The 142,533-nt window shown below is 48.3% G+C and overlaps 1 protein-coding gene and 1 long non-coding RNA gene across 6 annotated transcripts; one reads left to right on the forward strand and one right to left on the reverse strand.

Moving 5' to 3' along the window:
• The first annotated feature begins 6,280 nt into the window (after positions 1 to 6,280).
• On the forward strand, positions 6,281 to 64,036 carry USP12 (ubiquitin specific peptidase 12). 5 transcript variants are annotated; one of them, XM_042254867.2, is made up of 10 exons: positions 6,281 to 6,491; positions 7,875 to 7,999; positions 36,705 to 36,785; positions 44,391 to 44,604; positions 49,681 to 49,907; positions 53,529 to 53,605; positions 53,725 to 53,808; positions 56,937 to 57,134; positions 59,618 to 59,696; positions 60,828 to 64,036. In XM_042254867.2, exons 2-10 carry the CDS (start codon positions 7,922 to 7,924, stop codon positions 60,927 to 60,929), a joined length of 1,140 nt encoding a protein of 379 aa, XP_042110801.1. In that variant the 5' UTR covers positions 6,281 to 6,491; positions 7,875 to 7,921; the 3' UTR covers positions 60,930 to 64,036. The 5 variants fall into 5 exon arrangements, with proteins under 5 accessions (XP_042110801.1, XP_060250069.1, XP_027829446.1 ...); XM_060394086.1 differs by having other exon boundaries at positions 59,618 to 64,036; XM_027973645.3 differs by lacking the exon at positions 7,875 to 7,999.
• Positions 64,037 to 85,442: 21,406 nt separating this feature from the next.
• LOC121820445 (uncharacterized) lies at positions 85,443 to 94,058 on the reverse strand. The gene is made up of 4 exons (XR_006060980.1): positions 93,850 to 94,058; positions 93,440 to 93,609; positions 86,988 to 92,752; positions 85,443 to 86,253 (listed from the first exon to the last, which is right to left on the reverse strand). It is a non-coding gene; the product is annotated as an uncharacterized LOC121820445 (long non-coding RNA).
• Positions 94,059 to 142,533: the final 48,475 nt, after the last annotated feature.

The raw sequence follows: 142,533 nt of genomic DNA on the forward strand, positions 1-142,533 counted from the left end.
GTTTTTCTCCCCAGTTACAGACCAGTTAGTTTTATGTCTCCTTGAGATTCTCTATCATGTTTAGGCTCAAAAATGGCAGGATGAGGAATCCAAATGGAGAATAGGAAGGACAAGAAACAGGTTTCTCTCTTCTTAAACATTTATTTATTTTTATTAAACATTTCATTTTGTATTGGGGTACCACCATAGCCAGTTAACGATGTTGTGATGGTCTCAGGTGAGCAGCAAAGGGACTCAGCCATACATATACAAGTGTCCATGTATTTATTTACTTGGCTGCTCCAGGTCTTAGTTGCAGCATGTGGGATCTAGTTCCCTGACCAGGGATCAAACCCAGGCCCCCTGCATCAGGAGCATGGAGTCTTAGCCGCTGGGTCACCAGGGAAGTCCCAGGAAACAGTGGAGTAGGCTGCTTCTACCACTTAGTACGGATGGAGATAGCTGTAGAGGTTCCAGAGACCATAGCCCTTGCTGGTCATTGTAGGTTGGATTGAATCCCCTTAACATTCCACCCTCATCTCCACAGATACCATGGACCACTCAGTGCCCTAGCCTTAGATGAGCTTCAGGCTCGGATGGGTGTCCTCCGTGGTCCCTCACCACTGTTCATCCTGTTCTTCCAGGTTGTGAAGCTGGCCTCACCTCGTCCCTCCTGCAGGCAGACTTTCTTCACTCTCTCAGCTCGTTTTCCATAAAATTCATCTGTTCGTCCCCAAAGGACCATGTATTTTTTGAGGGCACAGATTTCTCCTAAGCATCAGTAGATGACCAATTGATATTGGTTTTAAGGAATGAACTAGTTTTTTTCAGTTTTAAATAGAGTATAAAGGGGTTGTGCCTTTGGCCCTCTATTTGAAAATCTAGATTTAAACAATGACAAAGTTTTAGATATATTAGCTACAATGCCATGCTGCCCAGCAAAGCGGAGTTGTATATCCATAGAGCATATGCTTCAACTTCATTCGTCTGAATTAGAAATCAGCCTTGAAAAGACAGTCACTGATTTGTTGATCGACCAGCAAAAGAATATCATTGTTTTGATTAAATGATGGGGGGTGGGGGGGCTTCCCAGGTGGCGCTAGTGGTAAAGAACCTGCCTGCCGATACCACAGACGTTAGCGACGTGGGTTCGATACCTGGGTCAGGAAGATCCCCTGGAGGACAGCATGGCAACCCACTCAAGTTTTCTTGCCTGGGAAAGCCCATGGACAGAGGAGCTGGCAGGCTGTACAGAGCTGGACACGACTGAGGCAACTTAGCATGCTGGACAGTTTGTCGTTGTTCACTCGCTCAGGCATATCCGACTCTGTGCAACTCCACGGACTGCAGCACTCCAGGCTTCTCATCCTTCACTGTCTCCAGGAGCTTGCCCAAACTCAAGTCCATTGAGTCGGTGATGCCATCCAACATCTCATCCTCTGTCGTCCCCTTCTTCTCTTGCCTTCAATCTTTCCCAGCATCAGACTCTTTTCCAATAAGTTGACTCTGTATCAGATGGCTAAAGTATTGGAGCTTCAGCTTCAGCATCAGTCCTGCCAACGAATTTTGTTGTTCAGTCCCTCAGTCGTGTCTGGCTGTTTGTGACCCCATGGACTGCAGCACACCAGGCTGTCCTTCACCAGCTTCAGCAGCTTGCTCAAACTCATGTCCATTGAGTTGGTGATGCCATCCAACCATCATTCATTCATTTCAATGAATATTCAGGGTTGATATCCTTTAGGATTGACTAGTTTGATCTCCTTGCTGTCCAAGGGACTCTCAAATTTGAAAGCATCAGTTTCACAGTTCGAAAGCATCAGTTCTTTGGTGCTCAACCTTCTTTATGATCCAGCGCTCACAACCAACTGGACAGGTAGATGATGTTAATTAGTGTCACCAAGAAGGTTAATTCATTCAACTGTCGAGGATCCAGAGAGAGAAGGGGAGAGACCCTGGGTTTTCAGTGTTTGGGTCTGGCCCCTGGCCCTGCACTGTGTGGGCAGTGCTGAGATAAACATGGTAAAATGAGCACAAAATGATCCTGGTCCAAGGGCCTTGGGAGCTTACATTAGAAAACGCATCTAAAATACAGATCAGATGACTGGCACACAGCAGGGCCTTGTCCTCTCGAAGGGAGTGAGCTGGCAGCAGGCGAGCTGTACTCGCTCATCCTGATTATTAAAACATCGGAAAGCTTGCCAGTCTACGCTGAGTGCCAGACACTTTTGTAACCGTGTCTCCAGGTTTTATCCTCGTCACACTCCTCTCTCTCTCTCTTTTAAATATGTTGTTGAGTCACTAAGTTGTGCTCCTCTGTCCTCCACTATCTCCTGGAGTTTGCTCCAATTCAAGTCCATTGAGTCAGTGATGCTATCTGAACATCACACCCGTCACACCCCTCTGGGGTAGGCATAAACATTACTCTTATCTTTCAGTTGAGGAAAGTAAGGCAAAGCAGTATATTTTGTAGCTAAAATCTGGATTTGGGTCCCAAAGGAGTGAGTACCTTTTAACCTCATTCTGTTAGAATCAAAATGAAGCACTTTGACGTTTGCTGGGTTAGCAGAGTATATACAAGCGTAACCTCTGGAGCCGGGTTAAAATCCTATTGCTTACTAGTTGTGCCAGCTTGGAAAGTTATTTCTGGGCCTCTGTTTCCTCATCTGGAATGAGGTGATGGTGGCACCGACTCCATGCCTGGTGCACAGAGAAGCCCTTAATAAGCACATCCTGTCATTGTGGGTGTCTTCCGCACTTCTCCCCACCTCCTCACCGTGTCCTTCCCTCCCCATCACAGGCAACATCTTACTCACTGATGTCAGCTGGTTGCAAACCCTAATGCCTGCAAGGGAGAGAGAGGCAGCAGAAATATACAAAGTGATACATGGTGAACTGGAGGCAGGAAGAGAACAGAAAATACAAAGTGGCTTGCAAGGAACTATACAAGGGAATATATAAAAGATTGTACAAAATTATTCAGATGAAGCCATTTAAATAAATATCGTGCTGACCAAATGGAATCAGCTTGGCCCTAGGTTGTTTACTCAGTTGGTCCCTGAAGTTATCTGGGTGTAAACTGGAGCTGATACACTCAGGGAGGCCAGAACAAAGTCAGTTGCCCACAAACTCATCTTTTCCCTGCATACAATGAAGCTCCTTGTGAAGCTGATATGGCTGCAGGTGAAAACTGTGTTCTAAGCCCAGATAATCCCTTTCAAGCTCTGGGAGCAAAAGTGTGACATTTCAGCTTACTCATCTTCAACTGCATTATAAACGGTAGAAAACAAAAACCAAAAAATGCACACCAGCACAGCACCTAGTGCATGGAAGACTCTCTCTTTACATTTGTATCTTTCTATTCAACCTTAGGCTGGAGACCCGAGACATTGAGATATTTGCCTTTCGCATCTGTGATATCACCCAATTTATTTACATTTTTGATCTCACTGCGAGGCATGAGAGATCCTAGTTCCCCGACCAGGGATCAAACCTGCATTCCCTGCAATGGAAGCACAAGAGTCTTAACTGGTGGACTGCCAGGGAAGTCCCTCACCTGAATTTTGATGACTCTAAATTACAAAGGTCTGTACAGTCAAAGCTCTGAATTTTCCAGTAGTCATGTATGGATGTGAGAATAGGACAATAAAGGAGACTGAGTGCCAAAGAACTGATGCTTTTGAACTGTGGTGTTGGAGAAGACTCTTGAGAGTCCTTTGGACAGCAAGGAGATCCAACCCATCAATCCTAAAGGAAATCAATCCTGAATATTGGAAGGGCTGATGCTGAAGTTGAAGCTCCAATACTTTGGGCACCTGATGCGAAGAGCCGACTCATTAGAGAATACCCTCATGCTGGGAAAGATCAAAGGCAGGAGGAGAAGGGGACAACAGAGGATGAGATGGTTGGATGGCATCACTGACTTAATGGACATGAGTTTGAACAAGCTCCAGGAGATGGTGAAGGACAAGGAAGCCTGGTATTGAGCCATGGGGTCACAAAGAGTCAGACATGACTGAGCAAACTGAACATCAACCAACACAACTCCAGGTAATTCTACCAGAAATCCATGTAGAAAAGTCCTTGTTCTTATGTGTGTGATTGCAAGCTCATCAGTTGTGACTCTTTACGACCCTATGGTCTGTAGCCTGCCAGGCTCCTCTGTCCATGGGTTACACTTGCACGTAAATCTAGTGGCCTCTTTTCTTGGAAAGATCTCGGTGGGCAGCATAGATAGAGGGGGTGCTCAAGTTCTGGTGCAGACCTGCTTGATGAGACAAGATGAAGATAGATTTCAATCCAAATAGGGGAGACAGCCCGAGGGGCATGGCGACCCTGGTAGGAGGCCCAGGCACACACTGGAGGCCTAGGCAAGATGGAACATAGCAAGAAGGAATTCAAGTGGGTGATACTTCCCAGTCTGAGCAGAGAAACAGGGAGACGAGCACCCAGCACCCTGAACGTGTGTTTTGGAGCTTTTTAGTACTGGCTCAGGCATCAGGGCAAAGAGGGTGGGCCTGGCTTCCCAGGAGGCAGGTGCCTGGAGCATCAGGCCAGCTACTATGGGACTTGGTTACATTCTGTTTGCAATTTATTTTCCCCCCAAGCAAGCTTATAATGGAAATCTCTATGGAAACAGCATGCATGTACCAGAAATCTATTTTTCACCTAAATTTTGTTTGAATGTTTTGTTTTTTTTTAATGTTTTGAACTGAGGAGATAAGGAATATCTGATTTTAGAGTTGCGTCTGAATTTCTGCCCCACTGAAATGGGGGAACCCAAAAAAGCATTCCATGACTACAGTTCTTTAATCGTGAAAAATCACGCTTTCTAATACAATAAGGGCTTCCCAGGTGGCTCAGTGGTGGAGAATCCGCCTGCCAATGCAGGAGCCACAGGAGATGCGGGTTTGATCCCTGTGTGGGGAAGATTCCCCTGCAATGGCAACCCACCCCAGCGTTCTTGCCTAGAGAATCCCATGGACAGAGGAGCCTGGCCAGCCACAGTCCTTGAGGTCGCTAACAGTCAGACACGACTGAGTGACTGAGCACACAAGCAGGCTAATACAATAATTTATATTCTATTAACTTGAACTTCTTTCTCAGATAGGAAGACACGAAGCTGCCCTGCCTGACAGGAAGCACAGGGTGAAATTATGCATTTTACAAAAGCAGAAAATGGTAACTGTTCTCCTGGCTAACACCAGCTTCACCATTTCTCACAGGACCTTTTTCTCACTTGCAGGACTACTTGTCCCTGGGAACATCATCGTCACTGCTGGGTTGAGATCTTTCCTATTTTGCAACTCGACTTTCAGAACAAATATATTTAGAAACTATATTTATAACCAAATTCTAAATTTATGGCCAACAAGCAGGCAGGAAAGCAGCTTCGCCCCCTTCCTTGTAATTTACCTTTCTTGATTCAAAGAGCTAAATATATATAGTTTCTTCTTTGCCCCTTTCACGTTTATTGAATTAATTTGTCTTTCGCTAAATCATGGTGTTTTGACCCAGGTTATTCACCCAAAGTGTGTAAAAAGAGACAAACCACCTTGCATTTTTGCCGTTTGGGATGCTGGATGACCTGGGCTATTTTAACCGTCCAGAAGCAGGTTTCCCCCCATTGCACCCAGGATTGTCGAGACCCCCCCCCTCAGTTTTCTGGCTGGGCAGTGGCGGCTAGCTGTTCCCTCGGCCGTGGTAGAAGCTGGAGGTCAGCTCCTTTCAGGATGGACGCTAGTCATCCCCGCGCCCCTCTTCGTCCCTCACCCGAAGCGCAGGCTCTAGGACCGCGAGGGCCGCGGACGGAAGGCGGTGCCGCTCGAGCCCCGCCCCGGCCGAGCGCGGGGTGGAGCCGGCGCGGGAGTTCCCAGAGCGGCGCGTTCAGGGAGGCGGGAGGGAGGTGTCCGGGGAGAGGGCGGGCCCGGCGCGGGAGTGGGCGGGGCTCGCGGCGGCGGGCGAGGCTCGCTGCTGTGGGCGGGGCCGGCACGAGAGAGGGCGGGGTGCGCGGCGGTGGGGGGGTCGCCGGCGGTGGGCGGGGCCGGCGAAGGAGTGGGCAGGGCGCGCGGAGGTGGGAGGGGCGGGGCGGTGCCTGTGATGGTGGGCGGGGCGGGCGCGCCGCCAGGCCGCGCATCTGCTGGGCAGGCCGGGCATTAGGGCCTCGGCGGAGCCCGCTCCCCAGCGCGCTGGGCGGGGTGCGCGGCGGGCAGGCGCGGGCCGCGAGGCAGCGGCTGCGCCCTGCGCCGGGGAGGAGCCGGGGGCGGGCGGGCGGCAGGCAGGCGGGGGCTGGGGCCCGCGGCGGGGAGTGCCGGAGCGCCGGCGGCGAAAGCGGCAGCGGCGGCTGAGCAGCCTCGGTGCGTGGGTCCGCGGAGGCTCGGGGTCGGCCCGCGGTGTGAGCGGGCGGCCCGGCTGCCTCCCTCCCCGCCCGCCGCCGCCGCGATTGGGTGGAAGATGGCGCTGGGCGGATGGAAATCCTAATGACGGTCTCCAAACTCGCCTCCATCTGTACCATGGTAGGTACGGCGGGCGGGCGGCCCGCGTCCCCGCCCTTGCCGCCCGCGGGGCCTAGCGCGGGGCCGGCCGGGGGCGGTTGGACGGCGCGGCCCGAACGCGGGCGGAGCGGCCCCGGGGCGCGCGTGGGCAGGGAGGGGCGCGGGCCGGCGGTGCTCCCGATCGCCGCGGCTCTGGGGGGCCGGAGGCGGGAGCACGCGCGTGGTGTCCCCGCCTTTGCGTCCGGAGCGCGCGGGGCCGCGGCGGGGTAGGCAAGTCCCGCTGCCGGCCCGCGCGCACGGAAGTCGGCGCAGGTCTGCTCTCCGCGCCCTGGCGAGGCCGCGTCCCCTCGCCGGGCCCGGGGGACGGGTGTGTGTGTGTGTGTGTGTGTGCGCGCGAAGAGGGAAACTTTCAAGTGCTGTCGAAACTGACCCCCCCTCCTCCCCTCACCGTGTCTCCTCCTCGGAGGTGACCGAGCTCCCTGGTTTGGAGCTGGGGAGTCTTGTCCGGGAATGCCCGCCGATCCTGAGAACAGCTTAAGCGTTCCTGTCGTTTGTTTACTTGAACGCACCAGACGCATCGGTGTGTGACTTGGAAGTATTTCTGTGCGGGAACTGACGGCAGCATCGCTGTCTTGTGTCGTGTCGGGGATTTTTAAGTAGAAGGGGAAAAGAGCTTCAGGGGAAAAGAGCTCCTGCCTCGTGGACAAGTCCCGAGTTAAGCAGAGCAAGTGTGCGTTTAAATCTTGGTGTTCTGTGCTTGGCCAGGGTACCCGTTGTCACTTCACACGGTGGGGGCGAATTCGTTTCCTTAGCTCCTCATGACTTTTACATCTGGCGATCTCTCTGGCGATCTTAGTTATGAGCCGTCTCAGGAAAAAAAAAAAAAAAGTTATTCTTCTACCACGTGGGCCTAGCGATCTCGTTTATTAAAGACTCCTGCAGTCTTTCCTTCTGTTTTACGCCTTCCCAGCCCTTTTTGTGCCTGTGGGAGATTCCCCCCGCCCCCCACCAGCTGTCTTCCTCGTATGGGTGGTACATTTCCTGTACCTTTCTTTAAGGAGCTGCGAATCCGATCGGAAAGATGGCTTTTAGCCGCAGATTTCTGAACTGCACTCTGAGAACCAGTATTTTTAAAAATGGCTGAAATCAGGTGGGATTAAAATCTACAGTATTAAAGACATCACGCTGAAGAATGAATCATGAAGAGTCCATTTCAAGTGGATGTTTTTTCGCACAGTTCACATTTTAGGAAAGCATTGATGTTAAAGGGACCGTATTAAAGGATGATTTCCAAGGGTCAGGTAGATAAATTACGTTTAGATGTGTCAGTTATCATCTTACTCTATTTCAGAAAGAATGTGATAATTAAGTCTTTGAAAATGATAATCTTGATAATCTCACCAGATTGCTGAGCCTGCACAGACCGCCGAGCCTGCACAGATTGCCGGGTCATGGTTCCCTGTCAAAGTCTAGAGTTTCTGGAGAGATGTGTCTGTCTTACTGACTGCTCATCCACTCCAGTATTTCAGGTATACATTTAGCACCTACTTCGTGCAGGAGGGTGTGCTGAGTGCTGGGGATACAGCAGCAGTCAAGTGGGACTCTTGCTTTCAGGGTTGTTTACCTTCTACTTAAGGGAAACATGCATCATTCACATCAACGAATTTATAGATTCGCTAGTCAAATTAAGAAAATGAGGCAGAGCAATTTGCCATGTCAAACACTGAGTGGGATCTTGATCTCAAGAACCTTATGCTCTAGAGTTCTTCCTAGGGCTTCTGCTCTGGTGCATTAATTGCATGTAGTGTGATGTGTGTATTGTTGGCAAATACAGAAACATCAGTGCTCAGCCAAATGAGATTGCTCCTGAAGCAGTGTTAAAATTGGGTGTGTCAGTGTTCATATTTGAATAAAAACTCTGACGCTGTCCGAGATAGGGTTGAACATCTCAAAGTAGCCTGCAATCTTTTGCTTAAGGAGGACTTCAGCCTATCTTCTGAGATATCACCAAGTAGACAACCAAGAAAAGAAAAGTATTTACCTGTGTGCCTTTGTAGATTTCTGGCGCATTCACAGCTCTCTCTCAAGCGGGTAGCCTTACTTGAATAATCTTACACCTGTCCATCCCCAGCCTTCATCCCCACTCATGTCTTTTCACAGCATTTTTTTTAATCTCAGTGGTACTTCTCACATTGCTGCTGCTGCTGCTGCTGCTGCTGCTAAGTTGCTTCAGTCGTGTCCGACTCTGTGCGACCCCATAGATGGCAGCCCACCAGGCTCCTCTGTCCCTGGAATTCTCCAGGCAAGAACACTGGCTATGTTGTACCGCCTTATTATAATAGATTGTAAAGGCCTTAAGCAGAGGGACTGTTGTTTATTTGTTCAGTTTGGTAGAGCACTACCTTCTGCGGACAGTCAAGAGTTTCTCTGGGTCCCTTCCATCCCATGCTAATGTCTGGGGGGAGTGCGTTTGGCTAAACGTGGCTGAGATTGAGGTTGTGTGTTGGGTGGTGGGAGGAGGGGGCTGGATCTCTTAGAGAATCAGCAACTGTGAAAACATTTATAGTGAGTTGACATTTTATTCTATAAATAATAAAGTTGACAGAATTTTATTTCACCTGTGACAAAAGGCACTTGGGCAAATCAGCAGTCCCGTGATTGGATTAACTACCTGTTAAAAGCGAATCTCTTCCGAAGTGTCTTCTCCTAGATCACTGTTCTGCTGGCACGGGAATGTTAGTCAAGTTTGTTGCTCTTAAATCAATGTTGCAGCTTAATCGAGTGAGGGATTGCATTTAGGCTGCAGGGAAGCCATCTGCAGGGTGCCTCTAGAAACCCCTCTTATTTATGATGTCCAGGAAGTAATTTCAGTATCGCATGATGCTTGTTTTGCCGCCAAAGTAGCTTCCAACTTGAGGGCCTGGCACGGAGGATTTACCTAATATTTAACATTGTACTTCATCATGGTGAAATGATGGGAAAGTGACAAATGCACGCAGAGGGGCGGCCTGCGTTGTGAAATCGAAGCGAAGTTGTAGAACAACTTGTAGCGGCCGGGACCAGGTGACCGCATGGGTCAGGGCCATCAGGAAGCTCAGTAGTGGGGGCGCTGGGGGTGTGAGAGGCATCTAGGCTTGTTTGGGTTGTAGGAGTCCTGGCCGGGGAGGGGGCATGGGCTGGGGCTTGAGTAAAGGAGAAGTTGTGGCAAAGGAATGTGGTAGGCGGTGGGATGGCCTGGCTTCTTGCCCGTCCCCAGTCCCTGGGGTCAGCTAGGTCCCCTGGAACATGGGACTGCTGAGCCAAGACCATAGTCTGCAGCTTGGTGTGTGACAAGTTTGCTTTGAAAAAGGCGTGGGAATCTTGAAACCGACTGTACTTACTGCAGGAAAGTCGCAGGTGAGGCTGGCTGCTTGTCTTTTCTTATTGAGTCTCACTGGGGTCACTCACCCATGGTACCTTGTTCATGGGGGTGAGGCTGTGGGGTAGGCTCTTCTTGTAGTCTGAATATTCTATTAAATAATAACATTCTGTGTTCCTTCTTAGGAAATAGGGTAGATGTGCTGTGCTTAGTTGCTCAGTCATGTCTGACTCTGCAACCCCGTGGACTGTAGCCCATGGGAATTCTCCAGGTAAGAAGACTGGTGTGGGTTGCCGTTCCCTTCTCCAGGGGATCTTCCTGACCCAGGGATCGAACCCAGGTCTCCTGCGTTGCAGACTGATAATTTACCATCTGAGCCACCGGGGAAGGGTGGATGTAGTTCTTTTATTAGCGAAATATTTAATTAATTTTTATCTATATTTTAGTAGTAAAACTAGTGTTTCTGTGACAGGAATATTTAAAGTGAGTTGCTGTTGGTTTTCTAATTTTGCTGTGTTTAATGTTAACTTAGGAGGGATGAAAACTTCAAAAATAAGGAGTCTTCTGTCATATAATTGGTTGGATAGGAAATGTTTGAACATGTGTTTGAGGACCTTAGTGGAGAAATCATTGAGAATAAGTTTTATTTAAGCTGGCTGATCTCAATTTGGCCAGAATACTTACTGGGCATAAAAAATTATTTTCATTATAGAAAATTTGGAAAATATTCTATTAAAAAGAATTTGGAAACTCTGAAGGCAGCAGAAAATAATTTACTTAACCCCCCCGCCCCCCAGCTTGTTTTGTCCTTTTTTTTTAAAAAAATAATCATCTATTTTTGGCTGCTCTGGGTCTTTGTTGCTGCCCGAGGGCTTTCTCTAGTTGTAGTGCACAGAGTTCTCATTGTGGTGGCTTCTCTTGTTGTGGAGCCACAACCCAGAAGTTGTGGTGCATCTGCTTTAGTTGCCTGAGGTATGTGAGATCTTCCACCATCAGGGATCGAACCCTCGAACCTGTGTCTCCTGCGTTAGCAGGCAGATTCTTTACAACTGAGCCACCAGCCTCCCTTTAAAGTCAGTTTAACAGAAGCTTTCCTGAAAGTTTTACTGTCTCCAGAGAGATTATGTAAGCATTTGTTTATTTAGCATTAATTTGTTTCCAGCAATCTTCATTTTTTAGATTTAAAAGATCTGATTTTGTTTTGATTTCTCTCTCAGTAGCTCCGTTCTAGAAGCTTAATATAGTATTTTATAATGTGTCCTACCGCATGGTATAATTAAAAAGAGCAGTTGGACCAGAAGGAAAACTCTAGTCCAGATTTTGACATTTAGATCTGCGCATATGGGAAAGTCTCTTAAAACTTTCCGAGTTCATTTTTCTCATCTGTAAAATAAAGGGGTTGGACTAGACACTAATAAATATTCCTTCTGTGGTTTTTTTCCTTCTAGATGTAAAACTCAGTATTCTCTAATCCTTTTAGAGTTTTTAAATGACTGTTGATTTCATCATTTGGGGAATGTTAATCATGTTTAATTAATTAATTCTACTTTTTGACCCCCTTCGCCCAGTTCTCTTCACACTTCACCCTTGTCGCCGCTGGCAGCCACCAGTCCTGTTTTCTGTATCTACGAGCCTCTTTTTTTTTTAAAGATGCCACATATAAGTGAGTTTATATGGTATTTGTCTGTCTGACTTATTTCACTTGGCATAATAACCATAATATCCATTCATGTTGTTGGAAATGGCAAGATTTTTTTTAGTGGTTGAGTAACATTCCATTGTATACATACACCTCATGTTCTTTATCCATTCATCCATTGATGAACAACCTCATGTTCTTTATCCATTCGTCCATTGATGAACATTTAGATTGTTTTTTCCATATCTTGGCTGTTGTAAATAGTGCTGCACTGAACATAGGGGTCCATTTATCTTTTTGGATTAGTGTTCTCATCTTATGTGATAAATGTCCAGAAGAGCAATTGCTGGATCATATGGTAGTTCTATTTTTAATTTTTTGAGGAGCCTCCATATTGTTTTCCATAGTTGCTGTATCAACTTACATTCCTGCCAACAGTGAGCAGTGATTCTGTTTTCTGCACGTCCACACCAACACTTGTTATTTTTTGTCTTTTTGACACATTCTAACAGGTGTGAGGTGATACTTCCTTGTGGTTTTGATTTGTATTTCTCTAGTGATTAATGATGTAGAGTATCTTTTCATGTAACTTTTGGCAAATGTGTATGTGTTTTTTTCAAAAGATGTCTGTTGAAATCTTCTGCCTGCTTTGTAATCGGATTGGCTTTTTGCTATTGATTTGTATTAGTTCTTTCATATATTTTGGATATTAGTCCCTTAGCAGATATATGATTTACAGTAGTTTCTCCTGTTCAGTAGGTTGCATCTGATCATGTTTTAGATAACATGAAGAGCATGGAATTAGATATAGTTAAATATGGATTATACCTAGTTTGCTAATTTTTAAAAAATGTTGTGGAATTTATGGATAATTATGGTCCAAAGTAAATGTTTCTTCTTTCAAAAGCATTTAGTGGAGGTTAGCGATATCACCATTTTATACATTAAGGGCCTCAATCCACATAGCTGTTTACTTATTTTTGACATTTTTTTCTTTTCCGATACCATTTTTTAAAGTAAGATTTTTGAATTGCTGCCCTTTTTGAGGGCTTTCCTGGTGGCTCAGATGGTAAGGAATCCACCTGCAATGCAAGAGACCTAGGTTCAATCCTTGGGTCAGGAAGATCCCCTGAAGAAGGAAATGGCAACCTGCTCCAGTGTTCTTGCCTGGAGAATCCCATGGACAGAGGAGCCTTTGCATCCATCAGGTTGCAAACAGTCGGACATGACTGAGTGATGAGCAGGCACAAGCCCTTTTTGATATTCCACATTTATTTTCATGAGTGTGAATGTGATCTTGGACAAATTAGTTCTCTGTACCACAATTTTCTTGTCTGTAAAATCAGGGTGAAATAATGTCCACTTTATAGGGTTCTAGAATGGTACTGGCCCATGACTAATCATCTGATGTGTTTGTAGTTATTATTATTACCTTTGTAAAGTGGTTTGCTTCTAGTTAATGACAGGTTGGCAAATACTAGTAACCAAAAGGGAAATCTTTTAAATAAAATGCAGTTATTTTAGTTCATTTTCATCATAAGAAACATGAGTTTATTAATAGTATGTGCTTCTGAGAAAGCACACAGTTATTTTGAAGTTAAGTGGGTTAGATCATAATATTCAAACTAAGAACGTGGATTGTCTTTTTTCGCCTGTTTTGAGTAGTTTGTAGGAACTACTGCTTTTGGCTGGGAATAAAAATGTTCTAAATTTGCGACATTCTCAAGCATGTTTGAGAAGTTTAGATAAGTTGGGAATAGTACTTTGAGAAGAAAAGTCTTATTTTTTATGCTGAAAAAAAGCACAGCAACTTGTCATCATTGGTAGAATGAAGTTTGTGTTTTAAAGTCAGCTTCAGGCCTTATTTCCTTTTGGATTTTCCTGTTCTTTCCTGGGGCCACATTGTTGCATTTGATTCCTTCATACTGCCTCGGTCCCCTACCAGGGTGACACCTCTTGTTGGCCTGTGGTGCAGTTACTGAACCCACTTTTTGAAGAGGATTGTTGAAATATCTGTAAAATGCTTTGTGTTGGAAGAAAAAGATAAATGCCAGGTATAACGGTGAGTTACATGAGATGCTGAATCAAGAATCCAGAGACCCAGTACTGTTGAAAATACCCATATAGAAGTCGTCATCATTTAAAACCTTATGCACAGAATTTATATTAGAAGGAGACGAGAGAGATGGTTTGTATACATAATTCATCTTGGAAGAAAAACCCTGAAGTCTACTTTCCCAGAAATAATCAAGAATTTTGTGATGGTGTGAAGTACACGATATTTAATATAGAATGTGATTGTGTGAGTGGCTGTGGGTCTTCATAATCCTGTGTGTTCACTGGCTTATCCTTTGCTGCTGAGGCTTCCAAAGAAAGATCAACTTTTCCTCAGGAGTTGTGTGATGTCTATAGAATGATGTCGAAGCTTGCTTTGGACCTCCATCTGTAGTAATCCACACATCGAAAGCTGCAGGCCAGTAAAAATTCTTTTCCAGCTCAGAACAAGATGTGGATATTTTTCCAGTGCCAGCTGACAGATATTCTTACTGAAATGCTGCATAGGTTCAGGGACCAACCCTGTACTTCCTACTTGTGAATAGTGGTCTCATCATGGTATATTTTAAAGGAGTTAGAATATTGTTGCCTTTGATTTTATTTTAGTGCTTTTTCTTTCAGTGACCTAAGCCAGGCTTCTTCCTGATGCTCAGTGTGTAAATGCTTTTCATGGAAGGCATGATGGGTTTATTCTTTTTAAGCCAATAGCGATATGTTCTTTTTTGTTCCCCCCTGTAAAGAGTGCCTTTTCTTCATAAGCGCTTTGAGGAAGTGTTCACAGGGACCTGCATGCTGTCAGGGTGCATGCGGTACTGAGAATATGGAGAAGAGCATGATGAGCTCTGGTCTCACAGGAGCTTCCCGTTCAGTGTGTCCCGAATAGGTCATAGTTGTGCCTAGGGAGAAATCCTCTTGGCTGCTGGGCAACCAGGAGCTGTCTGGATTGACCAGAGACCCTTAACCAGTTGCATCCAGAAAAGAACCCGCCTGCCAGTGCAGGAGACATAGGAGACGCGGGTTCGGTCCCTGGGTTGGGAAGATCCCTTAGAGGGGGAAATGGCAGCCCACTCCAGTATTCTTGCCTGGAGAATCCCATGGACAGAGGAGCCTGGCGGGGCTACAGTCCAGGAGGCCACAAAGAGTCGGACACAACTGAAACAACTTGGCAGACAAGTACGCGTGAGAATAGTCTTACCTGTATGTTCCTGTGGGCTCCACACTTAGTACCCACTGTGTGTACCAAGATGAGAAAAAGGTCGAGAAGGAGGCCGGACGTATCCAGCACGTCAGGAGTGAGTAATAATCAGTGTGTGAAAGAGGAAATGGTCGTTTCTCCCTGGGAGAGAGACACGGGCTTGGGGAGGAAACCTCTCGGAAGAGATCGGAACGTTGTGCGGTTGCTGTTGTTCAGTCTCCCAGTTGTGTCCGACTCTTTGCGATCCCATGGACTGCAGCACTCCAGGCTTCCCTGTCCTCCAGTATCTCCCGGAATTTGCTTAGATTCGTGTCCAGTGAGTCAGTGATGCTCTGTAACCATCTCATCCTCTGCTGCCCCCTTCTCTTGCCCTCAGTCTTTCCCAGCATCAGGGTCTTTTCCAGTGAGTCGACTCTTTGCATCAGGTGGCCAAAGTATTGGAGCTTCAGTTTCAGCATCAGTCCTTCCAGTGAATATTCAGGGTTGAATTTAGTGCAAGGAAGTCAGTCATTGTGTTGCCAGGAAGAGAGGGGATTCCAGAGGTGAGCAGAGGTGCAGCCTCCTGGGATCTGCATTTATCCTGAGAAGGTATAAGTTCAGAGGAGAGTTGGGATAAAGGGGTAGTGGAGTTGGTAAAGGCACACTGGCAAATTTTACTACATTGATTGTTAAAAAGTTGTTTTTAAAAAAATATAGTGACAATAACATGATGAAGTAGAAGGGACTATTTAATGGTAGTTAAAAACTTGTTAAAAGTCTTGTCCCCTACCCACAAAACCTCCCAAGAAACAGTTTTAGAAAATTTAAAGTTGTATATGCATGGTAAAAATTAAGGCTAAATATATACCTACACAAGAAATGATTTTCCTTGCTTCCAAACTAGCTGAAACTTTATCACTCAAATTCTGAGGGCAGGAAAACAGGAAAGACAAGATTGGGGAAAAAAAAAAAAAAAGAGGATAAACAGAAAACCAAAGTAAAATGGAAGAAATAAGCTGTTTTATTATAATAAATCTAAATGGATTAAATTCATCTGTATTATAGTGAAGGAACTATCAGATTACATAAAGAACAACATATTGCTGAAAAACCTTTGTAAAACAAAAGGGCAATGTGTATAACAGTAACACAATACTATCACCACGTCTAAGAACTTAATGTACAGATAGGTTTTCTAGATATTTTAAGATCATTTAGTCCTTTTTTGTTAGTCTCATACTCCTTCTCACATCTGTCATCTTTAAGATCCTTTCAGAGCAAGGAAAGCTCAGGGAATATTAGCCCCACTTTCACAGAGTACAAAAACAAGCTTCAAGTCGTCCCCAGCGTGACTGGGGGTGAGATCCATGTTTCTTGAGTCCCTAGTCCGTGATGGTATCTACAGGGCAATACGTTGCCTCTTTCATGGTTGAGATAAAATTGTTTTTCTTTCCTTCTTAAACAAGAATTTGGGAATTTTTTTTGTCCCTAATTTCTAAGCTTCTGTGTGTGTGTGTGTGTGTGTAGCTTTGAGTCCCACTCCACTTACTATGTGTATTTGGATGGACCACTTACTGTGAGATGGAATCATTCTCCCCATTAGATCAAATGAGAGAATGAATGCCTGTGAAGGGAGATGATCAACGTGGAACTGCTTTCTTTGCACTGGAAACATAAATGGAGATCCCCGTGGTGGTTGGTGATGGGCATTTGTCCTCAGGGGCAGAGGGCGGGGCGTGTCTGGCCACCTGAGCTGTGGCATGGCAGCGGGCTCCCAGGTTCCCTTTGACAAAGTAGAAGTCAGCGCAGAGTTTGAAAATGAGTATTTTAGTGATCCTGGTCTTGTGGTGCTCAGGTAACTGATGAAGCACAATTTTAGGTTCTCTTTCATTAAAAAAGTCTTTTAGGAATTTATGGTTCACAGACCTTTTTTTTCTTTTCTTTTTTTTCTAATGAGGTGTCTGTGGGCTTGCCTCTCCCACAGCACGCAGTTCTTTGCCGAGTTATTCGTGCTGTGAGGGAGCTGTTTACTTGTGATGTCACCTAGCTTCTTGTTGCTTCCTTCTAGTGGCATTTTTTTTTTTTTTAAGTCTAAAATTATAGTGACTCAATTGTGTTGATCTCTATAGTGTTCATCTACCTGGGTTTTTCAGGAATGCCTGAAAAGAGAGCTTTAGTAATTCTTTCAAATTAGGCTTGTAGAAAGAGAGCCCATCCGGGCACAAAGAAAGGAAGCAATGGAATAAGTCCTAGGGGCAAGGAAAGAAGAAAATAAGAGCCCCCTATTCTCTGGAGTGGAAAATATGTTTATAATGTGAGATCCTGTAGACAAAAACATTTCCTCTGCTCTGAACCTCAGTCCAGAAAGCTGGCCACTGTCATTTTGAAAAATTTTTTTTTTCTTTCTTCCCTAGAATGTTGTTCCACAGTTTTTTTTTTTTTTTTTTTTTGGTTTGTTTGCTTTCCCTGACGTTGGGACGATTCCCTGGTGTTTAATCTGCTTCACGCAGGTGCTCTTCTGCAGGACGATCAAGGTGGTACCTTGGGGTGGCAGTTGGTACTTTGCAGTTTGCACGAGGAAGATGTGTCTTGAAATAGCAGAGGAAGGGTGTTCTGGTTTCTACCGAACAAGACAGCATGTTTAGACGGTTTCAGACTTCGGCCGTGAATAACGCAGCTTTGGTTCATCCAGGAGCAGGTGAGGAATGGAAATCAAGTGTTCTCTGTGTCCCCCTGAGGGAATCGGGGTTACTAAAGGTGAACAGAAGTCAGAACAGTTTTGAAATGTCAAAGGCTCAAAACTAGATACAGTTGATCAAAAACGAAACCCCAGGTACTGTATTAATGACTCTGCTAGGCAAATTTATTATTTTTGTTTTCGTTAATTTGCATTTTATTCTTTAAAAAAACAGTTCATCCTTTTTTTTTTTTTCAAGACTAGTTTCTCTAGTTTACTAGTGAGTTTCATTTGTTTTTGCTGCATATTTTAACTCGAAGGAGGCTTACATCTCTCTCCCAGGGGACGCAGCCAGCCCACAGGACGGTTCCCCTCCCTGGTTAAGTAGGTGCCCCAGGGGAGCTGGTCAGCCCAGCAGGAGAAACCTAGAGGCACCCATGAGTGCTCTAGTGGGTTTTCCCTGTAAAAATCCAGCTCTCGCCCCATGAGCATGCTTGCAAATCTGCCTCGTCTTCTTGTTTGAAGACATTGATACATTGCCCTTTTTGACCGAAAAGTGGACTCTCTTACCTTTTCTCATCTCTGCTTGTGGTTTGTTTTTATTTTTGTCCTTTTGAGGTGGCGTTACTGCCTCTCGCGTGTCCTCCCGCCTCTCCCTCGTGGTTGCAGTGTTTCACCCCAGATGTCATCTTCTCTCCCTTTCGCTCCTGGAACTGCGCTGTGGTTCTTATACCACTCCTGTATATAGTGTTAGTGATGAGCTGGCTCATCTCCGTGGTCACTTTCGAGGCAGGGTGGTGCCTCTCTCTTGTCTTCCCACCTCTCCCCTCGTGTGTTAGACATGGGGTGGTAGATACGCCTCTGAGGTTGCATAAATTGTTTTGAACTATCAACATGAGGATTTTAAAAGGGAGCACCTTTTGCATGCGTTACCCCACCTCCTCAGCCTTGCTCCTGCTGAGAAGTCAACTGTCAGTCCTGGTGTCCCTTCTAAGTGACTCGTCCTTTTTCTCACGCTGCTTTGAATTTTTTCTCCTTGTCTTTGACTTTCAGTGTTTTCACTATCACATGCCTGGTTGTGGGTCTGTGTGTTTATGACCTATAGATTCTTAAGTTTGGGTTTATGTTAAATGCCTATACAGTTCAGTTGAAAGTTTGTTTTTTTTTTAGGGGGGTACATTTCAGTTATATCAACTTCATAGGCCAGAGTGGTTAAATTCATTCAAAATCATTGTGTCTCAACCAAGAATATATTAACTGCAGTTAAATATTACAAACATTCTCACAGAAGACATTCTTAAGAAAATTGGAAGCAAACTAAAATGAAATGATAGTATGAATTTCTTTCATGAGTTGTATATTGGCATGCCTTTAGACTAGCCTCGCTGAGTATTTATGCTACAGATGATATTGCTCAGTGTGAGCTCTTTGGAAAGGCAGTGCTCTTGAGGGTGTCCTGCATGCTTATGGGATAGCGTATTAGCTTCGTAGGGCTTCTGTAACAGGAGCTGCAAACTGCATGGATTAGAACAAGGGAAATTTATTGTCTTACAGTCTGGAGGCCAGAGTCCAAGTCCAGGGTCTTGACAGTGTACTGCCCCCTTGGAAGGTGCTGGGCTCCCCCAACTGCCACCAGCATCTGAGAGCCTCACTTGGAAGTCTGAGCCTCGGGTGTCCCTGGGCTTGTCAATGGCCACCTTCCCCTGGGTCCCTTCACATCATTTTTCCTCTATGTGTGTCCACGTCTCAATTCCCCTTTTTAAAAGGACACCAGTCATACTGAATTGGAGTTCACCTTAGTGATCTCATTCTAGCTTGATTACTTCTGTAAAGACTCAGTTTTTAAATAAGGTCACAATCCACGCTGCTGTGAGTTAAGTTTTACATATATCTTTTTTTTTTTTTTTTTTGGTGGGGAGGGCGGGAGTGGACACAGTTCAGTTCATAACGGGTGGCTTAAAAACATTGCCATCTCAATCCTTTCAGAAATCAGATAGGGACTTAAAGAGCTGTAGTTTTTTGGTGGTGAGGGAGGAGCAACCAGTTTAAGTGTCTTTTAAACTAACTAGTGTAAATACCTCTAACGTCACTTGTGAGCCAAGATTGGACCTGTGCAGTGGTGGACACTTAATATTGCATTAAACCAGTGATGGCTGACAGTTTCTGGAAGTGGATGTAGTTGGCTAGCCGTGTGGGTTTTTTTCCTTTGTGACTGATCACTTGCTACCTGCCTTCGTGGGAGCTTCCCACTCCCAAGTCTTTCACAGATGTGTGATGTTTTCTTTTAGTTACATGGATACTTGCTAAGAAATTGTACTGTCTTAGTGATTATAACAGGAAAAAAATGTGATGGACAGCAATGTGTAAAGAAGCCAAAAGTCACCAGTAACCCATTAATCATTTACTCGTGTTTGATAACATGTTTTTGTATCTCTCTTGGTCTTTTCCATACATGGCAGACATGATTTTTTTTTTTCAGACATGATTTTTAAAGCACAGTTTGTATTATTAAATATGCTCTTACCATCTTGTGGGTAATTGAGTTAATTATTAATGCCAGTGCTCTCATAGCAGACGTTTTATTTGCTCTTGTATCTTTCTATTCTCTGACCTCTTGGGAACCAAGATGTTTTTGTTGTTTCTCATTCTCTCTTCTGACAGCCAGAGTCTGGTATTACAGGTTTATAGTTTTGGAGTTTAAAAAGAACCTTTTGACAACTGGCCCTTTACAGTTAGTATGTGGTGCAGGGGAACTAAATCTGAGGTCCTGATATTTCACAGTGATGAGCAGATTCTGAATGAGCTCCTTAAGCATTGTGTTTTAGGTTGAAGCTCAGTGGGAGCTAGTGTAAGTTATTATTAATTTGTCCTTCCTTCTGAAAAGCTGCCAAACTGGAACGGCAAGCATTGGAATAGAGTGGTTATGCAGGAAGTCTCCAGCCAACAGACTGATTTCCAGAGGTCTTTTTGAAAGTCAAGTCGATTGGTGCTCATTGGCTGTCCGCCGGAAACAGTGTATATAATTTAGTTCCTTAGCCAAACGGATAAGGCCTGTTTTAGCCCGAGTGCTACTGTGGTTCAGCCACATTATGACACATGGTTCATGCAGAGGGGCTGCTGTTGCCACCTGGGAAGGTGGGACTCAGTCTCATGTTTTTGCTGCCTGTTGGTTTTCAAGAAGACTCCCTGGGGAAGGTCTTGCACTCTGACAGTGATCTGAGGCGGACCTGACATTGGGGAGGGGTGTGATGAGAGGGGAGCTCTGTGACTCTGACCCGCGTTGTGCTTTCCCCTCCGCTGCTTATTAGTTGCAGCCGTGGGCCTATTGCCTTCAACCCTTGAGTTTATTTTCTGTATAAAGTGGGCCCCACATAATGTGCGTAATAGCTGGGTAGTGCTAACTGCATGCTTGTCATTATTCTAAGCCCTTTGCATACATGAATCCATTTAGTTTTCACGGTAGCTCCGTGGGGTTGGAACTGTTGTTGTCCTTTAGGGATGGAGAAAGTGAAAGTCGTTCAGTCATGTCTGACTCTTTGTGACCCCATGTACAGTCCATGGAATTCTCCAGGCCAGAATACTGGAATGGGTAGCTGTGCCCTTCTCCAGGGGATATTCCCAACCCAGGGATCGAATCCAGGTCTCCTGAATTGCAGGCGGATTCTTTACCAGCTGAGCCAACAGGGAAGCAAACTGAGGCACAAAAAGCTGAAGGAGTTTTCCTACCGTCATGCAGATCTAGGGTTCAGATCCCTCGAGTCTGGGTCGAGCCTTGGTTTATAACTGTCTCACTTAACCGCTTGTCCAGAAGCACTGCTCTGAGGTTACTGGGGGGCTTGCTGGTGGCTCAGTGGTAAAATACCCACTGGCTATGTAGGAGACGTGAATTAGATCCCTGGCTTGGGAAGATCCTCTGGAGAAGGAAATGACAACCCACCCCAGTGTTCTTCCCCAGCAAATCCCAAGAACAGAGGAGCCTGGCGGGCTAGAGTCCATGTGGTGGCGAAGAGTTAGACACAGCTAAGCGACTGCGCATGCACGCATGAGCTTACTAGGAGGAGTAAATGAGATAGTGTGTCGGGGGTCTGGTTCAGTAAATGTGAGCTCCCTTCTTCAGCTCTTTACTGGTCTTTGAGGAACCCTGTGTATTCATGGCTGACTGTATACTCAATCAAATTGTGAATTCCCTGTATCAGCGAGGTAAATTTTAGTAACATAGTAGTACTTCGCTTGACCTGTCTGCACATTACCTTCTTATTGGAGGTGGAAATCCCCAGTCAAAATTCAGGCACTTTTGGGGTGAGTGGAAAGGGAGGGACAGACCCTAGGAAGGGTCTCCCCAGGACATGGTAGAGTCGCTTGGTGTCAGGCATCATTGGCGGCTGGAAAGTCTGAGGCGTCAGAGCACTTTACGCTGTGGGGGTAGGGCCATCTCTCTGTGGTGGTTCTGAGTTGCACTTAGCTCTTTAGTTTAGGTTCTAGTGGGAGAAATTAACCTTTCGATTAAAAGTTATGTGTTCAACAAAGGAATTGAATTCTAAGTGGGCAGATTCCGACGGATCATCTCAAAATCAGGGCCTCCTTTGACCTGACAAATCCATTTCTCACCTGTGACAAGCCATGGTAGTTTTCTAATGCTGTCTGTCATGTACAACATAGTACCTGTGTGTGACTTCACCTGCATTTATATATATCCTAAGATCCGCTGGAGGAGGGCATGGCAGTTCATGCCACTATTCTTAACCTGGAGAATTCCATGCACAGAGGAGCCTGGTGGGCTACAGTCCAGCAGGGGTCACAAAGAGTTGGATGCAAATGAAGAGACTTAGCACGCACGTACCACATAAAATAATTTAAAGTGGGCCTAGGGCTTCCCTGGTGGCTCAGATGGTAAAGTGTCTGCCTGCAATGTGGGAGATCTGGGTTCGACCCCTGGCCAGGAAGATCCCCTGGAGAAGGAAACAGCAACCCACTCCAGTACCCTTGCCTAGACAATCCAATGAACAGAGGGGTCCTGTAGGCTACAGTCCATGGGGTTCCAGAGAGTCAGGCACGACTGAGTGACTTCACTTGGGTGTGTGGAATTGCTGTAGGAAAAGCGTCTTTCTAAAGAAGTTTCTGACATTAAAGTTTTATTTAAGAACAGCTGTTTTAGAAAGTTTTATACACGTGTGTAACACAAGCTGGAGGAACCTTACTACTGGGGTAGGAATATTGGATGTAGCAGCATTACAGAAATTAATCTTCCTCCATTAGATGTAAACTAAGGAAAGCTCTGTTGAATGTGTCTGCAGCTTAAATGTTATATTTTGATCTGTACGCTGAACTTCTTTACCAAAGAAAATCGTTAATCTGGGCAAAGTCCAGCAGAATGTTAATGGTAATAGATAGAGATGTGTAGTGTGTTCAAGTTGGAGCAAACTGAAAAGAATGAAAGGTGCAGTCGTGCTTGGGACGATAATGATTTAAGGTGTAGAATGTGAAAACGAGGCTGCAGACCATTCTCGTCTCACCTGGGGCCCTCTGGGACTGAAATGTGTGCTGACACCTGGCCCACACTGTCTCAGGCAGAGCAGGGCATCCCGCAGGGTCAACGTCGATCTCTCTGTTGTATTCTGGAGTTCCAGAATCAGTGTTTCTTTAAACTCAAGAGACGGAATGATGGCAAAACTGAAGGGGCGAACACTGCACAAACTGTGCCAAATGTAGAGCTTCAGAATTGAAGATCGTCACGAAGTTCCCAGCGTAAACCAGCATGTGCTTGTCATCGAGCAGATCCACTGCCAGGTGAGGCTCTGATGAGAACTGACCTCTGGCCAGGGCACCAACTGCAGCCTTGCAGAGGGCACAGGTTGGAGGGGCCTGGCTTTTGACCGGCTGTCTATAGGAGACAACCCTCAGCACCGAGAGGTCACCTCCAGTTCCTGGCTGTGGGACCTCTCCATGGGACCCCTCCGCCATGTAGCCCTCCCGTCCACGTGGCCCCCCTCTGTCCTGGGATGGTCCTTTCAGCACCGGGTAGCCTGTTCCTTCAGGGCCAGTCAGTGAGTCAGACAGCACGCCAGAGAGCGGTGCAGAGTCTTCTACAACCAAAGAATCGTCGTCCCATGACCTTCATCAGATTCTGTTGGTTAGAAGCAAGTTGCCGGCCCTTCCTGCAGTCGAGGGGAGCCCTTTTACTCTGTCTACCGCAGTGATGCCTTCCCAGCAACTTGTCAGTGTGAAGTCAGCCTGGCTGAGGCTTGTTTCTCCCCTTGCTTCCTTGCTTGGTAAATGTCCCACTTGTGATTATTTTCTGTGAAGGGGCCACCTCTTTCTAAATGAATCCGTGATCTGAATCACTTCTTTGCCAGTTCATCATGTTTCCCATTCTGTTTTAACCAAGCACAGCCTTCTTTCCTAAAGAAAAGCGGACGTTTCTTGGGTCAGCGCGTCATGTTGCGTGCTGCCGTGCACCATCCGCAGTCTGCAGCCCAGAGTGTCTCTTGACCAGCCTGTGTCTTCTTCCTTCCCACCTGCTGTAAACCCCCTGGATTATTTTGAGGTGAATCCCAGGTACCATGTTATCACTGAAATTAACTTTTCCTTTTGGGCCTTGGTTCTCCTCTCCTACGCTGTGGGTACCCTGCAAATAGGGATTGCCTCATCCACATCTTGCTTTGTCCTGGTGGTGCCAAGTGGGTAGGCAGCTACACACACGTGTGCAAGGTCATTTCAGAATCCCCATTGCTTTCCACATGGATTTGTGGTGGCGAAGCAGTCCTTTGATAACAAGACTCCGCAGTAACTCAGGCCTGTGGTGGGAAGATTCCTAGACGGAATCCTGCCTGAGTTCTAGCCGGAAGGAACCCCGTTCACACAAAGCTTGTGTGTTCCGGGTGGGGGAGACGTGTCCTGGCTCCCTCTCCAGCGTGCTCCTGGCTGCACTTGTTGATGTATGGTTGTATCCTCTGTAGAGGCCAGCGGATATCTTAGGATTTGTGTATTTCATAGACCTCAGTGGCTAAGCGTTTATGTAAATGTTTGGAGGTGCAGCTGAGACCATAAAGCATTACCTGTATTCAGTTGATAAATTTTGTTACACTTAGGGATCTGAGATAGGAGAAAAACAAACTGTGAATGTTTTCATTCATTTTATGATGCCTCTTCGTTCATCTTCAGGCTGCTTATAGGTGCCTCTAGCAGCAGCGTTTTGTTCCTGATGTCTCTGTGTCATCTGGGCCAGCTTGTCTGCATTGCCTCTCCTTTCTCGTTTAAGTGCATCACTTGTAAGTCTCTCTTTACGACGCTGGTGGCTACTGTGGCTTGGGATGGCATTCCTCTTCACAGAATATGGATCACTGTTTTTTGTCTGCTTGTTTGCGGATGTCCCCACATAATATATCACTAATTGCTGACCTAGTCTCTCCTTTATAAAAGTGATTTTTAAAAGACTATTTATTTTATTTATTTGGCTGCACTGGGTCTTAGCTGTGGCATGTGGCATCTAGTTCTCAGAACAGGGATCAAACCCAGGCTCCCTGCGTTGGGAGCTTGAAGTCTTAGCCACTGGACCCCCAGGGCAGCTCCCTGTAAAAGTGATTTTAAAGCTTTGTTAGAACATCCATCACATTCTGTTATGAGGTCACGTCTCTAGCATTACAAAATTATGTTCAAGTTGTGTTCAAGTTCCTTACTTCTTCTCTAGAGGAATTAGAATTACTGTTTGTTGGGGTTGTTTCAGACTTCCTCAGCTTACTCTTCGCTGTTCAGAACGAAGTAACTGTGCGAATATTTTTGGTAGTAGGAAAGACTTTAGGGGACCTGAATGGAGAGCAGGCCCCTGTTCTCTGGGATTTGGGGGAGGGGGCACCATGTATCTGAGCAGGTGATGTATGTGCTCACCTTGGACTCAGGTTTCCCTCCTCAGCCTGAATAGAGGAGACCCATTCCCCACCTCTGTGTCAGTTTCAGAATATAGTGGAAGATGATTCTAGACGGCAGACCAAACGTGATCAGGACATTTTTGAAGCTGAGTCCCCTTTGGTCTGCATACTGCTTCTCCCATGTCCTATCCTGTGGGAATCAGCATCGCTATAAAGAGCAGTGCTTTAGTCCTTTTCTTTGTGGTGTGGTGGCACAGTCATAGTGTGACTAATAAAATAAGTTTTTAAATTTGTTCTAATTTATAAAAACTATTCTGAAGTAGATAATGGATCTATGAGTTTCTTTTACATTTCTGGAGGTAACAAGAAAGCTTTGTTGGAAGTGACTGCAGGGAACAGCGGTCCGAGTGGAACAGCCTTTGCTGTGGGGTGCGAGTTTCCGCTGAGATTGGTTTAGCGCCAAGGACTCCTTTCATGACTGTAAATGTTTATTAGCAGAGCTTGCTATAGGATTTAGATATATTAGTGTTGTGTGGCACGCAGACTACTGGAAGTAATACTATACTTCTTAATATAAAAACTCTTACTTTATACGAGATCCGCTATAAAGGACCCTGAGGCCAGTGTGAGCACGCGCACGTCTGCCTCTTCAGTGGCACCATCTGTGGGAGTCACAGAAAGGTGTGTCTGCGTGCGTGTGCTGAGTGGCTGGCTGTTGGTGCTTCGTCCGTTGAACTGCAATAGAGCTAGAGGGTGAGCGGCGTTACCGAAGCACCAGGTCCTTTGAGGGATTCCTAGAGGACTGGAAAGTAGTGATGGGAAAGAAAAGAAGCAAAAAACAGACCAGCCAGCCGTGGTCTTCCCCAGAGAGCCCCGGTGGAAGCTTGCGCTTGGAATCTGCCGTTCACGGTTGGCTGTGGCTGAGACGCCGTCACCATGGTAATCGCATCTAGCCTCTGGCTTGGGAGAGCTGGGTCAGGGAGCCTTCTCACTTCCTATTGACTCAGAGTAGTGAGCATGTGGGGTCAGGCCAGAGACCTGGTCTTTGCAGAGAGTGGCTGACCTTCTGTCTGGGGGTGGGTGGACTGGCCGTTAGGGCTGGGGAGAGAGCAGGGACCAGCATGTGATGGGCTGGGTCCCTGCAGACCTAGGGCCACACCAGGGTGCAGCCACCCCCGCGCCCCCTGGCACTATGCCTCCCTCTCCCTCCCAGCTCTTTCAGGACCCGTGGGGAGGAATCCCAACCAGAGATGCAGATGCTGGCCATCTTTCTTTCACAAGTTGAATCTGCTAAGCGGGGGTTTCCAGACACTTAAGGGAAACTGGGGAGTGAGAAAGAGAACAGGAAACTGGAAAGGTTCTCCTTTAAGTGACAATAGTTAAATGTCCAAGGGGCATGTGTCTGTTCCTTAGGTTTTTTTCTTGTTGACTTTCCTGAACTGTCTTTGTCGCAGCGATGATTCGTTTTTGTTTTTTGATAGTTACTTGTAAAGTTTTGCTGCCTTTGTAACTCACTTTTTCTTACGTCGAAGTTACTCAACGTCTTTTTGTCTGCTTTCGAGTTGAGCTCCTGGGCAGCATTGGCTGCCCTCCAAGCCGCTGTCTGTGGAGCTCCTGTGTTGTGAGTGAAGTGTGGTGGCTGAATTGTCACAGAAGCAAATGTGAGTGGTCCAGGCTCTCCCCAGGTAAACAGGTAGTAGGGATGGGGAGGAAGGAGAGACATAAAAGGAGAGTTTCACAGCAGTAATTTACCTACTTTATGAGATTGGTGAATCTGGCTGGAGAGTTAAATATAGAATTACTAGATTCCCTAAAGCGATCTTATACCCAGTAATTCGTAATAAAAACTGGGAGGTGGCGTGGGGAAGGAGAACCAGAGGTGTGTGTGTGTGCCAGTTTCTCATTTGCAGAGCAGGTTTAAAGCTGGTGACGAGACATCTGTAATTTACGGCTGTGATAATAACCACTGTAGAGCTGAAACCAAGCTGTTAGCAGCCGGTGTCTCTGGGGAAAGGAACGAAGGGAGGGGGCGACCAATAACACCTTAGTTTTACTCTCTACCCTCTGCACTTAGCGTTGTTTTCAGTGTATGAACTTGCAGTATTTATTAAATAAGGTGTTACATGAGGCGCACAAAAGGGATTTGGCGCTTGTTCTAGTATTTATTACCACTGTCCAGGGGGTGCTAACTTAAGACTTTCGGATAAAGAGCTATGTGTTTTCTTTAACCTGCCCAGTAGCTTCCAAAACAAAGTACAAGTGAGGTAGTTCGCTGTCTTCTGTTGGAATTTTCCGTTGTGTTGTTCCGTTTGGTTGAAACCATCACTTGAGTGACTGATGCTTCTGATAGCCTTACAAAGGGCAGCTTCACTCTCGTTGTTTGCTTTCCAGCCCCATGAGCTTGGCAGAGTAGGTATTTTCCTGTATTAGGAGGTGCAGAGACCACACCGGCCTTGGTGACTTGTCTGGAGGTGGTGCTGAGCTTGGGCTCAAACTCTGTCCCTGATTCCCGGCCCCTACACAGGATCTCTGTAGCATTCTCAAACTCAGGCTCCCACTCCCATTTCTCCCTGCATTTGGAACATTGTGTTCTAGTTGTATTTAACATACGTAAGCCTGTGTTTATTTTGAAAGGTGAGTTTGGTTGAGGTTTTTTAGCAGTGCCACGCATGACACTGGGTGTCACTCAGCCTCTGGACCACACTTGCTCTCTGCCCTGCTGTCCCCATCCTTCCTCAGACAGCAGTGCCTCCCGGAATTTTCCCTATGTCTTTATTTTGCACTCTTGTAGCTAGCTCAGTCAGAGCAGTGGAAGGTAGGTATTGTTTGCTTCAAGGTTTAATTCATCTTTTTGGGCTTGTGACACTAAACAAGCAAGGCTTGGCCTTATCTGATCCTCATGCTGAGGTTTTTTACCCAAGAAATTATGGATTTCGGTAGTGACTTGCTCTCCAGGAAAACGATGGTGGGGGAGGACGCGTGATTAACTCTTGTCTTGGGATCCCAGTGTGACAGCCTTGACCCTTAATCACGAGGTCCTTTCCTTAAAATTGTGGTCAGATATATATAACAACAACAAAAAAATTGCCATTTGAGTTAATCTTATGTACAGACTTCAGTAACATTAATTACATTCGCCGTGGTGTGCAGTTGTCAGCACTGTCTTGTTCTAGAATGCTTTCATCACCCCAGCCGCAGCTCCACGGCCATCCAGTAGAGCTCCCCATTCCTCCCTGTCTGCAGACTTTGCTTAATCTAAAGTTGATCCACTTTCTGTCTTCTGTGAATTTGCCCAGTGGAGGTGTTCCGTGTCCGTGGAACCCTACACTATTTGTCCTCTTGGGTGTGGCTGATTTCACTTAGCATAATGTTTTCAAAGGTTATGCGTGTCGTGGCATGAATCGGTACTTCATTTCTTTTTTATGGCCCAATGATACTCCATTGTATTAGTCGACGTTTTGTGTATCTGTTCCTCTCTTGATGGGCATTTGGGGTTCTTTCTACCTTTTGCCTTTAATGACTAATGCTGTTGTGAATGTTGACATTCCTGTTTTCAGACCTTTTGGATATATACCTAGGATTGAAATTGTTGAGCCATATGGGAATGCCGTATTAAATTTTTGGAGGAACCACTAAGTTTCTTCACGTCTTCACCACCGCTTGTTGTTTTCCATTTTCCCCCCTTGATTCTGGCCAATTTGATGGGTGTGAAGTGGCGCCTTGTGATTTCGATTTGCATGTCCCTAGTGAGTAGTGAGACAGACCAGCTTTAAATGTACTTGTTTTCCATTTGTGTGTCATCTTTGGAGAAATGTCAGTTCGAGTCACTTGCCTATTTTTTGGTTGGTTGTTTTTTTTGTTCTTGAGTTGTAAGAGCGCTTTATTCTGGGTGTTTATCCCACTTGGTCATGGTCGGTAATCCTTTTAATATGTCACTGAATTTGGCTCACTAGTGCTTTGTTGAGGTTTCTGCATCTGTATTCATAAGGGATAGCGCCTGTAGGTTATAGTGTCTTAGTCTAGCTTCAGAGTCAGGGTGATGCTGGTTTCATAAAATGAGAAAGTGTTCTGCCCTCATTTTTTCCAAAGGGTTTTAAAGCCTGTGGTTGTACGTCTTCCGACATAGTTAATGCTGAGGGTTTTTCAGCTGAACAGTGGTGGTGGAGGGCCTGACCCCAGGAACTTCCCGCTGTGTCTCCTCTGTGACGTCTTTCCATTCTGCGGGGTGTTTTGGACAGGACTCCACGCGGTGCCAGCTGCAGTCAGTTCTTTTCTGTGTCTAACAGATATTTCAGTTTGATGATAATTTTAGTTTTTATTATAGTTAGCCCCTGGAATCTGGAGTATGAACCCTGTTGTTTCAGTAACAGAATAATTCAGTCAGTCAATAATTTACACAGTTTTGATTTCACTTTAGCTTAATAGTACGTTGTAGCTGGATGGTGATTTTCCTTGCAGGAGTATGAGGGACTTTTCACATAGTTCACTTTACTGTAACACAGGATTTGGGGGAAACAGAGGGGTTCATGTTTTTGTAAGTGGGGAAAGGTTACTCCCCATTTTCTGATTGAGCAGTTTGGCAGTTAGACCTAATATATGTGTACTTGAATATTGGAACAGAAGTCTCACAAACCACCGTTTACTCTCTCAGTAGGGAGAGTCACTGTGACCTCTTCAGCATCACTGAAAAGGGAGCAGCGGTCGTGATACTCTGCTTATTTACTGAGAGCTGCGACCTTTTTGGTTCTCAGATGCTTATTGAGGTTCATCTTTTCTAAAGGACTACAGCTTTGGGATGACTTTTAGGATGCCTGAGACTGAGAGTATGGAAATGGTTTGTTTTCTCATGAAAATGTTTGTTGTCTCTGGTTTAGTGTCAGGGTACAGTATCTGGGTTAGTGTTGGGGCACGGCGTACCTCTGGGTTAGCGCTGGGGCGCGGCGCCTCTGGGTTAGCATCGGGGTACAGTCTCTGGTTAGTTGTCGGGGCATGGCATCTCTGGTTTAGGTACGGCGTCTCTGGGTTAGTGTCGGGGCACAGCATCTCTGTGTTAGTGCTGGGGCACGGCATCTCTGGTTTAGGTACGGCGTCTCTGTGTTAGTGTCGGGGCACGGCATCTCTGGTTTAGGTACGGCGTCTCTGTGTTAGTGCCGGGCACGGTGCCTCTGGTTTAGTGCCGGGCATGGCGTCTCTGGTTTAGTGCTGGGCACGGCGCCTCTGGTTTAGTGTCGGGGCACAGCATCTCTGTGTTAGTGCTGGGGCACGGCATCTCTGGTTTAGGTACGGCGTCTCTGTGTTAGTGTCGGGGCACGGCATCTCTGGTTTAGGTACGGCGTCTCTGTGTTAGTGCTGGGGCACGGTGTACCAGGTTTAGTGCCGGGCATGGTGCCTCTGGTTTAGTGCCGGGCATGGCGTCTCTGGTTTAGTGCCGGGCACAGCGCCTCTGGGTTAGTGTCGGGGCATGGCGTCTTCCGAGGGAGCAGTCTTGGGCTCGCAGCCGTGCCTTCCTTCCCCGTCTTCTGGTTTGGGAGACAGGAGCTGGCTTCTCACATGTGGCTCTGGATCCACCCTTTCCCTGCCCGCGCTCACTTCCTCCTGGCTGTGTCCACATCCTATCTTGCCTCTTCCTCTGCCTCCTGCACTGTTGTCGGTTTGTAGGGTCACTTGCTTCTTTGATCTTCAGGAAGCCTTTCCTGCCTGTTTTGGCAGTTCTCCTTTGGCTGCCGACATGATCTGACCCTCTTCAGTATTAAACTGGGAATGATAAATGCTGGATTTCAAGATAGGACTTGAAACACAACAGTGGGGGAAATGTGTTCTCTCATATTTGTATTAAATACAGGCTATCTAGTATAAAGAACCGTAAGCTGTCTAATGGAAAGAAGGAAGTCCCGGCCCTCCGTATCTGTGGGTTCTTCCTCCCAGGATCGAAAACATTTGTGAACAAAGTCCCAAAATGTTCATAAAAGCAAAACTTGAATGTGCCGTGTGTTTGCAGCTGTTTACGTGGCATTTACACCACACTAGGTGTGACACGTCGTCGAGGGCCCATGGCTCATGGGTCATATGCAAGAACCGCATCATTTCACATGAGGGGTTTGAGCATCCTTGGGTTTTGGGATCTGTGGAGGTCCTGGAACCAGTTCCCCACATATACGGACAGATGACTGTGTTCTTGATAAGCCCATTTTCTATATGGAGGTGTTGATCTTTTACACTTTTCATCCCTTTTTATTTCTTGCTGAAATGTATAAAGTTTGCTATTTTCTTTAACAGTGTATACTGAACATAATTAGCTATTCCAAATATATCTTCACAGATAACCATTTTTTAATCATAGTTGAGCGTTAGATGGTAGAAGAGATTCCTTAATTTACTTCCTTGAAAACATTCCTGGGTGTCGCTTTGCTTTGGTGTAATTGTTTCTTTCTCTCAACGGCAGAATGCAGGGTGGTCAGATGTGTTTTCCATGGTTGACTGTGTCAACATTGTCTTTCAGAAGAGCCATCTCCTGACTGGTTTTCTTTTTTCCTATTTGCAGCTGTGTCCTCAAAATGTAGTATCTTTATCAGTAGACAGAAGGTATCCTTGTAGTTTCTGGTTCCTCTTCTTTCACATAGGTTGGTGGTTAATTTTCGGTGAGACTCAATTTTTTTAAGAATTGGACTAGGTCAGGGTGTTGTTAAATTGCTTAGTTGTGTCTGACTCTTCATGGGTCCATGGATGGCAGCACGCCAGGCTTTCCTGTCCATCACCAACTCCCGGAGCTTGCTCAAACTCACGTCAGTTGTGTCAGTGATGCCATCCAACCATCTCATCCTCTGTCGTCCCCTTCTCCTGCCCTCAGTCGTTCCCAGCATCCAGGGTCTTTTCCAGTGAGTTGGTTCTTCATATCAGGTGGCCAAAGTATTGGAGCTTTTTTTTTTAAACTGTCTCCATAATTACCATTGAGTTTTTCACTTTCAATTATAATTTTCAGATTTGAAAGTTTTATTTGATTCTTTAAGAACAAATCAGCTTAGGCTTTAAATTCTCACGTTTGTTCTTATAATCAGGCTTTTGCTGTTTCTTTGTATATACCAACCATTTACTTTATGTCATGTCTGAAATATTTCTGATATTTAGCATCTTGAGTCTAATTCTTCTGTCTGTGTTTTCACTGGTTTTTATACATGGTGCTTTGTTTTTCTGCTTTTGTGTGTATGTGTGATTTTTGACCGTGAACTCAACCTCTTGGGAGTTTTACTTGCGGGAATTCCTTGTGGGTGGATGGAATTTGTCTTCTGGAGTGAGTCTATAATTCCACTGGTTGCTAGTTGTGGACACCATCCACTCAGGACCTCGTTGAATTACGTTTCCTGCCCGATTTTGTTTGTGTGTGTGAATTCGGGTCACAAGCTTTGATGGGGGCCAGCTTGTAGTTATGACTGTTGGAAAGATACTGGTCGTCTCTCCCTCCCCCAGGCCAAGGAGAAGTCCGGCAGGTTCCTTTGCCATCTCCTCTTGTGGTGCAGGGTTATTTCTTGTTTCGCCTTTGCTGAAGACACAGCCCTCTTGGTTCCCTTGCTGTGCTGGGGTCTCTTGCCGGCCCCTGTCCTGAGCGGGCCCTGGGCCTCAGCCCTGGCCTCCGCGCCCCGTTCAGTCCGGCCCTCAGCGTAGGGTGCTCAGGTCGCTGGTGTCGGCAGGTGCCTCCTCGTGAAACCCGTCTTTGGCACTTGCTCTTCTCTCAGGTTCTCCCATCACTTGATTTTTGGTTTCTGCAGATTTCTTATTTTCTCACCAGCTCACTAAATTGCTATATATATATTTTTTTAATTAAAAAGTTCATCCACTTTTTGGTGGTTTTCATCAGGAGGGTCATGAATATCTAATCACTTCTTCGTGATGAATTTGTAGCAATAGGCCCTGAGTCTAAAATAATCTTACGAGGTGACAGAAGAGTCAGAAAGAATGTTTTCTTCCTTCAGTGCGTTGTGTTCTCAGACAAAACAGATGACATTCCTGATCCCCACGAAAGCTTTAGAGCAGAGATTCCTGAGAGCGCCAACATTTCTTCCCTTTGTCCCAGTGAAGAATCGTGATTTCACTCAGCGTTGTTAATTGCAGTAGGAACATATTTTCTCAAGTGTGGGGATGGGAGACTGTTCAGAGCCATCACTGTTGGATGTTGACAGGTTCTAGGCTCAATTTAAATCTTGGGCTGCTGGATTGACTATTATTTGACATGATAGGCTTTGGCAACCTTCAGCAGAATCTTAGACTCTTCAGGGGATGGTGTTTGAGAACTCTTGTAAACGTACTAAAAAAAATTGTATAGCAAATTTTCAACTTGGTGGGTTTTTTTTCTTTCTTTTTTTAACCAATTAATGTCTAACTACAGTGTTGAAAACACTTCTAAATTAAAAAACAAAAAACAACCACTTATCAGCCATTGGATTGCTCTGTCTACACTCTGCCTTTGTAGTTAGCGTTTGGCTAGAGGCAGGAATGCGCTCTGGTCGTTTCTGCAAGAGAGTCTTGAATTCCTGCCATGAGGCTGTCCTCCCGCACATTCACAGAATCAGCGCTGAGGTATCATCGTGCTGCACTAAGGTATAGTTTACTGTGCTGTACCTTAACTTAGCACTCACGTCCATAAGTTCCGTGCTAGCTGTACTTCCCATTGCAGTCTGCTGCCCTTACTCCATCTATAACCATCTATGGTACTTGTCATGTGCTGGTTGACTTGGAGTTCCTAGAGTTTTGTGTTAATCTAGTAGTATCCTCAGAAGTGTGGATAAAAGTGATTAGACATGATAGAATGTTGAGTTAGAAGAGACTTTAGAAATTATCTGACCTTTAGCTGTGAAAACCTAAGTTGGTGTAAGGGCTTTCTTGAACACCCAACAGAAGAGCTCAGAGCTGGGGTTTGGAAAATTGCTGAAGAAATCTACCCTGGATATTCACTGAAAGGACTGATGCTGAAGCTGAAGCTCCAGCACTTTGGCCACCTGATGCAAAGAGCTGACTCATTGTAAAAGACCCTGATGCTGGGAAAGATTGAGGACAGGAGGAGAAGTGGGGGACAGAGGATGAGATGCTTGGAAGGCATCACCGATGCACTCGACATGAATTTGAGCAAGCTCTGGGAGATAGGGAAGGACAGGGAAGCCTGGCCTGCTGGGTTCTCGATTCACCCTGAGGGCGAGAAATGCTTTCCTTGGGTGTGCCTGCTGGCTTTTACTGTTCCAAGCAGATGTCCTTTGACAGTAGCACCTTTTCTAGCTTTAGTGTGTGTATTTGTGGAAGGAGGTTATACTTGTTTGAATGACACCAGTATCAGTTTGAATTCTTACTGATAGTTTTCAGCACATGTGAGGAAATTCTGTGACAAGACACTCGAGCTGGTGGTGTCAACAGTGGGCTGGTAGGCTCCCCACAAAGGGCTCTGGTTCAGGGGATCTTGAAGTTGCTGTCAGAACTGAATTTCGTGTTTTTATTAAACAGTTCAAATTTGGAATGCCAAATTTAAATAGTATCTGTGAGCTAGGAGAAGGCAGTGGCACCCCACTTCAGTACTCTCGCCTGAAAAATCCCATGGACGGAGGAGCCTGGTAGGCTGCAGTCCATGGGGTCGCTAAGAGTCGGACATGACTGAGTGACTTCACTTTGACTTTTCACTTTCATGCATTGGAGAAGGAAATGGCAACCCGCTCCAGTGTTCTTGCCTGGAGAATCCCAGAGATGGGGGAGCCTGGTGGGCTGCCGTCTATGGGGTCGCACAGAGTCGGACACGACTGAAGCGACTTAGCAGCAGCAGCAGCAGCAGGGATTGTATCAAGGTCTTATATAAAGCTGAATAGTATGTCTTAAGTTAAACAAGTAAGCACCATGTATAAATACAGGTGCTGGGTGGCTGGAATGTATTCAGGCAAATGTCTTGTTTTGGTCGAGCTTGACCACCAGCCCACCCGGTCCCTTCTGTGAGGCCTTATTTTCAGGCCTGGCGTGTCAGGAAGCCAAGGAGGCACCGTCCGCCAGAGGGCCGGGCTTCCAGGCTCAGGAGGCAGCAGGGGCGCCCTGGGCACCGGGTGGTGTTGAGCGCGCTGTCCCTGGGGAGGCGCCATGTGCGTGTGGTCCTATCCGCAGCTTCATACACGAGGCAGCGTTCGGCTGTTTTGTGCGTAGTGTCGGTTGTATCCGTTTGGTCCTGTGTTTTCTGGGGAATTTTGAAGTTAACAGCTACTCTGTCTCCAGAATCGCTCTGACTTCCCTTTCAGACTGCGTCTGCAGTGCATTTGCTAGCACGCGCCGGTGCTCGGGGCCTTTCACCCCGCACCCCCCCCCCCACCCCCGCCTCCATCCCTTTTCCTTCCGGGCCTCAGATTCACAGACGTGAGTTGATCCTATTCCTGAGACCAGGGCACACGGTTACTCTCTGAGCAAGGCCCTTCTTTTGTTGGATGTCGCCTCATTTTCCGCTCTTGTCTTTCTCCTCCTTCACTTCCGCGTCCTGGTGTCTTCCGGCCCCACTCAGGTACCTGTCTTGTACATTCTCCCAGCCCCCTTGCCGTGTGCTATTTTGTATATATGTGGTGGTGGTTGTGTTAACCTTTTTTTCTTTGTGTACTTAGTATTATGTATTTGAGAAATAGCTGTGTGTTTGAATGAACTCTCCTTCGTTTATTCTGACTGCTACGTGGTATGTTGTCATTTTATAGACCATCTGTTAATAGATTGCGGTCAGCTGTGCTGTCATCGGTGAGCGTTCAGGAAGCGTTCTGCTTTAAAGTTTTTTTCATGTTATTATTTATCTGCTTTTGGCAGTGTTGTGTTGGTCTTTGTTGCTGTGCGGGCTTTTTCTCAGGGGCTGTCCTCTAGTTTCTCGTGCCAGTGGCTTCTCTTGTTGTGGAGCACAAGCTCTAGATGCACAGGCTTCTGTAGAGGCAGCACACGGGCTCAGCTGCTCCAAGGCACGTGGGATCTTCCTGGACCAGGGATCGAACCCGTGTCTTCTGCGTCGGCAGGTGGATTCCTTACCACTGAGCCACCAGGGAAGCCCTCAGCAAACATTCTTGCCCCCTTTGTTCTGTGTGAGAAATTTTCATGCGTACACTGCTGAAGGAGTGTTAGGTTGCCGACAGTATGCCTGTTTAACTTCACGATGTCTCTGAGATCACGTGCCTGTGAGACCACAGATACAGCAGGGGCTCTCATCCATCACATAAGAATCATGTAGGAAAAGGAGCAGGATTTAATAGAATTCCTTAATCCAACTGTTCCTGCAAACTGGTGTTTTTTTTTTTTTTTTTAAGTCATATTATTAAAAGCCTTTCTTCTTCATTGTCACCCTTTATTTTCTTTCCATAATGTTAGGAAGTTACAGGAAACAAAATCATTTTAAGGCTCTCTCTGTAATGTGTATACAACTGTGATAGTATTGGGAAAATACCCTAAATACTGAGATTTCTCCTTTTCATCCCATAGGGCGCCAATGCCTCGGCATTAGAGAAAGAGATTGGTCCAGAACAGTTTCCGGTCAACGAGCACTATTTTGGATTAGTCAATGTAAGTATCTGTTAATACGTAAGTAGCCTATAGAATTGTGCTTGGAAGTAGTCTTAAGGATGATGAATGCAGTTCATAATTTATTAAAGGAAAATTGTTCATTCGTATCAGCAGATTTAATGCCAAGAAACTTGACTTGGAATTTCAGAATTCTCTCTAATGGAAGAGAGAGAGGCACTGCCTGAAGTCCTAAGAGTCTTGGAACAGTTTCTAATTTATCAGCCTGATTTTTTTTTTCTCTCTATTTTGTGTCAGAATTTTCTCATAACCAAAATCTCATATGGCCTAGACCAAATGATCTGGTTCTTTGAAAATTATTTACGTGTCTAAATATAAGTGGTCTGCGTGTACAGATAGAAATAAATATAGTTTTGTAAACGCCTCTGTGTGTCTGTAGAGTCTAAAGAACTTTCTTTAGAATTTTGAACTCTTTACTGAATCAGAGAACACCACTGATCTTTACACATTTGTCATGGTAGTTTATGCTGTTGTACTGTACTGTTAGGTGGATCTGTGGATTTACTTAAATAAATAAGTAAATAAATATATATATAGGTGATAATACAGATACGAAAGTAAGTTTTATTAAACTTGGTTCTAGCATGCTGTTATGTATACATGGATTTCTTGTGCAATTTGAGGAGGGCAGATAAAGTGGTGTGTGGTGTCACCTTGCCAGGGGACCCTTCTTTGTCTGTGCTGGACACAGAATCAGCAATGCCCACCTTCCTCTGTATTCCCCTCCCTGGAGGAGACCACTCATCAATCCCCTGGCTCTTTTTTCTGGAATGTGTCCTTATAGAGTAAGTAAGGTACTTATACTTCTATTTATATATATATATGTACACATGTATGTATACTGACTTGCTGTTTTGGCAGAAACAGAAGCAGGAACTTTGCTGTCTTTTCCCACCATTCCTGCCCAAGTTCACTTTCCCTGGTTCTCCCAGTATGAAATTAATCTTGGCCTTAATTGTCACTTATTCTTAACCAAAATCTTCAAGAGAAACAAAGAAAGCCAAGAAGACCTTGTGTCAGTTTCCACGGAGCTGTGCCCAGCAGGCCCCTCTGCTCTCCTGGTGCCTGGCAGCATCTCTTCCGTCGCCCTGCACGGCCCCTATGCTTGACTCCTCCCCTTCATCCTGACCCCTTCCCTCCACCCCAACCCCTTCCCAGAGGTTTCCTCCCTTGCTTTGCAGAACACAGCCTGGAGTCGCTTGTTAAGGAGGTGTGCACAGGTATAAACTCTGAGGTCGTGTGTACCGAAGATGGGTTTGGTTACCTGTCTCTAAGTGTCAGTTGGATGTCCATCCTAGGGTATACCCATCCTTCAGAGTCTTTGGGGCTTGCTCTGGTGCTTTCTGGCTTCTCTTGATGCTGAGAGGGCACTTGCCATTCTGGCTCTTTCTCTCTTACGAACGTGCCTTCTTTTCCCCTTTAGAAGGTGTTTGGGAGTCCTGAAGGGTGTTCTCTGTCCCCAGTGTTCTGAAATCTCATCGAGTCTCTTGATGGGAACCCTGTTGTTGTGTTGTTTACTGATCCATTCAGACTAATGATGTGTGTCCCTCAGGTCTAAGCCGTTTCGGATACTATTATTGGGATAGTTTTCTTCTTGTTACTGTAATGTCTCTGTTTTGTCTTTTTTTTTTTTTTTTTTTAATGGTTATTGCATATTGAAACAGACTGATTCCTTATTTTTTCTCTCATTTTTGATCATCTCCTTTAGTCTACATTTTAGACTGTATCTTCAACTTTTTTTATCCACTCTGCATTTTTCATTTTTTAGAGTGTTACCTTGTTGTTTTATTTTTAAATCTTGTTTCATGGAGGCAATATCTTCTGCTCCTTTTCTTAGGATATTATTCAAAGATTTTGTTGTTGCTGAGGTTTTCTTGTACTCACTGGATTGTTTCTGAAACCTTTGAGTTTATTTCCGCCCCCCCTCCCGCCCCACCTCTTTTTTAGTATCTTTACTATTGGAAGTTTTCCTCAAATTTTGCTCATCTAAAAGAGTGAAATTTTCTGTAAGTTTGCTGCTGTCTCTAGTCTGTTGTCATCTTCTTTAGCCTTTTGAGTTTTTGTCTAATCTATTCTTTCACTGTCATTTTATTTGGGGTTTCATGGGGAGGAGAGTTAAATGAATATTTAATTTCCCTTGTTTATTGAGAAGTGTGGCCTCGACTTCTGTATAGTACCTGAAATGCTCGCACTTACATCTGGAGTTGCCTAGTGATCGGAAGCCTCATTTCAGTTCTGGGGGAGCAGAGCCCATTTTCTTCAGTCTCACTGCTCCTTTTCTGTGGCAGCCATCCTTACCTGGTTCAGACCCCAAAGCTCATTTGTGTCCTGAATTGTCGTAAAGCTGTGCCCATTGTTGGTGTCCCAGGAGAACCTCTTTTCTTTAGAACAGTAGTGTTTCCTATATTGAAGGCTGTCTTACCTTGAGCTTGTCCTGCGTAAGCATTCCAGCCTTCTCCTTTTTGTGCCTAAGTAACTTTTTTGCAAATAACCTCCAAACAAGTAAAACAACATACTTGATACAGTATGAGCCCTAAAGCTCTGTGGGGCTTCTCTGGTGGCTGCGTTGGTGAAGAATCCGTCTGCAATGCAGAAAACCTGGGTTTGAGCCCTGAGTTAGGAAGATCCCCTGGAGGAGGGCATGGCAACCCACTCCAGTATTCTTGGCTGGACAATTCCCAAAGACAGAGGAAGTCCATGGGGTCTGACAGCTGCAGTCCATGGGGTCTCAAAGAGTTGGAAACGACTAAGCACAAAGCTCTGTGGGTTTTTTTTTCCCCCGCTGATGTTTTTAACGCAATATGATACCAGTATCCAAAAACCATTGTTGATTGTGTTACCAAAAGTTTTTAAGAAGGTATCATTTTTATTACTTCGTATACACCAGTATAAATTCAGAAGGTGGAGTTTGTGTTTCTCCCTGAAGCTGAATAAACGAGATTCAGTATAAGCCAAGGAAAGCTGGAATTTCCGATCTCTGTGCCTCATTACGATGAAGAATTGAGATCCCTGAGATCCTGAGGTAGCCAGGGCTCCGGCTGGGAAGGGTTGATGAGCACCTCGAACTCTACGCAGAGATCAGTGGTGTTGAGAGTAAGCTCCGCTGACCTGGGACAGTGATACACGCTCCTGTGATCTGTGCTCTTGGGCCACTTTACGGCTGTGTTGTGGGCCTTGAACCGTTTTCCGCCAGCTCTGTTTTCAACTCTTACATTGTCATCACCCTTCTCTCTAGTTTCATTCTCCTTTTTTATTTGGAGTTATCACACTATTTATAGAGTCCCTTAAAAACTAAGGTTGGAGCTCTGAGGAGTTGGGGAGATGGCTTAGTTAATTCAGAGGTGAACATTTGAACATTTTCCTCCTGTCCTATGCCTGTCTGCCAAGTCATTAGTGTTTATAAACAACACAGAATGCAGCTGCTTTAAGGAACTCGGTGGTTAATCTTTCCTAATAATTGGATTCTGTTAAAATGAGGCACGTGTCTGTTTTCTTCTAATCAGTCTATTCTAGCGAAGTGTGCATTTCCAGGTTCATTATAGTCACTCTTACAAAAAGCAAATACTGAAAAGAGTTCCTGTTAGGTCTGCCTGATTGAATCCCTTTTTGCGACTAGTAAAGTACTAGAATCACTCAAAGGTATTTGCTTTTGGGACACTGTCTGTGCATTTGGGCAATTAGAAAAGTGGACTTTTTGTTTTTAATGGAGAGAAGGAAAAAAAAAAACCCATAGTTTAATTAACCTACCAGAAAATTCAGAGTGGTTACTCTTCACTTTGTTAATAACAATCTAGTTTCCATTACTTTCAGTTATAGATATTTTTATCTTGGAGGAACATTTTTGCAAATGATAGCTTTCATGGCAGTTGACTCTTCATGATAACTCTGATGTCTATCCCTGTGATTTGCATAATACATATGGTGGGGGTTTCCTATTGAGTTAACCCTTGTGGATACGTTAGTATTTCCGATGTTGCAGGATGTCAGGAGAAATATGGGTGTGCCTGGGTGGGTACAGGGGAGTATGGAAACCATCTCAAAAGGCAGAGGAGCCTTTGGGTGCTTTCTCTTGCTGTAAAATCCCTCTTTTACATGTTGGCTGTCTGTGCAGTTAGCTGAATTCTTTGAAAACGAATGGTTTTAATCTGATCAGCCAACTTGCCTTTTCCCCTTTATATCTTGTAGCCAGTAAATTGAGTGAAGAGTGATTTAGACTCCTGGTATCTCTTTCCTACTTTTTGTGCAGTCCCTCCATTTTTAGCGGCCTTTCGAGAATCATTTTAATTTTCTAATACATAAGCCCCCAAACACAAGTCGGTTGGGATTAATGAATCTTTTTGTGAGGGTGAACCATCTTATAAAAGGCTTTCTCTAACCTGAACTGATAGTAGTCATTAGTTGGAACTCTGAATGCAGGGAGCAAGGGTCACCACGGAGAAAAGATAAATAAAAATGAAACTTACCATTTGCAGGTTACAGGGTTGAGTAGGCTGATGTCGCTTGGTTCTATTTTCTTTTGTGTTGATCTCATTCTCCTTTAGTTTCTTCCAACCTGGTGTCCTTAGGCTGCTCAAAGCCTGTATTATCAGAGATCGCAGACTGTTCCTATCAAACCTGACCAAAGAACTCAGGCCAGATTGGATCAAGTGCCTGATCCTGTGGCAGCTTCTGCAGAAGGGCTTGTGACTAACCCCCTTACAGGATTTGCATAGAGAAGTCAGTTCCTGTGAGGAGGCCTGGGGCTGGGGAGCAGGTGAGGGGGGAGGAGCAGGTGGGTGGGGGGGCAGGTGAGGAGGGGGCAGGTGGGGGGCAGGAACAATGTCCCTGAGAATCTGGATTAGGTACCCTTGGCTGCAGGGAGCAGGTGGTTGGGGATGGGAGGTCTAGAGTTACATGGAACAGAGCCACCTGAACAGAAATTGTGGTGGGGAGAAGAGGGTCTTCTCTTAGAAGGGGATGTTCATGGGACAGGCACCATCACCAACCAGCGTGGGCGACAGTGGAGTAGGTAGCCATTTAACACATTATGTTGACATTATGTTGACTTAATAGTGGTTAAAACCAGTAGTTTCCAAATGGAATATGTAAGATGATTCATTGTGGGGTGGGGGCGAAAGTATGAGCACTGCTAATGTTTACTTTTATCTGAAAATGAAAGATAGATTAAGCTTTGCTGATTCTTAATAAATGGACGATGCTGGTACCCGTACGCTGTCCACACATGTGATGGCTCTGTATCACTTCAGGTTGCACAGTGCTGCAGGCTGATGGTACCACCCCTCTGGTTTATTTGTGCTGCTGCCATCTATCATGATTTAAGTGTAGACCTGGGGATTATAGGATTTAATCTGTTTCAGCTAAGCTAATTTTCCAAAGGGGACAGATGACTCAAAAAGGTTGTTTCAAAAATAACCATATAGTGATGAGGTATGCCAAACCACGCTAAGTTCTTCATGCAGGTCATTGAGTTACTTCTTCACAAGATTGTAGAGATTGGTGCTGGCAAAAACGTCATTTACAGATGAGGAAACCGATAGAGAGAGTGGCTTGGTAACTTCCCCAGGAAGGCATTGATAGTAAAAACCCATCCTGTGTTTTAAAGTCATTTGAAGTCATTCTTTAAGTAATTCTGCTACCAACTTGATAGACATTTAGGCTTATTTCTGTTTATTTTCAATTTTAGGAATTTATTTTTTCTTCCTGTTTTAATTTAGTTTTTTAAAAATATGGATGCAGGGACTTTCCTGGTGATCCAGCAGCTAAGATTCTGAGCCCCCAATGCAGGGGGCCCAGGTTCGATCCCTGGTTGGGGAACTAGATCTTACATGCTGCAGCTAAAAGTCTGCATACTATAACTAAAGATCCTGTGTTCCTCAGTTGAGACCCAGGGCAGCCAAATAAATCTTTTCTTAAAAATTTATGGGTGCAAAAGAAACTTCCTATAACCATGTACATGCACAGTGGTCTCACGTTCGCTGCTCTCTCCTCTTTGCCTTCTCGCTATAAATAATCGTTTATATTAGCTTTTGATTTAGCCTTCCTAATTTTAAAATATTAGCAGACGTGTGCATGTGTTTACGGACATGGTTGAAGGGTTCCCATCCTTCAGCACTCCTCTGCAGGTAGCCTGTCAGAGTTTTGCGTACTGGACCTTACCCTGGGACAGTGCTCTGAGAACTGTCCTCGGTCCTTGTTTACTCCCTGGATCCTCCCTGAGTGACTTCCAGGTGTTTTATTAGCCTGCTTTTCACATCATCGTCTATTCATGGGAAGGAAAAAGGAAGGCAGAAAATATTTGTCAAGCTCTGTGTTCTTTTCTTTGTAAAGTAAGACTGTTTCCTCCCTTGTCATTAAATAGAAGGAAACTCGTGCCTCCCTGGTGTCTAGTGGTTAAGACTTTGTGCCTCCAATGCAGGGGTGCAGGTTTGATCCCTAGTTGAGGAACTAAGATCCCACGTGCCTTGGGGCAAGGCCGCCCCCTGCCAAAAGAAAAAAGAAGAAGAGGGAAACTGAAGCTGAGTGAGTCGTGGTCGCCTGCTCCAGGCCACATGGTCAGTGAGAGGCAGGGCTGCTGTTCAGGATTGAGTCTGGAGCGAGTCCACGTCCTCCTGATGGACTGAGCACGGTGTGACCTCGCATCAGCATGTCAGTGGATAGGCCGTCACACTGTTGATTCTTTCGTCTAATACTTCAGAGTATCCTGTTTTTTTCTTTTCTGTTTTTAGTTTTTGGATGGCACTGAAGAACTTGATAGTAAACTTCACTATTATGTTTTTATAAAAGAATTTTTGAGAGTTATATTTTTAAATGTACAGTATAGAAGATGGTTCTTATACAGCCAATACTATCAAAACAGTGAGAATTGGAAAAGGAAAAAATTCTCCAGAACCCTAAACCTTAACTAATTTCACTATTTAAACTGTAGTTCTTTAACTCAGTGGTCATAAAGGCCAAATTTGTCCCATGTATCTTTCTTCCATTTTAACCTGAAACTGATGTCAAGAGCATCCATTTAATGTTAAAATCTCTAATTTACAGTCAGGACAATTATGTTTACCCTCAGTTCAGTCACTCAGTCGTGTCCAACTCTTTGTGACCCCATGGACTGCAGCACACCAGGCCTCCCTGTCCATCGCCAACTCCCAGAATTCACTCAAACTCATGTCCATTGAGTCGGTGATGCCATCCAACCATCTCATCCTCTGTCGTCTCCTTCTCCTCCTGCCTTCAATCTTTCCCAGCATCAGGGTCTTTTCAAATGAGTCATTTTCAAATGAGTCTTTGCATCAGGTGGCCAAAGTATTGGAGTTTCAGCTTCAGCATCAGTCCTTCCAATGACTATTCAGGACTGACTTCCTTTGGGATGGACTGGCTGGATCTCCTTGCAGTCCAAGGGACTCTCAAGAGTCTTCTCCAACACCACAGTTCTACCCTCAGGTACCTTTTTTAATTTATGAGGATCATAAATATTCCCTATCTTACTCTTTCTCTCCTCTGAACAACTCTAGGCTTGGAAATTCTTTCTCTGGATATTGTTTTACCCCCAAATTCGACCAAAAATAAATTTTCTTTCTTCTTCCCTCCTAGTTTGGGAACACCTGCTACTGCAACTCAGTTCTCCAGGCACTTTACTTCTGTCGTCCTTTTCGGGAGAAAGTTCTCGCCTACAAGAGTCAGCCCCGGAAGAAGGAGAGCCTTCTCACGTGCTTAGCAGACCTCTTCCACAGCATCGCCACCCAGAAGAAGAAGGTTGGAGTCATACCTCCTAAGAAGTTCATAACGAGATTGCGGAAAGAAAATGGTAAATAACTCTTCTGCTTCTCAACCTGCTGCTGAGGTAACAGCACGGTCGGGCGCAGCAAGCGTCAGCTGGGCGTCCTCACGCCCGATGGTGCGGCTGCCTCTGAGAAGCCAAAGGCGGTGCTCCTGCCTGGAAGGCAGCGCCAGCCGCTCAGTGAGGACACAGTCACTCGGGTTCCTGTGAGGTGTGGCTGCCGTCTCAAGTGTGCTGTACAGAGATTAAATTCTGTACACCCGGAAATGAGAAATCAGCATTTCTCTTTTTTTTGCCTACTTGGCTGTTTGATCAAGGAAAGTTGTTGGGGGACACTTCCCTGGTGGTCCAGCGGCTAAGACTCCAGGCTCCCTCCCAATGTGGGCGGGGGCGGGGGAGTTGGAGGTGGCTGGGTTTGATCCCTGATCAGGGAGACCTGGTGCAGCCAAATATTGAAAAAAGAAAAGTTGTGGAGTCTTCTGCAGGTTTTTTGTTGATTTTTTTTTTTCCCAGTTACTGTTCATTTGCTTTTTTTGGTAGTGCTTTTTATGAATATTAACTAATTTGATCCTTACAATAACCTGATGAGAGACCATTATATTTCCCCCACTTTAGCCATGAAAAAGGAAACAAAAAGAGGCTGAAAGACTTGCCTGGAGTCACACCCCAGGCAAAGGAAAGTGCCAATAAATGAAACTTTCTGGCTTAGGATATATCGTTTTAACTCCACCCCCTACCCCACCCCACACTTTTAAAAATAGTTACTGGCTACACCCCCACTTCCTTTTTCTCTCTTCAAATAGTATTCTTTTGATTTCCCTAGCAAGGTCATCATTAGTCACTACTTCCTCAGTTGCCTTAATGTCACTGGCACTCAGGGATGTTAAGGTGACCCGTCAGGCCCGTGTCCTCCCTGACGTCTGAGCCCAGCATCTGTCCAGGGTGGTGAGCTGCCTCGGGAAGTTCGAATGGACTTGAGGAAAGTGTGGAATTCTTTTTGCTTGTTTGTTTGGAGGTAGGCATTTCAGTCACTGTAGAAAGAAAATTGGGTGTTATTTTTAGTTTCATTTGTTATCTGTCGAATATAATGATGCCCATAGAAATATGATTTGAGAAGTTTCTAAGGTTGGTTATTAATGGCGAGCCCTGCCCTTAACTCAGTTGACACTGCTCATTGTCACATGAATCCAGAGAAGCATGGGTCATACTGAGTTTCCTAAAACATGAAGGTGCTGGAATAATATGATTGTAGGTTACTGTTTTTTAATCTGATAACCATGTTAAAAGTTTGTTCATTTTCTCCATATACAAATAGATTAATTGCTCACAAAAGCACTTTTTAAAATATTTCCCTGAGTCAAGCTAAACCTACTTACTGTCTTAAATTCCAGATGTGTCGAGTATCTGCTGTTTGTGAGAAAGCCAAGTACAGCTCTTAGAATGAGACTGATTCAGGTCTTCTCAGAGAGTTGTGTTTTTTTTGTTTGTTTGTTTTTTTTGTCTGTGTTGGTGGGACACTTAAAAAATTTTGTCCTGGTAGAAAGCTCGTGTACAGTGGACGTTTGGACAGCATGGATTTATATTACATGGGTCCACTTATACGAGGATTTTTTCAGTAGTCAATACGAGAGCCCTGCATCATCTCTGGCGGCTCACAGCCACAGGTGCAGGACCAGGTACGGAGGATCCTCACATACAAGGGACCGACTGGTTTTGCGTGGGTTTTCCCCTGTGCAGAGGGTCACCTCTCCTAAGGTGGCTTGCAGTCAGAACAGCTGGCTTGTAGCAATGTGCATCATTCACGTTGCTGTTGGGGGCCAAGTTTATTCTTCTTGTGTCCCCTTCACTGTTTCAGTGCCTGTGGTCTGTTCATTCATTCATTCATTCACTCAGGAAATGCCAAGTGACCTCTTTGGTTTACCTTGGGGTTGAATGTTTTTTCATGTATTTTACTTAACCTTTAAAATTTTGTTTCTACAAGTTGTTGATTTCAAGTCTTTTGCTGACTTTGTCTTTTGTATAAATTCTTCTTATGTTGAAGATGTTGATGCCTTTCAGGTTTCGCCATCTTAAACTTTTTAAATGATTTCTAGTACGTAGAACTTGGTCTTATGTGGTCATATCTGCAGCTCTTCTAAAATGTAATTTTTAAATTCCTTGTGTCTTAGGGAGGCTTTCCCTCGATTTTCTAATCGGTTTCTATTCTATCATTTTGAAAATGTAAACCATAAACTTCCTGAACTTATATAAGCTCTGGAGGTGAAACTTCCTGACTGGGTGGTGGTCTGAGTGCATGCTGTTGGCTGGGTGCAGACGCCTGTGTGGCCAGGTGGCCTGGCTGCCCGAGTCCCGTGGGTGGGGCCGGACGGCCTGCCTTAAGTCCTGGTCCTGCTGATTCCTGGCAGTGTCTTGACTGCTCTCTTCCGTTTCCTCGCTTGTGAAATACTGCTAATGGCGGTGTCACGGGGCTGTTAGGAAGGTGGCATGAGGCCGTGCCCTGGAAGGGCTTCCTCTCTAGGCTCAGGGTACATGATGCGAGCACAGGCCAAGTGCTTAGTGTTTCCATGACAGCGACTCATTTGAGTAGCTACGGGGACGTTCCACGGAGTTACAGATCTTTGGAAGGGCCCTTAGAGATTCTCTGGATTAAATATATTTTCCATGTTGCCTTTGTTCCCTAAACGTGACTGCACAGCAGAATCACCTGGAGGAGCTTAGAGAAGTGCAGGTTCCAGGCCTCACCTAACTCTGTCAGAGAATGTACACGGGGCTGTGTGGCCCAGTGATTTATCATGTTCAAGGCTTCCTCTGTGATTCGTATACATTTGCCCTGGCACTGCCACAAGGTTGTCCACTTCCTGCTTTAAAACTTGCCCTGTTGTAGTATTTATCAGTTCTGTTCAATCGCTTTGTGACCCCATGGAGTGCAGCACACCAGGCCTCCCTGTCCATCACCAACTCCTGGAGCTTGCTCAAACTCATGTCCATTGAGTCGTTGACGCCATCCAACCATCTCATCCTCTGTCGTCCCCTTCTCCTCCTCCCTTCAGTCTTTCCCAGCATCAGAGTCTTTTCCAGTGAGTCAGTTCTTTGCATTAGGTGGCCAAAGTATTGGAGTTTCAGCTTCAGCATCAGTCCTTCCAATGAATATTCAGGACTGATTTCCTTTAGGATGGACTGGTTTGATCTCCTCACAGTCCAGGGACTCTCAAGAGTCTTCTCCAACACCATAGTTCAAGAACATCGATTCCTCAGCATTCAGCTTTCTTTATAGTCCGACTCTCACATCCATACATAACTACTGGAAAAACCATAGCCTTGACTAGATGGACCTTTGTTGGCAAAGTAATGTCTCTGCTTTTGAATATGCTATCTAGGTTGATCATATCTTTTCTTCCAAGGAGTAAGCATCTTTTAATTTCATGGCTGCAGTCACCATCTGCAGTGATTTTGGAGCCCCTAAAAATAAAGTCTGTCAAATGTTCCCATTGTTTTTCCATCTATTTCCCATGAACTGATGGGACCAGATGCCATGATCTCAGTTTTCTGAATGTTGAGTTTTAAGCCATCTTTTTCACTCTCCTCTTTCACTTTCATCAAGAGCCTCTTTAGATCTTCTTCATTTTCTGCCATAAGGGTGGTGTCATCTGCATATCTGAGGTTATTGATATTTCTCCTGGCAATCTTGATTCCAGCTTGTACTTCTTCCAGTCCAGCATTTCTCATGATGTACTCTGCATATAAGTTAAATAAGTAGGGTGACAGTATACAGTCTTGACATATTCCTTTCCTGATTTGAAACCAGTCTGTTGTTCCATGTCCAGTTCTAACTGTTGCTTCCTCACCTGCATATAGATTCTTTAGGAGGCAGGTCAGGTGGTCTGGTATTCCCATCTCTTTCAGAATTTTCCACAGTTTCTTGTGATCCACACAGTCAAAGGCTTTGGCATAGTCAATAAAGCAGAAATAGATGTTTTTCTGGAACTCTCTTGCTTTTTCCATGATCCAGTGGATATTGGCAATTTGACCTCTGGTTCCTCTGCCTTTTCTAAATCCAGCTTGAACATCTTGGAAGTTCACGGTTCACGTATTGCTGAAGCCTGGCTTAGAGAATTTTGAGCATTACTTTACTAGCGTGTGAGATGAGTGCAATTGTGTGGTAGTTTGAGCATTCTTTGGCATTGCCTTTCTTTGGGATTGGAATGGAAACTGACCTTCTCCAGTCCTGCGGTCACTGCTGAATTTTCCAAATCTGCTGGCATATTGAGTGCAGCACTTTCACCGCATCATCTTTCAGGATTTGAAATAGCTCAACTGGAATTCCGTCACGTCCACTAGCTTTGTTCATAGTGATGCTTCCTAAGACCCACTTGACTTCACACTCCAGGATGTCTGGCTGTAGGTCAGTGATCATACCATTGTGATTATCTGGGTCGTGAAGATCTTTTTGTATAGTTCTTCTATGTATTCTTGCCAGCTCTTCTTAATGTCTTCTGCTTCTGTTAGGCCCCTACCATTTCTGTCCTTTATTGAGCCCATCTTTGCATAAAATGTTCCCTTGGTATCTCTTAATTTTCTTGAAGAGGTCTCTAGTCTTTCCCATTCTGGTGTTTTCCTCTGTTTCTTTGCATTGATCACTGAGGAAGTGTTTCTTATCTCTCCTTGCTATTCTTTGGAACTCTGCATTCAAATGGGTACATCTTTCCTTTTTTCCTTTGCCTTTCACTTCTCTTCTTTTCACAGCTATTTGTAAGACCTCCTCAGACAACCATTTTGCCTTTTTGTTTTATTTATGGGACAATAGATTAAGTGAACTGATAAAAAGCAGTTGTTTCTTACTACCTCAATACATTATGTATGAGGATAGGTTTTCTCTTTTTTTGATCAATTAGTATTTTTTAGAAGATTTTTCTTCATAACTGTATTTTCCTCAAATTTGAGTCATAATTTGTATATGTGAAAGATACATGTTTCTTGTTCATTACTAACAGTCACAAACATTTTATGTAATTCTGATAGAATACTAGATATTCTTTTTTTAATTTAGTTTTTTTAATGAAGTAACTCATTCTGAAATAATTCTCTGTGCATTCTTATTTTTAGAGCTCTTTGACAACTACATGCAGCAAGATGCCCACGAATTCCTAAATTACCTACTAAATACCATTGCTGATATTTTACAAGAAGAGAGAAAGCAGGAGAAACAAAATGGTCGTCTGCCTAATGGTAACATTGACAGTGAAAATAACAGCACACCAGACCCGACATGGGTTCATGAGATCTTCCAGGGAACACTGACTAATGAAACCAGGTGTCTTACGTGTGAAACCGTAAGTGTCTCATAAAATGTCATATAGAACGCATCTAACCCGTTGTGTTAAAAGCTCTTTGAGGATGAGTATGAGAGTGAGCTTGAGAGTTGTGGTGCCTGTGACTGACGAGCCTCTCGGCTGTCTGCTTGTTGACCGAACCCTGAGCTGGCAGAGAAACACTCGCTGCGGCGTGAACTGTTTCGAGACTTCATGTTGAACAGTTGGGCTGTGTTGTGACTGCAGTGTCCTACAGAGTAGTCTCGCTGCTCTGGCGACCCTCTGTGGCCTGTGTATTTGTGCCTCCCCTCCCCTGACCCCTAGCGGCCACTGGTCATTTTACTGCCTCCAGAGCTTGCCCTCTCCGGATGCCACATGGCTGGAGTCGTAGAGCATGGGGCCCTTTCAGATTGACTTCTTTCACTCGGCAGTGGGTATTTAAGGTTCCCACCTGCCTTGTCACAGCTTGATAGCTCATTTCTTTTTATTGCTGAATTACATTTTATTGTCTGGATGTACCAGAGTTTATCCATTTACCTACTGAAGGACACCTCAGTTGCTTGTTTTGGTAATTATGAATAAACTTGCTCTGAACACACATGTGCAGGATTTTGTGTGGATATAAGTTTTCAGTGCCTCAGTTAGTGGCCAGGGGCGCAGTTGCTAGATCGTGTGGTAGGAAGAGTACATTTAGTTTTGGAAGGAACTACATTCACATTCCCACCAGGAATGAGGGAGAGTTCCTGCTGCTCCACGTCCTGGTCAGCACTTGCTGATGTTGGTGTTTTGGATTTTGGCTGTTTTAATAGGTGTGTAGTATTATATTTAAATCAAATGCATTTAATTTGCATTTCTCTGATGGCATATAACGTGGAATATCTTTTCATGCACCCGTTTGCCGTCTTTATATATCTTCCTTGGTGAGGTATCAGTACTAGTCTTTGGGCCATTTTTCACATGAGGTTGTTTGTTTTCTAGCTGTTGAGTTTCAGGAGTACTCTGTACATTTTAGACACCAGGCCTTTGTCAGAGGTGTCATTTGCAAGGTTTTCTCCCAGCCTGTGGCTCATCTTCACATGCTGTCAACCATACCTTTGGCAGATCAGAAGTTTTTAATGTTTTAATTTTAAATTTTAATAAAGTCCAGTTTAAAGGACAGAAATGGTATAGACCTAACAGAAGCAGAAGATACTAAGAAGAGGTGGCAAGAATACACGGAAAAACTGTACAAAAAAGATCTTCACGACCCAGATAATCATGATGATGTGATCACTCGTCTAGAGCCAGACATCTTGGAATGTGAAGTCAGGTGGGCCTTAGAAAGCATCACTACGAACAAAGCTAGTAGAGGTGATGGAATTCCAGTGGAGCTATTTCAAATCCTGAAAGATGATGCTGTGAAAGTGCTGCACTCAATATGCCAGCAGATTTGGAAGACTCAGCAGTGGCCACAGGACTGGAAAAGGGCAGTTTTCATTCCAATCCCAAAGAAAGGCAGTGCCAAGGAATGCTCAAACTACCGCACAATTGCACTCATCTCACATGCTAGTAAAGTAATGCTCAAAATTCTCTAAGCCAGACTTCAGCAATACGTGAACCGTGAACTCCCTAATGTTCAAGCTGGTTTTAGAAAAGGCAGAGGAACCAGAGGTCAAATTGCCAATATCCACTGGATCATGGAAAAAGCAAGAGAGTTCCAGAAAAACATGTATTTCTGCTTTATTGACTATGCCAAAGCCTTTGACTGTGTGGATCACAAGAAACTGTGGAAAATTCTGAAAGAGATGGGAATACCAGACCACCTGACCTGCCTCCTAAAGAATCTATATGCAGGTGAGGAAGCAACAGTTAGACCTGGACATGGAACAACAGACTGGTTCCAAATAGGAAAAGGAATATGTCAAGGCTGTATACTGTCACCCTGCTTATTTAACTTATATGCAGAGTACATCATGAGAAATGCTGGGCTGGAAGAAACACGAGCTGGAATCAAGATTGCCAGGAGAAATATCAATAACCTCAGATATGCAGATGACACCACCCTTATGGCAGAAAGTGAAGAGGAACTAAAAAGCCTCTTGATGAAAGTGAAAGAGGAGAGTGAAAAAGATGGCTTAAAGCTCAACATTCAGAAAACAAAGATCATGGCATCTGATCCCATCACTTCATGGGAAATAGATGGGGAAACAGTGGAAACAGTGTCAGACTTTATTTTTGGGGGCTCCAAAATCACTGCAGATGGTGATTGCAGCCATGAAATTAAAAGATGCTTACTCCTTGGAAGGAAAGTTATGACCAACCTAGACAGCATATTCAAAAAGCAGAGACATTACTTTGCCGACTAAGGTCCATCTGGTCAGGGCTATGGTTTTTCCAGTAGTCATGTATGGATGTGAGAGTTGGACTGTGAAGAAGGCTGAGCGCCGAAGAATTGATGCATTTGAACTGTGGTGTTGGAGAAGACTCTTGAGAGTCCCTTGGACTGCAAGGAGATCCAACCAGTCCATTCTGAAGGAGATCAACCCTGGGATTTCTTTGGAAGGAGTGATGCTAAAGCTAAAGCTCCAGTACTTTGGCCACCTCATGCGAAGAGTTGACTCATTGGAAAAGACTCTGATGCTGGGAGGGATTGGGGATTAGAAGCGGAAGGGGACAACCATGGATGAGATGGCTGGATGGCATCACGGACTCGATGGACGTGAGTCTGAGTGAACTTCGGGAGATGGTGATGGACAGGGAGGCCTGGCATGCTGTGATTCATGGAGTCGCAAAGAGTTGGACACGGCTGAGCGACTGAACTGAACTTTTTGTTTTTTTTTCCTTCATGGAAATGCTTTTGATATTCTTTAAATGCTTTTCGTGTTGTATCGAAAAAGTCATCACAGACCATCTGTGCATGTGGAGTCACTTGGTGGTGGAGGGGTCCCAGGGACCAAGTCTGACGTCCCTCCTGTTGCATCCCGTCAAGGGAGGCAGCCAGCATGAGTGATGTGTCTTACTCTAGCTCACTGATTAAGTAGTAACTTAGATCATTATAGATGATTCATTCATAAATCAGAACATGGTTAAATTTGGAGGATAAATAAAAGAAGGTCATAAGTGAAGGCTCAGTTTGGCATGTTGGACTAATATTTTTTCTTAAATGGTAGTTTTTTTCTTAAATAATTAAACAGTATAGAGATCATGTCCTTTACCAGCCATTCTCATTCATCCTTGTCCTGTGTTCTTTTAAGAATTACTGTGTATGGCATAGTTTGTTTTATGCTTTACACCATGGACATGGGAGCCTGGCAGGCTACAGCCCATGGGGTTGAAAGAGTGGGCCACGACTGAGTGACCAAACCACCCCCAATACCAGGATTCGGGGAAGTGATGGGATTTCACATCACACCAGCCTTTGCCAGTAAGGAGAGCAGCTGTAGGTGCACTTTGGTATTTTCTTCTAAATATAATGAAGGGTATTGATTCAGCTTCCTTTTGTAAACTTGTATGACTCAAGTAGTTTCTTTTCAACTTGGGGAAAAAGGTTCTTTATATATTTAATAATACTGATAATAACCCACATTTAATTCTTTCACTTTGGAGCAGTAATTTACTGATACCTAAAGAAATCAAAGGTAATTAATTCTCTTATTTTTACAGATAAGCAGCAAAGATGAAGATTTTTTAGACCTTTCTGTTGACGTGGAACAAAACACATCAATTACTCACTGCTTAAGGTAAGCGTGGAATTATTTATTTTGACAGTTAATGATTATCTTTGGTTTTTAGAATATCTTTAAATGAATGCATCATTTTCTGGTACAGGCAAAACTAATTTATTTTGGATTTTACACAGGGGTTTTAGCAACACAGAAACTCTATGCAGTGAATACAAATACTACTGTGAAGAATGTCGCAGCAAACAGGAAGCACACAAACGGTAATTTAGTGTTTTCTGTAATTCATAGTGATTCTTTGGCCATGGATGTTCTAACCAAAAGTGATCTCTGGCAGTTTGCATTGAGTAATCATCCTTTATTTTATCACCAACTGTTAAGACTCATTAGGTAATTACTAGACAAACACATGAGGTAGTTACCAGGCAAACAGTGCTCAACTCCGGGCTGCCTTGACTATCCACACTTGGTGAGTGTTTAATCGCCATAAACCAATACAGTGAGAGGATTCTGCTTTGAAGCTTTCCTCGTTGTGTAAGCTTTCTCGTGGTGAGGAAAGAAGAGGGGAAAAGTGCTTTCCTCACGCCCACTCCAGTCTCCACTGTTCCTCCATAGGATTCACGCCTTCTCTCAGTGTGTCACCATGAGGACAGTACTCTGGTATCAGAAAATGGACTTATCATCACCCTGATTATTTTACTTTTTGTTTTGAGGCAGCCTCAAAGTCTTGTGAACAGTATACCAAGAATGCTTTTCACCCTTAACCATTTGAGAGTGGGTCCCTGCTGTGATGTCCCACAGTTCTGAGGCTTCGGTAGTGGTATCCTGCCAGCAAGGACGTTTCCCCTGTACCATGTCCGGCCACGTCAGGAGAGCAGCGCTGAGATGTTACTGTTGTTGTAGACCTTACTTTAGCATCACCAGATGTCCCAGTAATGTCCTTTATAGGAAAAAAGGGTCTAGTCCAGAGGCACACGTTGCATTTACCATTTGTGTCTCTGTCATCTTTTTATACTGGGAGCAGTTCCTTATCAGTCTTTGCTTGACTTTCACTCTCTTGACACTTAAAAATTACAGGTTAGGTATTTTACAGAATGTCCTCCTTTGAGTCCATCTCATGTTTTAATGTAATGAGGTTTAGATTTTGTATTCTGGGCAGGAATCACACAGAGGTGAGGCTGTGTTCTTTTTAAATGGTACACGATTTTGATACGTGTCATGTGTCGGGGCCCCCACGACCGCTCCTGGATTTGATGGTTCCCTAGAAGGACTCATAGGATTCAGCGTCTGTAGTCCTGCTCACAGCTAAGGTTTGTCACAGGGAACAGTGACAGGTCCGATCAGCAAAGGGGAAGCCAAGCCAGCTTCCAAGTGTCCTGTCCCCGTGGAGTCACATGGACACACTTGTTTCTCCAGCATCGAATGTGACAGCATTGTCTCCCAGAGAAGCTCATCACAGACTCGGTGTGGTGCCCGAGATTTACTGGGGGCAGGCCACCTAGGCACTCCCTGCTTGCGTGTGCGTACACGCTCAGTCACGCAGTGTCCGACTCTTTACAGTCCCGTGGACCACAGTCCTCCACACTCCTCTGTCCATGGGGATTCTCCAGGCAAGAATATTGGAGTGGGTTGCTATTCCTCCTCCAGGGGATCTTCCTGACCCAGGGGTCAAACCTGAGTCTCTACGTCTAATGCATCGCAGGGGGATTCTTCACCCGCCAAGCCATCAGGCGTGTACCAAAACTCCAGGCTCCTGCAAGGGAAGCAGGTGTTCAGCATAAACCATATGATCTGCGCAACAAGTTCAGGCACATCAAGACCCTCTTACCAGCTAGGGAACAGCAGGAGTCCCCCCAGATCAAGTTCCCAGATGCCAGCTGAGGGTCAGCCCCACAGCCAGCCTTTCCCAGGATGTCCTGTGACTGCTACCGTTCTCTCTGGTCACTTGACTGAGGTGCTGTCTCCCAGCGTTAAGCTGTGCTTTCTCCCTAGTTGTAACTGATATGCATTTTGTGTGGAGGTATTTTGAGATTATAAATATCCCTGTTTCTCAGTCTCAGTGAGGGCTCAGGGATATTGTATTTGAGGTTATATATTTAATTTCTAGAAATGGAATTATTGAGGAAAAGGACATAAAGACTGTTGGTTCCTGTGGCTGGCTGGTTTTCCAGCAAAGATTGGGTTTTTACATTTCTTTTCATTAGTGTTTTGCACTGGCCAGGTTAGTAAATATTTCTGGGATAATCTGCTGCTCCTCCACATTTAAGATCTGTAGAATGCAGGTTTCGAATAAGGCTATAAAAAAATTTTTTTTCACTTTATTAGAGGCAGTGGCTTAGTAAATTTTTTTTTTAGCATGAGAAGTGTTTTGCTTCACTGAACACATACAGAATTCAGTCCTGCACTGTTTGTCAAGTACCTGCTGTGTGCCAGGCATATTACTGGGTGGTGAAGAAATACAATGAAAGAGATGGTTTCTGTCTGCCCAGAGTCCAGACCCTAGACAGAGAGAGAGACCACAGCCATCTCTGTATTTTGTAGTGTAGCAGACTGTTCCGAGACAGGGTGAGTCTGTAAAGTGCTGGTGGAGGACCGAGGAGAACAGCTGTTTCTGTCGGAAGGGAAAGCGTTGGCGGTGAATTTTGTTAGGAAGAGGCTGCCGTGCGGTGACATCGGGGAGCAGAGATGGCGTGGAGGGGGTCGTCAGGATTGTTGAGGATGAGGCGGCCTGGACTTGACAGGTAGAAACCTCATTCCTGTGTTTCCAGGTTATTGTATTGCCTTTGTGGGATCCGCACAGTCAGAGCTGTTAGTAAGAAGCTGTATCCTGTCTGTGAAACGCCCTGAGTGGCTGGTCTCCATTGCTCTTCTCTCTCTCCTGTTCCCAGTCTGTTCCTGACTTACAGATGAGCAGAACGAATGGATTTCAGTCTCTGCGCACAGCAGCTCTTAGGAACCGGTTTTTCCTCTACCAGACACAGGCGTCGCCTGCAGTCTGCCTGGTCATGAGGGACCTCTGTTTCAGGAGTACAGAGTTCTTAAAGGGCTACACCTCTGTCTGGGAGCCACACGGAGTTCCACGTCATATTATGTGGTTTGGAGATGATGAGGGACAGGGGGCCGTCTTAAGACCATCAGAATGTTGCCCTGCTGATGGTGGAGTGACAGGAGATCGCTGTTCACCCCAGACCATCACAGCATTATGAGTCAGTTCTACCCCAGCACACAAGAAAAGCTTAGAAGAGGCACAGGTAGAGAGAATGCGGAAGTGGGCGGTGCTGGGCTGATAAAACTGACTGTCAGCGGTTATTGAGTCCTGCAGTCTGATAGTTCTTTTAAGGACACGGTGAATGTCTGTTACGAGATTCTGTCTTCATGTTTATCCTGACAGGATGAAAGTGAAAAAGCTGCCCATGATTCTAGCTCTGCATCTGAAAAGATTTAAGTATATGGATCAGCTTCATCGATACACAAAACTTTCTTACCGGGTGGTTTTCCCTTTAGAACTTCGTCTGTTTAACACTTCAGGCGACGCGACCAATCCTGACAGAATGTATGACCTCGTGGCCGTCGTGGTGCACTGTGGAAGGTAACGGGCGTGGGCCATGCAGGCGGGAGGCTTGGGGGCGGGCAGTGCACACAGGACACCCCAGGGCCGCTCAGAGGTGGGCCTGCCAGAGATCCCGTACCCCCGGTGCTCTAGGACCGAGATGAGTTTATTTCAGAATGAGTATTTCAGATCCATTTTACCATCTCCCCCTTAAAGCTTTTATCTGTTAAAATAGTGTGTTATTGCTTGGATCTGATATCTGTTCTTATTATCTAAATAGGAGCTTCTCTCGTAGCTCAGTTGGTAAAGAATCTGCCTGCAGTGCAGGAGTCTCAGGTTCAATTCCTGGGTTGGGACGATCCCATGGGGAAGGGGATGGCAACCCACTCCAGTATTCTTGCCTGGAAAATCCCATGGACAGAGGAGCCTGGTAGGCTACAGTCCATGGGGTTGCAAAGAGTCAGACACAACTTAGTGGCTAAACCACCACCACTGCCATCTAAATATTACTCTGAGAAGTTTTAAGTCCTGTTGGTTTTCTTTTTTGTTTTTCTTGGTTGTTGGTTAAAAAAAAGAAAAAAGATGCTGCTTAAAGAGATTTTATAAAGTGAATTCTTTATTTTTACAAAATAAAGCTGAGACTAGTTGGATATGTTCATCACATTAATAATAATGAAAAATACTTTTAGAAGGCTTTGGAGATAACCTTCAAAGATAAGTTTTCTGATTTTACAAGGCTGTGTGTATGTTTCCTATTGCTAATTTAGTATACTATCTCATCTATAGACCTTAATTTATAAAATAGCTCAAAAAGTTTCTCAGACCACAAGAGCATTGCAGAATCAACATTTATGTTTAGAACATACAGTTTTCATTGACTGTTTACAATTTCCTGTATTAATTTTATTATATATATATACACACACACACATACATACTTTGGCTGTACTGTACAGCTTGTGGGATCTTAGTTCCCTTACCAGGGATTGAACCAGGGCCTAGCCAGTAGAAGTGCAAGTCCTAACCACTGGACCACCAAGAAATTCCCTTCTTGTAATAATTTTAAAACAGGACACTCCTCCATTTCCCCTGGTGTTTGGAAACTTGTACCAACAGTGTATTGTATCCCAGAGAACGAGAACGTTAGCTGTCCCTCCCTCCCACCTTCCTGCTCAGAACATGGTCAAGATAGCTGGGAGGGGGGGGGTCCACGTCTGTCACGGTCCTTAACCTCCATGGTCTGCGTCAGCCCATTTCCTGTCATTTATCCTCAGCAGTAATCTCGCTTTTCCATTTTTGGAGCATTCTGTTTCTAAAGTAAGTAAAGACATCTGAACAGAGGAAAACAGTATCAGATAACTTACAGAACCCTACTGTAATGATCAGACTGGAGGTTCATGTTAGCATTAAGGTTTTTTTTTTAAGTTTAAGATGTTTTCTTCTGCAGGGAAAAAGTACTCTCGTCATATCTTTCTGTCAACAAGATACTCATTTTAACTACGGGATCAAAGATCTGAAGAAACTGGGAGGCAGCTTATTCTCACATCTGAGGTTGCTGCTTTTAAAACAGTATTCAGAGCCATAAAGGATAATTTGTGTTGAAAATTTTTTCAAGGCCTATAATATAATAATTGTGGTAGAATTGTAATTTAATTAAAAATGATATAGGCTTTTCTAGTGAGTCATACTTAAGTAACTGGGAGCAGGTAAAAAAAATATTTGATATGTTCTTTAAAAAGAATTTCTTTTAGGGAATTTGCTGGTGATCCAGTGGTTGGGACTCTATGCTTCCACTGCAGGGAACATGAATTCAGTCTCTGGTTGGGGAATGAAGATCCCACAAGCCAAGCAGCATGGCCCCCCAAAAAAATAAACCCCACCTTTATTTTTACATTTTTCTAGATTTCTGTATCCCAGATTTATTTAAAATGAAATGCAGAGGCAATTATAATAATTACATGTTGCTAAGAATTAAATACTTAAAACTAGCACTAATAATACTAAAAATAAGTTATTTGTTTAGAGAAGTTTATGAAGTTGGAGCTTGATTGCAGATCCAAGATTTCAGTATCTTTTTCAAGCATCATGTGGAATTTTTCCTCAAGAAAAACTATTGCCAAGGGTTAAGATTCAGAAATAATTCTATGTACATTGTTCGACAGTTATAATTCAGTGTGTTCTGGCCTCTCCTGCCCCACAAAAATGCTAGAAATTTTATTTAAGTCTCTTGCAGAATCAAATTTGAACATTACTTCAAAAATAATAATTTTGAAAGGCAACAAAGAATTTTAATAGTATAGCTTTATATAGATAGAATACTGGTTATATCTCTCAGAGTACAGATTATTTTAAAATCAAATGACAGTTCAGATCAACGTAGCTTGATCTCTTGGGGGGAAAGAATAGGTAAGGAACATTTTTATCTGTTTCAGTTTTTCTCCTTTCAGAACAAGGAATTTAGAACATAGAAGAGTAATACTAATAAACTGTATAAAGCTAACTTTTGCTTCTCTCTGTTTTAGTGGTCCCAATCGAGGCCATTACATTGCAATAGTTAAGAGTCATGATTTTTGGTTGTTGTTTGATGACGACATTGTAGAAGTAAGTAGTTTCCTGATTTCTTGTTTTCCTTTAAAGTTGTGTGTGCATCTTGCTCGTGACCTTTTCCTTCCAGCTTCTCATTGTGTAGGACAAGTCTTCAGGTTGTAATCGAATCCCTACTTCTCTCCCTAATGCCCAGTTCAGTGCTGCTGGAACAGTCGGCTATCCTTGAAAATGTCTAGAATAAAAACAAGTGAGATCTTTCAACCACAGAGCTAGTTAAGAAAAGAAAAAGAACTTATACCGTTAAGAAAATAACTTACTGAGCTATAAGACACAGTTAAGTGTGCAGATTTTAAGCAACAGTTTAAATTGTTACATGTGAACACACACACGAGTGCACACACATAACTGCCGTCTAGATCAAGAAATAGTGTGTTTCAACACGCCAGCAAGCTCTGTCATTCCTTTTCCCCTTCAGTACCTACGGCTTTCCCCTCCCATCCGCCATCCCCTGGAACCCACTGTTTCTAATCTTATTGCCTTACTGGGGTTAATTTTGTCTCTGTTTGAATACAAGTGGACTCATCCAGTATGACTTCTTTGGTGTCTTTTTTCACTCATTCGCGTTTATGCAGTTCATTCTTGTTACTTGCAGTAGTGGTTCTTTTTTTTCTATCTAATTTTTCATTGTACAAATATACCATGTGAGAAACTTGGCTTTTTGTCCATTAATGATTATTAAAGTAAAACTGCCTTGGTTACCCTCGTACAAGTCTTTCTCTGATCATATGCACTCGTTTTTTTTTTTCTTGAGTATATATTAGGTTGGACCTTATGAAATTGCCAAGTCCATAGATCCCAGATGGTTGACAATCAGTTGTTTCTTATAGTTCATCCTGTACCTAGGAATAGAATTGCTGGGTCACAGGGTATGTTCAGGCTTAGAAGATGATGAAAGTATTTTGTCTGCGTCTGGTGCGGTTTTGCAGTCCCAGCTGTGAATGAGGGTTTCGTTTGTTCCACATTCTCACCAATACTGGGCATCATCCAAGCCATTCTGATTGTGCAGAGCTGTTTTACAAATGAGAAAATGAAAGACATTATCCTAAGAAAGGCTGAAGCTTTTACTGGATTCCAGGAGTCCGAAGAGCTCATTTTTCTACTGACGTTTGTTTTTTTCCCTCACAGAAAATAGATGCACAAGCTATTGAAGAATTCTACGGGTTAACATCAGATATCTCGAAGAACTCTGAGTCTGGCTACATCCTTTTCTATCAGTCCCGGGACTGAGGGAGCTGCGATGAAGAGAGACTTTCTGCCTCATTTCTTCTCTGGTTATTTGGGAAAAGATCAAGCACCGATTTTTTCCAAGAAAAGAGAACTGCGGGGAGCTCAGGGGGGCAGCAGCGCACTTTGCACACAATAAAGCAAAGGCTGTGGGTTAACACGCTCTTCCTATCCTGGTAGTTGATTGATTCGCTCAGGTATCATGCTGTCTGTGCAGCTCTGCACAAGGCAGTGGAATCAGAGATACCAGCTCCTCTTGTGGAAACAGCCTTCCAGTAACCGACATGCATTTTCTCTTCCTTCATTGCACCAGTAGTGATTGAGCTCCTTGGGGGTGCAGCAGAGAGAACGGGAGTCTGTGCGAGGTTATACTGACGATGGCAGGAGGTGATGCTGAACACGCCGCACACGCGCGCGCCTGGGTTGGACACACAGAGAGAGAACACTGGGTAGTCTTTTCGAGCGTAAACCAGAAATGCTTTTTGGGCCCAACACTTGCAGTCGCCTTCCTGATGTAAAGAGACTTAACAGATACTAGAATCCAGTGTCAGGAAGGCAAATAACGTTTGCTTCTCTGAAGAAGCTTATAATCATATACAGTATATGTATATCTAGGGAACAATTGGTCAAAAGTGGCTTTTTGTTTCCCCAAGGGGAAAGACTGGCTTTGTAATTATAATTTTTTTCCTTATTTATTTTACTTAAAACTGGTAGAGTCTAAGTATTGTATGAAGTGCCCATGATTCTGTCGGTAAATTTGAGAATATTTTTATTAGTTTTTGTCAGTTTAATGAATCCTTTCGTTTGTTTCTATTTTTAAGGTGAATTTTTAAACTATTTTAAATCATAGGTTACCCTAAGAAAAATTGCAGTGAGAGAAGGTAAATTATTCTTTTTCCAGGAGGAACTGATATCTCTGGCTCTAAATATTTGTTCCTAGTTGTAAGTTTTATTCAGCTTTAATTTCAGTAAAATTTAAAAAAATAATCAAAAAATTCCCTGTTGTTGTGGAATGATGGAGGAAGTCCTGGTGCGGTAGTGGTGTGCTGGTCCTGAGGGTTCTTCAGGGCTCTGTTTCAGGCTGAGGCCGCGTTTGGAAAACTCATGGCACGGCAGTTACCTTATTTTCAGGAGTTGTTTATTCTGGAAAGAAGTGACCATCCCAACCCCAGCCTTCCTGGGGAGCTGACAGACCCTGGGAAGAGTGCATTAATGAGGTCAACCAGGAGTACTTTGAAAGCAAGTCCTTTTTTCCCCCCTTCCACCTTTACAGATCTTACTGGAAGAGTGTTTAGAAATTTAACTTTGTGTTTGTAAAGACTTCATTCTGTTGGGAGTTTCAAGAAGTGACATACGTGATGTAAGATGTATGTAAACCATTGCAGTTGACACTTTCCTATACATCAGTAAGTTGTCTGACAGTGGCCGAATGTAACTTGCAGAAAATAATTGAATATATATTCAAGATAATAGCAATCAGGTCTTAGATGTTCTTTATTCCAGTCTTTTTAAGGCAGTAATCTTTTTTTTTTAATTGCTGTAATTTTCTAAACTTATTTTACTAATACTGTTGAATCTGAAAAAAGAAAAGCAACAAAGAAGAATGTTTTTGTCTGCTGCTATTATTAACATTTATTATCTGTATCTTTTAGCTCAGGAAATGACTTCACCTATTCGTTCCACGAATAGATTTTTAACAGGGTCACTTAGCTAATTGGGCTGTTGAAACAAATGTGCTGGCAGAAAATGATGATGTCTTCGACAGATTGCTTTTGGAGATAACAGTTTCTAAAGCCTTACCCCTGGCTGGGATGGTTTCGTACAAATTACATGGCCTGCCCAATCTACCAGGGTGGCTCAGAGAATCACAACCAAGAATGTGGGCAAGGTCAGAGCTCTGGAGGTGCATACATTTTTTTTTGCTTTGAGGGCTTCAGCCAGATCGTCTTGCAATTTAAAGCTGAATGTCTGCAGCTTTTAGTCCAGAGACGAGGAGTAACGTGAAGCTGAACCAGCTTTGACTTGCATTGGGCCGCGGCATGTAGAAGATAGATAGATGAAGTCATTTGCATAAAGGTACAGCGTTGGGATACTGTGTTGTGTTTGTAAACTTTACATTTTGCATTTAAAAAAAAAAAAAGTGCAGTAAAGTAAAAGCCAAGGTTAAATTTTCTATGAAAGCAAGTTCTCACATTTTTCTTGAGTTCCACGGTAGTCGCACACTGTCCCATCTACACCCTGTTGAATAGGACGACCTGTCGGGGGCAGGACAACGGCATGATGGTTCTCCATTTCCTTTGTCCTCCTGAGTGCACCTGCATCTGCGTGTAATGTCTCGAAGCTTCTCAGAAATGCAGTATGCTTTAGAAACACGGAGGGTTTAGGGCCAGGGGGAGAAATGCAGACAGAGGAGGGAAAGTGGCGCGTCCAGAAAGCGACCTGAGGTGGTGTGTTGGCTGGCCGACCGAAAGGGGCGGGTTTCAGTTGTACACGGTGGTGATTACTGTCTAACTGTGTACATGTTTGTTGGGATGACCGTCCCATATTTTGTGTATTGGAAGAAGAATTTCTATGAATTATCGTAACTGAAAGTAAGTATTCTAAATTAAGTCTCACTAAGTCATACGGCTTCTGCCTTGGCAGCGGTACCTTTAGAAGCTGGCGGGAGACAGGAGCCCTGAGACTCTAGGCAAAGGGAGAAGGGGGGGTGTGTAATATATGGGTCTCGTCGCCTCTAACCATCCGTGTAGTTTTTTCCTTTCCTTGATGGCAGTAGAAAAGACCTCACTTCCATAACATACTACTCTTGATACTTTCTTTAAAGCTACTTTTTCATTGAAGATTTCTCTCATGAGGTATTTAACCTGGGAGCCGGGAGGCTAAGGCGCTCAGGTCCTGGCTCTTCAGTGAATTTAACTGTGTGACCTTGGGCAAGTCACTTAACCTCTCTGTGCTTCAGTCTCCCTATCTTGTAAAATGGGAGTAATACCTACCTCACAGGGTTGTTGTGGGGATTAATTAGATACAATGTCTGTAAAGCATCTAAGGTTCTTGAAGAAGGCGCTATATAAATACAAAATAATATCTATTAAAGTTGGTCTATTTGTGCCTGTGGGGCTTTGTGTTTTTTTTTTTTTTCCTCCTTAAAATGCATGTACGAATTAGAAGTATACACTGTGGGCGCTGTCTTACTGCTTTTCCTCAAAAGTTGACTACTCCTGTCACCCTAAGAGATTTTCCCAGAATGCATCCCACAAGTCTAAACCGGTGTTCCATCCGTGCCTGTGTTTATTCAGCATGCACCATGCATGTATTCGTCTTTATTTAGTGGCATTGTCTTTCCCCAGATCCCAAGTTTAAAAATTTACATTTCACATCATAGAATCTTAGAGGGCAAGATGCCTTCGCAGTCACTGTTCCTAACGCCCCGTCCTCCCTTCCACGGGCCTACTTGCTCCTGTAAAATGATCACCTGAACTTGAAACGAAGCCTGGTCCTCTGTAGAGTGACTTAAAAATTGCTGTTTTCTTGACCCCCATGGTTCTTGGGAAGCCTGGCTAGGCAGCACTCTCATTGGAGTCTCTGAAGGAGAGTTCTCAGAGGTAAACACAGTAACAGGGGAGCCAGCTACCTGGGGACCTGAGATAGACATCTGTAACATACTGAACTTTGAGTAAATGACATTGTCTGTATTCAAGAGTGTTTCACAGACTGTTTCGAAGCCATGACTGCCCCTCACCTTTTCCACCTTGTCACCCGGCGCTTGTGTGTGAGTTATTTGAAACCCTCTCCACCTTTCTGCACTGGTCTGTTCTTTATGATAAGCTATCAACCATTTTTAAAAATCTCCAGGTCTGCTGAAATAACCCATCATTTTTGAGTTGATTGTGTGATAGGCTCTATACTCAGCATTTTACGTTTTTTAAAAAGGTAGCTTGAAGACTGTCACAGAGATCATGATATCCTCACCTTACAAAAAAGGAAACTAGGTCTCTCCAAGGTTAAGTGACTCCAAAGTCACTCAGCTGGAAGGTGTCAACTAGGTATAAGTTCACTGCCAAGCTCTTAACCCCTTGGTTCCTAAAGAGGATTCTACAGTGCTCTTAGGAATTCTCTCTCAAGCAGCCACTATGGACCTGATTCCTGAAGAAACAAGCTCACACTATTTGTCATTTGCTGCTTACTATGAAGGTGAAATAGTAGGGAAAGTATTAGGCGTTTGTTCAGTCATGTCCGACTCTTTTTACAACCCCATGGACTGTAGCCCAGCAGGCTCCTCTGTCCATGGGATTTCCCAGGCAAAAAGACTGGAGTGGGTAGCCATCCCCACCCAGGGATCAAACCCCAGACTCCTGCATTACAGGCGATTCTTTACCATCTAAGCCACCAGGCTTACAGTAAGCCACTTATAATCTACCTTATAACAGGTCCCTTTCTTAAATTTCCTCACTTGCTGTCAAGGATTTGCCTATAAGGAAACTGATGCAGAACTTAATGAACATTTCATTTCTCTAAAGTTTTTAAATAAAACTTTCAAGAGCAAGGAAAATCATCCCGCTCTACTGATAAGTCATTTCCAAATCTGGACAATCTCAACTTGCTGGCGTTGAGAAAGCTCATTCTCAAAGGCTCCCCGGTGATTCTAATCATCCAGTTTGGGGCCTGTGTTAGGACTCCTTTGAAGTTCTAGATTATGTTTCTGTAAGGTCATGGCCAGTCTGGAGTGGACCTGATGGGAGCACTGTTGAAAAGTCAAATTAAGCAATGGTCAGGGTTGATTTCCTTTAGGATTGACTGGTTTGATGATCTTGTCCAAAGGACTCTCAATATTATCTCCAGCACCATGGTTCAAAAGCATCAATTCTTTGGCGCTCAGTCTTCTTTATGGTCCAGCTCTCATATCCGTACACGACTACTGGAAAAACCATAGCTTTGACTATATGGACCATTGGAAGGGCTGAAGCTGAAGCTCCAATACTTTGGCCGCCTAGATTCCCTGGTGGCACAGAGGTTAAAGTGTCTGCCTCCAATGCGGGAGACCCGGGTTCGATCCCTGGGTCGGGAAGATCCCTTGGAGAAGGAAATGGCAATCCACTCCAGTATTCTTGCCTGGGGAATCCCATGGATGGAGAAGCCTAGTAGGTTACAGTCCACGGGGTTGCAAAGAGTCGGACACGACTGAGTGACTTCACCTTACCTGATTTGAAGAGCCAACTCATTGGGAAAGACCCTGATGCTGGGGAAGATTGAGGGCAGGAGAAGCGGGCGACAGAGGATGGGATGGTTGGATGTCATCACTGACTCATTGGACAGGAGTTTGACCAAACTCTGGGAGAAGGACAGGGAAGCCTGTTGTGCTGCAGTCCATGGGGTCACAAAGAGTCAGACCCGACCGAGCAACTAAACGACAAATTATCAGGTCATTCAGAAATGCACTCCAGAATGGGAATCAGAAGAGCAGACTGGCTCATATCTCTGTGGCGCACAGTGACTGTGGTTCCATCCATCAGAGAAGGCGGCGGCGGGCAGGGGTGGAGGGGTGGTGTCTGGCTGGTGGCTCTGGTCTGATGAAAACAGGTGTCATAAACACACGCCTTAGAGGGACAGATCTGGGCCTCAAACTCCATCCTCATTCCCAAGCAGGATTTGAAAATCAACTTGAAAGCTGGAGTGAAAATTTTACCTGAAGGATGATAAACATTTAGCTTTGCTTTTAGAGCTCATGGCTGATCCTACATCTGAAGTGGGTTGTGGGATGGTGGGCCAGAGCCCAGGGCTTCTCTGAGGCCCACACATCTGAGAAGGTGGGAGGGAGAAAACTTCCCATGACCAAGGTGTGTGCATGTGTGTGAGCCTGCCAGGCTGGGACCCCAGCAGGGGGCCTTTGGAAGAGGGTGTCAGTGAGTGACCAGAGCAGGAGCGTGGGAACAGGAGACCCACAGTTGTGATAAGTGTAGGCAATGTGCAGACAGGTCAAGAGAAGTACTATGTTATTAAAATTTACTTTGCTGATACAGGGAATTCATAATTTGATTGAGTGCACAGTCATCCATGAAAACACAGGGTTCCTCACAGACTACTAAAGAGCTGAAGAAGGGAGCTCACATTTACTGAACCAGACCCCTGACATACTATCTCATTTACTCCTAGTAACCTTGTGTGAGCGTCCTCAGTCACTCAGTTGTGTCTGACTCTTTGCGACCCCATGGACTGTAGCCTGCCAGACTCCTCTGTCCATGGGATTTTCCAGGCAAGAATACTGGAGTGGGTTGCCATTTCCTTCTCCAGGGGATCCTCCTAACCTAGGGATCGAACCCACATCTCCTGAGTCTCCTTCATTGACAGGTGGATTCTCTACCACTGGGTCACCTGGGAAGCCCTTCACCACATCTAGCTGCCCTGTTTGCTTTTCTGATTCCTATGGCGCCAGACCGGTTTCCATCACAAGGGCCGCGTGCTTGCGTCAGGGACTTGCATTCTACAGAAGGACTCTTCCACCTCCGCTCCAAGTCTCACTGGAGCAAACTCGCTGGCAGGTGCAAGTGAACCTGGAATCTCTCCAACTCACCTGCACACCTTTGAGGGGAGCTTTGTTTTTTCCCAAACTAGCTGATGCCTGAGGTTCATGATATTGTGCTTAAGACATGTGATTACCTAGTACATCAGTCAATTAAATATTACATATGCAAAGATAATGAGTTTGGAAGGGAGAGTTGCTTCTTTGAAAGCTCAGTTGAATGATGTGAAAAGATTCAATAAATGTAACAATATTTGCTTTAAATTAGGTGTAGGGGACACCGGGGGAAAATAAGAACAGAAGGATTCTGTACTGAAATGGTTTTTCAATAGTCTTTAAGATCTCCAACCCCTTTAAAGAAAACAAAATCTGAAATTGTAGATAATTCATTACAGGTGTGATTTATGCAAAAACAGAGGCAGCAAGATTCCCCAGTGAGGGCATCGCTCAAAGAAAGACTTCCCCCTGGGTCAAAATATTGGCAAGTAAATTACCATGTATGTGTTTTAAGGTAAAAGAAAATGTTGAAAGTATTTATATAATTTTTAAATCTTTGGTTCATCCATGTACTTATCAAGAGCCTGCTACATGCCAGTGTTGTTAGCTTTGGGAATGAAAAAATAATTGATTCAAACCAACAAGTCCCTGGCACGGAATGTACCTGCTAGTGTAGGCCAAGGCAGGAAACAGGCCTGTAAAACATACCTATGACGTCATGTACGTGTGTGGGCCGCACAGGAGCGCAGACCCCCGGATGCGGTGAAGAGGCAGGGGCAGGGAAGGGCTCTGTTATGAGGGGACATGAGGGCAGAGAGGGAATCCGACGGGAGCCACCTGGACATCAAGGGGAGACTCGAGAGGCAGCGGGGCCGGGGGCAAGACCCCCAGCCCAGCCTTAGCTGGGCGTATTGAAGGAACCTGGAGAGCAGGTTGGAAGATGGGCACTAAGGAGAGAGGAGAGACACAGGCAGGGCCATGTCACGGGGGTGGGGGCTGACTTTGGACCTTATCCAGAAAATGAGGGAAGCTACATGGGGGTGGAACCTGGTAAGTCTGATTTCCAGGGTTTTTTGTTTGTTTGGTTTTTTTTGGCGGAGCAGGGCACATGGGATCTTAGTTCCCAACCAGGGGGTCGAACCTGTGCCTCTTGCCATGGAAGTGCAGAGCCCTAACCACTGGACGGCCAGAGAAGTCCCTGATTTCCAGTTTTAAAAGGATGCTCTGCTACTGTGTGGATAATTGAGGCCAGGGCGTGGGATGTAGGGTGGGTGCTGTGCTGTGCTGAGTCGCTCAGTCCTGTCTGGACTCTGTGACCCCACCAGCCTCATGTCCATGGGATTGTCCAGGCAAGGATACTGGAGTGGGTTGTCATGTCCTCCTCCAGGGGATTTTCCCCACCCGGGGATCAAATTCCGGTCATCCGCATCCGAAGGCGGATTCTTGACCGTCTGGGGAAGCTCACGGGGTCAGGGGGTGGGGTTAAAAGTGGAAGCAAAAAGCCAGAAATGGGCCAGACAGTGCTGAGCAGAGATGCTGAGGACATCAGGGAGGCAGGATGCCCAGGGCAGCAGCGGAGAGGAGCAGGTGGGGGTGGAGGGAGTGACCCCCTACCAGTGGCCTGATGGACGCAGGAGGGAGGGTGCCAGGGAGCTTAGAGAAGGGACAAGTGTGCTGGGGGCGGGGCGCCTGGGGGCGGGGAGGGATGGGGCGGCGAGGGGCAGGGGGCGCCGGGTGGGGCGGGGAGTGGAGACTGTGGACTTTTTCATTACAAGGGAGAAGGCCGGAGGCGAAGCCTGCTTTCCATCTGTCTCCGGTCTCCAGCCTTCGCGGCCAGCCAAGGGGGCGGGAGGTGTGCCTGGCTGCTCTTGCCCATTTTTGGCGGCGCTGCTGGGGCTGCTCCTGGGCCTGGTTCCCACGTGGAGGGAAAATAAGCCCCAGGCTTACATTTCTCAGGCTTTAGGTAGATGCCTTGCGGTTGGAAAGCTTTTGGAAAATATCTGTTTATAGGAATCTATTTTCTATACAGGTGTCAACAATCTATTAAAAAATAATATTATTAAAAATAATAAGAATTTCTGGAAGCCTCTGGGCCTGGCTGGGTCCCCATCACAGACAGGAAATACCCTGAGTGGGGTCACTCTTGGGGACCATGTGCTTCTGCCGAGCATGGAAGACTCTTGACATCTTCAGAGATGTTGCTCCCCGCCACCCTCCTGGCTTTAATTTTCTGTCATTTCTGCCTCTGCCCCTCGGTACTGGAATTTGGGCACAGATGATGCCAAGAGGTTGAAGATCTGAAATGTTGGGATTTTGCTCCAACATAGCCCTTTCTTGCCCTTGATAAGCCCAAGTCAGGGAAGGTGAAGGCAGATGTGTACCTTTTACAAGGAGGAAGCCCCATGTGGGTCCTTACAGACTAGTGTGGCCCTGTGAGGAATTCCTTTCTCCCAGCTGGAGGTAGGTCAGAGCCCAGAACCCAGACAGGCTGGGCCTTGCCTCCTAACCCACAGCCGCCTCTTTCCTGGTGGGAGACGGCAGTCGGGGAGGGTGTGGTGTTGAGGGGTGCCTTTGGGGGTGAGCAGGGAGGATCAGGTGCCTGAGAGGATCAGAGAAGAGGAGGGCAGAGCTACTCTGGGCAGGACAGCTCCCAGGGCCTCTCCAGCTTTCTTAAGTTTGAAAAATATTGCTCTTACCAGTAAATAATAGCCAACATACCTGAAGTTGCTATGAAAGTATCGGGTTGGCCCATGAGGCCATTCGGGTGGTAATAGAAAAACCCGAATGAACTTACTGGCCAACCCAACTATACGTCCAGTTTAATACCTAGGAGACCATGTGCCTCTCTCTCTAGTCCACCTCCGACCCCTCAGGGTGACCGCCCACCTGACTGTCCACTACAGTGTGAGCACGCATGTCTCTATCTTAAGCATGGCCCGTGAGCTTTGACTCTTTCTGAACTGTGTGGGAGCGGAGTCGCACTCTGTTCCCGTATCCCAGCATTCGTGCTTTGAGATTCATCCGTGCTGTCCTGTGCAGACTTAGTCCTCTGGCTCTACTGCCATGTAGGATTCTCTCGTGAATATACCCCAGCTACTTACTCATTTGACTGTAGATGGGAATTGGCTGCTGTACAAGGCCGTTGGCAACGAGCAGCGCTATTGTGAATATTTTTGTATATGAGTCACGTGTCATTTCTCTGCAGGTTGTACCTCGCAAATTGGGAGTTCTGGGTTTGCATATCTGTGATTTTAAAGATAATGGCCAAGCTGCTTTTCAAAGAGATATCTGGCTTGTCCAAATCTATATCCTGGCTGATTTTTATCTGTTTGTTAATTATGAAAATAGGTCAAAATCACTGTATGTGTTTGTAGATTTGTCTGTTATTTATTTATTGCTTTATATATTTGAATCTTCCAGGTGATTCAAATTGTCGATGGTGCAGTATAGAATACACCGGCCTAGGCAGGAGACGCAGGAGTCATGAGTTTGATCCCTGAATCGGGAAGATCCCCTGGAGGAGGAAATGACAACCCACTCCACTTGCCTGGGAAAACCCATGGACAGAGGAGTCTGGTGGGCTACAGTCCATAGGGTTACAAAGAGCTGAACACGACTGAGCGTGCACACACACACACATATTTGAATCTAGGTTATTAGACACGTAAAGTTATTATATCTTCTTGGTCAGTCGATCATATTCAAAACAATTTTGATTTAAATGCAAGAATGTTGACAAGAGGGACTTCTCTGGTGGTCCACTGGTTAAGAATCCACCTTGCCAAGCAAGAATCCACCTTGCAAAGGTTCCCAGTGAGGGACCCATTTGGATCCCTGGTCGGAAAACTAAGATCCCGCATGCCTCAGAGCAACTATGCCTACGCACTGCAACTAGAGAGTCTGTGTGCTGCAACGGAAGAACCCTCATGGTGAAATGAAGATCTGGCATGCCGCAACTAAGGCCCGATGCAGCTGAATAAATAAATACTAAAGAAAGAATGTTGTGAGAGCATTGTGCACAGCTGAACAGCCCCAAACGGGCAACTGTCCGTGTGTTATCATTTTATCACCACGATGTGATCCTCATCATCCCTGCAGATGCTTTTTGCTGTAAAGTCAACTCTGTACGTCTAACCCTGTTGCCTCCAGGATCCTGGGAGAAAGAGAACCAGAGAGAGTGAAGCTGCTGAGTGAGCTCAGGAGAGGCAGGAGAGTCAGGCTGCCCCAGGAGAGGCACCTGGTCCTTGGGGCGCGGGGAGGTTGGGGGACCCTCAGTTCACTCCCTCCAGGGGCTGGAAGGAGGCGGGAGGAGGAGCAGAGACTTGAGGCCAGCGCTTCCCATTGGGACACCTGCTGGCTGGGGGTCAGCTGTGCACACGGCCTCCCCAGGGGCTCACCCCAGGGCTCTGAGATTCTGTTTCTAAGGCTCCTATTTCTATGCTATGATGTAGTTATCGACCATATTTTCAGAAGAGAAGATGTAAAATGTGAAGGCAGTTGTGACGGTGGAGGGACTCAGGCTGGGCCTCTGCTCTGGGGGGCTTGCGAGCTGGGTCCGGAGTAGGGGGCTTCCTGGGGCTTGTAGGGCTTGTTACTGCACAGTCAGCAGGAGCCTGGACCCCTTCAACTGAGATTCAGGCTCCTCGCCGGCCCCCGAGAGGAGGGAGGGATGCTGGAGTTTGGCCTCATGGCAGGACTGGAAGCCCAGCCAGCGTGTCACAGCTTCCATCCACATCACCACAGGCAGGGCAGCCTTATGACTCACCCCCTGCTCATCTCTGCCTCGTGTCTCCTTAAAGCCTGTCAGCAGAGAGGCCACGTGTGTCTGTGCATGAGTGGGGTCCTTCCAGTCGTACCTGGCTCCCTGCTCACTCAGAAGCTGTCCTGTCTTCCTTGGGAGCCCCAGCCCTCCATCAGCAGTCCGCTGGTCCCATGGTCATTGGAATTATGTGCCCCTGAAGGTAATAAGTGATCCCATCACTTCATATGGGATCAGCCAACACCGTCTTGCTCTTACTGGGTGAATTTCAGTGTTTTTAATCTTCATGTATCTTAAAGCTGACATGGAGCCTAAAACCCCCAATGCACTCCTTGCATCAGGCCTGCTGTTCCGTGGTCTCAACCACCTGGGATTCTTATCTGTTCAGTAAACCCTCTTAGGGACAGAAAGGAGTAAACAGAGATTCTCCCCCAGGCCTCCAGACACAACTCTAAAATAGCATCTCTACCCGAGAACCAGATGCCTGTGGACTACGCACCCTGTGTCATTTTCTTTCTCTCTCTCTCTCTGTGTCACTGGATGGTGTTTAGAAGCCTCTTTTCTATAGTTAGAAATTATTTGGCAGGTCAACAGCGAGCTCCAGGCCTAATTCTCTATCTTGAATTTATAGACAAAGCACCTTAGCTCCGCGAGGCTGGTTTGAGATAGCAGCAACCTGTTTCAGCTCTTGTGTGGAGGAGCTGGGTCTGATCTGCAGGGATCTGGAGGGGCAGGGAGACGTGAGAAGGCAGGTCCAGGCCTGAGGGCCGCAGGTGTGACAGCAGGGGAAAGTTCGAACGGATGCTTATAAAAATAGGGAAGAGCAGAAAAACAGGTTATGAGAGTTCAGGGTCAGATAAGTGGGCCGTGGCATCTCATTCCTTGTGTATTTTTCCCAGGGATCTAGAGCTAGCTTTTTCCCCACAGTCACATGCGTCGCCTGGGACACGGAGAGGGGCCTGGGCTCTCGGCCGCCAACATGGTCACCTCAGGGTTGGGGCTGTGGCATGTCCTTCCTTTACGAGATCTGGGAGCCCCGGCTTCAGCTCCCATCTATTCCAAAGCAAAGTGTATGACGCATACGTCCCTCTCCCCAAAACATTTAATGCTCTTCAGTGCAAGGCACCACCCGCAGCTGAATTTTCACCCTGAAAGTGGCTGCTGAGTACTGGAGTTGGTCAGAGTGATGTGACGCCACAGTGCTGGCGAACAGCTGAACCCTCCCTTGGGAGCAACTCGAGGGATAAAAGCCAAAAGGCCCAAGGCCCAGGGATGCCAGAGGAGCCCACCATTGTCCAACGGGGTTGCCCTGAGTTCCTACCTCCTCGGCAGAGGGTGTCTGTGTGGATAACGCCAAGTCAGCCTGGAAATCAGTGACTCAGGTTTGAAGTCGATGCACCGGTGCCCCTCACCCCCCTCCAGTTGTGCACAAGCAGGACCCGAGCCCTCCCCACCCCCACGTTAAGAGCCACGACTGCCTCTCAGTGTCCTCTCTCGGGGTCAGGCCCCGGGCACAGTAGGCTTATTCCTAGTCGAAGCGGAGCCTCGCCTGGTTAAGGAGCTCAGAGCCCGAAGAATTCTGCCCCGACCCCCGCCCTGGCCAGTGACTGGCAGAGTTCAGAGTTAGTCCTCGTGTTTCTGGCTTCAGCTTGTATCTGTCCATCACCCCACACAGCATGTTTGCCATCTTTGCCTCTTTTGTTTCCTTCATTTCCCGCTCTCCAGAGAAGCTCTCTGGAGGAGACTCCTGCTTGCACACAAGGACACGTTCCTGGCAGTGGGACCCCCAGCAGCTGCCCCTGACTCCGCGGGTCTCCTTCCCCCACACAAGTGTGTGTCTTGCTGTCTCTGCATCCTGGGGCTGAGCCCCTCCTGGGCTGCGTTCAGTGCTCAGTTTGGACAGGGCCCCCACCTTCCTCCCTCTGCTCTGGTCCCACTAGCCTTTCCTCCCACACCCCAGGGTTCTGATTGTCCCCCACAGCCACCTACGTGGCCTTTCTCAGTGCACTGTTCTCTCCCAAGCCTGAGGGAAGGGGCAGGGTGGGGCCAGAGCACGAAGCCCAGGACGCAGGGAGGGCCTCAGCGAGGTGGACTGACCACCTCAGGCTTCACACCTGACTCTGGTTTCCTCCACACAGGCCAGTGTGGGGCCCCAGAAGGTGGGGGAAGTTAGCATTCAAGTTTCCTCCTGCTGTGTGTTGGGGGGCAGTTTGCTCTGTGTTTGAAAGAGAAGCTAATGTTTAGCTGAGTCCGTGACAGGGAGGTTCAGGACAAAGAAGTGGCCTGTTAGTTGCAGGGCCTGGGGTATGGTTTTGTGGCCGCGGGTAGACACGGGCTCACATCAGTGATGGCTTCTGTGCGTCTTGGTCTGGGCCGCTGGTGGGAGCCCTGCAATCAGCGGTGAGAAGAAACCTGTGCTCAGGGCTGGCCGTGAAGGGTTGGGGACCCACCCACCCCAGGGGAAAGAGCAGCTAGAGAACCGCCCTTATTACTGGAGGGCCGGGTAACTATCCTCCAGCCAACCCTGCCTGTGGAGCTGAGTCTGGAACCCCATAACCTGGTGGCCGCATTAGATCAAAGGAGACTTGACTCACATGATTTGAGGCCTATTTTGCCACCAAAATACAAAGTATTGATCACAAGACAAAGCACAGAAGTCTGTAACTGTTATTACTTTCGCCTTGTTGCTTTGTTCAGTCACTCAGTCGTGTCCGACTCTGCGACCCCATGGACGGCAGCACACCAGGCTTCTCTGTCCTTCACTGTCTCCCGGAGTTTGCTCAGATTCATGTCCATTGAGTCGTTGATGCCATCCAACCATCTGTCCCCAACCTCTGTCCAACCTCTGTCTCCCCCTTCTCCTTTTGCCTTGGAGTTGCCCTAAATTTTGTGATAAAAACAAAATTTAGTAATTGAGTAAACTTGAAGATGTTACGTGCTCTGTTAGCTGAGTAATGAATCGGACAGCAGCATCTCACCCAGGGGGGGCTTGTACAAAACGGTGGGTTTTTATAGGCAGAAGGGGGTGGGGGAAGGGGAAGAATTAGCAGAAGAAAAGAAAGGATTGTCCCAGGCCAGGCCAACTCTTTTGGGGGAAGGGGAGACAGGCAGGGGTCTTACCTCACTAGACTCGATCAGGAAGAGTCAGATTGGCTGTTTCAAAGATGACATCTGGAAGGGACTGAAACTGTCACTAAGTCTTGCTTTGCTGCAGGGCTGGGGGTGGGGCACAAATGGCTCCATCTGGGGCTTGTAATTTCTTATTAACAGTTTTCTCAGCCAGTGGCTCTCGTCTTCTGTAAAGTCCTGTTCCTAAATGAGGGCTTCCCAGATGGCCCAGATGGTAAAGAATCTGCCTGTAATGTGGGAGACCTAGGTTCGATTCCTGGGTTGGGAAGATCTCGTGGAGGAGAGCATGGCAACCCACTCCAGTATTCTTGCCTGGAGAATCCCCATGGACAGAGGAGCCCGGCTGGCTGCAGCCCATGGGGTCACAAAGAGTTGGACACAACTAAAGTGACTAAACAACAAGCACTAGTGGCGCTAGCGGTAAAGAACTCGCCTGCCAATGCAGGGGACGAAAGATACGAGGGCCTGATCCCTGGGTGGGGGAGATCCCCTGGAGAAAGGAATGGCTACCCACTCCAGTGTTCTGGCCTGGAAAATCCCATGGGCAGAGGAGCCTAGTGGGCTGCAGTCCTTGGGATGGCAGACTGGACTGACACACACACACACACACACACACACACACACACACACACACACTCCATAAATGATCAGGGTGTAGTTCAGGCTTCCTTACAGAGAGCTTTATCACATTTGATTTCTGCTCCAAAGCTGATGAATGTCGGGCAAATTTTCTGCCGCATAAACGCAGTGAGTGCTTGGATGACATTTTTATACACACCCAAAATACTTTAAATTATAATGATAGCAAATGAGGAAATAATGACACATGAGCCATCAAAATCCCTCCCATACTTTGGTTTCTGAAGTGTCTGGAGTACAGAAGCTGAGGTTTATTTTCCAACCATACTTAGCAGTATGAACACAATTTACAATTTCCCTGTCCTACCAGCTTTGGAACTGTATGGATCTTGATGAATTCTTAAAACTTGGAAACATTTGAATTGCTTTACATTTTGCAAACAAAGTGAGGCTTTATTAATATTTTGCATGACACCATTTCAACTTTGCAAAATTTGAGTTAGCATGGGATATATTCATTCATCCCACAAATCTTTTTGGAGTCTGATCTTCTGTGGACCAGACTCTTCTAGGTGTTGGAGATTCTGCAGGGACAAAACCAGGTCCCCACCTTGGAGGACTTAACAGTCTCGTGGGAGGACTGACAATAAATAAGTAATCAATATGCTATGAGGTCAGTTCAATGAAGAAAAATAAGGCAGAGTAAAGATGGAGAAAGAGGTGCCTCTTCAGATAGGGTACCATACGGGAAGGGAGGGGGCAGGGAAGGGAAGGGCGGAGGCAGCAGTGAGCAGAGTGCCTTGGTGACTCTTTAACACACACTGATTAACTGTGTGTCTTTGGGCAAGTGATTTAATTAATCTCTCTGGGTCTGTTTGCTCATCTGCGGAGCCAGATGTAATAGTACTTGGCTTGCAGGTTTGTGGTAAATACAGGATGTGATCATGTGCCTCAAACCTCTGTCTCTGACCCCAGCACATACAGAGGCTGTGCTGAGAACAAGGCGGCTGTCACTATTATTATTATCACCGGGATGATGCGGAAGAGAGGGTGGTGCTCAGAAGAAGGGTGGTCTCTCTGTTAGTTTCCACTCACAGGCAGTTCTGTTGTGAAGCCTGTGAATTTGTTCCAGAGCAACTGATACATTAGGGCAGCCGTCCCCAACCTTTTTGGTTCCAGGGACTGTTTTCAGGGGAGACAATTTTTCCATGGAGTGGGGGTGGGTAGAGGAACAGTTTCAGGATGATTCAAGCGCATTACATTTCTTGCTTCTGCGTGTGCCTGCTCAGTCGTGTCTGACTGTTTGTGACCCCCTGGACTGTAGCCCATCAGGCTCCTCTGTCCATGGGATTCTCCAGGCCAGAATACTGGAGTGGGTTGCCATTTCCTTCTCCAGGGCATCTTCCTGACCCAGGGTTCCAACCCATATCTCTTGCATTAGTAGAAGATTCTTTACCACTGAGCCACCTGGGAAGCCTACATCTATTGTGCACTTTATTTCTTTTATTATTACACCAGCTCCACTGGGGTCATCAGGCATTAGTCTCCAGACCTTGGGGATGCCTGCCGTTAGGGGAAATTTAAGCATAACGTGAATTTTGTGTTTGCTTATGAGCGTCAACCTGCACCCACCTAAAATGAGCAAGGTAGGGATTGTGAACATGGGCAGTATATACGTGTGCAAATATGCATACTAGCACATGTGCCCATGTGAATGCAAGCACTGGTGTGAGCGTGCACGTGCACAGCCTTCTCAGACAGCTCCCAGCGACTTAGCTTCCCTGCACCCGTGGTCCTGAAAGGCTTCGTTCTGCTTGTACATATGTCAGTTTTTCTTCTATTAAATAAAAAAGAAGAAATGGTTATTCTACACCTAACTTGAGTGTGAGGCTCCAGGCTCACAACTCCAGGGGGCACTTGTGGGGAAGGCATTGCGGGTGTGCGGACACCTTCGCAGGATTCCCCGAGCCCTGCGGAAGCTGCCTGGCTCCGCACCATCCCGGTGGCTCAGTGGTTTCAGGTCCTGTCGCATTTCCCCAAGCGCTGAGTGCTGATGAGAAAAACAAGAAGGTTAGAAACACATTTCCAGCAGTGATTCCCAAGCTGACTGTAAGAGAAGTCGATAATACTGGATTTGATTCTCAGCTTTGATAAAAACAGATATTTACCATAAACACTTGCTTCAAAGGACCTGCCTCTCCAAGGCAGGAAACCAGACCTCAGGATAAAAGGCTGGAAAGATTGCCTCCCTTTGGTCAAGGATAACCAAGGATAAGGGGTCCTGCCCCCGGCCCGTGGGTATCATACTTCCCACCTTTCATGAAGACACACAGGCTGCAGCCCTGCCCAGCCCCCTCCCTGAACCGCTTCAGGTCATTTCCAAGGTACAATGGTATGTTCATTCTCCTCTTTTTGTGTTTGTGAACCATTGATTGTGTCAAAACACGATCCCTAGGGGGTCCTGTCTGTGTATGAAGGTGTCCTTGGTCTTTAGGGTTGTTCCACGGGCCCCATTTACTCCTGTGAGTCCAGGGCTGTTCATGGAGTGAATTTTGATTTTGCGCCCGGAGGGGGTTTTTGGAACACAGGCATCACGTTAAAGCTCAGCGGACTGTATTTGGCAACGGTTTGTCAGCTGCAGTTACTTAAGGAGGCTTAGTAATCTCCCCACGTGGCTCATGGAGTATGGGGGTGGGGGTGGGGAGCCAGTGTTAATATTCTGAGGAGCCTCACATTTATTTATTAATTGAGTTTTTATTACGTTGTTTTCCAAACATACACAAATGTTGAGAATACCTCTCTGGAGCTCAGGATGTACAAGAAAGAGCCTGGGACTGAGAACCAGAAAAAGGACCCCAGGGCAGGCATGAAAAATCCAGTTAGGGAAGTGAGACCTGGGGACAAAACCAACCAGAGGCAACTTGAGAAAACACTCCTAGAGTGGCCTGTGATCTTTGAAGACTCGGGTCAGAGCTGTGAGCTGAGGGTATCCTGGAGAAAGAGGGGCTGGTAGGATTTGCGGGAAGGCAAGAGGGGGCATCACAAGCAAGAGAAGAGCAGGTCCAAAAGCCTGGGTTTGAGGAGGTCACCAGGCATCATCCGTCAAGAGCTCCTCAGAATATTAACACTGGCTCCCCACCCCACCCCCATACTCCATGAGCCACGTGGGGAGATTACTAAGCCTCCTTAAGTAACTGCAGCTGACAGTGAGTTGTGCCACAACTCATTTGGGGCTCCTGGCATCCACTGCTGGCTCTGTCGGTGATGCTTGGGCCTCTGACCATCTTAGATGGTCCGTCAGCAATCTGGAGCCTCCCAGCTGCAGCCCTGGGTCCATATGGCAGAATGACTGCCTGCCAGATATGTGTAAATGCCCCAGCAGAAGTCACCAGATCCATAGCTGGAGTGAGCAGAGGGTATGACTCCTTTCTCAGAGCTGAGTGAGGTCAGGGCAGCCTCACGTCTTCACTGGGGACCGGGCTGAAGGCTCAGAGAGGCTGGGCAAGGCAGAAGGGATGGAAAGAGCCTTGAGGCGGGATGGTGTCATGATAACCTGACCCCCTGCCCAGGGTTATCCTGGAGAAGGTAACTGGAAAGGCCAGGAAGGGGTTCCCCCAGCACACGCCGCCCCCAGGATCTCACTCACCCAGTGTTCAGCTGTCGGGGCTTGTGGAAAAGCTCAGGGATTAATCCCTCCTCAGCTGCTCCCTCCAGCTTCCTGGCATTCCGCAGGTCAGACTGCACCGCTGGCATGGCTTCCTGCTCTGGGCTGAGGGCTGCAGTCCCCTTGCTAGCTTGGGAGCAGTAGAGGGAGCAGAACCTCTCCTCCTCCGAGTGGGCGAGGAGTGATACCATCACCCTGACCAGTCCCTGCTGGAAATCCTTCCTTCCCACTGACCATCTCCCTCCATCCTCTCCCATCACTCCTGGCTCAGGGGGAGACTGTCTGGGGCACCTGTGAGTGATATTGACATAGATGGTCCAGCATCTCTAGAGCATGTGGGTACCTGTCATCTGTTGTTCCCAGCCGCGGGGCCTCAGCTGAAACACCAAGACAAGGGCAGTGTCTGGTTACAATCCTACACACATAGATCGTCTGTGAATTTACTGCTCTGTCCCATTGGTCGCTGAGTGTGTCCTGTGCCACACCTGCGGTGTTTCTATTTCTAGAACTTGTTGCATGTCTGATTCTCTAGAAATGTGGCTTATCTCTGACGATGGGATATGGTCTAAGATCAAGAAGAATAGCAGAGAAATCTTGAATTGCATTCACTGTTATTATCTGTAGTAATGTGGGTCTAGTAATTTTGAAGCTAATTTCATAGGAGGCTGAAATCAATAGGTAAATTTGTCGATGTAGTGAGCCAAGCTTTTCAAGGTGAGAGAAAAGCTACAATGACTCTATAAACTAATTCGATGACTGTAGTTAAAAGATATCCTAAAGGTTCTCATCACAAGTAAAAAATTTTCCCTTTTTTATTGTTTCCCCTTGTGTCTATATGAGGTGGCAGCTGTTAACTAAATCTATTGTGAGAACCATTTTACAACAGCTGTAAGTCATTTTGCTGACACCTTAAATGTACATGCTGCTCTATGTCAACTTCACTTCAATGCAACTGAAAGAAAAAACCTGATTAAAAAAGTGTATTCTAGATATACGTTCTTTAACAGCTGTATGATTTTTCAGATATTTCTCCCAATCTGTGGCTGGTTTTATTTATTTTCTTGTTCTCTTAATAATATTCTCAAAAAAAAAAAAAAGCAGAGGTTTTCGTTTTGGCAAAGTCTGCCTTTTTCTTCTATGGATCATTTTTACTTTGCATCTTTGGGAAAAGTCAGTCGTGCGCTTATGTGTGGGTCTGTTTCATTCATCTTTTTGCCTTCTGCCTTGACTAGATAGTTGTAGCCTATGCGTAGTCTTGGAATTAGGTGGTGTTATTGGATCCTCATTTTCAGAGTTGTTTTGGTATTCTCTGCTGGGCCATGGGGGTGCCCAGATATTCAGCCAAATGTAACTCTGTGTGTTGAAGTGAGGGTGTTTGGGATGAGATTAACACTTATTTATTTATTTTTATTGGAGTATGATTGATTTACAATGTTGGGTTAGTTTCTGCTAACCACAGAGTGTATCAGCCATACGGATACACATAGCTCCTCCCTCCTAGACTTCCCTCCCACTCCCCACCTTACTCCTCTAGGTCATCACAGAGCACCGAGCGGAGCCCCCTGAGCTATACAGCAGGTTCCCACTAGCTGCCTAGTTTACACATGGTAGGGTAGATATGTCAAACCTGGAGAGTAACATTTGAATCAGTAGACTGAGAAAAGCAGGCTGTTCTCCCTAATGCGGGTGGGCCTTGTTCAATCAGTTGAAGGTCTGGATAGCACTGGAAGGTTAACTGGAACATTGTCTCTTCCTGGGCTTCCAGAGTCTGCTGGCTGTCTGACCAGAACTTACATCACCAACTCTCCTGGTTCTCAGACCTTCAGACTTGGACTGGAGTCATACCATCTGCTTCCTTGGGTCTCTAGCTGACAACTCACCCTGCAGGTCTTGGCACTCCCCAGCCTCCAGGATTGCATGAGCCAGTTCCTTATAATGAATCTCTCTCTTTTCTCTCTTGATAAACAGATAAGTCTGTGTGTGTGTGTGTGTGCGTGTGTGCATATATGTGTATATATATGGATGGAGATTGGGACTTCCCAGGTGGCACTAGTGGTAAAGAATCCACCTGCCAATACAGGGGATGGAAGAGACGCAGTTTCGATCCCTGGGTTGGGAAGATCCCCTGGAGGAGGAAATGGCAACCCACTCCGATATTCATGCCTGGAGAATCCCATAGAGAGAGGAGCCTGGCTGGCTACAGTCCACGGGATTGCAAAGCGTTGGTCATGACTGAGTGACTAAGCATATGGGGAGGTTTTTCTCCTTGACAAAAAGGAAGAGCCCCAGGAGGAGAAGCACTTTTTACTCTTGGCTTTATTGTGTTGTGGCAGGATGAACTGTCTAGAGCTGTAATGTTCAGCTTTGATGACAAGAACATGAGTCTAGGACAGTGGTGCTGGAAAGCAGGGTAGAAAGACAGAAAACCTGACCCCTGGTGATGTGGCCAAGCCACTGTACCCATGGTCCAACAGCCTGATCCAGGCATCTCCTGGAAGTTTAACCCTTGCCACCAGAAGTGAGGTCCACAGCCCACCCTGATTGCATTATCCATTATCTTGGCCGATTACATTGTCAGTTATGTTCCACAGTTCTAATAGGGATTTCCCTGGTGGCTCAGGGGGTAAAGCATCTGCCTACGACGTGGGAGACCCGGGTTCAATCCCTGGGTCAGGAAGATCCTCAGGAGAAGGAAATGGCAACCCACTCCAGTACTCTTGCCTGGAAAATCCTGCGGATTGAGGAGCCTGGTGGGCTACAGTCCATGGGGTCGCAAAGAGTCGGACACGTCTGAGCGTCTTCACTTTAGACCCCACCCCAGGTCTTCTCATTTGAATCATTTAAAAATCAGCATCTTCATTTTAGTGAGACCCCCGGGTGATTTGTATACACTCTGAAGTTTGGAAAGCCCTTGAGTGACTTTTTGCTGGGTGTTAATTTTCTTGTACCCAACCGTATCCTCATATAACTGACGTGACCTCATTCGGATTCATGGATATTTGGCTTGTGTGGTTTTCTGACCGTGCGGGGCCCCTTCTTTCTTTCTTGTTCCTTTGGACAGTCTGATCTCTGTCCCTTACTCCCAGTTTTTCATGCAGCTAGTGCTTCTGCTTCATGACTCAGCTAAGGCATCATCGCCTCCTCCAGGGAGCCCCCGTGACTTCCCCCAGGCAGAATGCAGAGTGCTTCCTGTAGTGGCTGCTGTATCCTGTTTCATTTGCACCTTACTCAGCTCTTCAGCTGGAACCCAGGCGCCTTGAGGAGAACTGATGTTTACTCTTCATACCCTCCATGCCTGCCCACCATCTGGCATAGGTAACAGCTGAGGAAGTGTTTCTGAAAGGCTGGCTGTAGAGCGCTCTGCCGGCGATCCTTGCTGCTGGGTCCCACTCCACCAGGGTTCTGGGCACCCGAGGAGGCACACGGATGGGTTAGGAAGCCGGGTGGTGTTAGGGAGAGAGGAGGCCAGCTGGCCCAGCAGCTGTCTCTCCCTGCACCCCCCACCCCACCCCCGGTCCCCAGAGTGAGCCCACGTCAGAAGCAGCTGTCGGGGCCTCCCTCTCCCTCCCTTTCCCAGAAACAAACGTCACAAAGCACCGGACAGCTGAGGAAGAAACATTTGGGTGAAGAGTGTGTGTGCTCAGCCCCTTAGTCGTGCCTGACTCTTTGCGACCCCATGGACTGTAGCCCGTCAGGCTCCTCTGTCCATGGAGATCCTCCAGGCCAGAATACCAGACTGGGTTGCCATGCCCTCCTCCCCCACAAATGTGAGCTGGAGCACTCCTGTCCTCCCCACACCAGGGCCAGTCTGTGGAGGCGATCAAACTGCTCAGGCCCGGGCTGTCATTTTAAAAGCCGAGTGAGTGGGGATAAAACCTCAGAGGATAGGTCTGGGGCAGCCCTCTGCAGTTACACCGGGGGCCTGGCGTGTTCATGGCGCTTTCTTATTAAGACATGGTTAGAGGTGACTTAGCAGCAGCAGCAGCAGCAGAGGTGTGTTCAGAGAAGGCAATGGCAACCCACTCCAGTACTCTCGCCTGGAAAATCCCATGGACGGCGGAGCCTGGTGGGCTGCTGTCTACGGGGTCGCACAGAGTCGGACACGACTGAAGCGACTTAGCAGCAGCAGCAGCAAAGGTGCGCTGTCGCTCCCTCTCTGGATGCAGTGTCATTTGCTTGCGTGGATGGACGCTTTCAGCAAAAGCAGCCTGACTTTAATCTTGGCCTTTGCTGGGGCAGGTGAGGGGAGGAGGTCAGTTGCGGTTCCCCAGCGGCTGAGGCAGGGCCCTGACCTCACCGGGGCGCTCTAGCGTCTGGGGGTGTCACCTGTCAGGGACTGCTTGCTGAATCAGCTCTTGAGCTGAGCGGCCTCTCCAGCTGGTGCCCTCCTGGCCTGATGTGTAGATGTGCTAATTGGCCTGACTGCAGGTGGAGGAAAGTACTGAAGACTCGGGGTGGGGATGTGTGTGCATCTGTCCCCAGAGGGGCCCCCGGGGAACAGTCCCCTGGGTGGAGGTGGAAATGGTGAAGCTGCAGTGAGTTTTCTCATTTTGCAGATGTTTGTGGGTGAGCCCCTGTCACCAGCATCCGGGTGGGCCTTGGGAGTCAGAGTTGAAGGGCCTGCTCCTGCCCTCAGAGTGCCCCGTCCAGCAGGGGAGACGGACAGACAGACGGACAGTCTGATGTAGGAAGTGCTGACCTAGAGGTGACCCCAGGGAGCCAGGGGAACAGAAAACCCAGACCGAGGAGGGGTCAGAGGACGTCTCAGAGGAGGGGTACCTGAGCCCATTCCTGGAGGGACAGGGCCAGGAAAGAGCGGACTGATATCTGGCGGTGCTGGCCTACTGGTAGTAGCCCACTGTGTGAATATACACACACCATATCTTCTTTATCCAGTCATCTATACAGGGGCACTTGGGTTGCTTCCGTGTTTTGGCTTTTGTAGATAATGCTGCAACAAGCATGGAGATGCATGTCTCTTTCTAAATTAGTGTTTTTGTTTTCTTCGGATAAATACCTGGGAGTATTTACTCGAATTGCTAGATCCTATGATCATTCAATTTTTTAATTTTTGGAGGAATTGGAGGTAACTTTAAATTGGGTGTCATCAAACTGTGTCAGGAGTGGTCAGCACAGTGAGTGACAACACGGGCGTTTGACCTGTTGACCTTCGTCCTGCAACCAGGTCTAAGTTCCACCCACAGGGAAGACACGTCTGCTTTGTTGGTGGCTGCGTCCCAGCGCCTAGCACAGTGCCTGATGCAGAGCCAGTGTGCAAAAGGTATTCACTGAATTGGTAGATGAAGGAGCTGATGAATAGGCGATGATTGTTTCCATTAGCTAATTAAAGACCTAGCAGGCCAATGGCAGACTAGTGGCCAAATCGACCAAGACACAGTTGTCTGTGACACAGCTGTTATGGTTGCTTTCTGTACAGATACGAGATCTGTTTCTGGAGAATGTTTAACAATGTCTGGAAATGCTTACGATTTGTCATGGAATGACATTGTAGAATATGACTGCTTATTAAATTTCAATTATTTTAAAAAAGAAGAGGAAAGTGAAAAGAGGTCCAGCACTGAACCTCATGATGACTGAAAAACCTAATCTAAACGCTGATAAAGTTTGTTGTTTTCTACATTGAGTTTATTTAACTCCTCTGTTTCATTTGCTAGGTGCCTTCACGTCAGGGCTAAAGAATGATTAGCACCTTTAAAAATTAGAATCCTATTAAATATTCTATATTCTTTGGGGCATAAAAATGAAATGAAAAATAAATAGGGCCTCTGGGCTAAGATAATCTTATTTTCAGTCACTCATTTTGCCATTAATTAAACCATATCTGATAGAATGTAAAATGATAGGTTGAAACTTATTTTGCACATTTATTCTTTAAAACTAAAAAATTATTTTTTTTCTGATTTCAGAACTAATACATGCTCATTATCAAAAGTTTCAATATCAAAGTAAAGTAGAAACTTAAAGTACTCTAAAATTCAGCTTCAATCAGAGCAATACCATTAGTTACATTTTGGTAATATTCTCCAGAGTTTACTCTAAACACACATTACCACATACAGATGTTGTGTAGAAATGAATCCATAGTACAGGATGGTCTACAAGTAGCTTTTTCAGTTAAAACATTTCTTTGGCTAAAGCTTCATGTCAATTTCCATCACCTCTCTGGTTCTTATTATCCCAGGATGGTCTCAGACTCAGACTTGGCAACTTAGGATCTGAGAAAGGTCTCTGAAATACAGGAAGGTGGCTGCCTCCATGGGCAGGATGGCCATGGTCCAGATGCCTAGACTGGTTCATACTCTGTTGATAATCACTGTCTTTGGCTGTGGAGACCAAGCTCATACTCCACGTGTGCTGGGTGTTTGGATGAACCATTTGTAAAGTCCTTTTGGATAGAAGCAGCTGTGTAGGGAACATTACAAGAGAACCTGGGTTGTCCTCTGCTTACTGGAGTTAAAAGTCCCACCACTTTGTAGAATTCTCTGAAGGTTAATGGAGTTATTTCACTATCATTTGGAGCTGTGATGGAATATATGGAACTGTGTGAAATAGCTAAGCATACAGATTAAATGGACGTCCCCCGTGGCTCAGCAGGAAAGAATCCACTTCCAATGCAGGAGACTTGGAGATGTGGGTTTGATCTGTGGGTCGAGAAGATCCCCTAGAGGAGGAAATGACAGCCACTCTAATATTCTTGCCTGGAAAATCCCACGGACAGAGAAGCCTGGCGGGCTACAATCCATGGGGTCCCAAAGAGTCGGACATGACTGAGCAACTAACACATTCTCATTTCAAGTAGTGATGGTATGGGGTGTGTTCTACGCGTGTTTGTGTGTATCTGTATGTCTGAGTGTTTTACTAACAATTTAGGAAATTTCAGTCTCCACATTTTCTTGTGAAGTTATACTCTTCTCATATTCTCAGTGATTTATAGATACTCCTTTTTCTCCCTCTGTTTGGTGAGTGAAAAATTGTATCTTTAAGTATACTGATACATTAATACATCTGAAACATCAGAATTATATTTTGAGGCATCTAATGGAAAGCAGAGGTTGCTGTCGTTTAGTCACTGAGTCATGCCCCTACTCTTTGAGGAGCCCCCCAGGCTCCTCTGTCCATGGGATTTCCCAGGCAAGAATACTAGAGTGGGTCGCCATGTCCTCCTCCAGGGAATTTTCCTGACCCAGGGCTTGAACCCGTGTCTCTTGAGTCTCCTGCTTTGGCAAGTGGGTTATTTACCACTGAGCCACCTGGGAAGACCAGTGGTTACTGCAGGGTCTGTAAATAGCCTTTGCCCCTCAAATTTGGAACGCCATGAAGTGCCAGTGTTACTATATATTTCAAGGCTGATTTTTCCGAATGAGCTCTGCCCTGCCCTGTTTTCCAGCCTCTTACCTTGTGCGGGGAGGACTTCATGTCACATTCCCAGGAGATGATGGTACATCCTACCACACTGACGGTAAACAAGGGCATCAGCTTCGAGCTGCGGGAAAGAAAGCCTCTGCAGAGAGGAAGACTGCAATTTGAAGTTAGTCTGAAAATGCTTTCATTGCCTTATATTTTATAGAATGCTATATAAGATAATCTATTAATTATTCCATACTTAGAACAGCTTTTTCATTCATTTAACAGAGCAACCCTGTTCACCTTCTCTCAAGGTACAGAACAAAACGTAACAGCCCACAGTTATGAGTAATGGGCTCAGGGGAGCTTTATTCCTGCCCGTGGTGCACACCTCATCCATGCTTATTGGTTTCACCTTTGAGGCTAAGCAAAGCATCAGACACATCCTTTTATGTCAGAATCAGGAGATTCTGGAAAGAAAAGCAACTGCGCAGTATTTCAGAGAGAAAGAGTTAGGAGCAGATGGCAAGGAGACATGAAGAAGGACTTTGAGCTTGAACCTTGATTTTGAATGTCATCGAGGGTACTTTCCTATCTGGGCGGCAGGGAGGAGGGGGCTGTCTGCTAGTCTATCACACACAGCCCGGGCGGGAGAGCATTTAGTGCTCTGCTAATCAGTCTGCAGCCGGAGCTCGGTCCTGTGCACAGCAGGAGCGTGCCTGACAAACGCTGCTCTCACCTCCCAGTTGGCACTAGGGGTAAAGAACCTGCCTGCCAATGAAGGAGACCCGGGTTCCATCCCTGGGTGGGGAAGATCCCCTGGAGGAGGAAATGGCAACCCACTCCAGTATTCTTGCCTGGAGAATCCTGTGGACACAGGAGCCTGGTAGGCTACAGTCCGTGGGGTCTCAAAGAGTCACACATGACTGAAGTGACTTAGCACGCACACAAATCTGAGTGGGCCAGTGGTGCCCAGATAGCTGGTTAAGCATTATTTCTGGGTGTGTCTATGTGGCCGTGGTTCTGTTTCCCTGAAGAACCCCTACTATCCACAATGGACTTAGTGTGTCAGTTTTGCAAGGTGAGAAGAGTTCTAGAGATGGATGGTGGCAACTGCAGGGCGATGGACAAATGTGTGTGGGACCACTAACCCATGCACTCGAAAATAATTCAAATGGCAGACTTTGTTACATGTATTTGACTGTAATAAAAAAATGGGGGAAAAGGTAGCACATGATTTGCTCTCAGTCACACAAGGGGTTAATGCTGGAGTTCAGATTTAAAGTGGGATCTTTCAGATTCCAGAGTTTTGACTAAACACTGCACAGTGGGTATGTCTGTCTGTGTGACTGAGGCTGACCACGTGTTGCTGTGCTGAATCTTGCCATCGTGAAGGTGGCTATGGTGGTGGTCCACCACCCTGAGAAGCCAGGAAGCAGCCGCCCAGTGGGCAGAGGTGGGGTGGGGGGGCTCAGGGAAGCCACAGGGATGCCCACGCTGCGGCGCATCTGGATGTTACCCCGCCTCTGTGCTAGGACCTCGTGGGAGAAGCTAGGGGACGCCCCCGCCCTGACACAGGCTCCTCTCTGCAGCTCAGCTCTGACGCCATCTGCCCCTGTCGCACAGCAAATGAGAACGAAATTAGACTCTGGTTGGAAAAATTAAACAAGTGAGATAGAGCAAATCCCTTACCTTGTCTGGAAAATTCTGGCATCTAATTCTACTGTCTAATTAGAAATATTGAAGATGCCAACAGAACAGACACTAAGTTCATACAAGTGAGAAATCTCTCTGTTTCATAGTCTCTGGGAGAGGATGCGACTGGCTTGTTAATAACAATGTGTGTGTTCTCAGTCATTCCAATTGTGTCCAACTTTTTGCGATCCCATGGACTATAGCCCACCAGGCTCCTCTGTCCATGGGATTCTCTAGTCAGGAATACTGAAGTGAGTTGCCATGTCCTCCTCCAAGGGATCTTCCCGACTCAGGGATTGAACTTGTCTCTTCTGTGTCTCCTGCATTATAGGTGGATTCTTTACGCTGAGCCACTGGAGAACCCTGTTAATAACAATGGCGGACACTGAGCAAAGCTTTGCTGCCCAGGCATTGCAGAGGCCAAGTTCTTGGCACTCTCTCTGATCTGCCCTCTTCATGAAGCCTGTAGCCTGCTGAGCTTTCCTTGGCCCAGCTCTTCCTTGGATTCTCTGATTGACCCTAGCCTCCCTTTAGTAACTTACCCCCCTTCCTTTTTTTTTTTTTTTTTGGCTTGAGCCAGTTCAGTGGGCCTCTGTTACTTTCACCCAGTGGTCTATGACTGAGGGGTTATATCCATTATACAGATGATGGACCTGATTCTCAAGGGAGTTGAGTGATGTGCCCAAAGTTAGCAGCTGGCAACTGCAGAATCTACCCCTCAGTCTGTTTGGCACTGAAGCACATCACCTCTTCATGCTGCGTTCCCAGGGTGCTTGTCCCAGGGGGTGGCTGGAGCAGCAGGCTGTGGGAAGGCTGGCAAACCTCGCCTGCTGGTCTGCATGGAAGAGAGAGGAACGGGCTGGGCAGGGGCCTGAGGTTGGCAGCTGGACAGGCCTGCAGCGAGCATGGAGTCAGGAGGTGGAAGTGCAAGAGGGGCACCCATGTCCACTGAGCGATTAACATCCCAAAAGCTCTCCCGGTCTTGATCTTGGTTGGATGTAACGTTTGAAAAGAAGGAGGGCCATCAGTCAGGATTTTACTTTGAAAATCCATTTGCTTGAAGGCAATTTTGGCGGGAAAGCTCTTGGGTGGATTTTGCTTTTCCACCATCCTGCTCCCTGCCCCGCCCCCTGGCCTCACGCTTGCTCACACACACACACACACACACACACACACACACACACACACAACACACACACATGCACATGCATCTGGCTGTCAGAGCCCTGTCTGCTAAGGAGTGTCCCCGCTGAGGGCCAGACAGCCTAGCTTTGTCCAAGCTTGTGGGCTCTTCTTTGGAACACCTAAGTCTCTGTTTGGGTTGTCTGCCCCTCAACCCGTGGTCTTCGGGCCACCGAGGGCGCCAACGATGGTTGAGGGAGCCCTCTGTGAAGGCCACCCTGGGCCGCTCTGGCCCTGGGGAGCCCCTGTGTTTGGAGGATGTACGTGGTCCTGCTGGAGAAAGGCTGGATGGTCCATTTTCTTTAAGGACCACCAGCCGTGCCTCAAGGTGCAGGCAGAGAGCTTTGCTTGCTGGCTGGGGCTCTCAGGGCTTGTTGAGGTTGCCCGAGCAGAGCGAGGTTGGCGTCTCCCCTGCGCCTCACCTGGGCTCCTGGCCTGGAGACAGAGGTCGTTGGAAGGAAGAAACCCGGCATGGCAATGAGGCAGGCAGCCTCCTGCCTTCTCCTGCCTCCTGCCTCAGTGATCAGTGATTGAACTGGCACCACCTGGCGACTCGGCGCTCCCCTGGGCTGGCACTGACTGCCACCCACACTCCAGCTGGCTTTCTGAGATAAACCCATCTGGACTGTTCTGAAAACATGGAGGCTTAGTGATATTGTTGAATACTGGAAAAAAAAAAAAAACCTGAGGCTGCTTTTAACGTATGAATATAAAAGCTAAAGTAGTGACTTGTCCATTCAGCAACCTGCTCTGAGGGCCGTGGCTGAATTTCTCCCTCATTCATGCCTCCTTTTGATCGCTGAGGTTCTGTCCAGGCCCCGGACTCGGGGCAACAGCTGAGATATCTAGGGGTGCTGAGCAAGCCGGCAGTTACCTGCCGCTCTCTGCCCAGGATAAACCACTTGAATTGGAAGATTCACAAACTGCTTAGTCTGAACTGAACTCATATAGTAAGTGGTCTTGGCAGAGAAACTGGTCAATTTGTTACTTAAACAGATATTTCAATGGTCTTGAACTATGATTCAAATCATGGTGTATAGCAGCCCAGCATCGATGTTTTGTTTTGTTTGTTTTTTTTTTAATTTTATTTTCGGTTGCACTGGATCTTCATTGCTGCACACCAGCTTTCTCCAGTTGTGGAATCGAGGGCTCTCTTCCTTGTGGACAGGCCCACAGGGAGTGCAGAGTCAGGAGGTGGAGGTTTACGAGGGGCGCCCAGGGACGTGTCCTGTGGGCTCCTGTTCTGTGCTAGTAACATTCTCGCTGCGGGGACTTCTCTTGTTGTGGAGAGCCGGCTCTAGGCGTGCAGGATCACTGGTTGTGGCCCACAGGCGTTCGGGCTTCAGTAGTTGGAGCACTCGGCTTGGTAGTTGTGGCGCACAGACTTAGTTCCTCCGAGGCATGTTGGATCTTCCCAGACCAGGGATTGAACCTCTGTCCCCTGCATTGGTAGGCACAGTCTTATCTACTGCACCACCAGGACATCCTGACGGCTTTTAAAAGGTGTCCACTTGTTCCTTCAGCAAGTGTTTGCTTAGCACCTGCTTCCTGTGCACGGTGGGGTTGGTCCTGCCCACGGGGGCACTGACTGCTGGAGAAAGGGGGGCAGTGGCTATGGGTTCATGCTCCACAGGGAAGTACAGCTTGGGTGGGAGGCACCTGGACTACTCAGGGTTCCTGGGAGGGCTTCTCATGGAAGGGTGTCCAGGGTCAGACCCAGCGAGTAGCTGGGAGTCAGCAGCAGCAGGTGCTGCAGGCAGAGGGTGTCCTGGGCAAATGCTCAGTGGTTACTGAGAACACAGCTCCCACTTCAGGTCAGCGGTGGGCCAACGGGATGCCCTGGGAGGACTTGCATCGATGGATGACTGTGCTGGCAGGCCCCACTGCCCCCATCATCCTTTCAAGCACACGGGGTCTGGGGGAACCATTGCCAGCCCCAGGTCCCATAGGCCATCCACCCACTCGGGGGAGCCTTGGGTAGAGGTGCCCGGGGTCCACACCAGTCATCAGGCTCCTCCAGGAAGGCCCCCATTTTGCAGGGTCATTGTTCTCTGTGGTCCACCCATCTGCCCCACCATTCCCAAGTGAAGGCCCTGTGTCCAGAGACGAGGGACTTGCCCCATGACCTCCGCTTGTCCGGTGCCCGGCCAGGTCCCCTGACTCACCAGCGTGGCTGCATCCGGGCTTCTTGCCCAGAGCCTCTGAGTTGTGCCCAGAAGGATGTTTTCCAAGGCACTAATGGACGTGATGGTTTCCTGCTTACACCCTCCTGAGGTTTTGCTTTGCATCAGGAATAAAATGCACGCCTGTCATCAGAGTCTCCAGGACTCTGGTCAAGGACTTTGTCTGGGTCAGTGCTTTGTCCCTGGGGGGCCCCACCCAGAATCCCCTGGATTGTTGATGATGCTGTGTGCGGTGTCTGGCATGCAGTAGGGACTCAGCAGGTATTTGTGGGATGGTGTGTGGACAAGCCGGATTTCCTTGAGTCCAAGTGGCTCTGTTGGAGCAACCGTCACACTTGGTGAGCTTACGTTGAGCTGTTTGAAGACCAGCATGGGCATCTCATTTTATCTGGGGCGCTCTTTCCAGAGGCCTGGGTGAGGCTGGAGGTCAGCCAGGCTCCCAGAGAACCAGCCCTGACAGGCACATGGGGGCTGGGCTCTCTCTTTGGTCTGTGCCCTGGGGACACACTGGACACAGGCAGAGTTGTCAAGCACCTTAGTGAAGGCCCTTGCTGTCTAATTTTCTACATCTGGAGATCGGCAGATTAACCACCAAGTCAGAGGCTGTCCCCAGACACAAACCTCGCAGTTAGCAAAGGCAAGGCTTCCCGAGCTGAGTTGATGTGAGGTCTCAAGGTAGCACACGGTGAAGTAGAGAGTGACTGACATCGTTTCCACCTGAACAAAGCTGGGAAGATCCACTGGAGGCTGCTCTGCCTAAGGAAATGTTAAGTTGCAGTTAGAAGTGACTGAAGATCAAGAGTCATCTTTTCCTCCGTTCAAATTGACAGATAACATCCCAAACCTGCCCGCAGACCCCGGGGGGCTCCATGGCCCCGGGTGAGCAGTCCTTGGGGTTGGGAGGGGTCCTGGTCAACTGGGCCGAGTTGAGGCAGGAGAGGGACTGGGGGACCCACTGCAGGAGGGGACAGAGGAGGTGTCCTCGCCGGCTGCTTGGGGTCTGGGTGTCTGTGACTCAGAGTTGCTGCTGGGCTGGCTCTTGTTTAACCGGGGACCCTGGTTTCTTTCCTGTCACTTGAATCTCATGTCACAAAGGGGAATGACTTCAGAGGAATGTGGAAACTAGACTAGAGTTCAAGGTCAGGGAGGGTAGTTGTTCACATCAACCCCGCAATGCGGCAGAACTGGGGCGGGGAGGAGCCTACCTCCCAGGGGCGTTTCCAGGTGAGGGCGCTTTTAAATTTGATTCTATTTATTTTGTGGCCTTGTCCACCCTGGCCCTGCCTGTGTCATGAGAGAAGGAAGTGGCCTTCTCTTGTCTCTGACCCTACAGGTTATAAACTTGAGGGCGGAGAGGTGGGGGCAAGGGGGGGCCTGGGGTGATGAGCCAGCAGCCTGGACCCCCTGCCACCCCCTGAACCACAGGGTCACTGCCCCACCCACCTCGGTGTCCTCGGGTGTGAGCGTCAGGTGCTGCTGACCTTTGCCACGGAGATCTCTGGCCGTGATGAACACGCATACACTCTGCCATGTCCAGTCCCCACAGTCACAGACACAAATATGTACAACAGGACAGAAAAGTAAATAGAGAAGAAAACTGGAGCGAAGGGAAACTGTGGGCAGGAAAATGTGATAAAAGGCGCAGTTACACACGATCCTGTAGCGAAGGAGGAATAGGGAACATGGGCGCTTGGGGAGGGGGGGAGGAGCTGGGGTCGGGGGCACGTAGGGTGCTCTGCTCCCGGCCGCTGGGGACGGCAGGGTGGGCGAGGCCAGGGGGCCCTTGGATTTCCAGCTCAGCTCCAGGGGACAGTGGAGCAGAGCCTGGGCTTGGGGGCAGACCCCAGTCTCACCTGGTCTGTGGAGTTGGAGTCCTGCTTTGATTTCATTGCCCTGGACATTGGGCAACACTGGTTCTAGAAAAGCAGAGGTCGGGCTTGGTGTGACTGTCACTCCTGGGGGTATCCAGGGGCTTTCATTAGGACGTTTTCTCTGAAGAGAGGAGGCAAGAGATTGCAAGGTTTGGGAGCAAGAAGCAGCTGAGCGTTGGTATGTGAGGTCTGGGGAGGAAAAGAGGAGAAAACGCCCTTATTTCAAAAGATCTTTACAAATGCGTCAGCCTTGAGCTGAGATCTTAGGTGACTTCTCTGAGAACTGAGTGTTTAGTTTAACCAGGGTTCTGGATGAATGGCTTTCCTCTGGGAATCCCTGAGCTGGAACCAGCAAGCAATCAATTTGGGATAGTGAGTGTGTCTGCTGCTCGAAGCCAGCAAAGGGAGGGTCTCTCCTTGGGGAGTTCTCTCCTTGGGGAGTTCGCACGTCGGGCTCCTGGCAGGAGGCCGTGTATCTAAGGCGTGTGGCTACACGGCACAGTTTGTTTCGTGCAAAAACCAGTAGCGATCATGGGACACGGAGATCCTGGAACACTGAGGGTGGGGCCCGGGCCACCACCACACTGTCCCCGCCTGCCACGTGTGCAGTTACACACCCCTGCTGTCATGTAAAAGACCGACTCAATGTTTCTGCCATTGGGGAAATTGAGCATCTTTAAGCCTCGGCTTTCATCTCTATGGAAGGATGTTAATCACAGCCTCACTGAGGTGTGGCTATCAAGGGGGCGCCCTGTTCTCCTCTCATGATCCTGGGCATGACCACGTACATGCTCAAGAAATGGTACGGAAATCACCGAATCCTGGTTCGAGCTGTATGAGGAGCCGGGGGAAACCGAGAAGGAAATTGAATGTGCGTTGGTGCCTGAACTGCACAGTCTAGGTGTTGCTGATGTCATCTTGGAGTCAGGGTGGTGCCCTGCTGCAGAGCTTGCTCTCGCGTGTGCAGGACAGAAGCGATGCATATTTATTAGAACCCTCCCCCCCACCTTGTACAGGAGACGCAGCAGGGAAGCTCCGAGGTATAGGCGCTCAAGGACCTTATGGAGGAGGCATCAAGCCAGAGAGTGGGGACCCTGCTTGGGGGCCTGTGTGTCTCCAGCATCCGGCTTGGACCCCAGGACACAAAGGACCCTCAATGGTTGTTTCCTGATGATACAGCAAAAGTACTGACTCGACAAATTTGGAGACCTCATGCTGCAAAGACCATCTTCCACAATTTAATTTTCTTCTTCTTCTTTTTTTTTTTTTTAAGTCCCCAAAAGCACCACATCTCAAATTACACTGTTTTTCTAACTTAGGATCTTTTCTGACTTCCAATACCTGTTTGAATGTAGCTGGGGTCAAGGGAGGAGAAGAAACAGAGAAAAGGAGCTATAATTCTTCATGTTACTTTTGCTTCTTAGGCTGTTGGCATAAAGACAAGAGATTTGATTTATTTGACAAGTGGGTCACACCCTTTCTGAGTGGAGGTACAGCTTTGGGTTCACAGAGGTAATTAATCAGCCCAATCAGCCCGGAGGTGTTGCTTCACAGAAAATAGATTGTCTTAGCCTGACACCTGCTGGTCAACCTTGTGCTTACATGTTTGCGTAAGGACAGATCCAAGTTCCAGCATTGTTTTTAATGTAAAATGGTCCGGCTAACCAAAGCTATGGTTTTTCCAGTAGTCATGTATGGATGTGAGAGTTGGACCATAAAGAAAGCTGGGCGCCGAAGAATCGATGCTTTTGAACTGTGGTGTTGGAGAAGACTCTTGAGAGTCCTTTGGACTGCAAGGAGATCAAACCAGTCAATCCTAAAGGAAATCAGTCCTGAATATTCATTGTAAGGACTGAAGCTGAATTTCCAATACTTTGGCCACCTGATGCAAACAGCCAACTCATTAGAAAAGACCCTAATGCTGGGAAAGATTGAAGGCAAGAGGAGAAGGGGCAACAGAAGATGAGATGGTTGGGTGCCATCACCGACTCAGTGGACATGAGTTTGAGCAAGCTCCGAGAGATGGTGAAGGACAGGGAAGCCTGGGCATGCTACAGTCCGTGGGGTCGTGGAGAGCTGAGCGACTGAGCGACTGAACAGTCAAGCACTTTCTCATCTCCACCCCTCTGCTCCTGCCCTCGAGCCTGGTTGTCCCTTTCTCTCAGATCTTGGAGGCTAGAAGGCCTCACCCTCTCCTGCTTTCTTCTCCTGACCAATCTTTGGCCTCTCTCTGCAGTCAGCCCCATGCGGCCTCTCTCTCTCTACTTTGCTGTCTGTCACCTGTTGCTCCCCTCCGACCCAGCTCACAGCCTGCATGAGCACCCTTCTCTGCTGGTGGCCGCCCTCTGGAGCAGAGCCCAGGATTCCAGGGATCAGAGTCCTGAGTGCAGCACCTCCTCCCCACTGACCAGGGGGCTCCAGTTGTTAAGCCCCTCCAGGGAAGGCATTGACGAAGAGCCTTCCAGGAGTCTCTTGCCCTGTTTCCTGTTCCTGGAGCTGCGGCTAGACTCTGCCTTAAGAACGATCCCCTAGAGCCTTGACGGCGAGGGAGGTGTGAGCCCGGGTGTAGCCAGGGGCCCACCTACACTTATTGTCTCTGTAGCATCTCAGATGTGGTGGTGGTGGTTTAGTCGCTAAGTCGCGTCCGACCCTTTGCGACCCTGTGGACCGTAGCTCCTGGTTTAACATTTGTGGAGCTTGGCTTTGAGGCAGCAGGTGTGGGGAATTTCCGGCCCACCGAGCTCTGCCTTGCAAGATTAGAAAGGCCTTGCAGCTGATGTGGAAGGCCCTCGAGTGGGACAAGCCCGAGCGCCAAGAGTCCAGGTGAGGTAGCGGAAAACAGGCGAAACGGTCATTTGTAACCTGAAGACGTGTAAGCTTGCCTTTGGGAGCACGCTGGCCATGGAGTGATGCCAGTGCAGAAGTTGTGGGCGTTTTATTGGTGCTTCAGGGTGACATTCTCAGTGGCCCTGATGCTTACTCACTGTTGGTTATCAGCGAGCTGTAATGCTTCCAACTGCCAGAGGACATCTGAGATAAACACAGGCAGCCTCAGACTGAGCGGCGCCTGGGCCGTGCTTCACGTGTTGGGTTTCCTTTCTCTTTCCCTTTTACTGTAGGGTGAGCATCATTTTTTTACCTGGAAATATTTATGCAAGATATAAAAAGGAAAAAAATTCCCCCAAATCTAAGGGGAATCCTTGGAGAGAATTCTATTAATCCTATTAATGTACTCCTCCAGTCTTTGCTTTTTTCTTCTCTGTGTTTGATGACAGAGAAGTAGAAGAAGACACAAGACAGTCCGGGTTTGTAGGGGGAAGTGTGTCTCCCGACCTGGCTCTGAGTGAGCAGGAAGAACTCACGCGGGAGAACTGAGTGAGCAGGGTGTTAACATTCATTGATTTCCTGGTTATGTGGTTGAGGGGGAGGATTGCACACGGGTTAGGTTCTGATATCAGTACGAAAGGCAAAAATCGTGTCCAACCCAAATTGCCTTTGAAATTCCCTTCAGCCTCCCATAAAGCATCCTGAAATGGTTTTAATTCAACAGTTGTGCAGGATACTTATAAACACGTGAGTTTGAAAACCACTGACCTTGACCAGAAGGGAACTCTATAGGTAGACTTTAGGCTTAATATTGCAATATAAGAAAACTGTCAATACAGTTGTGTACAGAACAGCGGTGAAGAATGCCTGTTTTCCTGTGGAGTCCCTCTGTTCTATTTCAGTCCCTATAACTTTAACCCTGGGAAGGAGGTTTGCCATTTAAGGAGTCACTAAGATGGGGAGCCCCCTATTAACCTCCAGTCCATGAAGGGGAGAGCCTCATTTCAAGAAAGACTTTGAATGTAGGCTACTGACAAGAGCTTCGGAAACCATGCACTTTTTAATTAAATTAAAAAAATTTTTTTGGCTGCACTGTATGACATGTGAGATCTAATTCCCCAACCAGGGATTGAACCCACGCCCCCTGCATTGGCAGCACGGAGTCTTAACTATGGGACCACCAGGGAAGTCTGAGAACCTGGCATTTTTGATGCCGATTATAAGACTGATGAGAACTCTGCAGACAGTCAGCATCCTTTTCTCTTTGGCCAGCTTGCCCCCAGAAGGACTCATCTAAACCCCCTGCTGCCATCTCTCCACCTGGCACCAGGCACAGAGTCTGAGCACAGTCATCACAGACCACCTCCAGCCAGCAAGCCTGTGTGCCCACCTACTCATGTCCTTTACAGGCTTCCCTGGTGGCTCAGTGATAAAGAACTTGCCTGCCAATGCAGGGGATGCTGGAGATGCGAGTTTGATCCCCTGGAAAAGGAAATGGCAACCCACTCCTTGCCTGGAGAATCCCATGGACAGAGGAGCCTGGTGGGCTACAGTCCATGGGGTCGCCCAGAGTCGGACCCGACTGAGCACACACACGCTCATGTCCTGTATGCCTTCAGCCTTAGACCATTTCCTGATGGCAGTTGTGCTGCTTTGGAGACCCATTAAACCCAACTCCACAGCAATCCTTCAGGCTTTGTAGAAGATCTGAGTATTTAGACACTTGAGTTCTGCCATTTTGTTCAAGTTGGTGGAGGGAACCATCTGGAGTCCAGGGCATAGCTTGACATTGCCGGGTGATGCGTCAGACCTGATCAGAATCACTTAACTCCTTCTGACTGGCTGGGGCCTGCGGAGACTAACGTGAGTTGCCAATGTTAGATTGAAGGGTGGGATAAGTAGGTTTTGTGAAAGCCGACAGATATAAAATGGAAACAATTCACTCTAGGCTGCTGGAGCAAGGTCGAGTGGCATGCCACCAGCCCGGGGACAGGAGCTGCCTGCGGTGTGGCAGCCAGCTGGCTGTAGCGTCCCCTGGCCAGCCAGGAAGGGCTGTGATTCCCAGAAGCATGGCTAACACAGCCATAAGACTCGCTGGTGGATGTGGGGACAAGTGGCCCAGCTGCTTTTACCTCTGCGGCTTTAGCTAAATTACGGAGGCTGAGGTGTATAGAGACGCATCTTCAGGAAATAACAGGTAGAAGGTGCCGTAAAACACTTGTGGGGCTTCGTGTGCTGTTTATTTAGCAGTTTGTGAGGTGAAAAATACATCAGGGTAAATCTCTTTGCCGCCAGGCTTTTGTCTCGCTTGGTTTTATTGCTATCTCTGGGCTTCTGAACACACAGCTCCTTTTCCTTGAATACAATTTAAATCATGAGTTGGGTGGGGAGGATGGGATCTCTGAAAGCAGCGTCATTAGCTGATGATGCGTGAGCAGTGTAGCATGTGCTGCGGACCCTTGTTAACTGGCCCGTGTGGTGGCGTGGAGTCCTTCCCGGAAAGGGCTCCGCTGTCCTCAGTTAGCATCTGCCCGGGGACCCTGGGAACAGCCGGACCCTGGGGGCTGGCGCGGGTGAGGGGGCCGGGCTGGAGGTGGAGGGGGGCGCTGACCCTGGAGGGGTGGCTGCCCTCACCGCCCACCTGGTCACCCCTTCTGACTGCTCAGCTAGAAAATATCGCTGATAATGGTGTCTGGGGAGAAGATAAAAGGGCTGAGTAGGGCCTGGAGAGGGAGAGGAATGGAAAGGGGATAAGAGTGGAGTAAGAGGAGAAAAGAGGGCTGAGCCAGAACATTCTAGAAAGCTGCCCTCCTCACTGGGACGTGCCTGCAGTCTGGAAAGCTGCAAACCCAGGAAGTCTGGCAGTGGGTCTTGGCTCATGTCGTCTTGGGTACACTCTCGGAAGCTGTTCCCCACCATGGGCAGAGTCCAGGCCACCCCCGCCCCACCTCCGACCCCCAGGACTGGTCATCCAGCTCGGGGCTGGCCAGGCTGGGCCCGGAGCTCCTCAGGGTTTCAGAGCTGGGAAGGGACCCTCTGACTCGTTGGTTCAGAGAGCAGTTTTGTCTCCGTGGGGCCAGGTTGGCGGTCAAGGGGGTGGCCTTCGCAGAAGGGCCCGTGTCCTGTTGAGTTCTCAGTCACGGTCAGCCGCATCTCCTTCCAGGCCAGCTGCCATCCTGACGTTGACCAGTTCCCCATACAGGTTGCTGCCAGGCCCTGGGTCAGGGCTGAAGCTTCCGTCCAGTGGGGAGCCGGGGAACAAGCAGGCGCAGGGCCCGAGTGGCCTGGATGGGTCTTCTCAGCGCTTTCCCCATGGAGCCCACCAGCCAGACAGTTCACGGCCTGGGAGCAAAACTCCCTGAGTTCCACGCAGTCCCCATGGCCCTCAGAACCCACACCCAGCCCTCTGACGGCAGTGGGCGCCCCCCACCCCCACCCCAGCTGACATCTTATTGTTTAATCTTTATTGCTAGAAAATTCAAAGGTACACCAGGGATTTCACACCAGGTTCTGCGGCTGCAAGATGGTTTCTCATCGTCGCTGGCAAACGAGGCTGGAGCGGCCTCCCCAGCCCAGAACCTGGCCGGTTACAGCGGGGTCACCAAGGGGGACTGTCCCTGGCTGTCACACCTGTCCAGTGAGCATTTTTCCAGGGCCATCTACTGTTCCTTCATCCGCTGTGGGCTCCTTCTGAGTCACCAGGTGCTGGACAGTGTTTCAGAGGAAGCCCGTCAGCATCCCCTTCCAGAGATGCCCTGACCCCTCCCCTGCCCACACAGGTGCACAGTTCCATGCCATGGGCCACAGACATCCGGACAGCAGATGCTGCAAGCCATTAGAAAGGAAATGTCACAGCCAGGGCCAGGCTCACAGACCTCAGTGCTCGTAAGAATCACCTGGAGAGGACTTCCCTCGTGGTCCAGTGGTTAAGAATCCGCCTGCCAATGCAGGAAAGGCAGAAGATGCAAGTTTGATCCCTGGGTCAGGAAGATCCTCTGGAGGAGGAAATGGCTACCCACTCCAGTATTCTTGCCTGGAGAATCCCCTGGACAGAGGAGCTTGGCAGTCCATGGGGCTTCCAAGAGTTGGACATGACTCAGCATTCACGTGTTTAGCGTTTAGCAAGTGTTTCTCGAGTATCCTCTGAAACCCTGAGGTACAGGGCTGGGCTCTGCTGGTGGCAGAGACAATCCTGTTTGTTGGGAGTAGCTTGGAGAGGAGGCGGCCAGCCTGCAGAGCATCAGGTGAGGGTGAGACCCGGGAGGTGGACTCCTGAGGGAGCTGGGCCTCAGAGTCCACTTTGGGGGCCTCGGCCACTGTGTCCCAGGCTGTGACTGTGGAGAGGGCCACCGCCGGAAACCACGTGGGGTCCTCTCAGGGCACTGGCTTCTGTCTCCACCAGTGCCATTCCCCACTGGCTCCTTCATATTCCATCGTCTCTGGCTCTCTCGCTGGCCGGGGTCGGGGTGCAGTGTGTCCAGAGGCCCCCAGAAGGTGGCAGTGAAACTGACCAGGGTGCTGTGGCTCTCAGGGCCTGCGATCTTCCCAGGCTCACACCCCCACAGAGTCCATTTACCATCAGGGTCCCGTGGCCCTGCCTCCAGCTGCCCGTTGCTCCCTGTGGGCGCTGGGCATCTGTCAGTCAAGTTAAGGAGGGACAAGAAGAGGTGGGCTGTGGGTGGGGGAGCTCCCAGGAGCTTCACTTGCCCAGGATCAAGGGGAGGTGCACATTTGGGGGTGTTCTCTACTCTGAGGACTTAGAATGAGGATTTGGGGAGGGGGTGGTACAGTTTAAGAAAAATAAGACCGAGTTTGCTGGAGTTTTTTTTTTTTTTTTTTTAAGAATAAGAGAAAAATCTCATCAAGTTACAAATTTTAAAAAGCCTACAAATACCACAAACAGAAATGGACTTCTCTGTGAATAAGCTGCCTGGTGGAACATTTTTATGTTTCTTTACCCACGTGCATTTTGATTTTGTGATGCCATTTTTCTAAGAACAGAGAGAACGAGGCGTGCAGGGCTTCGGGGGCAGGGCGGCCTCTTTCTCATCACCCCTTCAGGGAGCCAGGCTTGGGCTGCAGGGGTCAAGTGGCCCCCGATTCGTTCTCTCAGTCCTGGAGGACTGATTCTAGACTGAACCTGGGCAGGATGCTAAGAGGTCTGACATGGGGGAGAAGAGGACACATTTCCCCACCTAATCTTGGGGGCGAATGTGTCTACATTTGGCAGTTGGCGTCTTCCCTTTTTCCAGCTGTCCTCTCTCTCCTACATGGTTTGTGAACTCCTGCCCCAACCTTGGGCTTCCGCGGTGGCTCAGATGGTAAGGGACCTGCCTGCAGTGCACAAGACCCTGGTTCGATCTTCACATCCCCGTGTGTGTGTGTGTGTGTGTGTGTGTGTGTGTGTGTGTGTGGTGTGCGTGTCTGTGTGTCTGTGTGCCTTTTCCCTCGGAGGAGGAAGCCCTCTGTGTTGTCAGACGTCTTGTCTTTGTTAACCATCAGAGCTGGTTCACAGAGGCTGTCCTGGGTCCCTCCTCTTTCTGGCTGCAAATAGCATCAGGTCTTTCTCCCTAAGCCACCCCCTCTATGTAACCTGTATGTGTATGTTCGTTGCTCAGTCGTGTTTGACTCTTTGCAACCCCATGTTCTATAGCCCACCAGGCTCCTCTTTCCATGGAATTTTCCAGGCAAGCATACTGGAACGGGTTGCCATTTCTTCCTCCAGGGTATCTTCCAGACCCAGGGATCGAGCCCACCTTCTCAGACCTACAACCGGGCATCTTCCTTCTCATGGGCTCAGGGCTCCCTCTGCTGGCTTCCTCTCCTCTTCCTGTCCCCTGACAGCCTGTCATTCAGGGTCCAGCTCAAATGCCTCCTACTCCAAGGAGCCTTCCCTGATATTCAGGGACAAATGATTCTCTTCTGCCCAGAGCTCCTTAGTGGCCTTTTCCCCTGGGATGGTCCTTCTAGCGTCCAGCCTTGTGCTGGACGTTCCTGAAGCACGGTCTCGCTCCTAAGAGCAGAGATTCTTATCTCCCTCGTCCTCACACCCTTCACAGTGTGTTCTGAACAAATAACTCTTCTCTTTTGACAGAGGAAAGCATCAGCACTCCGAGAGGTCAAGTGACTCTCGCAGGGGTTATTGGCCCAAAGCCTCCCAGCTGGTGACTGGCCGAGTCAGATCCCCGTCCATGCACCCAGATGCGGTGTTTCCTGGAACTCATCATGACCACACCATTCAGAGCCTGTGGGTCCCATCCCTGTGCCCTGGGGCTGTGCTAGGCCAGGATCTGCAGGGGAAGGAGGGCTTGGGGGCCCTCAAGCCTGTTGGTCCAGGTGGAGATGAGAGGGCATGGAAGGGGCCCATTACAGCAGGGGGGGGGTGCGGGTCCATCCTTCACATTTTCCTTATCACTGTCTCCAAGCACGGTGGGTTATGGAGACGTGACTGAGTGCTGCTTTGCATCTGTGTACACGTGTCTGTGCCAAATACTTGTAGTAGTTATTTTTAACCCTTATGATCAAAATTTCACACATTCAGAGAAGAAGAGGAAATAATACAATGACACCCCCCCCACCCCCGCCATGTACTCAGCAAGGATAGAGATCAATCAATATATGGTTTCCAATGTTCTAGATGCTGCCACATGCAGCCCTGGGTGTCATTTAATATTTTCCTCTAGTCCTGTATTTCCTGTACACTAGTTGGTAGATCTGGAAACTTGATAGGGCTTTTTTTTTTGGTCCAGATTGCTTCCTTTACAGGAGGTGGTGTTATTTCCATCAACGTCACATAGTGTTTTATTTATTTATTTATTTCGTATTTTGCTTGTTTACATTTTAATACGTTTTATTTATTTTAAAAACTTTATTTAAAAAATGTGTTTACTTGTTTATGGCTGCGCTGGTCTTTGTTGCTGTGCACAGACTTTCTCTCCTTGTGGCGACTAGGGGCTGGTCTCCAGCTTCAGTGCGGGAGGTTCTCTTTGTGGGGGCTTCTCATTGCGGGGGCTTCTCTTTGTGGCAGAGCACGGGCTCTCGGGTGTTCGGGCTTCAGTAGGTGTAGCTTGGTCATTGTGACTCACAGACTCAGTAGCTGTGGCTCGAAGCTTATTTGCTCCAAAGCACGTGGGATCATCCCTGACCAGGGGTGGAACTCGTTGTCCCCTGCATTGGCAGGTAGATTCTTAACCACTGGAGCACCAGGGTCGTCTCTGTGGGCATTTAAAGTACAACATATTTGAGAAAAGATCGGCATGCTCATACTAATCTGAAGAAGGGGAAAAAGTCCCTTGCCCAGGACACCCTGACTGGAGAGATGAGGTGGGGTCTTGGTACAACCTAGCTGATGAATTAGATCACAAATAAAAGGCTCTAAGCACGCGGCTCAGCGGGTGGCCTCCTGAGGTTAGAGGATCCCAGAGCTGGCTGCCCGCTCACCAGGACAGGATGTCAATATTTGATGACATCCGGGGACCGCCTGGAGTGCCAGGTGACGGGTGTGCCGGCAGGAATCAGGATCAGCTTTTTCAAGGAACAGTACACGGCTCCTGTTCCACAAGGAGAGCCTGGAAAGTGTTCCAAGAGTCTCCTAGCTTCTGTCCTTAGTAGGAAAGGTGCCTCTGACTCTTGCTGTCAGTTCAGAAGGGCTGGTGGAGTGGGAGGTAAAGCACTGACAGGGTGAAATGTCTCTGAGCTGGGACTCCGTTGGTGGATGAGGACCCCAGCAGAAGGTTCGATAGAAGGTGCTGGAGCCAGAGCTGGGATGGCAGCTCATGGCGCCATCTTCATCCAGACAATGCCCTCCAGTGAGTCTTCACATCTGTTTGCAGATTGGGAGACCCCATTCGTCCTCTGCTGACATTGTGATTTCCTAGAACACTGAGGCTTTGTAGGCCCTTCATCTTAGATAATTAATTAATTTGACTGCACCGGGTCTTAGTTGCGGCATGAGAACTCTTGGGCTTCCCAGCGATGCTAGTGGTAAAGAACTCGCCTGCCAGTGCAGGAGATAAAAAGAGACGCAGTTTTGATCCCTGGCTCAGGAAGATCCTTGGAGAAGGGCATGGCAACCAACTCCAGTATTCTTGCCTGGAGAATCCCATGGACAGAGGAGCCTGGCAGGTTACAGTCCACGGGGTCACAAAGAGTTGGACACGACTGAAGTGACTTAGCACACGCACACTTGAGAATTCTTAGCTGTGGCATGTGGGATCTAGTTTCCTGACCAGGGATGAAACCCAGGCCCCCTGCATTGGGGGCAAGGAGTCTTAGCTACTAGACTGCCAGAGAAGTCTCTTAGAGTCCTTTTTATTGTTATTGCTTCTCTTTTGGCCTTGCCTCCCCAGTGAAAGGATTCTCCTGCACTCTGCAAAGTGCCATGATAGACCCAAATCAGGGTTTTAGCTGTCCTCACTTGTTCTGCATTTGAAGTTGTTCAGGAACTTTAGAAGAAAGTTGCTGGAGAATTTCATTGCAAGATGCCAAAGTGCTTTAAAAAAAAAAACAAAACTGAAAATCCTTTCTGAGTTTCACTCCTCTTGGAGAGAGGCCTTCCAAGGCTCAGGACCGGCAAGCCATAAAGATAAGAAGCCACGCAGCCTTCTCATCTTGGAAGGGCTTATCTGTATTGGGTCCGGGGAAAAGCCACCTCTTAGAGGACGCCCCCTGTTGGCGTTCTCACTGTGGACTTTACCAGGGCCATGTCCCCAGGCTCCTGACGTCAGGCCCCTGTACCTGTGGGCAGGGCCACGTTGGGTCATTGAAGTGAGCACACCCTGGAGAGGCAGGAAGCGTTAGCTGGAGTCAGAGTCGGGCGCCAGCAGGGCCCCTCCCCGGGGCCCTCTGCACTTGAGATAGCTCGGGGAAACTTTCTCATTATCAGTGTGACCTCCAGGGCCCTGAGCGGCCCGTTAATCATTACCTGGGCAGGGCTGTATCCTGGGCTCTCGGGCCTGTTTTTGCATCCAGCTGGGTTTATTACAGGCCAAGGGGCCTTGGTGGGTGTTTAGATTGCATACTGATGGGTGGCCACTTGGCTCCAACTCACCCTTGCTGGATGTAGGACACAGGCCTCTTCTGGGAAACTTGGGTCATTTGGGCAGCCGGTACCCCATCCCTTGAGCTACTGCAGGCCCTGAGCACCCAGCATCTCCTAGGGGAGAAAACCCAAGACAGAACTGGGGTACAGGAAGGCCAGGCCAAGAGGTGAAACCTCCGAGTTGGATGGTGAAGAAGCCAGGATGAGTCACGGCTGTGCCCCTGGGGGGCCTCTGCTCAGGGTCCAAACAGCTGGGCCAGATTGGGCTTCCTGTTCTGAAACCCTCTTTCCTTCTTGAAACCCCCCTCCTCCTCCTGTTTGTCCTCAGAGTTGCTGAGACCTACTGAAGATGGTCGATGCACCTGTTGCGAAAGTGAGTTGACTTTCCCGGTAGCATCTCCCAGCTTCCTGATGACCATAACCAAGTTCTCAGCAATCAAAGAAAGTTGGGTGGGGATGGGGCCCAGGGCCACCTGCCCAGATGGCCTCCCCTGAACGAGTCAGGTTTTACAGGAACACCTGGCCCTGACCCAGTCACTCGGTACAAAAGCCCTGTGCCTCCCCAGCCCCAACTCACCCATGTGCAGTGCTGTCCACACGATGCTGCCTGCCTCTGCCCCCACCACCTGCTTTCCCACCGCCTCCCCTAACTGGGCCACCTCTTAGACCCTGCCCTTGAGCCAGCGGCCTTCTCTAGACTGCCCGTCTTATTTAAGGCCTGAAACTCCTTCCCTTCCTCCGCGTGGGGTCTGCTCAGGGCCAGATCTGAACCGAGCTGATTTGTGTGTTTTTTCTGAAGTTGGTGCCCAGGCTGCACTGGGCTGGGCAGGGCTGCCCTTTCCTTTGGGTCACTCCAGGGAGCTCCTGGGCCTGCTGCAAGTACAGGGATGTCACAGGGGTGACGCTGGGGCCCCTTCTGTGTTGCTGGGAAATCTGGCTCTGCTTGGGGTTGGTGTCTGTGCAGAACAAGAGGGGACTCTTGGTTCAGATGCGCGTCCTCCTGTGTGCATCGCGTGAGCCCCTCCACCCGAGGGTGGTGAGGGGGAGGCTGCACTCACAGCCCCTCCCCCTCTGTAATCCAGGCAGTGGGGGTGGTCATGGGAGCAGCTTCCTCCCATGAGGAAGGGGGAGGGGGCTTAAACAAGGGCTAGATCTGAAGCCCCTCCCCTTGTACCCCCAGGGCATTTGTGGGTGGCTCTTTGGTTGGTGCAGGGCACAGGTGCTGTTGCCAGGCAGGCACCCGGACTAGTGAGTGGCCTGCATCTAAAGCTGCCTCCTTTATGCTCCCTTCCTCCTGGCCCTCATTCCTGAGTTTGCATGATGGGAGAATACGTCACTACAGACGAAGCCTCCTTCCCCTCTTTTATGTCACGTGCTTAGTTGATCAGTTGTGTCCAACTCTTTGCGACTCCGTGGACATTAGCCCACCAGACTCCTCTGTCCATGGGATTCTCTGGGCAAGAAGACTGGAGTGGGTTGCCATGCCCTCCTCCAGGGGACCTTCCCAACCCAGGGATCGAACTGGAGTCTCCTGCACTGGCAGGCGGATTCTTTACCACTGAGCCACGAGGGAAGTCCCATTTTTATGACACAGTTGACAGCATTAGTTTCCTTCATGATTTCTTTTATTACCCTCAATTTTTATTAACCCCGTAGCTGCAGGTGATAACAATCTCATAAAATAATCACTGGGTGAAGCTTTGCTGGGAGGCCCATTCTGATGAGTTTGAGAGTGAGTGTCTCTTCGCCCCCAGGATATTGGGATATTGAGATTTGCAACCACAGGGGCTGTAGCCCACCAGGCTCCTCTGTTCATATAATTCTACAGGTAAGAATGCTGGAGTAGGTAGCCGTTCCCTTCTCCAGGGGATCTTCCCAACCCAGGGATCGAACCCAGGTCTCCCATATTGCAGGTGGATTCTTTACCATCTGAGACACCACTTCACTTCACTTTGTCCCCCAGACTGAGGGGGTGCTGGGCGCAAAGGCAGGAGCTCCTCAGCATGTCGGCATCACCTCCAGGATTTATGACAATGGGTCCTTTCCTGTGACACACTCACCTGGAGCTTAGAGCAGAGATAGCTTCTCTAGAGCCATGAACCTCACAATCGAGGGCTTGGATGCAGATACAACTGACGGGGAGGGGAGAGAGGAGGTGCTGCCCCCAACGTGCCGTGTGTCCTGGGTTCACGGTGGGGGCGGCGGCGGCAGCGGGTTGGAGCTGCTGGGGCCTGTTTGACTAATGGACCCCAAGCAGGGGAGACAGAGCCTCTGCACGAGGTCAGCTGTCCTACCTGGGAAGCCCTGGATTCCCTTCAAAGTGAAAGCAACAGCCGTGTCTGACCCTTTGCAACCCCATAGAATGTCACCCACCAGGAGTGACGGGATAGGGTGGGTTTCAGCTTGCCCTCAGAATCCAGCTCATCCAGTCACTGATATTTTGTGTTTTCAGAACGGTCCTTTCTTTAGCATCCTTCCGCCCACAGCAGCCTCGCTACCCCATGCAGCCTGGTCCTTCCTGCCCCCAGGGACTGGGGTCCTGATCCCAGCTCAGTAGCCCCAAGGCCCGCATCCTCCTCCGGTCAGTCCTGCCTAGCACCAGCGCTCCTGCACTCACGCGCTTTCTGCTGTGTTTATGACCCGCTTGTCGGAAGCCGCGAGCGTTTGAAGACTCAGTGGTCTGCACTTTAGTAGCATGTGATATCTCTCTCCTGGCTTTTATACCCACTTTCATTAAAAATCAATGCTCTGCAAACATACTCAACTCAACTTTTCATACTCAACACTTGCTTATTTAACTCAGAGAGGAAAAGGACAAACAGATTCCCTGGAGTCCAGCCTGGTCCCCAGCTTGGCGTGTGCCCAGCAGAAGTGCACAGTGTCCCCTGGGAATACACCAACGTGTGCTCTCGTCACAATGGCCCAGACCATGCCCAACCCTCAGGAGCACTGCCAGGAGAGGGGCAAGCAGACGGGGACATGTCCCCGAGGGGCCCAGCCCCGGGTGAGGGCAGTGGCCATGGGGGTGAGCCAGCACACGTGTCCGCTTGACCCAGAGGGGGGCAGACGCACAGAGAGCTTACATGGCAGTCAAGACCAGGCAGAACCTGCCCGGGGCGCTTGAAGTCAGGATGGTGGTCCCCGGGGTAGGGAAGCGCCTGGAAGAGTCTGGGGGCTTCTGGGGAGGGAAGCGCCTGGGGGCTTCTGGGGAGGGAAGTGCTTGGAAGGGGCTGGGGGCTCCTGGGGAGGGAAGTGCCTGGGAGGGAAACGCCTGGAATGATCTGGGGGCTCCTGGGGAGGGAAGTGCCTGGAAGGGGCTGGGGGCTCCTGGGGCCGATCATGCTCTGTGCTGTGATTTGGGTGCAGGGCCCGCAGGCAAATGCCCTGGGTAGGGAATTCGTTGAGCTGTATTCTTGCGATTTGTGTGTTTTTCTGTTATTAATATACTTCAGGAAAAGGGCTTCTGGAAAAACCCTGCCTCCCCGACGTCAAATTCACTCTGGATTTGGTGCTTTTTAGGAATTTGTCATTTTAACCAATTACTGTAGTCTCAATGGCCCATTTCTTCAGCTCTTACTAAGGACCGCTCTGTGGCATGCTCAGGACCACTGGTCCTTGCCTGCTTTGTGTTTTGATACTTCTTGACATCAGCTCAAACCCAACGCAGCCCTCATTGGCGTGATTAACAAGAAAGGCACTGATTTTTTTTTTTTTGCTGGGAGCTGAGGGTCAGGGAACAGACAGCACACATCGACTCTTCACGCCGAGGGTGCCGTCCTAGCCGGCCCCTCTGCAGTATGAGGCCAGCACACCTGACCCCCATGCCCTGTCCTCCCCCAGAGTCAGGGATTGTGCTTCAACCTCACCCCGTGTGGGCAACCCTCCCAGCCCGAGCTGGAGGAGCTGGGCTTTTGGGGGAGGCTGAGGGCTGGGATGCGCCCCTGGCCTTCAGTTTTCAGCGGGTTGGGGCCCAGCGAGCACAACGTGAGGTGGCCGGCCTGGATGTGTGGGAAGAAATGGGTAGGGAGCGGGGGTGAAACCACCTCCCACGGCTGCCTGAGGGGTGCTCACTGGTTACACATTAACCGGGGACCAGCCACGTGGCTGCCCGGGGCCTCCAGCGAAAGCCGCGCAGGCATGTTTATAGCCAACAGCCTTCCAAAAAGTGACCTCTTCTGCCACACACGCCCGCTCCCCCTTTCATGTCAGCCTCGTCACCAGGCTGAGATGACAGGTGAGCAAACAGCGGGGGCGACAGGCCAGGGAAATCCCTGTGCTCAGCCAGGCCACAAAGCTCCCCGCACCTGACCCTGGCCCTTTATCGCCTGGGAACAGTCTGTGCAGATAACGGAACCACGGGGGCGGCTGTTCCCCTGGAAGGAGGCCCCTGGGGTGACGAGGAGGAGAGGGTGTGGGGAGGGCTCTGTGGAGGGGATCACTTCATCTCCACCAGGGAGGGAGCCTTCGGGTTTTCCAGAACTAAGACGCTGAGAGGTGCTGGGGAGGAGGAGCCTGTGTCAGGCTCCTCGCTCCATGGGGGAGCGAGGCGGTGGGGACCTGGCCGGTGTGAACCTCTGCAGCCGCGGGGCCCTTTGCCATGGACGCTGATCGTGGACAGCTGAGCCCCTGTGCTCACGTCTGAGTTCATCCGGGCCCTGAAATGCCCAGGACAGGAGAGACCCAGAATCCAACCCCCAGCCTCCTAGGGTTTCAGAATCCTGGGCAGTGAAATGGGGACAGGACTCATCACGTCCTAAAATAAAGCCAGGGCAAGTTCTGAGGGCCTAGAAAGCCCCCTTGGTTCTCAGGCCATGAGCATACATGTGATGCAGAGAGGGAGCCGCGTCGTTTCTGTCCGCCTCTGCCTCGTGTGTCCGTCTGTCTGCTCCTCTCTCTCTCCCACCCTCCTTCCTTGCCCTGTGTCTTTACTGAGCACCAGCTGTGTGTCAGGCCCTGTCTGAGTAGCAGGGGAACTGAGTGGGGTGAGCTTGGCCCCCTTCCTCTGGGCAGCTGCAGCCCTGCCCAGGGCACTGAGCAAGCGTGGGCAGGTGGCTGGGAAGCAAGGCCAGGTGTCCCCGCGGGGCACGGGGAGGGTGCGCTGACTTCCTGCTGGGCGTGGACTGAGGCAGTGTACCCCATCCCAGTTTCTAAATAAATTATGGTAAAATACACGTAACGTCAAATTTACCATCTTCCCCATTTTTATGCACTCAGTTCAGCAGTGTTGAGTCCATTCATGGTCTTGTGCCACCACCCCCAGAATCTTTTCATCGTGTGAAACCAAAACTCTTGTCCCCACCGAACAGCAGCTCCCCACCCCCTGGCTGCTCACCCCCTGGCCCCCGGCCGCACTGGCCTGCTTTCTGTCTCCACGGATCTGACCGCTCCAGGGGCCTCATGCAGGTGGAGTCCCACAGCCCTCGTCTTTTTTCCCCCAAGTATTGTCCTCACTGCCCTCCACACTGTAGCCTGTGTCAGGATTCACTGCATTTTGAGGGCTGAATAATATTCCATTGCACGGATACATTGCAGTTTGTTTGTCCGGTGGTCCGTCGGTGGACACTTGGGTAGCTTCTACCTTTTGGCTACTGTGAATAGTGATGCTCTGAGCACAGGTGTGCAGAAACCCACCTCCAAATTGTAAACTGTTTGGAATCTTTCAACTTGTGCCGGATGAGGGGACTTCCCCACTGGCCTGAACGGAAGGCAGGGGAGCGGCGGCCAGGACGCTCGAAGGCCGCCCTGGGGCGGATGGTGTCTGTGAAGAGGGGAGACAGCACAGGGATGAGTGTGGCCAGCCCTTGCCTGCCCCCCTGACCATCTGCTCTGAGGAACATGCCATAATCTCACAACATGTTCGCCCGCCTTAACCTTGGCTAGGGATTGTTGGGCTGGGGTCTTTGTTGCCTTTAACTAGGATGTCCCTGTGACCCCGTCTTCTGGGATACCCCCACCCTCACCCTCATCCCCGTCCCTGCCTCTGACCTACCTTCCCTGCTGCCCCACCCCAGCTCAACCTCTCCTCACTGTCCTGTCCAGTCAAGTCCAAGCAGAGTCAGGCTCTGAGCCTCAGAGGCGAGGTTCACACCTGCTAGCCCTGCTTGGAAACCCATTCCAGATCTTGGTTGCCTTGCCAGTAAAATGGGGCTGATCGCCACATCCACTCTATGTGGGATTTTGTGTGTGTGTGTGATAACTAAATGGGCAATGGGCTTCCCTGGTGGCTGAGTGATCAACAGTCCGCCTGCAAAGCAGGAGATGCAGGGTTCAATCCCTGGGTCTGGAAGATCCTCTGGAGGAGTGAATGGCAACCCACTCCAATATTCTTGCCTGGAGAATCCCACGGATGGAGGAGCCTGGTGGGCTACTGTCCATAGCATCACAGAGTCAGACATGACTAAAGTAATTGAGCACAATTGGGCAATACCAAAAGAAAGAGAGTTACAGTTTCTTAGGTATCGAGATTGGTGACGTCAGCGTGTGAAAGAAGCAGGGAGTACCAACCTTCAGGGCAAAACTCAGGCTTCATACAGAATCTTTTGTGGATGTGAAATGTGCATGAAAATTACAAGCTGTTTGTTCTGAGCACTAAGGAGGAAAGATGCTGGCAAAGTCTCAGAATACTAAAGATGACGCCAACCGGTGCTGAGGGTTCCCAGTGCCGCCCTTGCGTTGTCTCATCCATTTTTCACGGTGATCCAGCGAGAGCCAAGGTTTCACCCTTCCGATTCTATAGAGGAGAAAACCCAGCACAGGGTTTGGTGCTCAAGGTCACGGAGTAGGAAGTGTGAGGGCGGGCGTGGGGCCTGGGCAGTTGGCAGAGGGATTGTGCCTTTGACCGCGTCCCGCCCTGTCTCCTGACTTCCGGAAGATGCTCGGGCCTGTCCTGGAGGGCGGAACATAGGGCCCCTCATCTCCCGCCCGCAGCTGTACCAACAGCCAGCTCCCTCCTTTCCCTGAGGTTCTAGGCACTGGAGGGCTGTGGCCTTGAGGCGGCCTCCGCCTGACACTAGCCCATCAGATGGGGTTTCTGGAAAGATCCCCTGGGTGAGCTCTCCATGAAAGTCCAGCTCAGCTCCCTTGGACCAGAAGCACCACAGACACTACAGCTCTGAACCTCAACACATAGCCTGTTTGCTCAGGGGGTCCTGTGTCTTACGGAATGGTTAGTTCATCTCTGCCCACCTCAGTGGCTTTCGCCCAGACCACTGTTGAACAGGGCTAGTGTGCGCACGCTGGGACAGCTCAGATGCTGCCAGCTGCATGTCCTTAGCCTGGAGCGCTGAACCTGAGCCCACCTGCCGGTCAGTGCTCTGGGTACAGAAGCTGACCACAGGGGTGGGAGCACCTTGGGGCCCCCTTCCTGGCCCACCACTGTCGTCCGCTCCAGGTGCTCTTGGTGGAGCAGATGCTTCCAAGATCAATAGAGGTGGCCTCCACCCTCTGAACACAAAAAAATTGAAAGGAAAGCAGTGGCCACACAGAACGTTCACACCGCCCAGGGGCCCCCGTGTGAGGATGTGTGCGGATTTACTTTGTGCTGAGCGGTGAGACAGGTGTGGACCTTGAGTAGGAATGTGAGCCTGACAGGTGGGCACCAAGAAGGAGGGCAGGAGAGCATCTCCCCACCTGGGGACCTGGTGGGGTGGGGGTGGGGGGCGGAAAGGCTTCTGTGCAGGAGCGTGGCTCAGCCAGGGGTGGGGTTGTTCAGCAGCCCCCACCCGAGGGTCCACCTTTTCATTTCTCATGTAGTTGGTCACCTGGTTGGCCAAGCAGAAGATATGAGAGGCCTGGAATCTTCTTCCCAATAGATTCAGTTATCCTTTGATTGTGTTGCCTTCTTGACCAACTTGAAGCAGGAACTAAATAAAGCTGTTCCCATGGTGTGTATGCTTGCTCTGTTTCTCTCTGTCTCAGCTCAGCTGTGCTGTTACGGCTCCTTGACTGCCTGTAGCATCTCCCGTCTTGATTCCTTTCACCTACTCATCCTTCCTCGGACGCCCACAGTGCCAGGCCCCTCCTGCAGCGTGCGGCCACCAGCTTTCCCTGCCCTGAAGCACATTCATATTCCTAAGGAGTTTCCAGTCACTGTCACTGTGTTTCTGTCTCTTGCGTCTGACTCCAGCGACCCCATGGACTGTAGCCCTCCAGGCTCCTCTGTCCATGGGATTCTCCAGGCAAGAATACTGGAGTGGGTTGTCATTTCCTCCTCCAGGGGATCTTCCTGATTCAGGGATTGAACCCATGTCTCCTGCACTGCAGGTGTATTCTTTACCCACTGAGCCATCAGGGAAGTCCGATGGTCTTGGCTTTCTTTATTTCTAGATTCTTTGAAGACCTAGAATTTTATTTCTAGATTCTTTGAGCGGGTTCAGCCACTCACCTGACGCCTGTCCAGTAAAGTCAACTAAGAAAGCTCCTGGACAGTGGGGGAGTTGTGAGGACTCTTTCTACTTCTGCTAAACTCAGAGAATGCCATTAATTTCCCAGAAAAGAAAACAGAAGTTAAAATAAATATTAACAAAGTTATATTTTGTGACGGGCCATGAAAATGCTACTCTTCTCTTTTCTAAACTCAATCATAGAATATTAGTTTACTTTGTGGCATCAAATGACTCTTTATTTCTCCATGACTGAATTTTTATGGTCGCTCTGGCCCCTTCCCTCTGTCTTGCCCGGCTGCCCTGGTGCCTGTATCAGCTCAGAGAATTTCAGGCGGCAGGGCGGGGGGATGGTTTTTCCCTTATGGGTAAGGCTCCGAACAAATTCTGCTAATCTCAGGGCTTGGTGAAACTCTTTGCTCAGAAACTTTATGGCCAGTGGGAATTGATGGTTTGTGTTTGTTCTTCAAATAAAGGAACCTTGGAGGCAGAGAAGGGCATTTTCTCTGTAGCTGCTGAGTTTTGAAATCTTGAGCCCTCTTCCTTATCAGGCCTGTTTATTACAGGTTTCATAAATGTTTTATGAGGCCATGGTGAGGCCCTGCTGACTTGGGGTGGTGGCAGCTGTCTCCAACCTTCCACATTGTTGACAAGATCAAAGGACAGATTTACCACCTGATAAGATTGGGCGGATAAGATCGGGCGGAATCCCAAACTGACTTTTTGCCTCCATGCACACGGCAAACACCCTGGCCTGGACAGGGGTGGGGGGTGGGCTTTTTCTTTGCTGGTTGAAGCCCTTTGTCTCCTGCATCATTTGTGGGACCAACCGCACCTCCCAAGCAATTTCCACCCCAATCACCGCTCAAATCAATCACTGTCTCTCGTTCACATTTTCAGAATTTTTTTAAATATATGTTTTACAGATTGAAAATTATCTGTGTGCTTCCATCCCCCCACCCCATGTGTTGATACATGTGACGCAGATTTTAAAATACGTGCGATGGAAAAGAGGAAAAATGTGTGCTTGGAAATAATTTATGGCCAAATAAATCTCTAGTATATTTATGTGTTCATGGAGAGGAATGATATTGACTGTTTCTAGCCATTGTTGACATTTGACTACCATTGCCTTGAGCATGACTGCTGCCAATTGGAACTTTCCTCTTATCAGAAACCTCTCTTTTTCTTGAGACGGAGGGGCCAATTCTTTCCTGTCTCAAAAGAAGTCTTTCTGATTTTCTGGCAATGCCCAGCTCCTCACCTACCTGCCTTCTCTGTGGCTCACCCAGCCCCTCTGCTCCTGGCTGTGGTGTCAGGCCAGATGGATTGTTGCTAAGTCACTTCAGTCGTGTCTGACTCTGTCTGACCCCATAGACGGCAGCCCACCAGGCTCCCCCATCCCTGGGATCCTCCAGGCAAGAACACTGGAGTGGGTTGCCGTTTCCTTCTCCAATGCATGAAAGTGAAAAGTGAAAGTGAAGTCTCTCAGCCGTGTCTGACTTAGTGACCCCATGGGCTGCAGCCTACCAGGCTCCTCCATCCATGGGATTTTCCAGGCAAGAGTACTGGAGTGGGTTCTTCAGCCAAATGGATGGCCCTGCCTATTTCGGGGTTGGCTCTAAAAGTATCAGAATGTTCTTGTATGTTCCGGTAGTGACACACACATCTGGGTGATGCTTTACAGCTGCCGAAGTCTACGCTGCTGACTATTAAGGGGCCACTTTATCATCCACCTTGTTCTAGAAGGGCTGGCAAGCAGACCCTGAGAGAACCTGCAAAGACAGCTCTCCTCCCCTGGACTGGGGTTTCCATCCTTCCCGGCTCCCTTCTCCCCAGCCCGTGGGTCTCCCTTTGCCCTGAGCGCCCCTATCTTTTTCTGTCGGGGTGCCCTCCCCAGCCCTCCACAGCTCTGCGTCTTCTCCTTTTCATCTCTGTTTCAAACACACCTGCACCTGCCGTGTGTCCTGAGGGCTCTTGGAAAGCGAGTTGATAAACGAACCCCCATGAAAGTGAGCTTGCGGGTCAGCCCTCTGATTGGCTGTGCCTCTCTCCTCCCTCGGTGCTCAGGTTTGCAGAGCCCTGGATGGCAGTGGTGGTGATTGCACCACCAGGGTCACGCCGTGTGCCCCCTGTCCTGCACGCTCACCTGGACCCTGCTCTAGGAGACGCGGGTGTCTTCAGAGCCACCCCTTCGGCTCTCCCCCAGCGCCAGGATCCGGGCACAGGTGTTCACGTGGAGATGGTTCCAGCATGGAAACACGGCCCTTCCCCATTCTGGGTACAAGCTCAGGCCAGGGCTCTGTCTTCTGAGTCACATTTGGGAGGGTAAAAGCACACCCATGTTCCGTAAATGCTTCTCGGGGGGCGTGGGATTGTCACAGGGACTGGAGGACCAGACTTGGGTTGGGTCGGACTTGAAAAGAGACAGGAAAAGTCACCTGGAAAAGGACTTCGGAAAATAAAGAAAGGAAAGGCGGTTTAAAGAGACTCGTGTGTAGGTTTCAGAAGCAGCCGTGTGTGCCTGGGAGTGGGTTTACTCCCCGGGCAGCGTCAGCCTCTTCTGCACTGCTGCACCTACAGTTAACTCAGGAGGAAGCCGGCTGGAAACCAGCCCCTCGGCCTCTGGTCCACGCAGTGGCAGAGGCCTCCCAAGGCAGCGCTGGGTGCACCTCATCTTCTTGGGAACAAGGTGTGCAAGGAGAATAGATCTGTTGAAAGCGCAGATTCCTGGCCAGCAGAAAGCTAGGGTGGCCTTGGAATTGACATTTGATCTGGATGCTCTGACTGGCCCTGATGTGTGGCCCTGGCGGCTCATTGCAAAGGCTGGCCTGGCTGGCCGGACGAGCCCTGAGCCACAGGAAGAGAGAGCTGACTTCCAGCCTCCCCTCTGCTGTGCGACCTTGGACAAGTCACCCTGCCCAGATGGGTTACAAGGTCCTCTAGCTCCTACGGCACCCGCTGCACCCTCTCCACACCAGTTTCGAAACTGGGGGAAGCTAGGGTCATACCCAGGCCTTCCCCGGTGGCTCAGTGTAGAGCATCCAGCTGCAGTGCCACAGCTGCAGGAGACCTGGGTTGGATCCCTGGGCCGGGAAGATCCCACAGAGGAGGGCATGGCAGCACGCTCCAGTATTCTTGCCTGGGGAATCCCAAGGTCAGAGGAGCCGGATGGGTTACAGTCTGTGGGGCGGCAAAGAGTCAGACATGACTGAGCATGCGCATATGCAGGTTAGTATCTAGATATTTCGCTTGGCTCAGCTCTGGGGAACTTCAGAACTCTGAAGAGGGAGGTATTTTTATACTTTGATCCAGAAGGCCATGTTGGCAGAGGGCTGGCTCTCTGACTCCCATCTGACCCTGGTTCCTGCAGCCACCAGGCCAGGTGGCTACCCTGACCACATGACCATCACCAAGCCGTGCAGCCCTACCTCCGCACTTTAGGGGCAGCCGTGGCATTGGGCCACCTCTCATTCACCAGCTGTATGACCTTGAGTCCCTTTGCCTCTCCTGGCCTTGGCTTCAGCTTCGTTAAAATGGGGTCATGGTAACAGGCTCTCCCTCACAGGGCCTTCCCTGGTGGCTCAGAGGGCAGAGAACCTGCCTGCTAATGCAGGAGATACAAAAGTTGAAATAAAAGTTGAAAGTGAAAGTCGCTCAGTTGTGTCTGACTCTTTGTGATCCAATGGACTATACGGTCCATGGAATTCTCTAGGCCAGAATACTGGAGTGGGTAGCTGTTCCCCTTTCCAGGGGATCTTCCCAACCCAGGGATGGAACCCAGGTCTCCCGCATTGCAGGTAGATTTTTTACCCGCTGAGCCACAAGGGAAGCAAAACAACACTGGAGTGGGTAGTCTATCCCTTCTCCAGCAGATCTCCCCAACCAGGAATCGAACTGGTGTCTCCTGCCTTGCAGGTAGATTCTTTACCAACTGAGCTATCAGGGAAGCCAAGGCAGGAGATACAAAATATGTGGGTTCAACCCCTGGGTTGAGAAGATCCCCTGGAGGAGGGCATGGCAACCTGCTCTAGTATTCTTGCCTGGAAAATCCCATGGACAGAGGAGCCCGGCGGGCTGCAGTCCATGGAGTCACAAAGAGTCGGACATGACTAAGTGACTAATGCATTGGGCACAGGGATTTGGGGGTGTAATGGTAAGGAGTTAATCTGTACGGGATGCTCATCCTGGCACCTGGCACTTAGTGAGTAACTGCTGGGGGATGTCATTGTTGCCGTTGTTACAGCACCTTACAGTGTACGAGGCGCTTCTATCAATAGTACAAGTTCCTGTGATTTTCGTAAAGACTCGTGGCGAAGGCAAGTCATTCCATGGTGCTGATCGATTAACTGTGACTCAGAGAAGTTCCAGGAGCTCATTTCTTTGGCTGCCAAACCAGGAGTGGTTTCTGATTCACAACAATGATGTCTGACTTGTGGTTGGCGGAGACTCGTGTTTGGAAGGACTGGGGTTCGTGTTTGTGGACGTGCACTGCTTCCACAGCAGTCCTGAGAGTGTTTAGAGTGTCGTGGTGACGGTGGGGGCACCAGGCCGTCCTCAGGGGCCAGCTGTGTGCTGTGGGTGGGGCCCAGCACCCCCTCTCCCCACTCCCTCTGTCCCATGTCTCCAGCTACAATGCCCTGTCTGGATCAGGAAGTGGGCAGAGCAGCAGAACCAAGGAGCACAGCCGTGGTTTCAGGTCTGGAGGACAAACTTGATGCCAAAATCTCGAGTCTGCAGCCAGGGCTTCCCCTCCCTGAGCTCCAGCCTGGGCCCAGCGGTTGAGGCGAGCGTGGGGCAGCAGATGCAGATGGCCTGGAGATGACGCAGGCCTAAGGCCGCCAGCCCGGACTGAGGCAGGGATGCAGGACCCTGGGGAAGCCCTGGGGTGGAGAGGGGGACACAGGTCTCTCCTGCTCTCTGTCCAGAACCGGCCAGCATCTCTGATGAGTGCCGTCCACCTAGTAGGGAGCTTCGGCTTGAAAGCCCTGCTGTGTTTTCTGGGGTGGTGGTGGGAGGGGAGGTCTTGGTTCCAAGCGAGTCAGGCTGGGAAGCACAGGAGATCCAGATGGAGAAAACCTGTGCCGAGCATGGATGCTGAAGCTGAAGGTCCAGTACCGCTCATGCGAAGAGCTGACTCATTGGAAAAGACCCTGATGCTGGGAAAGATTGAAGGCAAGAGGAGAAGGGGGTGACAGAGGATGAGATGGTTGGTTGGCATCACCGACTTAATGGATGTGAGTTTGAGCAAGGCTTTGGGAGATGGTGAAGGATAGGGAAGCCTGGCGTGCTGCAGTCCGTGGGGTGGCAAAGAGGCGGACATGACTGAGCGACTGAACAACATCAGCAGACGCCACTGGGGAATCCTGAGCCAACAGCAAAGTTAGTGAATGAGAAAGAGACCAGACTCCGGGTGACACAGCGGTTCCTTGGGGGTGTTGGCCCGAGGGCCCTTTGCTGGGGCCACATCATCGGCTGGAGGTGATCCCTGGGTGCTGTGTCCAAGATCGTGTTGCAGGCTGCTCCTTCCTCCTCGACCCCCAAAAGTGCAGATTCCTGTGAAGACCTCTGGAAGGTGGTTTCCTTGCAAGAGGCCCATGCGGGCGAGAGTGGGGGTGGGTGGAAGCTTGAGAGCAGGGCAGCTGGGGCCATGGGGTGCATGCATCTCTGTCCCTGAACGGCCCCCAAGGCCTCCCAGGCCCCTAAGGCCCTGCGCCGAGGCTGCCGATCGCCCGATAGCCTCTGCCTCGGGCCCTGTGGCCCTGTCTTTTTATGGACAAGTCTGAGGAGGAGGCTGGGCTGGGATTGGGGCTGGGTGGGGGTGTTGAAGGAGAAGGCAGCTTTTATTATCTGTGCGATTGTTTCCAAAACATTATCAACTCAGATTATTGGCCACAAATTTTCACCCGAAATCAGAGAGTAATAGGCTTTTACGGTGCAGTAAAAAGAGTATTAGCCTGTTCTGGGGTTGTCTCACTTGCTGTTTACTCCGTTTTATCAATATTGCCATAATTTGACACTTGTGAGTAGAGGAAGATTGTAAAGTGTCCATAGATCCTGTAAACCGTGCTAAATAGAGATTAGTATTACTCCTAAGTTTAAACCCTAGTAAAAGATAATTAAATTGATGGATGTGGCTGTAAATCTCCCTTTTATCAAGTGCTCACTCTCGTGCGGGCTGTCCCAAGCCTTATTATTTTACAGCATCATTAATGCTCTGGCAGCATCAGCACCGGAAATGGATGCTGCTGGCTGCCGAGTGAGGAGGCACCAAGATATATAGGTTGTTGTTGTTGTCCAGTCGCTCAGTCGTGTCCGACTCTGTGACCCCCATGGACTGCAGCATGCCAGGCTTCCCTGTCCTTCACCATCTCCTGGAGCTTGCTCAAACTCATGTCCATCAAGTTGATGATGCCATCCAACCATCTCATCCTCTGTCGTCCCCTTCTCCTCCTGCTCTCAGTGTTTCCCAGCATCAGGGTCTTTTCCAGTGAACTGGCTCTTTGCAAGGGACTCTGAGGAATCTTCTCCAGCACCGTAATTCAAAAGCATCCATTCTTTGGCCCTCAGCCTTCTTTATGGTCCAATTCTCACATCCATATATGACTATTGGAAAAACCATAGCCTTGACTATATGGGCCTTTGTTGGCAAAGTAACGTCTCTGCTTTTGAATATACTGTCTAGGTTTGTCATAGCTTTTCTCCCAAGGAGCAAATATCTTTTAATTTTGTGGCTGCAGTCATTGTCCGTAGTGACTTTGAAGCCCAAGAAAATAAAGCCTGTCACTATTTTCACTTTTTGCCCACCTATTTGCCATGAAGTGTATCTGATGTGCCCCCAAGTCCGGTAGCCCTGGCTGTGACTCGAGTCCCCCCACTGGGGCTGCTGGTGCCAAGGAGCCAGCCCACACATCCAGCATCCTCCAGCCCCTCAACCTTCTGGTCCTCGGCTCTTTGGGGTGCACCCTGTGCGTCTTCAAAGGTGGCCATTTCTGGCACTCTTCCCTGAAACAACGCTCTTCTTGAAGCTCCAGTGGGGTCTCTGCTTTCTTCAGAGACTCTGTCATATGTATATATATATATATATAATATGTCATATTATGTTTTATGCTTGTGCTCAGTTGTGTCTGACTCTGCGACCCCATGGACTGTAGCCCACCAGGCTCTTCTGTCCATGGGATTCTCCAGGCAAGGATGCTGGAGTGGGTTGCCATGCCCTCCTCCAAGGATCTTCCCGACCCAAGGATCGAACCTGCATCTCTCATACCTCCTGCCTTGTAGGCAGATTCTTTACCACTGAGCCACCTGGGAAGCCTCATATATGTCATATACATGTGGCCAAATAATGCTGCTTCTGGGAAAAATGAAGCTGCCAAACCACGATTCAGCAGAGGCTGTTGACGTGTGGGCGTGCTGTTAGTAGGTGTCTACTGAGAGGGGATCCCCAGTCAGCCTGTATCTGAGCAGCTCAGTCCTTGCCAGGAGGCTCCCTTCACAGAATGGGCCAGGAGAAGCCTTTTCTGCCTTTGACGAGGCTGGGGGAGGGATGGGGGTTGGCGATGGAGTGGCGGCACCAAGGGGGATGTGTCCCTGGGGCTGCTGTGCTGAGGAGTAACCAGCGGGGCCCCTAGCCCCTACCCCAGCCCTCCTGCATGTCTGCTAGCTGGGCCGAGCCTGCTGGCCTGGGATCCACTCTGGTCAGGGGCACAGCCCCCCCAAACATGGAGTCCTCATCCCCCGTCTGTCCCTTCTCTCCAGGGTCCCTGGGAAGAAGTGACCATGTGCCTTCCCTCGCAGCCCACAGGCCATTCCTGGGTGGGGTGGGTGGCTGCTCGGGTGAGCTTTGTGGCCCTGGGGTCACCTGGCCCGATTGCAATCACAGTCTGGCTCCCACCTTGGAGGACTGTGTACCACCCAGGGTCAGGTGGTGGCCCCTCGAGGCGTTAGGCCTACCGCGGGATCCTGAGATAATGTCAGTGGCTTTGGAATCCCCGTTGACCAGTACCTCACTGTTAATGGGACAGAGAGCCTGGGGGCCAGTGGTGCTCTTTGCACCTGCTCCCGACCTTGGTGGCGACCCCCTGAGTCAGGTCACTGGGCTCAGGGCTTTCTCACTGGCCTGGTGACAAGGCCAAGTTCTCAGGCCACTGGGCGAGGCTTGAGCTTTGACTGGCCTTGACCGGAGAGACGGGGACACGGAGAACAAGGAAATAGTTCTGCAGAAGAGTCATCTGGGAGAGTCTGGCTTTGGCCATAGCAGATAAACACTTTTTTTTTTTCCCCTCTTTTATTGCCTAAAGTTGAGTGATATGTACCGTGGTTGGAATTAGTAGGCTGAAAGTTCAGGAGATAAGGCGTCTCTCTTGGCGTGAGTGATCGGCAGGCCTAGCAGCGGGGCTTGGTCCAGGGGCCCTGCCACCTTTGAACTCGGGGCCTGGCTCCCAGCTGTGTCACTGTCTCAGCAGCAGGAGTTTGAGCACCGAAGATTCTGGACCACGTGCCCCGGCCCCACCTGTGTGCAAAGCGTGGATGTGATTTTTTGTCCTTGACTCAAGGCGGGCTGGACCACCTGGACAGAGTGCCCAGGTCTGCCTGCAGGGAGCGCAGAACCCACCGTGCGGCTTAACAGCGACCTCGTAGGCCCGGTCTGTTTGTGGTGTTTCTGGAGAGAAGCGGCCTCACGTGAGCCATGCTGGGCACTTGCGATGTCTGTGGGTGAAGTTAAAAGTGCTGCTCTGTTCCGTGTGTTTCTCCCAGGCTGCTCTGCAGGGACTTTTACCCCCAAGTCGGGGGACTACTGGCCTCGGCCTTGATGCCGACTCTGTGGTCTGAAGACCAGCCTCAGTCTCCATGTGCAAAAATCCTCTTTATCATTGTTTCCTGGGAGGCTGGTGAAGGCGCAAGAGCTTATTTCTGTAAACAACTGATATGCATATGTGCTAAGTCACTTGGTGTCTGACCCTTTGAGACCCCGTGGACCGTAGGCCACCAGGCTCCTCTGTCCATGAGATTCTCCAGGCAAAAGTACTGGAGTGGGTTGTCATTCTCTTCTCCAGGGGATCTTCCTGACCCAGGGATCAAACCCGCGTCTCTTGTATCTCTAGCATTGGCAGGAGGGTTCTTTACCGTTGGCACCACCTGGGAAGTCCAAACAACTGACTGGAGTGGACCAAGGCACCACCAGGGGCCCATAAAGGAGCAGCCAGCCCTTCTCCCCGTCTGGATGTTTTGCTGGAGAAGGCAATGGCACCCCACTCCAGTACTCTTGCCTGGAAAATCCCATGGACGGAGGAGCCTGGTAGGCTGCAGTCCATGGGGTCGCTAAGAGTGGGACATGACTGAGCGACTTCACTTTCACTTTTCACTTTCATGCGTTGGAGAAGGAAATGGCAACCCACTCCAATGTTCTTGCCTGGAGAATCATCCTAGGGATGGGGGAGCCTGGTGGGCAGCCGTCTGTGGGGTCGCACAGAGTCGGACACGACTGAAGCAACTTAGCAGCAGTAGCAGCAAGCTCAGGGCAGTGAAAATTTCCTGTAAAAAGAGAGACAGAAGCCCCCAGCGCATCTCACTCACACAGGTCTTGGACCAGGAAGGTGCAGCCCGGTCTCCGGGGGGAACCAAGCTGATGCCTCAAGAAAGAGGAAACGTGCCATTTGCACAAGAAGTCTGTTCTCAAAATGTTATAATAAAAAATGGTCTCTCTGGTTCAGAGTCCACTCCTCAACCTCCTCATCTTGTGCTTATTAAGTGACCGAGCCGAGCAGTCCTAGGCTCCGGGAGGGTGGAGAAGACACACAAGTGAGCCCAGGAACTGCATGTGTTGACAGACACGCAGGGCCGAGCAGCCTCGTTTCCTCCAGGCCTGCTGTGGACTGAGTGTGTTTGTGTATAGGTGTGTAGGTTTGCATGTGTGGCCAGCGTGGACACACAAACCCACCAGACTTGCTCTCAGCCCTGGTCATGTCTCTGACTTCCTAGCCTCCTGACCTGAAAGTTCTCACTTTGGGAATCTACAACAACCTTTAATAAACATCTGACGGACATTTTTTCTTCCCCTTCTCAAAGGCTGTTTTTCAGTTAAATGACCATATGCCACACTTGATACAACATCTCTAACGAAAAGGACTTCCCTGGTGGCTCAGGTGGTAAAGAATCTGCTTGCAATGCAGGAGATCTGGGTTTGATCCTTGCATCGGGAAGATCTCCTGGAGGAGAAATGGCAACCCACTCCAGTGTTCTTGCCTGGAGAATCCCATGGACAGAGGAGCCTGGTGGGCTATAGGCCATGGTGCCGCACAGAGCTGGACATGACTGAAGTGACCAAGCAGCAGCGGCTCTAATTGAGAGTGTCAGACTTCCTTAGTGGTACAGTGGATAGGAATCCACCTGCCAATCCAGGTGACATGAGTTTGATCCCTGGTCCGGGAAAATCCCACATTCAGCGGAGCTACTAAGGCCATGCGTCACAAGTACTGAGCCAGCACTCCAGAGCCCATGAGCTGCAGCCACTGAAAGCCCAGAGCCTAGAGCCTGTGCTCCACAACCAGAGAAGCCTCCGAGGAGAAGCCCGAGAACCACAGTGAGGAGCAGCCCCCGCTCGCCACAGCTAGAGAAAGTCCTCGCAGCAACGAGGGTCCAGTGCAGCCGAAAAAAACCTTAAAAAAGAAAGTCACCTTATACTGGGGGAGTGAAGAAAGAAGAAAACAAGAGAGGGGGAAAAAAGAAAAAGAATAACAGCACACGAAACACGCAGTGCTACAACCCACGTGAAGCCCTAAGGAGGTGAGGGCCGAGTGGACTGTTACTGCTCCTGGTGCTCCAGCTAATAAACCCGCCTATCTGGAAGAGTAAACACCGTATTGTTTTGCCAACTATTAGATTTTTACTACTCGCCAATAAAGCGAGCAGTTATTCATTTCAAATAATATTCCACTCATTGTTTCCTAAAGATTAGCAATTGAAAGAGATGTCAACAGTTTTCACTCCTTAAATTAAGTGTGATAGGCTTTTATAGCACAGTATAAAGATATCGCAGGGAAAGGCCTCGATTCCAGCAGCCGATTTTCCTTTTATCTGTCCATACAGCCCCAATTTGACACTTGAGAGCTGAGGCAGCTCGTAAAGTGCCCGCAGACCCCATAAAGCTGGCAGCACTTGGGTGAGCCTTACAGCTCACTTAGGGCACTGTAAAGTGATAATTGAATTAACTAACGGGGCTGGAGGCAGGAGGTTTACCTAATTAGACGCTTCTACTCTACAAACGTGTATTCCTGTCATTCCGGTTTGTTCTTTCTTCTTTTTAAAATATTTTTGAACGATTGTGAAAATAAGCTTTCAAAACTGTGGTGAAATATACCTGACATAAAACTTACATTTTTAACCACCTTTAAAAGTATGTTTATGTGGCTGTGGTGGTTTAGTCTCTAAGTCGTGTGTGACTCTTGTGATTCCATAGACTGTAGCCCGCCAGGCTCCTCTGTCCATGGGATTCTCCAGGCAAGAATACTGGAGTGGGGTGCAATTTCCTTCTCCAGGACATCATCCCAACCCAGAGGTTGAAACCAGACCTCCTGCATTGCAAGCAGATTCTTTACTGACTGAGCTTCAAGGGAAGCCCCCATTTGGCTGTACCAGGTGTTAGTTGGGGCACAAAGGATCTTTAGCTAAGGCACAAAAACTCTTAATTGTTGCATGTGGGATCTAGTTCTCTGACCAGGGATTAAACCTGGGCCCCCTGCCCTGGGAGTGCAGAATTTTAGCCACTGGACCAGGGAAGTCCCCCTTTTAACTACTCTTACACCTAGAGTTCAGTGGCATTAAGTACACACAGGCTGTGGCACAGCCATCACCACCATCCAGCTCTCAAATCCTGATCTCGCAAAGCTGGATCTCTGTCCCCATTCATCAGTAACTGCCCAGCTCCCCCAGCTCCTCTACCCGCCCTTCCCCTTTCTTTCTGTCTCTATGACTTGACTCCTGTAGGTAGAATCATACAACAGTGTCTAGAGGCCTCTAGTGTCTCCCCTCTTTTGCCCAGCGTGTCTTCAGAGTTGATGCATGTTTTTTGTGTGTCAGAAGGTCTTGCCTTTTTAAGGATGAACCCTGTTCCATTACATGTCTGTCCTACATTTGTTTTTCCACTTATCAGTGGACAGACATTGGGTGGTCTCCATCTCCTGGCTGTTGTGGATAACGCTGCTGTGAAGATGGCTGTGCCCGTGCCTCTCTGAGTCCCTGTTTCAGTCTTGTTTATGTCCCTAGGAGTGTAATTGCTGGACCCCATGGGTATTCTGTGTGTGACTGAGGGGGACTTGCCAGCCTGTGCCCCATGGCAGCACCCCCATTTTACTTTCCCATCAGCAATGCTCCACGATTCTGGTTTCTCCACATTTCTTGCCAACACTTGCTATTTTCTCTTTGTGTGTTTTTGTTGTTGTTTGATAATAACCATCCTAAAGGATGTGAGGTGATGTCTCATTATGACTTGGATTTGCAGTGGGAATTAATCATTTAGAAAATCCTCCTGGAGGTGCCAGTGAGCACTCAGAGTTGAGAACTACCAAGTACATGGCCATCAGCTACTGAGGACGAGTTATCCGCCAGGCAGATAACCCATTCACGCGCTTCCCAACAAATGCTCAGCGAGATGGGACCCCTTCTTCTTCCTATAGATGAGAAAATGAGGCCCACGGAGGTGAGTGAGGACTGTCCCGTAGGTGGTGAGGCCAGAGTTTACGTGCAGGTGTGTGGGTCCCAGAGCCCCTACTTCTAGACCACTTTGCTGTCTAGCCCTTGGCTAAGTGAGCTATTCAGGAAGCCATGCACTTCAGGAAGTGAGAGTGTCCAGGGATTCCAGGGTAGCCCCCATTTGCACAGGGTTCATTCTGCCTAAGTGAAGTGAAAGTCTCTCAGTTGTGTCCGACTCTTTGCAACCCCATGGACTATACAGTCCGTGGAATTCTTCAGGCCAGAATGCTGGAGTGGGTAACCTTTCCCTTCTCCAGGAGATCTTCCTAACCCAGAGATCGAACCCAGGTCTCCTGCATTGCACTTGGATTCTTTACCACCTGAGCCACCAGGGAAGCCAGGGACAATATCAAATTAGACATTCTGTCTAAGGACAATATCAAAACAAAATCTTTCCTCTTGAAAGGAATATCTTTTTCTCACCACATTTTTAGCAAGGAGCCTTGATAAAGACGAGTTGTTTTATTTTATTAGTTTATTTATTTCTAATTGGAGACTTCACAATGTTGAGTTGGTTTCTGCCATACATCAACATGAACCAGACGTAGGTATACGTATGTCCCCTCCATCTTGACCCTTCCACCCACCTCCCACCCCTTCCCACCCCTCTAGGTTTGGCTGTGCCCCTCGGCTCGCAGGATTTTAGTTCTCTGACCAGGGATCCAACCCGAGGCCCCAGCAGTGAAAGTGGACCACCAGGGAACTCCCAAGTTGCTAAATCTTAAATAATCATAGTTCTCTCCCTTTTAACTAGTAGTTTAATCATTACTTTATAGTCAATTAATTATTCAAATAAAACTCAGGCCCACGGGTTTCCAGCTGCAGAAATCCCAACTCCGCTTCGTTTCTTTCTCTGGCACTTACTGAGCCTGGTAAGAAGTCTCTGGTACTTACCTGAAACAGGGCCAAGCGTGAGGACTGGGGCGTCCCAACACCGCCACCTCGTGGGAAGCTCCGGTGTGGCCGTGGTCGCCTGTAGCAACTTCAGCCTAAAGCTGGGATCCTAAAGAGTTTCTGCACCCAGGACGGTCTCCCTCCATTTCTGGTCAAGGGGGAGGTATAAAGTCCCGCTCTATCACGAGTCGCCCATGCTCTCTGGGTCGAGATCAGAACCGTGTCCCCCAAGGGACAGAGACAGTGGCAGACACTCCCCTCGCCACCCCAAGACTCTGCTGCCCGCAGGGGAGCTGCGGCTGGAGCCAGCTGTGGGCTGGAGGGCCGGTTACCCAGCAAAAACCTGCAACCTCAACAAGTCTCCATCACAACTCACTAAAAATAGCCTCTGGGACCTTCTACGAAGCTTAGGCTCTGTAGGGAAATGATCTGTCCACCCGGTCAGTGCTTTCTCCTCCCGGTCATAGGATTTTCCCTTTAGGCCTGTTTTTTCCCACCCCAGTAAGCGAGGCTGAATAACTAGCCATTCATGTGACCATCTCTCTGTTTCTCTTAAAGAATAGCCCCCAGGGACCTTGCTTCTTAATCCCAATCTGGGCATAGTTCAGATTCTTAGGCACTTTCTAAGCAGAGGATGCACCAAGGACGAAAGATGTGTGGGAAACGCGAGGAAGAAATGGGCAGCAGCTTTCAACACCCTCACAGACTCAAGACTCAGAACCAAGCCTGTCCCTCCTCCCCGATATTCTTCACCAAGACATCCTTCTTTCCTTCACAAACCTCAGCATTATCATCTCATTACTGAGGGCCCCACTTGTGCTGTGCCCAGAGGTCTCTCTATCAGTATCTAAAGTGGTGGCAGAGGGGATGAGACGGAGGGAGCCCAGAAGGGTGTGGCATCCACAAAGGGGGCAGGGGACCCCGTGGCACCGAATGCAGAGGAAGGTCCAGAGAGACGAGGACTAGGAAGTGGGCGTTCGGTTTCCACTCTCAGGGAGCTGCAGTGGAGGAAGGCGGTAGTACGTTGAGGAGCGAATGGGAAATGAGGGAAAGGAGATACTCCTTCCATACTTCAGGGCACTGGAGGGCAAGGCCACGGCTGAGAACGAGCGGCAGGGAGTGGGGCGGGTGGCCCATGGACAGCCCCCACGCGTCTGGAGCAGCTGCACAGAGAATGGAGAGAAAGTGAGAAGGAGGGACAGTCATGTCAGCCCATCAGGGGTGTGGACGTCGGGCGAGGGTGGGGGTCCAAAGGCCCCAAAGGGCCAGTGCTGGTGGGGCGGAGTTCTCCATGTCTGCCCGTGGGCTGGGCCTGACTTTCAGTGTGTGTGTGTGTGTGTGTGTGTGTGTGTATGTGTGTGTGCTGTCGCTTCAGTCATGTCCGACTCTTTGCGACCCCATGGACTGCAGCTGGCCAGGTTCCTCTGTCCATGGAATTCTCCAGGCAAGAATACTGGAGTGGATTGCCTTTCCCTTCTCCAGGGGATCTTCCTAACCCAGGGATCAAGCCCGTGTCCCCTTCAGCTCCTGCAGTGCAGGTGGATTCTACTGCTGAGCCCCCGGGGAAGCCCGTCAGTGGGCCTCCAGCCTTACTATTTGAAGTTTTGTTTGAGGTCTTGAGCACAGGCAGTGTCCACAAGGGCAGAGAGGGATGAGAGTTTCTCCATAGTCACTATTTCTCTGCCTTTGGCAACACGGCCTTCTTCCAGAGCGCTGAGCATCTGTGTGGTGACCCCAAGCGTGCTGTGACTCAAAAACGGTGCATGTCTATTTCTGAACGGAGGAGCCCACAGCTGTGATCCACATCAGGGCAGATCTCGTCCAGATCACGGCGGTTCCAGGGCTCCGGTTCCTTTTGCCCCCGGCTCCTCTATCTTCCCTCGAGGCTTCTGTGCTCCTCTGGGTCAGCTAGCCGACACAGTGAAGACTCGCTAACTGGTGCTGCTGCTGCTGTTATTATTATGAGTGTAACCTTCTCCCATTGGTGTCAGCCCATCACTGCTCAAATTCAAGCAGCCTGTGTGGGCAGCCAATGCCCTGTGGTGTCTTTGCTACTGTGGCTAGCTTGCCAGTCTATGGGGATGGAGACATTGCTGTTGTTCAGACTGAACAACTGTGTCTGACACTTGGCAACCCCGTGGCCTGCAGCATGTCAGCCTCCTCCACTGTCTCCCTGAATTTACTCCAATTCATGTCCATTAAATCAGTGATGCCATCCAACCAACTCATCCTCTGTCATCCCCTTCTGCTCCTGCCAATCTTTCCCAGCATCAGGATCTTTTCAAATGAATCAGTTCTTCACATTAGTTGGCCAAAGTACTGGAGCTTCAGCTTCAGCATCAGTCCTTCCAATGAATATTCAGGGTTGATTTCCATGGAAACGTTGCCCTGAGCTAATGATGAGGTTCTAGAAATGGGTCAGCAACTCTCATCACAGGCATATTTTCAAGTCACATGATTTCATTAGAAACCCGTATAAGGTCCCCAGATGCCTACCACCGACCCAGCAACGCTGTGGCCTTTCTCCTCAACCTGTGCTGCTCTGAATTATTTTACAAAATGGTGGTCAGCAAAAGGCTGGAAGGCCACCCCTGGCTCTTGGGAAAGAGGTCAAACCACAAAGCTCCGCCACTAACTCTGGAAAATGACAGTTCAGTTCAGTTCAGCCGCTCAGTCGTGTCCGACTCTTTGCGACCCCATGAATCGCAGCACGCCAGGTCTCCCTGTCCAACACCAACTCCCAGAGTTCACTCAGACTCACATCCATCGAGTCAATGATGCCATCCAGCCATCTCATCCTCTGTCGACCCCTTCTCCTCCTGCCCCCAATCCCTCCCAGCATCAGAGCATGAGTCAACATGCAAAGATGGGCTCAATAAAGGACAGAAATCGTATGGACCTAACAGAAGCAGAGGATATTAAGAAGAGGTGGCAAGAATACACAGAAGAACTATACAAAAAAGATCTTCACGACCAAGATAATCACGATGGTGTGATCACTCACCTAGAGCCAGACATCCTGGAATGTGAAGTCAAATGGGCCTTAGGAAGCATCACTACGAACAAAGCTAGTGGAGGTGATGGAATTCCAGTGGAGCTATTTCAAATCCTAAAAGATGATGCTGTGAAAGTGCTGCACTCAATATGCCAGCAAATTTGGGAAACTCAGCAGTGGCCACAGGACTGGAAAAGGGCAGTTTTCATTCCAATCCCAAAGAAAGGCAATGCCAAAGAATGCTCAAACTACCGCACAATTGCACTCATCTCACATGCTAGTAAAGTAATGCTCAAAATTCTCCAAGCCAGGCTTCAGCAATACATGAACTGTGAACTTCCTGATGTCCAAGCTGGTTTTAGAAAAGGCAGAGGAACCAGAGATCAGATTGCCAACATCCGCTGGATCATGGAAAAAGCAAGAGAGTTCCAGAAAAACATCTATTTCTGCTTTATTGACTATTCCAAAGCCTTTGACTGTGTGGATCACAATAAACTGTGGAAAATAAACTCTGGAAAATGACAGCCTAGTGTTAATACATTCCTTATGCAGATTTATTTTCAACTTAGGCTCAGCCACTGAGCAGGGAACAGTTACTACATGGCACCACTAGAGGGTGCTCCAGAGCCACCTTTTCTCAGGGAGGCGACCCAGTTTGCTCAGTTCAGTTGCTCAGCTGTTTCCGACTCTTTGCGACCCCGTGAACTGCATGCGGCATGCCAGGCCTCCCTGTCCATCACCAACTCCCGGAGTTCACTCAAACTCACATCCATCGAGTCAGTGATGCCATCCACCCATCTCATCCTCTGTCGTCCCCTTCTCCTCCTGCCCCCAATCCCTCCCAGCATCAGGGTCTTTTCCAATGAGTCAACACTTTGCATAAGGTGGCCAAAGTACTGGAGTTTCAGCTTTAGATCATTCCTTCTGAAGAACACGCAGGACTGATCCCCCTCATAGAAAAAAGTAATTAGGGACTTCTGCGGTGGCCCAATGGCTAAGACTTTGTGCTCCCAATGCAGGAGGCCTGGGTTCGATCCCTGGTCAGGGAACTAGATCCCACATGCCACAGCTAAGACCTTGTGCAACCAACCAAATAAATGAATAAAAAGAAAGGATCAATTAAAAAGCCAACTCCTTAAAAAAAAGAAAATAAAAAAGTACTAATACAACAAGGTATAAGCTTCCATCTGCACCCAGCTGTGCACAGTTTAAAAGCCTGTGACTCTGGTCTGCTTTTCATTGCTTGGCAATGGCTCAGACAACGCATGCATGCAGGCTTAGTCACATCTCTTTGCAACTGCATGGACTGTATGTAGCCCACCAGGCTCCTCTGTCCATGGGATTTCCCAGGCAAGAATCCTAGAGTAAGTTGCCATTTCATTCCTTAATTGTTAATATTCTTGCTGTGCTCTGCCCTTCAGTGAAAACCCTGGGAACTGCTTGAGAAGCAGTTATTAAGGACCATGTGTCAGGCAGTGGGAGAAGCGCTTTTTATTCACTAGCTCTAATTCCCACAACAGCCCTGCTGGGGGATGCTGTTATGTCTTCTTCTCTTTGTTATTCCTAAATGTAATTTTTTATTGTGAAAAATGGTAATTATACAGAGAAGCAGAGAGAAGTGGTGAGTTTAGTGGCCATGGACATTCCCTAGATTTAAACGATTGCTCACGTGTTGGCATGTTTGGTGCCACATTGTTGGCACATATGCTGCTTTTTGGCTGACGCGTTTTAAAGTATGGTCATTATTCACACTTACTTCAATTGTTGTTGCTGTTTAGTTGCTCAGTAGTGTCCGACTCTATGATCCCATGGACTATAGCCTGCCAGGCCCCTCTGTCCTTGGGATTTCCCAGGCAAGAATACTAGAGCAGGTTGCCATTTCTGTTTCCAGGGGATCTTCCTGACCCAAGGATAGAGCCTGTGTCTCCTGCATTGGCAGGTGGATTCTTCACCATTGAGCCACCTGGGAAGCCCAGATACTTCAGTTCAGTTCAGTTCAGTCGCTCAGTCGTGTCCGACTCTCTGCGACCCCATGAATCACAGCACACCAGGCCTCGCTGTCCATCACCAACTCCCAGAGTTCCCTCAGACTTGCATCCATCAAGTCAGTGATGCCATCCAGCCATCTCATCCTCCGTCGTCCCCTTTTCCTCCTGCCCCCAATCCCTCCCAGCATCAGAGTCTTTTCCAGTGAGTCAGCTCTTTGCATGAGGTGGCCAAAGTACTGGAGTTTCAGCTTTAGCATCATTTCTTCCAAAGAAATCCCAGGGCTGATCTTCTTCAGAATGGATTGATTGGATCTCCTTGCAGTCCAAGGGACTCTCAGGAGTCTTCTCCAACACCGCAGTTCAAAAGCCTCAATTCTTCAGCGCTCAGCTTTCTTCATAGTCCAACTCTCACATCCATACATGACTACTGGAAAAACCATAGCCTTGACTAGACGAACCTTAGTCGGTGAAGTGATGTCTCTGCTTTTGAATAGCATATGCTATTTAGGTTGGTCATAACTTTTCTTCCAAGGAGTAAGCGTCTTTTAATTTCATGGCTGCAGTCACCATCCACAGTGATTTTGGAGCCCCCAAAAATAAAGTCTGACACTGTTTCCACTGTTTCCCTATCTATTTGCCACGAAGTGATGGGACCAGATGCCATGATCTTCGTTTTCTGAATGTTGAATTTTAAGCCAACTTTTTCACTCTGCTCTTTCACTTTCATCAAGAGGGTCTTTAGTTCCTCTTCACTTTCTACCATAAGGGTGGTGTCATCTGCATATCTGAGGTTATTGATATTTCTCCCGGTAATCTTGATTCCAGCTTGTGTTTCTTCCAGTCCAGTGTTTCTCATGATGTCCTCTGCATAGAAGCTAAATAAGCAGGGTGACAATATACAGCCTTGATGTACTCCTCTTCCTATTTGGAACCAGTCTGTTGTTCCATGTCCAGTTCTAACTGTTGCTTCCTGACCTGCATATAGGTTTCTCAAGAGGCAGGTCAGGTGGTCTGGTATTCCCATCTCTTTCAGAATTTTCCACAGTTTATTGTGATCCACACAGTCTTTAGATTCTACATATAAGTGATATCATAGGATATTTGTCTTTCTCTGACTTACTTCACTCAGTGTGACCATCTCTAGGTCCATCCAGGTTGCTGCAAATGGCATCATTTCATTCTTTTCTGTGGCCAAGTGTCGCTTGTGGGTGACCTTGGCTGAGGTTGTAGCTGCCTGGCCCTCCTGGTTTGGGCCTCTCTCTGAAACTTCTGATCCATCCTGAGTCTCTGATACGCTTTCACTACAGGCCTGTTCTTTGCACGTGAACCAGGGGTTTTGTTGTTTGCAACCACAACTCACGACTAACCCACGACCCAGCAGTCACAAGCTCAAGAGCCTGGGGTGCTCCATTCACTGTGGAAAACTCAGCTGGGAGGTGACTGTGCTTCAGATCTGGAAAGCCAGAGTGACGCAGGCTCCTTCCGGGGGAAGTTACAAGGGAACATGCCCATGGCCCCATGCACACAACTGAAGTGTGTGCAATTTTCCTGGAAAATTCAAATAATAATTTAGGCCCTTTCACAGGCTAGAAAGGTGTCATTAGGGAGAGAACAATGAGGAGCAGATTAGGAGGGAAGGATGTGTGGGAGGTGGAGGCTGGGTTGCCTGGTGGGCTGTGAGCCGTGGCTGGACAGCCCTGGAGAGGGTGGGGGAGATGCCTGCCCATCAGGGCCTCTCTCCTGGAGGACTTCTGTAGGTCTTCTCTAAGGCCTTCATAGACAGCCAGGCTCTAGCAGCTTTCCCAGCCAGGACTCCAGCTTCTGACCCTGACCCTGACCTTCAGGTGCATTTCACCGGCCTGTCTGCCCCATGACGAGTGCTGGCCTCAGCCTGCATCGCTCCGATGGTCGAGGACTATCAGAGCCTGGGATATGCATCCAGGATCTGCCTGTCCTGTCCAGCCTGTGGGTTCCAGGAGCAGCAAGTGCTGACCTTGCTCTGCGCACTGTGTACATGGGAGGTTTCAGTACATGGTCTCTGGGAGTGATGTGCTGGGCTGGTTTCTCTTCCCCTGTTTGCTAATGACTTCTGCTCCCAAACTGCCACGTTGCTGGGCAGGGGGATTCAAGTGGTAAAGGGCAGGTGGGTCAGAATGTCGCTTCCGTCAGAAGTTCTGGGACTGGGACAAGAGAGGAAGGACACCTCTGCAGATAGATGAGTGAATCTGCCTCTTTTATTTCTAGAAGGCCAGTCTCAAGGCTCCTGCATACATAGCTGCAGCCTTCTTGCTGGTCTGAAGGTGGATGATGTGCTTACAGATTCGGGCATACATATTCTTCCATTTCAAGGACGTTTCTGCCCTAATGTACTCCAGATGGAAGCTTCCCAGGTGGCTCAGTGGTAAAGAGTCCTCCTGCCAATGCAGGAGACCTGGGTTCAATCCCTGGGTTGGGAAGATCCCCTGGAGAAGGAAATGGCAACCCACTCCAGTTTTCTTGCCTGGAGAATCCCACAGACACAGGAGCCTGGGAGGCTATAGTCCATGGGGTCACAAGGAGTCAGACACGTCTGAAGCATCTGAGCGTGCACGCATTCCCCATGCTGGGGGCATTCCTCCACCTGTATTTACGTGAGCCTGGGCAGACTGCCGCGCAGCTGCACTCATCTCACACGCCAGTAAAGTCATGCTCAAAATTCTCCAGGCCAGGCTTCAGCAATACGTGAACCATGAACTTCCAGATGCTCAAGCTGGTTTTAGGAAAGGCAGAGGAACCAGAGATCAAATTGCCAACATCCAATGGATCATCGAAAAAGCAAGAGAGTTCCAGAAAAACATCTATGTCTGCTTTATTGGCTATGCCAAAGCCTTTGACTGTGTGAATCACAATAAACTGTGGAAAATTCTGAAAGAGATGGGAATACCAGACCACCTGACTTGCCTCTTGAGAAACCTATATGCAGGTCAGGAAGCAACAGTTAAAACTGGACATGGAACAACAGACTGGTTCCAAATAGGAAAAGGAGTACGTCAAGGCTGTATATTGTCACCCTGCTTATTTAACTTCTATGCAGAGTACATCATGAGAAACGCTGGGCTGGAGGAAGCATAAGCTGGAATCAAGATTGCTGGGAGAAATATCAGTAACCTCAGATATGCAGATGACACCACCCTTATGGCAGAAAGTGAAGAGGAACTAAAGACCCTCTTGATGAAAGAGAAAGAGGAGAGTGAAAAAGTTGGCTTAAAATTCAACATTCAGAAAACGAAGATCATGGCATCTGGTCCCATCACTTCATGGCAAATAGATGGGGAAACAGTGGAAACAGTGTCAGACTTCATTATTTTGGTTTCCAAAATCACTGCAGACGGTGATTGCAGCCATGAAATTAAAAGACGCTTACTCCTTGTAGGAAAGTTATGACCAACCTAGATAGCATATTCAAAAGCAAAGACATTACTTTGCCAACAAAGGTTCATCTAGTCAAGGCTATGGTTTTTCCAGTGGTCATGTATGGATGTGAGAGTTGGATTATAAAGAAAGCTGAGCACCGAAGAATTGATGCTTTTGAACTGTGGTGTTGGAGAAGACTCTTGAGAGTCCCTTGGACTGCAAGGAGATCCAACCAGTCCATCCTAAAGGAGATCAGCCCTGGGTGTTCTTTGGAAGGAATGATGCTAAAGCTGAAACTCCAGTACTTTGGCCACCTCATGCAAAGAGTTGACTCATTGGAAAAGACTCTGATGCTGGGAGGGATTGGGGGCAGGAGGAGAAGTGGACGATAGAGGATGAGATGGCTGGATGGCATCACCGACTCGATGGACGTGAGTTTGAGTGAACTCTGGGAGCTGGTGATGGACAGGGAGGCCTGGCGTGCTGCGATTCATGGGGTCACAAAGAGTTGGACACGACTGAGCGACTGAACTGAACTGAACTGGGCTTCTTATTTAGTTTTTCTATCCAGGCCCCGTAAATGATGGAGGATAGTTTATACAAACCTACATTGGCATTCTAACTGGTTTCTCACCTTCACTCCTGCCCAGGTTGCTTTTTAAAGCATAAATCAGACAAAACAACTCCACTGTTGAGAGCTGTCCCAGCCTCCTATCACATGGGAGCTCTTCCCCACAGTGTTTTATTAAAGTCTGCAGAGGCTGGCCTCTTTCTACCCCGCTGCGGCCATTTCCTGCCTCTCACCTGCTTGCTCATGTCTCTCCTGCCCCAGTAGCCTCCTTCCTACCCTTTGAACACTTCAGACCTCAAGACCTTTGCACTTGCTCTTCTCTCTGATGGGGACTCCACCCCCGGGTCATTCATGTCTTGTTGCTTCTCCTTGTCATTCAGAACTAAGCTCAAGCATCACCCCCTCTCTGTGCCCCCGCCCCTCACCAGTCTACCTTAGCCAGTCCTCCTCCAATCAGTGTCTGCCCCTGGGCTCACTCCTGTTTTCTTCATGACACTTATCTTTTCCAAAAATGGTCTTCTTCATTTATTGGTACACCTAGAATCACAGCTAGTGCCTAGTTGTTATTTGGCAAAGCTTTACGGAATGAATTAATAAATGAAGGAAAATGATGAGAAATGTGTTTTTAAATTTGTATATGTATGTATATTTTTAAAAAATTAATGTGAATGTTTCATCCTTCTTGAAAATATTTGTTAGTTTACTATAAAACAATAATCTGAATTGCCTATGGAGTGAAAATGCTTAGCGGATGGCAAATGGAGTCAATTCGTTACCCAGCAAATGAACAAATCATTATTTTTTTTCTGTTTCTCCCAGCTTTATTAAGACATGATCGACAGATGACATTTTGTAAGTTTAAAGCATGCGATCTGATGATTTGATGTACAAACATGTTACAGAATGACTGCTACAGAAGGTTAATTAATACACCCTAACCTCAGAGAACTACAGTTTTTTTCTTGTGTGGTGATAACTTTAAAGACCTGCCCTGCTAATGTCAGGTATACGACACACTACTGTTCATTATAGTCACCATCCCGTGTGTTAGATCCCAGAATGAATTTAATATTGAATAAGCGAATGAAGGAACGAGAAGTTTCTATCCCATGGCATCTCAGCCTGCCTGGCACAACGCTGGTGCACAGACTCAAGAAAGCCTCGGTCCTGAGCCTCCGAGGGATCGTGCAGCTCCTGGTGGAGTGGGAAGAGTTTCCAGAACCACAGAGCGCTTCCCAAACTAAGAGAAGCGAGACTTTCTGATTGTTCTCTCCCTGGGATGTCTCTCTGTGGGTTCAGATGGCTGAGAACCCGGTCTTGATTGTTCTCATCACTTAGGAGGCTTCCCACAGAACAGATGCGTGGATCTCGCCCCCGGCAGGGCTGTCTCTTGGCTGATCTCTCCCCCATCTTCCCAGGGAGCGAGGCTGAAGGAGACTGTGTGCTCTGCACCCCTGTGGGACCGCCTGCCAGCTCTCCATCCCCTGCACTGTCGGCCTCTTTTTGGACCACTTTCAAGAAACTCGCACCTTCCAGGCTGATTCCCCCTTTCACTCAGCACTTTTGGGCCACCCCCTCCACCCGCTCCTGGAGGCATGCTCTCCAGATAAGCTCTGGATTCCGGGCATAATGTTGGCCACAGTGCGAGGGGAAATGCCTGGAAAAATCACAGCTTGTGTCTTCAGTCAGCTGGAAATGCCCCTTATCCTTTTCATCAGATTGGTCTTCCTCAGTGACGACTTCTCGTCTACAGGTTTTTCTGACTTCTTGGGAGACCGTTTCCTGCGGGTCTCCTGCATTTCTGAGTCTCGTGAGCGGAGGCAGTGGTGTTTGTTCTGGGTGAGTTTTCAAGATGTTTGTATAGCAGACAGTCCTGAGAGACAGAATCAGGTCTCCCTCCGGGACACCAGGCAGACTTGTTTCCTGACCCGCGTTGTAATGACACTGTCTCCCCTCCAGGGTGGTGGAGGTCGGGCAGTTTCGCTGCAGCGCCCCCTGTAGAGCAGCAGTCCCCAGCCTTTGTGGCGCCAGAGGCCAGTTTCACGGAAGACAGTTTTTCCACCGAGCAGAGTTGGGGGGATGGTTCTGGGATGATTCAAGGGCATTGCGTTTATTGTGCACTTTATTTCTGTTATTACTGCATCAGCTCCACCTCAGATCTTCGGGTATTAGATCTTGGAGGCTGGGGACCCCTGCTCGAGGACCGGGCTACTGAGTGGTGCCAGAGACCCGCTGCCCGCTCATCCCCACCAGGGCTGCTCCGCGTCACCTGTGAGCTGGGGGTGGGGATGGTGGGGGGGGTGGTAGGAAACATGCTTCTCATTGTGCCATGAGCAATCAAGCCCCTTGCCTCTGACCCAGGAGTCTCGCGCCTTCTGCCCACGGTCTGTGAAACCATGCAGGCTCACGTAACCAGGAGCATGGTAGAAACCTCTGGCCTTTCTAGACCGTCCTCTGGTCTCTATCCAGAGGATAGTAACTTAACTGTAACTATATAGCACTAGTATACATGTTATACTGAAATTGTACCAACTGTCAAGTATACGAATGGGCTTCTCAGGTGGCTCAGATGGTAAAGATTCTGCCTGCAATGCAGGAGACCCCTGGTTCAATCTCTGGGTCGGGAAGACCCCCTGGAGAAAGGAATGGCAACCCACTCCAGTATTCTTGCCTGGAGAATCCCATACAGAGGAGTATATGAATCTTGTCTCCTCAAGGGCAAGCAAGATGCCCCCTCAAATTATGTAATAACTCTGGGGCACATGGCAAGTGCCCCCTAACTTCTTGCTGTCATTTCACCCTCTGGGTGGCCCACAACTGGGGACGTGCCACTACCGTGCCCACAGGCGCCACTTCTGAATGCCGAGTACCCAGGTGGGGGTTGTCCCTATTTATAGGGGTCTCCGCTGTAACTGTAGGCCATTTCCTCCACTACCTGGGGCTGTTCCCCGCCACCTGGTGAGCTGGAAAGTACCAGGAGGGATGGTTATAGGGGCCGTTAATAAGAGCAGACCCAGATGAATCGTCTTGGTCCAAGAGCCAAATACATAGGCATGATATGCTGGGAAGAAAACTTCAACTCCCCCAGATCTGTCAAAGGTCCCAGTGTCCCAACGTGTGGGAGACTGCTCTGCCCTTCACCCTGAGTGTCAGGAATACCAGGGGCGGGAGCCCCAGAGTCAAGGCCAAGTCTGCAGCAGGTCCAGGCTCTCCCTTGGCAGGAGACTCAGGGCTATGGGGAAACAGAAATGAACCCACATGAGGAGACCACCAGACCCATCTCTGAGTCAGCCGGCAGCCTCTCACTCCTCTTTTCATTGTATTAGACTCTGTGATGCTGTACATAGAAGAGCCAATAATCATGATTTTATTTTATTTAAAAAAATCAAAGTGCTATCAAATGCCACTCCTGCGAACAGGGAGCGCCAGGCTGGTACAAGGATGGGCCTTGGTTCCTGACCCAGAAATTACAAAGTGAGGGTCTTGGCTCTGCCACCTGCAGACAGACGGAACCCCATTTCCTCATCTCTGAGAGGTCATGACATGATGCTGGTTTCTGTGTGTGAGGGCGCTGGGAGAGCTCAGGCTCTCCAGGGGTGCAGAGGTGGGTGTGCTGGGGGCTCAGGGGCAGTGGGGGCGGGGCGGGGCGCATCACCCTTAGCAGCCACCAGGGGGCACCAGTGAGCACCCCAAAGCCCTTTTCGAGAGATCACACTTCAGGCTGTGAATCACCAGCACCAACAGAGAAAGCCACGACTTCATGGGCGTGTTTGACAAGCCAGATGTTTCACACACGCATGATGTTATTTCTCTTCTTGAGTCACTCTGACATTTATGTTATTTACAACACCTCTGAACTGCCCTGATATTCCAAATGAAGGAACTCGTTCTCAACAAACGTGATGCACAGTCAAGGTCGAGAGAGGGTTCTGGAAGGACGTGTCCTGTACTCAGCAGAGGTGCTCCCGACACCGGCTCCAGGTTTGCTGAGAAGGGAAACTCCTTTCCATGTGTTGTCTAATTAATCCTGGCCACGTCCTGCGGGGGGTGGGGGGGTGGGTGTCTATTACTTGCACCTTCTGTCTGCCAGAAGACAGAGCAGCTCATGCAGAATGGAACCAGATTCTGCAGGGTCAGGTGGGTGGCAGCCTGGAGGCTCTGTCCAGAGTGGGAATTCCAGTTATCTAACATTCTTGAATTAACAGAACTACACAGATGGAGAACAGAATACTGATTATCAGGGGTTAGAGAGAGAAGGAGGGGGAAGCCATTACAAAGAGTAACACAAGGAAGCTTGGTGGTGACTGAACTGTCCTTGATGGCAGTGATGGATAATACTATACTGCACCCAAAGTTGCATAGAACCACACACACAGACACACAGACACACAGACACACAGACACACACACACACACACACACACACACACACAAATAAGCACATGTATAGCTGGAGAAATCCAGATACAGTCTGTGGATTGCACTGATGTCAATTCTTGGGTTTTATCTTTGATTATGGTTGTGCTGGATGGTAACTTTGGTGGGGGGCCGGTGCTGGGAGTAAGGTGTATGCGATTTCTCTGGACATTTCTTTGCAATTTCCTATGAATCTATGATTATTTCCAAATAAAAAGTTGAAAAATATCTTGTAGTGTTAGAAAGCAAGGAAGTGCTAAAAAATGCTCTTTGATGGGGCTTATCAAAGGGACATAAAGCCAACAGAAAGAGCTCCTGGTGGACAACGCTGGAATCGTTTGAGCAGCAGGACAAATTGGTGTTGAATTACGACCCAAAATATAAAATAAATATCCCCAAGTTCATGTTAATGTAAGTAAATAAATGAAAAGTAAATGAGTATAGGGAGAAGAGACAAATATACTTCATAGGAAAAGCCTTCATGCGGGCTAAGTCGCTTCAGTTGTGTCCGACTCTTCATGACCCCATGGACTGTAGCCCACCAGGCTCCTCTGTCCATGGGATTCTCCAGGCAAGAATACTGGAGAACTGGGTTGCCATGCCCTCCTCCAGGGGATCTTCCTGACCCAGGAATAAAACCGATGTCGCTTATGTCTCCTGCATTGGCAGGCGGGTTCTTTACCACTAGTGCCACCTGGGAAGCCAGGAAAAGTCTAAATAGTCTAAAGGTCTGAGTAATGTAGACCCTCCACCCTCAAGGAGTCAGAGGGTGATTCTCCACTCATTTAGGAGAGACCTATCCTATACTGTCCAAAACTATCAAGGTCTTTGAAAAAAACAAAGAAAAAAGCCTGAGAAACCGTCACAGCCCAGAGGAGCCTAAGAAGACAGGCTAACAAGATGGCCTGTGGGATCCTGGGGGAGAAGAAGGACATACAGTAAAAATGAAGGAAATCCGAATGTGTCATGAACTTTGCTGAATAATAATATATCCATATTGGCTCATTAATTATAACAGATGTAGCACACCAGTGTGAGATGTTAATAATAGGAAAGGCTGTGGGCTGGGTGTATGGGGACTCTCTGAACTGTCTTTCAATATTTTTGCAAATCTAAAACTGTTCTGAAAAAAAAGAAAGTTTATTACCAAATAAGAGTGAAAAGAAATGAAAGTTTTGATACAAAGTTTTGAGCCACTTCTGTGAGTCAGGAAGGGTTTGATGGTCAGAGTCATCCTAAGAGTGGGCATGTCCTTCCTGGCTGTGTTTCGCTGAAGGGGACCTGCAGCTCACTCAGCTTGGCTGGAGTGTGGACCCAGGTCTTCTGACTGTCCTTCCGTTTCTTCCCTGTCCTTCCAGGTTCTTCCCATTATGCACACAAAGACCCAGAGAAAAGCCATTATTTAGTTGTGG

This window comes from Ovis aries, chromosome 10, assembly GCF_016772045.2.
Source record: "Ovis aries strain OAR_USU_Benz2616 breed Rambouillet chromosome 10, ARS-UI_Ramb_v3.0, whole genome shotgun sequence".
Classification (NCBI taxonomy): domain Eukaryota; kingdom Metazoa; phylum Chordata; class Mammalia; order Artiodactyla; family Bovidae; genus Ovis; species Ovis aries.

Bases quoted from the DNA above. Each gene is read 5' to 3' on its own strand.
- USP12 (XM_060394086.1), top strand. From the start codon at position 7,922: ATGGTTCCCTGTCAAAGTCTAGAGTTTCTGGAGAGATGTGTCTGTCTT. The intron at 36,786-44,390 runs GTAAGTATCTGT...CTTCCCTCCTAG, and splicing joins ACTATTTTGGATTAGTCAAT to TTTGGGAACACCTGCTACTG. The intron at 44,605-49,680 runs GTAAATAACTCT...TCTTATTTTTAG, and splicing joins GAGATTGCGGAAAGAAAATG to AGCTCTTTGACAACTACATG.